At 44.8% G+C, this 119,443-nt stretch overlaps 1 protein-coding gene, 1 long non-coding RNA gene, 18 other non-coding genes and 2 pseudogenes across 20 annotated transcripts; 15 read left to right on the top strand and 7 right to left on the bottom strand.

Moving 5' to 3' along the window:
• Window positions 1-14,932: 14,932 nt before the first annotated feature.
• Window positions 14,933-15,004, top strand: trnaa-cgc (transfer RNA alanine (anticodon CGC)). Its single transcript has one exon. It is a non-coding gene; the product is annotated as a tRNA-Ala (tRNA).
• A 1,322-nt stretch (window positions 15,005-16,326) lies between these two features.
• Window positions 16,327-16,399, top strand: trnak-uuu (transfer RNA lysine (anticodon UUU)). Its single transcript has one exon. It is a non-coding gene; the product is annotated as a tRNA-Lys (tRNA).
• Window positions 16,400-18,832: 2,433 nt separating this feature from the next.
• Window positions 18,833-18,904, top strand: trnat-cgu (transfer RNA threonine (anticodon CGU)). The gene has a single exon. It is a non-coding gene; the product is annotated as a tRNA-Thr (tRNA).
• Window positions 18,905-20,815: 1,911 nt separating this feature from the next.
• Window positions 20,816-20,889, top strand: trnat-agu (transfer RNA threonine (anticodon AGU)). The gene has a single exon. It is a non-coding gene; the product is annotated as a tRNA-Thr (tRNA).
• A 6,256-nt stretch (window positions 20,890-27,145) lies between these two features.
• trnav-cac (transfer RNA valine (anticodon CAC)) lies at window positions 27,146-27,218 on the bottom strand. The gene has a single exon. It is a non-coding gene; the product is annotated as a tRNA-Val (tRNA).
• Window positions 27,219-27,911: 693 nt separating this feature from the next.
• Window positions 27,912-27,983, top strand: trnah-gug (transfer RNA histidin (anticodon GUG)). The gene has a single exon. It is a non-coding gene; the product is annotated as a tRNA-His (tRNA).
• Window positions 27,984-28,740: 757 nt separating this feature from the next.
• Window positions 28,741-28,813, bottom strand: trnaf-gaa (transfer RNA phenylalanine (anticodon GAA)). Its single transcript has one exon. It is a non-coding gene; the product is annotated as a tRNA-Phe (tRNA).
• A 16,593-nt stretch (window positions 28,814-45,406) lies between these two features.
• On the top strand, window positions 45,407-45,479 carry trnaf-gaa (transfer RNA phenylalanine (anticodon GAA)). Its single transcript has one exon. It is a non-coding gene; the product is annotated as a tRNA-Phe (tRNA).
• Window positions 45,480-45,588: 109 nt separating this feature from the next.
• On the top strand, window positions 45,589-45,661 carry trnav-aac (transfer RNA valine (anticodon AAC)). Its single transcript has one exon. It is a non-coding gene; the product is annotated as a tRNA-Val (tRNA).
• Window positions 45,662-48,311: 2,650 nt separating this feature from the next.
• On the bottom strand, window positions 48,312-48,660 carry LOC148663849 (uncharacterized). Its single transcript, XR_015937142.1, has 2 exons — window positions 48,482-48,660; window positions 48,312-48,403 (listed from the first exon to the last, which is right to left on the bottom strand). It is a non-coding gene; the product is annotated as an uncharacterized LOC148663849 (long non-coding RNA).
• A 103-nt stretch (window positions 48,661-48,763) lies between these two features.
• On the bottom strand, window positions 48,764-49,670 carry LOC148663848 (zona pellucida sperm-binding protein 3-like). The gene is made up of 4 exons (XM_088630891.1): window positions 49,477-49,670; window positions 49,282-49,399; window positions 48,983-49,083; window positions 48,764-48,905 (listed from the first exon to the last, which is right to left on the bottom strand). The coding sequence occupies exons 1-4, from the start codon at window positions 49,668-49,670 to the stop codon at window positions 48,764-48,766; spliced, it is 555 nt and encodes a 184-aa protein (XP_088487017.1).
• Window positions 49,671-57,859: 8,189 nt separating this feature from the next.
• Window positions 57,860-57,952, bottom strand: trnar-ucu (transfer RNA arginine (anticodon UCU)). Its single transcript has 2 exons — window positions 57,916-57,952; window positions 57,860-57,895 (listed from the first exon to the last, which is right to left on the bottom strand). It is a non-coding gene; the product is annotated as a tRNA-Arg (tRNA).
• A 13,766-nt stretch (window positions 57,953-71,718) lies between these two features.
• On the top strand, window positions 71,719-71,790 carry trnaa-ugc (transfer RNA alanine (anticodon UGC)). The gene has a single exon. It is a non-coding gene; the product is annotated as a tRNA-Ala (tRNA).
• A 15,549-nt stretch (window positions 71,791-87,339) lies between these two features.
• On the top strand, window positions 87,340-87,411 carry trnap-agg (transfer RNA proline (anticodon AGG)). The gene has a single exon. It is a non-coding gene; the product is annotated as a tRNA-Pro (tRNA).
• Window positions 87,412-89,527: 2,116 nt separating this feature from the next.
• On the top strand, window positions 89,528-89,599 carry trnap-agg (transfer RNA proline (anticodon AGG)). Its single transcript has one exon. It is a non-coding gene; the product is annotated as a tRNA-Pro (tRNA).
• A 2,116-nt stretch (window positions 89,600-91,715) lies between these two features.
• On the top strand, window positions 91,716-91,787 carry trnap-agg (transfer RNA proline (anticodon AGG)). The gene has a single exon. It is a non-coding gene; the product is annotated as a tRNA-Pro (tRNA).
• Window positions 91,788-96,091: 4,304 nt separating this feature from the next.
• Window positions 96,092-96,163, top strand: trnap-agg (transfer RNA proline (anticodon AGG)). Its single transcript has one exon. It is a non-coding gene; the product is annotated as a tRNA-Pro (tRNA).
• A 2,116-nt stretch (window positions 96,164-98,279) lies between these two features.
• Window positions 98,280-98,351, top strand: trnap-agg (transfer RNA proline (anticodon AGG)). Its single transcript has one exon. It is a non-coding gene; the product is annotated as a tRNA-Pro (tRNA).
• Window positions 98,352-104,351: 6,000 nt separating this feature from the next.
• LOC148663840 (5S ribosomal RNA) lies at window positions 104,352-104,470 on the bottom strand (annotated as a pseudogene).
• A 3,962-nt stretch (window positions 104,471-108,432) lies between these two features.
• LOC148663839 (U1 spliceosomal RNA) lies at window positions 108,433-108,597 on the top strand. Its single transcript, XR_015937856.1, has one exon. It is a non-coding gene; the product is annotated as a U1 spliceosomal RNA (small nuclear RNA).
• Window positions 108,598-109,197: 600 nt separating this feature from the next.
• LOC148663838 (5S ribosomal RNA) lies at window positions 109,198-109,316 on the bottom strand (annotated as a pseudogene).
• Window positions 109,317-111,128: 1,812 nt separating this feature from the next.
• On the top strand, window positions 111,129-111,292 carry LOC148663837 (U1 spliceosomal RNA). Its single transcript, XR_015938751.1, has one exon. It is a non-coding gene; the product is annotated as a U1 spliceosomal RNA (small nuclear RNA).
• Window positions 111,293-119,443: the final 8,151 nt, after the last annotated feature.

Genomic DNA, 119,443 nt, shown 5'->3' with positions numbered 1-119,443 from the left:
TCCGGTGATGGCATCCAGACATTTCCTGCAACAAAGCCAGGATACGGTCTTCAACAACACGAGTGAAAGGCTAATTCCCAACCTTTGCAATCCTTTGCAAAGAAGGACCGCATGTGCTCAGTGTTAAATGCACTGTTCATTATTATTAATCATAATAATAATAATCTTTACATTATATAGTGCCTTTAAAGGTGGCTTTCCAAAGCGCTTTACAGAATGAAACCAATAAAGTTAAAAAAATACACAAGATAAGCAGGATGAGAATACACAGTTAGAGGAGACAATAGATGGTGGTATTAAATACAGTAGGAACAGAGGGGTAAAGAATAGTTCATTAAAGGCTCTTCTTTGTCAATTCAATGAAATGTTTCTGAAATGCTGAACGATTGATGTGTTTCACGCGCAGCGCGGGCTCTCCTTTGCTTACAAATATTTTTTTCCACCAATTTACTCAACTACGATTTTTGCTGAGCATTTTGTTTGATTGCTTCCTATTGTATACTGCACTGATTTCTGTATTGTTCAATTTCCCTGTTGATTTTAATTTCTTGTTTTCTAAGACAATCAGACCAGCTGTTCTGACCATACCTTGCACTGGAGCCACTCTTTTCTTTCCAAAGGCGTGGAGAGAGATGCTACTGCAGGTAACACCTCATGAGAAACATCATGAGCATCTGTAAAAGCTCTCTACCTGCCCGCTCCCCACACCGACGTGTGTGAGCAGGGATTTAAAAGGACATTTTGAAGTGTAGAAACATTTTATTGTTACGTACTTTTTCTGTGCAGTTAGTTCTCCTTCAACTCCGCCCAACAACAGAGGTCAGTTTTAATACAGGAGTAAAGGCACATTGCACATCTGCAAAACATCACGTACAGGTTTAGGGAGAGCTACATCAGTGATTGGAAGGTAGGAAGTTTCGGGTCACTTTTTTATTATAGATTCAAGCAGCCCTGAATACCTTTTCAAGAAACATTTCAGAATCCCAGTCACGTCCAGTATGATTGCTACACAGGTCTACAGTATACAATCAGAATACTGTTTGTGCGTTATATAAAACACATCGCCCAAAGTATTTCTAAAACAGGAATTACACGTTTCTGAATGCGCCCTCCTTTATAAATAAAATAAAAGGTCTGAAGCCTGCTCCAAAGAAGCACTATATTCAGAGCTGACAAAGAAGTGATAGGAAACATCTCGGAAAACGAAGGTGCAGTCATTTCCAAGCATCGCACAACAAGAGCTGAACCCACCCGACGTTCTCCAAAAGAGTAAGGTGTTGGGAGTGTGGCTGGGTGGTCTAAGTGCTGGGTTTGTGCTCCATTTTCTTCGCTGGGTTAGGTTTGAATCTTGCCGCTGCTAAGTGTTGGTGGGTTAAGACCTTCCTTCTATTGCGACTTCAATGGGTAAAAGCTTTGCTTGACAGTCTGTCGAGAGACTGAACTAGGTGTTTCAAGATAGTCTTTGTCAGCTTAACATCAAGGCATAAAAAAGCCTCATTTTGTATTCCCAACAGCAATGCTCTTTGGTCCCTTCAGCATTATGCAGGGAACAACATCTGCCGTGATCACTTTTGAGTCAGTGTGAATCGTAGTGTGCCGCAATTGTTTTTTAAATTGGTTTTGTAGGCAAGGTGCATTTTTCTGTGAAACTTGAATGCTGTGCTTTTTCACGCAGAATCATCGGCAGGAGCAAAGCTTATTCAATCTTTGCGCACAGCACTCCATCAGAAATACTTTGTCCAAGTTTTGAAGAGATTGTGGGATTCTCTGCACACGTTCACATCGCGTACCTCAGACAACAACACCATTCGATGGGAAGTTGATTCTGCTTATTGCAGTTGTCCCTGTGGTTGCAGTAGTTACAAAGTTGCACTTTCCTCCACCTTCTGCTATAGTATTCACTGGGTGAGCTTCATCATTTGGCTCAGAAAGGTCAACTGTGCTTCGGAAAAAATCAGCTGCAGTGTCGTTATTTTGTCGGTGAGTATGGCTGTCTTTTAAAGCACATGAAAAACACGAGTTTGTGGATTTCTCCAAATAGCAACGAATTCAGTTGTGCAGTGCTTTACTGCTTTCAGAGGGTCTTTTATCAACGCTGCTATAGTAGAGAAGTGACATAATCACAAACGCAACCATTTGTGCTGGCTGTTTCACTAAGTATTAAGCTTTTTCAACTATCACATGATTTTAACTAATTTAACATCATCTCCAGGAGAGCACCTCGCACTGCTCACTGATGTACAGTATGTGCCCATTTCTCAAAAAAAAATATCATCTGAACTGATTTTTTCTATTTTAAATGCTTTCCTACTCTTTTAATATTTCAGTTAAATCTTAAAGTACTTTCCATTGATATTAATCCTAGTCCCGATGAACGATTCTGGGACATGGTGTACCTTGAATAATGTTCTTATAGGTTTCAGTTTGGAAAAGGGCGCTCTCCAGAAGCTACTGAAACCTCCAATGGTCGCACAAAGCTTAATGCAATAGCAACGTTTGGGGTTGAAAAAGAATATTACTTGCTATGAATACGAACACTGTTACAGGAGGCGCGTAAGGACTATTTTAGCTCAGATCATCAATTTATCTTACATTTCTACTCCATTAATATCGCTATTGAGTGCTAAAGGTAGGTCCTGGCAATACTTCATGAGATCTTCTTAAGAAAACTTAAAAAAATAGATTTCCAGTGCTGAACAAAAAGTAAAAAATACCGATTATGTGCAACTGATAAAATCTCTCTTCCAGGGATGTTGTAGCCACATGCAAATTACTTTATCAGCTTTAAAAGTTTCTTTTGCATTTATAAGACGATCAGCATGACACTCAAAACATACCTGTATTCAGTAAGCGCTGAGTCTGCTGGCTGAGCAAGTTGCCTCCTCTACACACAAAAGCAGCCCTGAAGCTAAGATAAATGAAGAGAAATTGCTTTTATTGGGCACTTTTCATATCCGATGAGCTTGACATCTCCCAAGGGCGATGGAGTTTTTTTGCGACACTGCTTTTCCCTTTTTTCTTCTTTCTGTACTCTGATGGAAAAAAAATACGAGAAATCATGTAAGGGAAAAATGTATTTTTTTTCATGGAGAAAACGTGCACCAGGAAATGTTTTGTTTTGAAGAAGTGATTTAACATGATACATGACCTAATTTACTGGAGTAAATGCTCACACTGCAAGGTCTGCTTTACTACAAGAGAGAAGTAGAGTGAAAGATGTCATAATTTCACTGCGTTGTTCAAGAAAACATCTTTTTCTTTGAATTCTAAATCAATCAGAATTTCAAAGTGACACACAAACCCTTTGTCTGTATTAAAGAGATGATATTTTAAAACTGATAAAAATGTAGAAAACACGTTTCTCACTTAGAAATTTTAGATGGGATGGTGTATTACTAGTTGCAGCGCTGAACTTACCATGGTGCAATTCAGTTACATGATTGGCCAGTGGTTTAATGGATAACGCGTCTGATTTTGCATCATGAGATTGTAGGTTCGACTTCTACCGGGTTCGTGTGTTTTTAAATCAGGCTACTCAGAAATAGATGTCCATTATGTGAATGAACCGCACCTGAAAGCAAACGTTGGTCGGGTTTCCTTCTTTCCAGCATGAAATAGCAAATCGTTACAAAAAGCACCAGCTAATGTCCAATAGCGTTAGTCATTTTAATTCACATGAATATACTGTAAGGTCTTGGTACATGGGATTGGATTTCATCCACAATTTAAAAAAGGGCAAATTATATTTACAGGCTTCAGACACTTTTTAATACAAAAGTGACCTAAAACTCTGTAACTTTCAGGTTAGTTTGAACCTGTAATGAAAAAGGGGCCTGAAACTTCCATTCTGTGATGTAACTGTCTCTAAAGTCGGACGTGATGTTTCACGGATGTGTAGTGTGCCCTTTCTCTTGTCGTGTTCAAAATGACTTGCTGTGTAATTTCCTGAATGCGTGTTCTGTACTGCTCTGTTATTTCATTTAGATTATCTATGTGGTGTACAGATAAAACCAAACTGCATGGTATAATTTCCGGGTTCGGCACCAGCCGAACCTGAACATACATCAGCCAATCTCGACATGATTTGAACACACAGCCTTCTGATGTGGTATCAGATGCACTACCGTTGCACCACAAGGTCACTCCCCATAAGTGCTTTTAATTCCCCCAAAGATTTTTTTTCATTCTCTCCTGTGAGAAGCGTCGCTCTTCCAACGAGGGTCTCTTCTTCCCAGACCACAGATTATTCTTCCTGTCCGGCTCTCATACAGAGAACAGACACACTGTCTCCACTAATGTGTTTACTACATCTATAGATCTGACCCCCTTACAGCCCTGATATTCCTGGACAGGATCCCATATTGAGCAGTATTTCTCGCGTTGTGAACTTACAGTGTGTACACAATGTACTTTATACACAAAGTAAGTGTTTTCGTAACTCTTGGACGTTTTGTGAAAATATTACTGGCATGTCAAAATGGCCCCCTCAACTGAACAGTTCCACCCCCCTCAGTTTTGGATAAAAGGTTTGGATAAAAAGTTTTTGAACACTTTCACTTACTTAACTTGAGCCGTAAAAAATAGTTGTACTTTGTCAATGGTCAGATAACTATACTAACCCCGAATTCACAGTTACTACATCAGACTGTTTGATGTGCAGGGGGCTATCCATCCAGGAACAGCACGTTACATAGTGTCTATGTTTTGGGGTGTCAACATTATTATGACCTTATTTGCTCAGGTGGACCAATGGCTTGCAGTAGTTTATCCTTATACTTACAATCGTTATATAACTAGGACTGTAGTTATAGAAGTTTGTACTTTCTGTTGGTTTTACAATGATTTCTTAATGATTCAGATCCTCGTTACCGTTGATGTTGTTGAAAAAATGAACACATATGGTTGATGCTCCAGGCAAAAATAATCACGTGAGTTCTGATGAACATGGAACTGTTCTTTATCACTAAATACCAGATTGCTTGTCGTTATCTTCTAACATGAAATACTAATCAGTGGCATGCTTACGAGAATTCACTTGGATGGTTGCAACGGCTCCGTTTAAACCAAAATATCACTGCCCCCCTCAGGATTTCAGACCCCCCCCCTACAGATCATTCCCCTGGCACCAGTCCTGGGTATAATGATGAACATAGCTGCCTTGCAAGCAGTGAATCCGGGTGTGATTCCCACCTGACCCATCTACAAACCTTTTCCAATGAATCTTTGATCGATTTAAAAAAGTCTTGAAGCTGGTAGGCTAGGGAAGAAGCACTGTTTGAGTGCACTGAGGAAAATGTGCTACTGTGCTGTGCTGCTCCAGTAGCGCAATTGGTCAGGTTGTGGTGCTTTTGTAGTGGAGTCATACCAAGGTTGTGAGCTCAATCATCACGTGGAGTAGGTTCCGTTTTCAGCTGCAGAAACGTGCTGTTGAATTTAAGTTGGTTCTTGTGTTACTTTTTCCTCTCAATGGAGCTGTATTAATGCAGGCACACCTGCTTCCATGTCAAGTTATTTTATCATTGCTCACAAACCAACACACTGCAGACACCTCTGATATTGTCACTGTTTGTGGGCCACATGTTCCTGCTGTCAGCCTACCATGATCATACACCTATAGAAATATTATTGCTGTAGTACAGGAGCGAAGAAACGAAACGAAAGCACACCAAGTTTAAAAAGGTCAAAATGTGTCAAAGCCCTTCCTCGACGAGGATGGGGTTCGAACCTACTTGTGCAGAGTATAATGTACTAAGAGGAGAGTGCTTTAACCACTAGGCCACCTCCATACACACTTTATCCCCCTCCGGACATGAGTTAGCCTCTTTCCCCATACTCAAGGGTAATTTTCCTCTTCCACCTACAATTTCAACATTTACCTTGTGAGATGTCAAACCACAGAGCCTGTGCTGCGCTTCAGTGTTAGCTGTAGTGGACAGCCCATTGAACATAAAAAGCATATTGAACTCCTTTGACATAAGCCATTTCTCGTCACTTGCTCAGCGAGCAGGCTCAGCGCACACTGAATGCAGGTGTCTCAGAGCAATTGAGATGTGTCCAAGTGGCTGTAAAAGGGATATCTGATGCCAATGCCATGGCTTAGTTCTCTGTTTGGAGTATTCTCGGTCGCATTTAATGGCAACGTCATGGCAACGTCAGCTCAAACCACCAAATGGAGACGGGCGTGCTGACAAGCTGACCCTGCTGATGCAGGATTAACACTAGGATGCGAGAATGCTGTGGCTTAGTTGGTTAAAGCACCTGCCTAGTAAACAGGAGATCCTGGGGTTGAGTCCCAGTGGTGCCTGTCTTGCCACACAGTTTATCATTATGGACAGCAACATGCTTCTACAGTAAATTTAATGGAAGTGTTTTTAAAAAAATCCATACAAATTGCAAAAGATAAAATACTCATCTGTTTTGTCAGTGCAGAGGAATTACTGCCAGCTGGCAAGGAAACGAAAAAGATTTTTTTGTCTTTAGCCAAAAACCTGTGAATGTAGAAAAAGGTGATGTGCGTTAGTTTCTATGGCACAGTCAGTCAGCGTATCCTTCAGTTAAACATAACGTTGGTAAATCAAAAGTCCCCAGAGACGCATTTCAAATTAATCCGACCTCAACACCGTCTCCCCTAAATGTGATGGGGTTTCTTTGGATGTCCTTAAGCATCCTGATAGTTGCAGAGATTTCAAACTTTTGGCACAAGTCAAACTACAAGAAGTTAATAGTTGAGCGCCCAAGTCAATAGCACGGGAATGTGACTATGTAAACTTAAATAGTATTCAAAATATTGCAATTTTGTTGTAGTTTAAAAAGATATTTTAGCTGGGGATCCTCAAATGATGAAGGTAGAAAAGAGAACTATTCGACACCATCAGGAGTGCTTAACGTGATAAAAGTGTTTTTTAATCACAAAGTGAAAATAGTGAATTTGTCTTTCATTTAGGCGTTCATTAAAAGCTCATTAAACAATGAAGGAGAGGCTCGTGTTCCGAATTATCTTCGTGTCTCATTGTCTTGCTTTGATTTTTAAAATGTACACTGTTGGCTATTCACTCTTCCTAACACAATTAAAGAGCCGAGTTTAGTTCAGAGGTAAAGCATCTCATGCATCGTTTTCTATCACCAGCATCTCCACTCCACTTTTTAAGCGCGATATCTTTTCTGTGATTTCTTTCGTTTGAATTCCCTCATGTGTGAATTTCAGCGCGACACATAAACTCGTTTGTCTGTTTTAAAGAGATGCAATTTTTAAAACAGACAAAATGAAAGACTGTTTAACTAAATACACATAGAAAACGTACACCTAATTGAGAAAATTTGGACTGGGGCGATTTATTATTGTAGCGGCGCAAGCTCATAGTGGTGCACTTGAGGAGTGCGGTACAAGGGCCAGTGGTGCATTGGATAACGCATCTGATTACGGATCAGGAGACTGTAGGATCGTAATGCTCTTAAACCCAGTACCATAACCGTAGTGTGTTCAGTCCTACACAACCTTTCTATCGACTGAATAAGCCTCCTGTTCCATCTCCATCTTCTTCCCACACATTCCGGCTATTTCAGCACCGTTATTGTTGGACCACAGTCACAGATACGTAAGGGACACTATTCTGAAGAACCGTCTTAAATAAATAATGTTGCAAAAGGTAACAATAAGGGTTTCTTAATGTAACCTTACATTTGGCCGTACAATACAATTTTCTGTACCCTCAAAAAACTAAAAAAAAAATATTACTGCTTTCTCCTGAGAAACACAAGTTTAGTGTCAAATCACAATAAATAATACAACAAATATACTAAATTAACACCCAGATATGACAACACACAGCTATGACAGAACACATTGAAGACTTAAAAGCCCTTTAAATTTTTATTTCCTTAATTTCCATTCTCTTCCCTCCCCAGGATAACTGAAAACTAACTATAATAAAGACTGTATATGCATTTCTTGTAATACAGCGACTAATAAAGATATACATGGAACTTAATTATTAATAAATAACACTTTTATTAATAAATACGTGTAATGATAACATTCATTGTGAATATTTGTGGTGTCTGGAAAGCAATTTTAGTTAAATATAATAATAATTTTCAAGCAAGTGGTGCATAACCTTGTTACTAAATGAGTACATTATTTCCATTACATTCAAGACAGTTCTAATGTGATCAATTGTTCTGCTTAGTCCGCTACTGAGTTGCTTAAAACCTATGAAGAGGTGGTTTAAGCTAGACTCCTAATGCAGTAACATCTAACGGGCAGCAGCTGTTATTTTAGGTTTGTTGCAATTGAGAACAGGTTTAGTACAGAGTTGCTGACAAATTTCAGCAGAGTTTATTGAATATAAGTTTATTGCAATTGACCCATTGTAGCTACCAATCAGCAGCAAGGAAAAACAAACTTCACTTGTGCCTGTCAAAAAAAAAGGAAACAGAGTAGTAGTTTATGTGGTAATTTCAGGTACTGTACAATGTAAGAACTAATGTTAACTACTCCCATAGTAATGCGTGGGGTCCTATCAATAGAAAAAAACAATTGTTGTAACCCGAAAATACAACAAACACAAAACAAGAAGTCTTCCAGGAACCTAGGTAAATCCCGGTAGTTGTCTAACAACTACTGAAAAAAAAAAACCAAACGCAACAACTTCAAAAGAAAAAGAACATTAAAAACAAATCTGGGGAACAACAAAAACACAGAGTCTAATGCGAGAGCTTTTTCAAGTCTTCAGTGCTCCTCTCGTCTCAGTAGACCTCTCTCATATATTTGTGTACAGGTCAGCTGGAGATACACAGCTGATGGTAATTTAAGTAGGGAGCTGCGTCAGCATGCATGGGCTTCAAAGGAAAAACAGTTGCTTTCAGTAGCTAAAGACACTAGGTGAGGCTTAAACTCACAACCTCGGCATGACTCCGCTGTGCACTACTGTATAAGTACCGCACGCTGACCGATTGTGCCACTGGAACTGTGCAAGGTGTGCAGAAACACAGGGTGAAAACGGTTTCGGTTGTGGATCCATCTATACATGGTGAAACACTAAAATAGCAAGGAAAATACAAGAAAAGAAACTGAAAGAATTTTGCTAACAGCAAAGGGGGACGGAGGGAGGTGGTCGGACAAGTAAATCAGCCTGGCAGATTATTTGTATCGACATTTTTTGAGTCAATCAGCAAACAGATTTCTCTTCATGTGCCTTAAACTGTGCAGTTTGTATCTTCGTTGTAGATAGGTTTTTTTAGAAGTCCAGTAAACTGACAATAATGGAGAACTAGCTGACGCACCCCGTCGTGAAGACCCTCTGTAAGGTGATTACACGTTTCATTTTCAAGTCGCCTCCTTTACACGCAATTGCAGCCCGGACACTGAGAGAAAGCAGGAGAAATGGCTTCAATTTCAATGTGAAAGCGCAGTACAGGCTCAATGGCTTCACATCTCCCATCAATCAAATAAAATTGCAGTAAAGCGATCTAAATATGACTCTGAAGTACTGGGAAAGATGATTATTTTGAGCGTGACTCCCAGGGTTTGCTACGAGGCTGAAGTTACAGTAGCTTCTCATTCACCAGCTTCTTATGCGTGTTTTTCGTTCCACCTTAAATGGTGCTGCTGTGATGTTATGTCACCTTTCGCCTGTAGATGGCTCTCTTCAATCAGTACTAATCCGGCTGGAATATTGTAGACATCTTCACTGAAAGGGAATATCCAAATAGCGACTGTCCAAATTATATTTTTGTATGGAATATATTTCAGAAAATCGCAAACCAATTTTAAAAACTCACCACAACACAGACTTACACTGGGAAAAGGTGATTGCACTTTCTGCTTATTGCTACGGCCTTTCCCCCGATTATCAAAATGTCTCAAAGTTCTGACACCGCCGTGTGAAAGACAATGTAACAGACTATCAAAATCCTGAAGTACAAGAAATTTTAATGCACCAGTTTTTTAAATATGACCCTCTGATCCTGGCATGTCAGAATACATTTCGAAAAAGTATGGCACGAATTGCACGAATTGCAATGGCACAAATTGTTGAGAATATCACTGACCTTGCCGATACTTGCAGGGGATACGAGTGTTTTGCACATGTTGAACTACGACACGTCAAAATTCAGCTCCTTAGTCAATATCACCGGGAATGTCCAATAATGCCGAACATCAGTAGCTTCAAGGAAACTTAGACTCGCACATGGAGTTTTATCTTCGAATGGAGGTTGGGAGAATTCATTTATACTCTCGTTGCTCATTAGCTAAACTATTTAAAAAATATATGACACAGATTTGTTCGAGAAAATTGTAATTGCCTTAAAGAGAGTCTTCTTGAAGATCTGCACCAGCTAGCTCTCCACTGTCAATTGACAGGACTTGAGAAGAAACTGTTCTCATACAACCAACATACAAATTACACATCTTAAGGAACATGAAGAGAAATCCGTGTACTAAATAACATAAAACTGTCGCTGCAAATTATCACCAAGATGTTTTATGTGTCTGACCACCTCTTTCCTACTTTGCAGCGAGCACAAATCTTTCTGTTTCTTCATCGCTATTTTACTGTCTCTTTCCCCCATGTGGAGATGGATCCACAGCCGAAACTTTAGGTCAGTTCCTGTTATTCAGTCTGATTGAAAGAGCTTTATTAAAGGCACTTCCATCTCTGCAGGAAAGTTATTGCTGCTCTCAACACAATATACTGCAGCCAAATATAGCGATACTGTCACTGCCTGTGGGCCACGTGTTCCTGCTGTCAGTCTATTATGTCATGTTCATCCACATCCAGAAACATTACTTCATCGCTATTTTACTGTCCCCCATGTGGAGATGGATCCACAGCCAAAACTTTAGGTCAGTTCCTGTTACTCTGTCCGATTAAAGGCACTCCCATCTCTGCAGGAAAGTTAATGCTGCTCTCAACACAATATACTGCAGCCAAATATAGCGATACTGTCACTGCCTGTGGGCCACGTGTTCCTGCTGTCAGTCTATATGTCATGTTCATCCACACCCAGAAACATTACTGCTGTAGCACAAGAGTTATATAGGCGCAGTCCATAGAGCAAGAATCTCTTAATCTCAGAACTGTGGGTTCAGCCCCCACATTGGGTCCCTCTGTGTCAATTTGATCCCCCCAATCCTCCTAGCATGACCTGATGGCGTAACAGTGATACCCAGTACCCAGCGTAATTCAGCTTTCTTTCCACATGATTCAGATTTTGATCTGAAATCATCAGCCGAACAAGAGTTTGTCTAAATCGAGGGAGATCTGCTCACAAGCAAGTATTAAACACTTCAGCATTTTCTGTTCGAATACCACACTTTGTCAAAACACTGCCGCTTCTTAAGCTAATAAGTAACGGTTTTTGAGCACGCATTGTATTGTTAATGCTTATATTAAAAAAACATAAATTCACATAGTGGAATTTGGACTGAACAAAGTAGTCCAGCCCTTTTACAACATTACATACCCACTGATTAAAGCTTAAAACTACAGCAGCAGGAGTAACAATAATGGCAACAACATGTTTGGAGTTCGGCATTTCATTTATTCTGCGGAAACATCGTATCGGAATGAACTGCCCGAGATAAAAGAGTAATTGCGGCTTCAGATCGTTTTTACAGAGCATTGCGTTGTTCTGTTCATGCTGACTACACGTTTTAAATTTGTCGTTTACTGCAAGCGTTGCTTTTCCAGGTTTTTCTGAAATTCCTCGCATTTGAGCCAGCACTAAAATATTTCATTCCCGTCGCTGAATACATCGTGGAAACGGTATTTGCAACGGAATGCTGTCACACATGAAACCTCTTTGTTATTCGGTTCTGAAGTGTGAAAATGAAAATAAAACGGGGGTCACTTCATAGGCTTGAAAGAAGTCCAAGCAGCATAAAAACCCGCGAATTCTCACAAAGGCTGCACCTTTCTTCTGCTGCTGTTATAAATAAGCCTTAAACATTTGAATGCATACCTTACTGCTGCTAATCACATTCACGTGTTTACGAAGCTTTTTTCTGTCCGTTATGTTTTTGCTAAGCAGTTTCTCCGTTCTCCTCGTACTGTGATTGTCAGCGAGCACAACAAGACTGAAACAGTGTAAAGGCAGGTAAAAAAGTCAGGGTAAAACGCCTGATTGTCGGGAGTGGGATTTGAATCCGTGCCTCTATTTGGAGAGCGAAACAAAGCTTAAAAGACACAAATCTGTGAATTTGCTGTTTTATACCGCTCGACTATCCTGAAAAAATGGGTGCTGATTGCACCAGTCGCATCCGATTTTCCGTAACTTTGGGACGATTGATACGACTGGACGAACACAATTTGTGGCGTTTAGCATGACATGGAAAACGGTAGCGGAGCATTCGGGTACGGACTACCAGACTCAGAAACAGTTTTTACCCCCGCACTATCAAACTATCAAACTCCCAGCCTCTCTCGCTCACTCCTCACCTCTCACCTATGATCTGAACCTCACAGTGCCTTCTTTCTTACCAAAACCCAAACACACATTGAAAATCTACCTCTACCTTACATGTCAAAAGCTCACTCCCCATCATTTCTATCCCTTTATTTCATTCTTTTGATGCATGTTTTTGCACATAACCTGTTACCTTTTTGTTGTTTTGCACACTGCCTGTTGTTGTTTTTTGCACATCGGCTGTTGTCTCTGTCTTTCTTTTGTTATGCAATTGTATTGTTGTTGTGTTTTTTTCTTTGTACTACTTATGTCCGAGAGCTAGCTAAATAGCATTTCGTTATACCATATACCTGCGTATGAGTATAATGACAATAAACTTGAACTTGAACTTGACTTAGTCTTGCAGGCAGTATATTATTTTATATTTTATTTACTCGTTTAAAAAAACACGGTCTTCTCGTTCCTAAGTCAGATTCTTAGTGCTTTAGTTACTTCCAACCTGGACTGACAGCTCACCCGATCTGTTTGTGATCAGACCATGGAGTCGGGGGCTGTACCAAGCGCACGTTCCTTCCCAATGCTGAGGCGATCATTCGGAAGATGGGTGTGAAGAGAGACAAGCTTTGTCGACTAAAAATCAAGGCAGGATATGCACTAATCACTGGCAACAGTTATGTTCTCTTACTATTGAGACTCCCACATTGTTAGTTTTTTTGAAGACTTTGAAACAAGCACAGGTGGGGTTTGAAACCACAGCTTTCGGTTTACAATTCCGACACTTTAACACTTGGCCATGGCACCTTCAAGTGAATGTAGGAATAATGTTGTTCAAATTATTTTTTTTTCTGAATCTGGTTTACATCGCCTGGAGGTAGCAACAACAATTAAAGGGATACTTAACAAGGAGATACGCTGTAGCAGTGTGACTCCAACAGATGCTCCTGAAGAGGCTCAAGGTTTAAGCCAGCTCCTTAGAGCGCTCGGCCGTGTTACTTTCAACAGCGGCTCTTCAGCTCTTGTTTGACCTAGTGGTTTTATAAGGCGTGGAAACGACCGCAACTTCGTTTTCTGAGATGCTTTCTCTCACGTGGTGAAATCTCGACCTCTTTGACATCTCTGGCTTTTGTTCTTCTGTAGAGCAGGCTTTCACACCTCTGCTTATAGTGCCCTTGAAGTCATTTTATTTTTACAGGAAGACGCATTCCCTAACGATCTCTCCTGTTTTAGAAATGTTTCGTAAGGCGTGTTTGATTCAACGGACAAACTATACTAATTGTACAATGCAGATCTATGCGGCATTCGTACTGTCTTTGACTGGGATTCTGAAATACTTCTTGAAAAGGTATTCAGATTTTCTTGACCCTATAATAAAAACACAGACCTGAAACTCCCTAGCTTCCAATCTCTGATGTTGCTGTCCTTAAACTCGGACGTGATGGTCTGCAGACGTGCAGTGTCCCTTTACTCTCGTTGTTTTCAAAACGACCTCTGTTGTCGGGCGCAGTTAAAGTGGAACTGGCCTGACCGCACAGGAAAGTACGGAATGATAAAATGTTTCTATGGCTCAAAATGTCCCTTTAGACCCTCGTCATGTCTCTGTGAGGAACGGGCAGGTAGAGAGGTTAAACAGATGCTCATGATGTTTCACACGGGTGTTACCTGTTGTAGTGTTTCAAAAGATGTGTTAGCGGACCAGAGATTATCTTGAAAAGATTTGGGTTTGCACTGGCTGGGATTCAAACCTGACTCAATTATTTGGAAGGCGCCTGTACCACCAACGCACTTCCGAGAACCACCTGCAAATTATCACACTCCTCTCTCTCACCTACAAAGTTATGGAGACACAGACGTCCAATGAAAGCTCAAGGCTCCACTCAAGGCTTTATTCACTCAAGGCTCCACTCTTTTGTTGTGATGTCATTTTAATTAATATTAGCTTTGATAAGGTGTCATTTTTGCCTCTTAAAGGTAAAGTCTGCTCCTTTCTTTCTGGTATAGAAAGAACGTGTTCCATCTTTGTTTAAAAACACCACTAAAAGTAAATTATTCAGCTCTACCGCCTGTGTGCATTGACAAGACATCTCAAAAGGACATATTAAATAAGAACACGATCCTTCCTGTTACCATTCCTGTGGTTGGGGCGTTGTTTCACCCTTTTACGTTAAATCATCAGTACTGCTGTTTTTCTATGCATAGTTTAATAAAGAGCACTTAAAAGATGCAAAAAGCTTTCAAATAAAATAGAATTGAAAGACAGTCGAGTAAGAAGGTAGAAAAAAGCACTCCCCCGTCTGGGAATCAACCACCATCGCCCATGTAACTGGATGCAAAAATAACAGATTAATTTGTGCCCAGTCTCTTGAAGCTTCGATGTGATTATTTTTCCTTCCTTATTTCTTCATTCCTATGAATTTACTCTGTAGTAGAAGAAACACGAAAGTGGGAAACTGCAGGCATTCTTCCTGAGTGGTGTGATCAGTGAGCATTTGCACATTTCTAAGTCTGTTCCATAACCTTTTTAATCGGGGATGTAGCTCAGTGGTAGAGCGCATGCTTCGCATGTATGAGGTCCCGGGATCGATCCCTGGCATCTCCAGGTGCTTTATGTTATAGTACTCACATCGCAATCTTCTGTTGAGTGAGAACTCTTTGCTCGTGTTCAGAGAGAGCCAGGTTTACAAAATTAAATGCAGGCACACTCGACGTGCTGCAGAGTTGCGCTGCTGTTTTAAATGTACCTCATTTAGTTCTGTTAAATCCTAAATTATTTGAACTAATAATTTAGTTCAAATTCAGGAAATCCAGAGATTGCTTCACACTTGTCGGGGCTGTTGCAGAAAACAAATGTTAAATCTCACCCGGGATTTCCTGAGAGATCATTCAGCGAGCGAATCCTCTTTCTGAACTCCGCACTAAACTGAAAGCTTCATGAACTCCTCACTCCGTGTCCTGTACTGTTACAAGTGCTGTCGTGTAAATGTGTAGAAGCACAGCCATAAACACACTTTGAACTTTTTCCGTTTGTTAAGGAAAATGCAAAAGAGCATGACAAGTATTGATCGTATAAAATAGCCATGACACAACTCGAGAAAGTACTGAAGGACTACACATCGACTTTTGATGATTACAAGAGATTCAAGAAACACAATCGTCCGCAGCTCGGTTTGGATCCTGAACTCTAGAGTTAAAAGAACATAAGCGACGGATATGACCTATAAACTCTCTGAATTGTCTTATAGTTTATGAAATAAAACAATTTCTTAATAAATTCTAACTGTTGATAGACGATTTATTGAATTTTTACAAAATCACAATTACAAACTTTTTCGGTTAAACTGTTTTTCACATACTCTAACATAAATAAACATTAGTGTCTTCCGGTGTGTGAGCCAATTTCTCCAACAAATATTTGTTAGTCTGTCGGGAGGCTGTGCAAGGTGTTAAGAAATAGAATTTCGAAAAGACAGGCTCCATAAGCTTAACATCAAGGCTGTTTTCTCTACAGAAATGCTCTTTAAATTTCAGCACTGTTGCAACTCCCTTTATAAAGGGTGTGCACACGTATACAACCAAGGCATTGAAATATATTTTTTTAAATTATTGTTCCAAAAAACGTTCCATTTGTTTTCTTTTTAATGTTGTTGATTAAAAGATTTTATTAAATGAGAAAAAAATCTGAATGTGAAAAAAGGTCAAAATGCTATTGAAAAAAATCAGTAATGTGAGGAAAGATGGATTGTGGGAGCCCCTTAGCTACCCATGTCATGCTGTATTTCTCACTCATTCTACTGGGAGTGGTGCCGTCACTTCATAATAAAGTCTGTCAGTGGTCATTCCAGACGGGTCAGGTATGACTACTCTTCGGCACAAGAGACACGTGACTTGCGAGGATCCCGACAGTGTTGACCTTCTCTCAGAGCCCGGATAGCTCAGTCGTTAGAGCATCAGACTTTTAATCTGAGGGCCCAGGGTTCAAGTCCCTGTTCGGGCGGTTGTGCTGTTCTTATTGTGTCTATTGTGAATGTCATCCTAAATAGTCTTTTATCTTTCACTCTTCTAGCTGTACTGTGGTTATTTTAAATGTCCAATACTTGTATTTACAGTAGTGTATTTAGTGTTTCATTTCACAAACCGAAAATGTTCAAGTAGTTCTTGTCACTCTTCTCCACGTAATCATCTAAATTAAATCACAGTAGAGTACAGAACACGCAGTGAGGAGCTCACACAGTGAGTACTCTCGAATACGACAAGAGGAAAGGCACACTGCAACTCTGCAGAACATCACGTCCGAGTTTACAGTGAGAGCAGAGGTTGGAAGCGACGTAGTTTTTTAATACTCGCTCGCTGAACGATCTCTCAAGAAACCTCGGTGGAGATTTAACGGGTGTCTAATAATCACGTTCAAAAAGATGACGATAAGTTTTTTTTTTAACTAGGTAGCCTTAATGGCAACACGGTGTGAGTAGATCTTAAAGCAGCTGCAGAGTACCCGTAATGGCAACACACTGCTTTGAGTTCGGCTTTTCTTTTTTCTTCTGCAGAACCAGTGGTATCGGAATATACTGATCCGCATAAAAAGCGCTTTCGGTTTTTGATCATTTTTATTGAGCACTGCTCTAAGTACCACAGGCCAGATGGCTGGTGGTCTAAGGCGTTACGTTCAGGTCGCAGTTAACCCTGGAGACGTTTGTTAAAATCTCACTTCTAATAAAGAGGTCTTTCTCGTTAGAGTAGAAACGATAGAAGCCTTAAGCGGGAAAAAAATCACAACATCTCGCATTTCACGTGTTTAATGTTAACTGTCTCAGTAGTTGCCTCGGTGATTGATGGCTCTTCTCCCTCGCAGGGTGACGGCAAACTTCTTCAGAGAGGGAGTCTCCCATGCACGGCTTTTCTTTATCAAGAGCTGAGACAACAGAAACAGACTTCCAAATGACATTAATTACTTCTTGACCGTTAAGTTTAAAAGCTGAAAGCAGGTGAAAAAGTATTTGGAAATGAGGAAATGACTGCTGACAGTAAACAGAGCTGACGCTCAGCTGCAGACAAGCGCTCCTCTTTAGTATAGTGCTGAGTACCCCCGCTTGTTGCGCGGGAGACTGGGGTACGTTTCTGTGACAGGGCGCTGGTTTAATTTTTTAACAACCTGACTTCACTTAAAAAGTGTGTACTGTGTACTACGTTTCGGACTAGTTACGGCGGTAGAATATGGAGATCTTCTCTAGCTTTGAGCTCAACTGCAACAAGAAGTCATGCTAAATGTAGTTTAGTGAGTAGACATCGCGAGACAACAGATCGAGAGAGTAGAAGGCGGGAATATACAGTATGGTGTAAGGGCGTGATCTGTGTAGTTAATAAAATAGTTAAAATAATATGAAAACGTCTCCTTATTAAGATACACAACATTTATGGCGACGAGAGATGAGTGGTTAACGGACTCAAAGCGAGCGGAACACTGCTGATTTTAGTTATCTTGTTGGTAGAAACGAACTTCTGAATTTTCGGACTTTTCGTTTAGCTTTCGCCATGGAAGATATGGTAGCCGCGCCGAGAAGCTTTGCTTATGCTCAGCTTTTTCCACCATTTCTACTGAACCTCGGACCTCCGTATTTGTATACGGAATACAAGATATGGATGGAGTCGTACAGATTTTTTTAAATAGCCAGTGGATCTACAGAAGCTCAGGATGCCGTGAGACGTGCTACATTACTGCACTGTATCGGGGCTCCCGTGCAGCGGATTTTCGCCAACCTCCCTGGAGAAAAAGACTGTAGCTGCCTTAAACGCTTCCTTTACACCGCGGAGAAATGTGGTTTTGGAACGGCATAAATTTAGGCAGAGAACTTAGTCTCAGGACGAATCTGTTGATGCTTTTGTGACTGCACTAAGAGAACTGGCTAAATCTTGTGACTTTGGAGTATTGGAAACAGACATGTTAAGATATCAACTTGTGGAAAAATGTGCACATAAGAGACTATAAATTGCTGCAGGAGGAAGGGCTGACTTTAAAAAGAGCTCTTACAGTCGCTAGAATTCATGAAGCAGCTCAAGCAGAATCAAGAATGCTTTCTGACCACAGTGACAAAGTGACACTGAACGGGGCGCTCGCTCAAACTTTACAAACAAAATCCGAGCAGCAGGACGCACTCATGCTAGAGAAATAGAAGAACAGGGGACGGCTGACATTACATGTTACAGGTGCGGACTAACAACGCACAAAGCAGATGAATGCGGAGCGTGAACAGCAAAATATCTACACTGCAAGAAAACAGGACATTGTGCACATGTCTGCAGAACATCACGTCCGAGTTTAAGGACAAGTATCCCTTTTATTGTTGTTGCTGCCTCCAGTTTACATTTGGCGATGTAAACCAGATTCAGAAAAAAATAATTTGAACAACCTTATTCCAGATTTTTGCTCGAAGGCGCGGTGGTCAAGTGGTAAGGCGTCGGTCTCGTAAACCGAAGAGCGTGGGTTCAAGCCCCACCCGTGCCTATTTCATTTGTCACCGCTTTCCTTCAGTTTCAAAGTCTTAAAAAAACTCGCAATGTAGGGATCTCAATAGTAAGAGAACATAACTGTCGCCAGTGATTAGTATTCTTGCATATCCTGCCTTGTTTTTTAGTCGACAAAGCTTATCTCTCTTCACACCCATCTTCCGAATGATCGCCTCAGCATGGGGAAGGAACGTGCGCTTGGTACAGCCCCCCACTCCATGGTCTGATCACAAACAGATCTGGTGAACTGTCAGTCCAGGTTGGAAGTAACGTTCGAAAGCACTAAAAATCTGACTTAGGAACGAGAAGACCATGCTTTTTTTTATACGAGTAAACGATAAAATAATATACTGCCTGCAAGAATATGTCAAGTTCAAGTCCAAGTTTATTGTCATTATACTCATACACAGGTATATGGTATAACGGAATGCTATTTAGCTAGCTCTCGGACATAAGTAGTACAAGAAAAAAACACAACAACAATACAATTGTATAACAAAAGAAAGGCAGAGACAACAGCTGATGTGCAAAAAACAACAACAGGCAGTGTGCAAAACAACAAAAATGTAACAGGTTATGTGCAAAAACATGCATCAAAAGAATGAAATAAAGGGATAGAAATGATGGGGAGTGAGCTTTTGACATGTATGGTAGAGGTAGATTTTCAATGTGTGTTTGGGTTTTTGGTAAGAAAGAAGGCACTGTGAGGTTCAGGTCATAGGTGAGAGGTGAGGAGAGAGTGAGAGAGGCTGGGAGTTTAATAGTTTGATAGTGCGGGGGTAAAAACTGTTTCTGAGTCTTGTAGTCCGGACCCGAACGCTCCGGTACCGTTTTCCATGTCATGCTAAACGCCACAAATTGTTCGTCCAGTTGTATCAATCGTCCTAAATTTACGGAAAAGCGGATGTGACTGATACAATCCGCACCCATTTCTTCAGGATAGTTGAGCGGTTTAAAACAGCAAATTTACAGATTTGTGTCTTATAAGCTTTGTGTTTCGCTCTCCAAATAGAGGCACGGGTTCAAATCCCACTCCCGACAATCAGGCGTTTTACCCTGACTTTTTTACCTGCCTTTACACTGTTTCAGTCTTGTTGTGCTCGCTGACAATCACAGTACGAGGAAAACGGAGAAACTGCTTAGCAAAAACATAACGGACAGAAAAAAGCTTCGTAAACACGTGAATGTGATTAGCAGCAGTAAGGTATGTATTCAAATGTTTAAGGCAGATTTATAACAGCAGCAGAAGAAAGATGCAGCCTTTGTAAGAATTTGCGGGTTTTTATGCTGCTTGGACTTCTTTCAAGCCTATGAAGTGACCCCCGTTTTAATTTCATTTTCAAACTTCAGAACCGAATAACGAAAATGTTTCATGTGTGACAGCATTCCGTTGCAAATACCGTTTCCACGATGTATTCAGCGACGGGAATGAAATGTTTTAGTGCTGGCTCAAATGCGAGGAATTTCAGAAAAACCTGGAAAAGCAACGCTTGCAGTAAATGACATATCTAAAGCGTGTAGTCAGCATGAGCAGAACAACGCAATGCTCTGTAAAAACGATCTGAAGCCGCAATTACTCTTTTATCTCAGGCAGTTCATTCCGATACGATGTTTCCGCAGACTAAATGAAATGCCGAACTCCAAACATGTTGTTGCCATTATTGTATTCCTGCTGAAAGAAGAAAGAAAGAAAGGTGTCGTAAATGAACTTTGTCGCCCGTGGGAGATGTCAAGCGCATTGGACATGAAAAGTGCCGGATAAAACCCATTTCTATACGTTTCTCTTAGTGTCGGGGCTCCTATTGAATGTAAAGGAGGCAACGTGCTAAGCCAGCAGACTCAGCGCTTACTGAACGCAGGTGTCTCAGAGCGGTGTGTCCAAGTCGCAGTAAAAGAGGTGGATTCTGCCGGCGCCGTGGCTTAGTTGGTTAAAGCGCCTGTCCAGTAAACAGGAGATCCTGGGTTCAAATCCTAGCGGTGCCTTTCTTCCTGTCTTCTCGCACCGTTTATTGTTATAGAGAACATGCTTCTGCATTACCTCAGTCAATATCACCGGGAATGTGAATAGAAATGTAAACATCAATATTTCTGCTGTCTCCTGAGAAACACAAGTATAGAGTCAAAACACAATAAATAATGCTAAACAATTATTCAGTTAACACCCAGATGTGACAAAACACATTTAAGACTTACATCCCCTTTAAATATGTATTTCCTTAATATCAGTTCTCTTCCCTCCCCAGGACACCTGCAAATTCACTAGAGCATATTAAAAGCTGTGTGTAAGTCTTACATGTGTTCTGTCACATCTGGATGTTAAATTAATAGATGTGTTGTGTTATTTAATATGATTTTACTCCACGCTTGTGTTTCTCGGGAGACAGCAGAAATATTGGGGATTTGCGGCTACAGAAAATAATGTGAACTTTACAGGCAAAAGTAAGGTTAAGTTAAAGAAACAAAAACGTATTGTCACCTTTTTCAACGTGATTTTTTAAGACATTTGTTCGGAATAGTATATCTTCTCGTGTCTGTGGCTGTTATCCTACAATAACGGTGGTGAAATAGCAGGAATGTGCGGAAAGAATCGGAGATTGAACAGAAGACTCATCCCGTCGATAGTAAGGTTGTGTAGGACCGCACACCCTACGATGTCAGTGTTGAGGAGTGAGGTTTAAAAGCTTCTTCACGAACCAGGAAGGAGTACAAACCTAAAGTCTTCTGATCCGTAATCAGACACGTTATCCATTGCGCCATTGGCGTTTGTATTGCATTCAGAGCCGCTACTATTCATGTGTCTTGTATGTGTGTCTAGTTACTACGTCTTTCATTATGTCTGGTTTAAAATAATGTATCTTTAAAACAGACAAAGGGTTTATGAGTCTCCCTGAAATTCACACACGAAGAATAAAAAATATCGCGTTTAAAAAGAATACAGAGATGCCGGCGATAGAAAACGGACCCAGTGGGCATTGATTCGTCGAATATACGTATATTTACGGCGAAATTACGTCTATACGTATATATACGTCGCCTAGACGTATAATCAACGTCGAATTGCAACCGTAAAATCGACGACATGAATAAACGCATATATAACGTCGAAAACACATCTAACACAGTGCCTGAGGCTTTTTACTGTAAATTACGAAGTAAATTATTTTGGCAGTAATTAGTTTACACGTGTATAATACATATAGTAAATATAATAAATTAATTACTGCCAAAATAATTTACTTCGTGCACTGTGCAGAGTGCCGTATACTCCTAGTTGCGGCACACACGATACATACAGTAAAAAGCCTCAGGCACTGTGTTAGATGTGTTTTCGACGTTATATATGCGTTTATTCATGTCGTCGATTTTACGGTTGCAATTCGACGTTGATTATACGTCGAGGCGATGTATATATACGTATAGACGTAATTTCGCCGTACATATACGTATATTCGACGAATCAATGCCCACAGCTTGGCATACAAGGGTTTTGCTGAGGGGGTCTTGCCACCTGCCTGAAAAAAAAACAGTAAAATGTTTGAGTGCCTATAGAGTTTCTATTTTTATTTTCTTGACAAAAGTTGATACCATTTCCTGGACACCCCGTCCCCCATCAGTGCGCGGTGCCCGGGGAAAAATCTGTAGGGGGGCGTCTGAAATTCTGAGGGGGGAGTGATATTTCGGTTGAAACGGAGCTGTACGGTGCAGCTACCCAAATGAAATCTCGCAGCTATGCCATTGATTAGTGCTTCATGATAGAAGATAACGACTAGCAATCTGGTATTTGCGATGAAGTTCAGTTTCACATTTTTCGTCACTCTCACGTTTTGTATTGCCTGGAGCGAAAAGTACCATAAGCGTTCATTTTTGCAGCTACATGGACGTTCTGAATCGTTAAGAAAAAAATGTTGTAAAACCAACAGAAAGCACAGACTGCTATAACTAGTCCTAGTTATATAACGATTTTAAGTATAATGATAAACTACTGCAAGGAATCGGTCCACCTGAGCAAACAGGATCGTAATGTTGACACTCAATAACGACTGATATGTGCAGTTCCTGGACGGATAGCCCTCCTGCCCATCATACAGACTGAGTGACTGTTCGTGTCATTTAGTGTTGTCTGACCATTGACAAAGTACAACTATTTTTTTAGGGCGCAAATTAAGTTAGGTAAATCTTTTTGCCCAAAACTGAAGGGGCGACATTCCCCCCTCCCCCCGTGATGCCAGGCCTGTCCCCATCCTATTCCATAATGTCATTATATATAATACCATACAACAGTGACCGATCCTTACTAACTGCATGCGTTAAAATTGCACATCAGCTCATAGCAGGGGGCACATAGCCGCGATGTATTATCAATGTTAAATTTCAACCATAATATCGACAACATTAATAAACGCATACGTTGAGAAAATATCGAACCCAGCATATTTTCCGGTTATATACCACAATGCATTGCTAGTATTCGTTGGTCACCATTTTGGACACGTTTTTCAAACGTAGAAGTATATCTGCAAATATCTCAGCAATCCTCTTTTGACGAGTAAGTATGAACAATAATAATACTATCTGAATACATACAGATCTTTCTTAATATTATTTTGATTAAAATAGTACGTGAATAAGCAAAAAAATGGCACATAAAATAGTGTGAATGGGGAAGATGACACAAAATCGTTTTGCCGTTTCTCTTATTCTTATTCTATGTTGTACTTTCAAACTTTGGGTAATTAGGACAGATTTTATTGCTCAACTGCTATGATGCAAGCCAAATTTTATACATTTATTTCAGCTTTGAGCTTAGTAAACCGTTCATTTTTTAGATTATACTAAAGAAGATATTAATCATCATTTATTTGGGAAGTAATATTATATAATTTTCTCCTAGCTGCGGTGCTGAAGTCCCACCCTACATCAACAGAAAAAGAAATAAAGGAGCACGCAATGTGTTACTTGAAGAATGCATATGCAAGGCAGGGGGCCAGGAGATCTGGACTCTGAAAATAATAGGTTTTTGGTTCTAACTGTTAGGACAATTAGACAGGGTTTGCAAATAGTGGACAAAAATCGTCTTAACTTCCATTGTAATATTTTTTTTCTTGGAAATATAGAAGTTGTACATTTTAAAATGTATATTTGAATCAAAATGTGGTTTTGAGTTAGTGTGTTAATGTAATTAGTTTTGTGTTTGTCATTACTATACTGTATATTGCCATGTTACCAGAATTTGTAGCTGAAGTTTAAGACTAGTTGTGTTTTTTATGATTATTGCCCATATGTTGATTGTTGATTGATTGTATACAATGTATAATTTGAAATACGTATGTTTCAGGTGTGAATGTGTATTTTCAGAATAAATTTCTAAACCTAATCATTGGCTTGGTTTACTTGTTTCTACACCTATAAAATCTATCTTTGATGTATAATAGACCTCTAATGTTATCCGTATAATAGACCTCTAACCATATACGTATAATAGACGTCTAATGTTATCCGTATAATAGACCTCTAACCATATACGTATAATAGACGTCTAAAGTTATCCATATAATAGACCTCTAACCATATACGTATAATAGACGTCTAAAGTTATACGTATAATAGACCTCTAACCATATACGTATAATAGACGTCTAAAGTTATACGTATAATAGACCTCTAACCATATACGTATAATAGACGTCTAAAGTTATACGTATAATAGACCTCTTACCATATACGTATAATAGTCCTCTAAAGTTATCCGTATAATAGACCTCTAAAGTTTTCCGGAACTCCAACCATATATGTATAATAGTCCTCTAAATTTATCCGTATAATAGAACTCCAACCATTTATGTATAATGAACGTCTAAACATAGACGTATAATTGACGTATAACTTTAGACGTATATTAGAATTTCATTCTAGACGAATTGTAGACCACATTTAGACGTCTAAGGTATACGTTTAATAGACGTATATTATACGTCTTTTGCCCACTGGGCTGTTGCTGGAGCCGATTCTTGATGAGCTCTTGGGCTCAGTAAGAGGCCCCCGCTGGATGCTAATCTTTCTGTTGTTCTTGCAGGTCCTGCGCTGCTTTTGAGCCGACAGAGCTCGTCCTGGTCTGTCGGCACAGCCCAATTGCAAATGATCGGCTCTGCGTACAGAAGGAACGTGCGTTTGGTACAAGAGTGCACGAAGGCACCGGAAATACATTGGGAACAAATGACCGGTCGCTCAAGACCTCTGTGAAGTACAGGAGCGTGCAAAACGAGGCTGTTTCCACCCAGTCTCGAACCGGGGACCTTTCGCGTGTTAGGCGAACATGATAGCCGCTACACTACGGAAACCTGCAGGGACTGCTTCTGGTGTCTCGCTTGCGTTTCGGACTGAGAAAGGGACGCGTCACTTTAGGCAGGTGGCGCTGGAGAGAGGAACAAAGGGCGCGATGAAACAAAATGCGGAAACCCGGGATCGAACCAGGGACCTTTAGATCTTCAGTCTAACGCTCTCCCAACTGAGCTATTTCGGCGGTGCGCAAAGCCCACAGCCACCTGCTATAGCCTTCCTGTGTTGTGGCATGAGCGCACCAAGAGTAGCGGGAGAGTGTTGCAGGAACGTCACTCAGAAGGAAAGCCACCCAGCTGCGCCCTCTGAGCTCTGTCCAGCGCATCTTCCTCGCATGGACTCCTGCCTGCGACGGGCAGGAAACAATTAGCAAGAACAGAACGACACCCCATGGGTGTCTCATGACCGCACCTTAGGTTGTGACACGTGCAGGTGTGAGGGGTTGCCGGGCTACTTTGGAGCAGAGCTTGGGCGGAGGGGGGGCGGGAAAGCAGACAAAGAGGTGACACCTCAAGGTCTGCACGATCACAGCTCTCCGCCACCCCAGGCTTCCGCTCGATAAGCTACTGGACACACCCGCCCCTCCTCACACAGACCGTGGAAAAGCCCCCGAGTGGGAGGGCTCTCTCTTCCTCCCAGGAGCTCTTGGACACGACGCCCAGACAGGGCGCGGGGAGCCGCCGCCTGCAAACACGGCTCCAGGCAGGACTCCACTCCGCAGGAGCCGCAGAGCAGAGGAGATGAGGGCAGCTTAGCTCCTGTGCAGAGACCTGAGCTGTTGTTGCTGTGGATGCTGTCTTTTCTGCACTCGGGGTAGGAGTGAATGTTGAGTTGCCCTTAGAAATGAAGCAGAGCACTTCAACGGCACGGGGGTGTGTGTGTGTGCGCGCCCTGGTGATTCTGGGAGACAGATCGAACCTGGGCTAAAAGAGAGGGGGCTTAGCCCTCTTCCATTTGCTAGTTCAAAGTTGTACAACCCATTTGTATCTGCTAGGCGGCGCAGTCGTCGTGCACAAAGAACGCTTTGAAAAGCGTCAAAGGCAAGTCATTCCGAGTTGGTCGTTTGTGTTTTCCGTTCAGACGCGAAATGCTGAAATGATCTCTCGGCTCCTCGGTTGTCATTTCTGCTCCGTAAAGGAATCACAGCACGCGTCGGCTTCCAGCACGCTGGGTCGGGACACGATGCTGGGGGTCAGAGAGAGCGATGTCTTCCTCGTTAGTATAGTGGCAAGTATCCCAGCCTGTCACGCGGGAGACCGGGGTTCGATTCCCCGACGGGGAGTAGCTTTTCTTTCACCTCCTTAGAGAAATGACTGCCTTTCACTTCTCTGTTTTCTTTCACAGCGTCGTGCACCTTTTCATTGCTCTCGCTTTCAGAGCCTCCGCACGGCACACGACTCGACATCAGGAAGCACATTGAAGTGAAAGCAGGAAGCGCTGCGACATGCACTGTGCAGATCCCGCCACACTAAGAGGTGAGTGGGTCTGTTCGATGCACAAAGAACGCTTTGAGAAGCGTCAAAGGCAAGTCATTCCGAGTTGGTCGTTTGTGTTTTCCGTTCAGACGCGAAATGCTGAAATGATCTCTCGGCTCCTCGGTTGTCATTTCTGCTCCGTAAAGGAATCACAGCACGCGTCGGCTTTCAGCACGGTGGGTCGGGACACGATGCCGGGGGTCGGAGAGAGCGATGTCTTCCTCGTTAGTATAGGACCTGTCACCTGTCCCCACCTGTCACGCGGGAGACTGGGGTGCATCAGGACGCGCCTTGAAGTGAAAGCAGGATGCGCTGTGACATGCACTGTGCAGATCCCGCCACACTAAGAGGTGGGTCCAGTGGGTCTGTTCGATCACAGCGCTAGGCGAATCCCCAATCCCCTTTTGTGCCTGGCGACAAAAGATGTCTGTTTCCACCCGGTTTCGAACCGGGGACCTTTCGCGTGTGAGGCGAACGTGATAACCACTACACTACGGAAACGGTGGTAAGACGTGCCCAGCGGCCCAGCCCTGAGCTTCGCAATGCGATTCAGCTGCTTCCAGTGCCTTTATTGGAGTGCGCTGATGGACCGTGCTCTCTCTCCAGAGACCAGCACGCCTGTCATGGACGGAGCAGGAAAGGCGGCGCCACATTCTACAGCCCTCTCCACGCAATCGACGAAATCGGGCTACTGAAGTGGAGAAAATCGCCTCTCCAGAAAGTGCAAATATCATCTTGGAGACTATAAATCCTATTGCCGAAGGTCAGCCCTGTCTACCAGAGTAACCCTCCCACAGCGATGATCAGCTCGTCTCACACGCGAGAAGTTTCGGTTGGAAACAAGCGCCCCCTCTTCTCGCACGTTTTGCACGTTCGAGTAGTTTTAATGCGGCTCTTTCGTACACGGTGCTGATCTTTTGGAAAGCAGGAGGCAAAACCGAGTCGAACCGCCTGGGTGAAAACCAGGAACCCTAACCGCTAGACTATATGGCAGCGAACAACCATGCTGTTCCCGGCATCATGCAAGCAAACTACATAAATATGAGAAAACACGCAAGAGAGTTGTCACTCAGAGTGTCGAAGGGTCGATGTATACTGGGGCTCAGTTGAAATGCAACGTCAGGAATTTTCCGTATTATGTCACACGAAGAGAGCACAGCCCTTTCCGCCCTGCCACGTGTGTCTCGGTAACTCGCTGTGATCGTATAGTGGTCAGTACTTTGCGTTGTGGCCGCAACAACCCCGGTTCGAATCCGGGTCACGGCAGAATAGGGGCGTCTGCTTTTACTACTCGCACGAATGAAGGCAATAAAAAAGCCGATCGACGTGAACGAACGGCGCTTTACAGAGGAGTACTGCCTGACTGGATCGTTGATGAACGACAGAGGCCACTCCGACCTCTTCTCGGTTTTCTTCAATGACTTACTAAGGATCTTCTTCACATTCGCCCATGCAGGGGAAGCCAGTTACACCAAAGCAAACGCAGGAAAGTGCATTTCAAGCAGAGACCAGGAGGGACTTGTCTACACCGAGAGTGGGCGGAGAATGGAACAATGCGCCCAGCCCTGTTGCTGGAGCCGATTCTTGATGAGCTCTTGGGCTCACTAAGAGGCCCCCGCTGGATGCTAATCTTTCTGTTGTTCTTGCAGGTCCTGCGCTGCTTTTGAGCCGACAGAGCTCGACCTGGTCTGTCGGCACAGCCCAATTGCAAATGATCGGCTCCGCGTACAGAAGGAACGTGCATTTGGTACAAGAGTGCACGAAGGCACCGGAAATACATTGGGAACAAATGACCGGTCGCTCAAGACCTCTGTGAAGTACAGGAGCGTGCAAAACGAGGCTGTTTCCGCCCAGTCTCGAACCGGGGACCTTTCGCGTGTTAGGCGAACGTGATAGCCGCTACACTACAGAAACCTGTAGGGACTGCTGCTGGTGTCTCGCTTGCGTTTCGGGCTGAGAAAGGGACGCGTCACTTTAGGCAGGTGGCGCTGGAGAGAGGAACAAAGGGCGCGATGAAACAAAATGCCGAAACCCGGGATCGAACCAGGGACCTTTAGATCTTCAGTCTAACGCTCTCCCAACTGAGCTATTTCGGCAGTGCGCAAAGCCCACAGCCACCTGCTCCAGCCTTTCTGTGTTGTGGCATGAGCGCACCAAGAGTAGCGGGAGAGTGTTGCAGGAACGTCACTCAGAAGGAAAGCCACCTAGCTGCGCCCTCTGAGCTCTGTCCAGCGCATCTTCCTCGCATGGACTCCTGCCTGCGACGGGCAGGAAACAATTAGCAAGAACAGAACGACACCCCATGGGTGTCTCATGACCGCACCTTAGGTTGTGACACGTGCAGGTGTGAGGGGTTGCCGGGCTACTTTGGAGCAGAGCTTGGGCGGAGGGGGGGGCGGGAAAGCAGACAAAGAGGTGACACCTCAAGGTCTGCACGATCACAGCTCTCCGCCGCCCCAGGCTTCCGCTCGATAAGCTACTGGACACACCCGCCCCTCCTCACACAGACCGTGGAAAAGCCCCCGAGTGGGAGGGCTCGCTCTTCCTCCCAGGAGCTCTTGGACACGACGCCCAGACAGGGCGCGGGGAGCCGCCGCCTGCAAACACGGCTCCAGGCAGGACTCCACTCCGCAGGAGCCGCAGAGGAGATGAGGGCAGCTTAGCTCCTGTGCAGAGACCTGAGCTGTTGTTGCTGTGGATGCTGTCTTTTCTGCACTCGGGGTAATAGTGAATGTTGAGATGCCCTTAGAAATTAAGCAGAGCACTTCAATGGCACGGGTGTGTGTGTGTGCGCCCTGGTGATTCTGGGAGACAGATCGAACCTGGGCTAAAAGAGAGGGGGCTTAGCCCTCTTCCATTTGCTAGTTCAAAGTTGTACAACCCATTTGTATCTGCTAGGCGGCGCAGTCGTCGTGCACAAAGAACGCTTTGAAAAGCGTCAAAGGCAAGTCATTCCGAGTTGGTCGTTTGTGTTTTCCGTTCAGACGCGAAATGCTGAAATAATCTCTCGGCTCCTCGGTTGTCATTTCTGCTCTGTAAAGGGATCACAGCACGCGTCGGCTTCCAGCACGCTGGGTCGGGACACGATGCCGGGGGTCGGAGAGAGCGATGTCTTCCTCGTTAGTATAGGACCTGTCACCTGTCCCCCCTGTCACGCGGGAGACTGGGGTACATCAGGACGCGCATTGAAGTGAAAGCAGGATGCGCTGTGACATGCACTGTGCAGATCCCGCCACACAGCGCTAGGCGAATCCCCAATCCCCTTTTGTGCCTGGCGACAAAAGGTTTCTGTTCCCGCCCGGTTTCAAACCAGGGACCTTTCGCGTGTGAGGCGAACGTGATAACCACTACACAACGGAAACGGTGGTAAGATGTGCCCAGCGGCCCAGCGTTGAGCTTCGCCAATGCGATTCAGCTGCTTCCACTGCCTTTATTGGAGTGCGCTGATGGACCGTGCTTTCTCTCCAGAGACCAGCACGCCTGTCATGGACGGAGCAGGAAAGGCGGCGCCACATTCTACAGCCCTCTCCACGCAATCGACGAAATCGGGCTACTGAAGTGGAGAAAATCGCCTCTCCAGAAAGTGCAAATATCATCTTGGAGACTATAAATCCTATTGCCGAAGGTCAGCCCTGTCTACCAGAGTAACCCTCCCACAGCGATGATCAGCTCGTCTCACACGCGAGAAGTTTCGGTTGGAAACAAGCGCCCCCTCTTCTCGCACGTTTTGCACGTTCGAGTAGTTTTAATGCGGCTCTTTCGTACACCGTGCTGATCTTTTGGAAAGCAGGAGGCAAAACCGAGTCAAACCCGGGCCGCCTGGGTGAAAACCAGGAATCCTAACCGCTAGACCATATGGCAACGAGCAGCCATGCTGTTCCCGGCATCATGCAAGCAAACTACATAAAGATGCAGCCATTCAAAGTGTGCGGTACAGACACATACCGCAGGTAAGATGACACGGGGTACCGCGGTGCGTGATTTGTTGACCGACAGGGGCACTCGTGATCCGTTGGTCTGTCGTAGAAAGACTTACTGTAAACGTCTTTACTGTGCCCATTGTAGATATTGAATTTTACCACTGAAGGGAAATCTTAGTAGCTGAGCATAAAAAGAATAGGAGCATATTGTAACGCGTGTGAAGGCCATAAACGATATTAATTTTGGAACGTAAACATACAGTATATAGCTGGTCTCGGTACTTTAAAAAAAATACACACCAGTATTCCATTTCTCCCTAAACATTGTAAGCTTCGAAGTCTTTAACTAACGTGATAACGGAGTCAACAAGCATACTTTTAGAATTTGATTAAAAGGGAATATAATATGGAATCGCGTATCTCAAAAATTTAATAACGGTATGATTATATCCGTGTACTGCGGCAGGGCTGTGTAGGGCTGTTTCGCCTGCCTGTTCATGTGAGCTGTCTTGTAGCCTACTGGTTCAGGTGTGTGACTGCCAACTAGCAGGCTGTGTGTTTAAATCCAGCTGGTGCTGGACTTTTCATTTTTATTTATTTATTTTTTAATCGCGTAACATAAACATATTACCGTATGCAAACTGTACTGTATACAGTATGTATATGTATATTTAATGTCTTAACTGTGCCCGTTTAATTGAATTTAAAAAAAATATTTAAAACACGAACATTAAGCTGTTTACATCTTCCGCCTGAGAACAGTCACCCGTTGCTACCCAACGCAGAATGGTGATTGGCTGACACCATCTGACACCCCTCTGATTGGAGAAAAAAGAAGTGCTGGTTTGCTATACATACTGTACCAGGAAGAGGATTTCTTTCTATTCAAAACGTGTATTTTAAAAGTTTAAGAAGTAAAAACCTTACAGCGTACACAGATTTCTAAACTGATCAGGATCGTTATCTTTGTCTTATGCATAATAATGTTCACCGCTCTGTCCAGCAAATTAATAATAAACTTTATTTTATATAGCGTTTTAAACGAATAAGTAATTAGATTGCTCATAAACCTAATCACTTGCTTTTTCCTTTTATTTAGGCTCAGATTTCAACTATAGATCGTATTATTAATAACCATAATAACAACCAACCAACAAAAACAACCATATAAACATAATGGTGGTGCTGGACCTTCCAGTTTTATTTATTTATTTTTTAATCGCGTAACATAAACATATTACCGTATGCAAACTGTACTGTATACAATATGAATATGTATTAACTGTGCCCGTTTAAGTATTGAATATTCATATCTAATTTTACCACTGAAGGGAAATCTTAACATAAACATACAGTATATGGCTGGTCTCGGTACTTTAAAGAAAAAAATACACACCGGTATTCCATTTCTCCCTAAACATTTTAAGCTTCGAAGTCTTTAACTAACGTGATACCGGAGTCAACAAGCATACTTTTAGAATTTGATTAAAAGGGAATATAATATGGAATCGCGTATCTCAAGAAATTAATAACGATATAATTATATTCATGTTGCAAAAGAACTGCAACGGACATAAAAACTCCCTTGCATGGTTTCATTACGACCAGAATCGGTCTTCAGATATTTTTAACTTGATTTACAGTATTTGAGAGGTATGTCTTAACACTGATACTACAGTGCTTAAGTACTGCTCACGTATATGTTTCTAGGTTTATATTATGCATTTCATACGGTCAAATTACTTTTGAGCAACTAATAAGAAGCGCGAAACGGTATGCGTTTTCGTTTCGTTTTGTGCTGGGACCCGTGGATTGATTAGAGATATCAAGTACATACAAGTCATTTTTTAAATGTTGTAGTTCGTCTTGAAAAAATGTTACGAGTACATCATCTATCAACAATTACACAGGTTCTGTTTCCATATTGCGGATTTTGGTTAGGTAATATTATTTTCTAGATTTCACGTTGTGAATATGATGGGATGTCTGATGGGATGTTTCTAAAAATCCATCCTCTGTAAAACGTCTTCTCTAGTTGTCCTGCATATGTATTCGCTAATGAAGCTGTGTGTTCTGAGCCTGGATCTCTACATTTCTGTATGAACCAGCTTAGAGGGCTAAAGACAGCTTGTGTTTAAATTGAGTGTAAGGCAATTTATGCTTCTAAAGTCATGGTCAGCATTTATTTTTGTACTGTGCTGTAAACTTGTTCTGTGCCAAGTCACATTATTTTATAGCGTTATCAAATACGGTGTTACTGTAGTTTACTGAGTCCCATGTCACATGGTCTATGATTGAAACCTGTAAAACCGGTTTAATTCGTCACAGCCAGCACTCAGGTGTGAGGGTCTTCTGCTCAGAATGAAACGCTAAAATGTTTGTGTATATTCTAATGGTAGTGGGGGCAGGGTGTGTGGGAACAGGTTTGGTTGAAATTGCATTGGAGATCTATGTTCTTCACACCTGAAACATTTTCTCTGAAAGCATTTTCTTCGCAGTTTAACCGATCTTGTTACAGCATGTTACGGTTTACTATTATTAACCATATTAATTTTAAATGCTTAATGTAAAATCTTGTAAAAATATATTTTCATTGTTCAAATATACATTAAGTCTGACTATCATATAATAAGTTAAATACAAAACTAAAGAAAAAATAGGGTTAAATATAATTCAAAATATTTTGCTAACAATGTTAACTGTTTATGAATAATAAAATGTATTAACTAAGGAGTACGATGGCACAGTTGTTAGTATGTTTTTTGTTTTGTTTCTTTTTCATAAATACAACAGTAGTACCTGATGTCTCAGTGGCTTTCAAAATTAAATTATGCATGCAAACCTGTGAACTAGAAAGATAACTAAGATATCCATCCATTATATTCCATAATATCCATGAAATATATGGCGCTGAAATACAGTATGTGTGACGCATAAAAGACACCAAGGGATTGGGTGAGCTCCCATCACAAAAAAAAAAACTGCGAACCTGCACTACAGCGACCATAGTACAGTATGGAGACCAAGGCGTTTTACGGAAGAGACGGGGTGCTTCTGCCGCCCCAGCTTCCAAAGAGCGAAGGGTAAGCAAATACAGCAGACTTCATCTGAAATACGCGATTACAGCGCATATTACAAGGTATTATTGCCGTTTTGAATTTTAAATTCAATTATAATTATTTCTTCGTAGCCTGTTCTTCAAGAAAACACCGCACCGGCGAAACGATCTACCACCAGGACAGTAAAAAAGAAAGCGGTAAGATGGAAAAAAAGAAAAGTTTATTTTGACTTCTGTTCCGCGACTGATGAATACTACTGTGTGACTTTATTTCTTACATGAATTATGTTATTTTGCCACAGGCCGTGGGTCTCTGCTCTCGGCCACTGGCCAGGGTGCCAACCTGTAGAAGCAGCACCTGTATGGAGACATTTCGGCAGCAGCGGGAGCATTATGATGCATTACTGGGGAGAATTGGGAGGCTAGAGTTCCAGCAGTCAAACAGTTGAGCAGCTGTCTCCCGAAAAGTGCCTCTCCCCACCGCGCAGGCTGCAATGCCTGGCGTAAGCTCTGCCCCCCGCAGAGCACACACCGCCTCAGGACACTCCATCCCGGCCTCTCAGTTCACCACCGCGCAGGAATCTGTTGATGCTGTCCCCGCCGGCTATCTCCCCCCAGGAAGCACAGCGGAATTCACAGATGCCAGTGGGACGAATAATTCTCCCAGATGTCCAACTGCTACCCATCACCCCGGAGATGGAGGGGGGGTTGTACTTGCAGTGCATCGGCATAGACGGGAAAGCAAGAGCCGACCGCTACGCCGCCCTCGTGTTTCGAAATCTTGTGACTTTTGAAATTTACTGGGGGTGGACCACGTCTGTAAATTTCGATGGGTCCAGAGGCAAAAGAGCCTTGCCTTGCAATCTCCGGGAAACCATTAGTACGATGGTGAATCGGAGATTCTCAACCCTTGCTGCGTACGACTGGAAAAGAATTCGTGATCGGATCAACGAAATGCTTCGTAGGAGGAGGCGGTCTTTTCCTCTTGTCTAACAGTCTGTCCACAAACAAAACATTCCTGTTAGACAAGAGGAATTGAAAAAAAACAATTTTGTCAATGAAAACCGGTGTGTGTGTCTCTCCCTGCTGGATGTCCCTCTCACAAACTGCTGAATTAATAAAATAATTTTATTGAAAACGAGTTTGCGATTGTCTGGTCTTTAAATTCTTGAGATACGTGATTCCATATTATATTCCCTTTTAATCAAATTCTAAAAGTATGCTTGTTGACTCCGGTATCGCGTTAGTTAAAGACTTCGATGCTTAAAATGTTTAGGGAGAAATGGAATACTGGTGTGTATGTGTGTAAGTACCGAGACCAGCCATATACTGTATGTTTAAGTTCCAAAATTAATATCGTTTATGGGCTTCACACGCGTTGCAGTATGCTCAGGCACTAAGTAAAAGGAGATGCTTCGTATTGCTTGACTAATTTTAAAAACTAAGTTATAAATGCAGACGCTCCCTCTATGCGCTGCTCTGGTGCGTCGGCTCCTACACAGTGCCTGTCTGCCGTAAGCGTTACAATATACTAAATACTAAATACTAAAGCCAATACTGGCTCAATGGGCTTTGATGTGCTAATGCGTTGGTTTAACAGTCCGGGTGTGGCAGGCTTCCAATGTCAACTCGACTCGATTGGAAGACAATGAACGTATTTTAGCCCTAAATGAATTAATAGCAAACATGGTTTACATAAAATACATTTTTCCAAGAAAGTTTATAATAATACGATCTATAGTTGAAATCTGAGCCTACTTTAAAAATAAAGGAAAAGCATTTTCAGAGAGCAATCACACTGTGTTTATGTAGAAAAAGTGATTAGGTTTATGAGCAATCTAATTACCTATTCGCTTAAAACGCTATATAAAATAAAGTTTATTTAGAGATGAATGATCAGTGTCGCAGTTTAAATAATGTGAGTCAGGAAACTAACACAGCGCCACCGGATTTAATAACGCAATAAAAACGCTATAAAATAATGTGACACAGTACAGCACAGTACAACAATACTGACCATGACTTTAGAAGCATAAATTACCTTACACTCAATTTAAACACAAGCTGTCTTTCTGTATGAACCTCTAAGCTGGTTCATACAGAAAATGTAGAAATGCATTAGCCTGATCATGATTAAAAAACACATAATTAAACACGCGTTTGCGATTTAAATCAGAACACGATTTAAATCAATATAAATGTTTATATTGTAACGCATACTGTCCAGCCTCCATTTCTCTATAAAAATTTACTGTTGCACACACACACACAATAGAAGCAGGAACCGCTGTCAGAAGGGAAGATATGTTCAAAATATCGCAAATATCGATCATGTTGCGATATTTTGAAATATAAAAGTCAATTGATTGTCCATAATATCGCTTACCTATTTTTTCGAAGAAATGTTTGTTAAAATAAAAGTCCAGCACCAGCTGGATTCAAACACACAACCTGCCAGTTGGTAGTCACACACCTAGACCAGTAGGCTACAAGACAGCTCGCATGATCAGGCAGGCGAAACAGCCCTACACAGCCCTGCCGCAGTACACGGATATAATCATACCGTTATTAAATTCTTTAGATACGCGATTCCATATTATATTCCCTTTTAATCAAATTCTAAAAGTATGCTTGTTGACTCCGGTATCACGTTAGTTAAAGACTAAGAAGCTTAAAATGTTTAGGGAGAAATGGAATACTGGTGTGTATTTTTTTCTTTAAAGTACCAAGACCAGCTATATACTGTATGTTTACGTTCCAAAATTAATATCGTTTACGGCCTTCACACGCGTTACAGTATGCTCCTATTCTTTTTATGCTCAGCTACTAAGATTTCCCTTCAGTGGTAAAATTCAATATCTACAACGGGCACAGTAAAGACGTTTACAGTAAGTCTTTCTACGACAGACCAACGGACCACGAGTGCCCCTGTCGGTCAACCAATCACGCACCGCGGTACCCCGTGTCATCATACCTGCGGTACGTTTCTGTACCGCTCACTTTGAATGGCTGCATCTGTAATTACAGTGACATAACCTTGTTGCTAGATCATATTGTTCCTAAAGGTTTACAACATCCTCTAAAAAGGAGGAGGCAGATTGGCGGATACATGACCCAAATGATGAAGAAGTGTCCATCTAAATTAAACCACACGGACATGGAGAGGAAAAGATAGGCGGCCGCTTCTAAAAAGAGGTAAGGACTCCTCTTTTCTAAAAAGTCCCTTGTCCTCTCCATGTTGCTGTGGTGGATTCAGGGTTTTCCTGAAGCTGAAGCAAATACAACAGAAAAATGAGTTAATGGTGTATGTGTTTTTAGATGCCTCTTTTGTGAAGGTGGGGTAGAAAAAGAGGGATTGCTAAAGGAATAGCGTCTCGCCCTGCCCGTGCGAAAAAATCCAGGTGTTGCATCCTGGTACACGACTGCAGTACGGCTGAAGGTAGTAACTAGAACTGTACTCGCAGAAGAGCCGAAAATGGTAACTCAATTCAACTGTGTGTTTAAAGCCAGGATTTGGAACCTGGTCCGTGTTCCTGTATTGTGATAGTTCGTCAGTTTGTCTCGACTGGGGGATTCCGCGGGGCGCGTGGGAGACGTGAAAATGGTTTGGTGTGAAGAAAAAAAGTTTGATTAATCCAAAGTGAAACTTAAAAGAAATATTGACTGTCAGACGGAATTTAGGCTGAACAGGAATGTAGAAAAGTGTATGAATATTTGGATAAAAATAAACAATAGTTAGAGGAATATTTGAGAATTCAACAGAATATCATAGATGAGACGCAAAAATCCCTGATGGAAAAGCTAAAAGCAATGGCTGAACGAAACGAAGTTATATATGCAGAAAAAGAAACAGCGAAAGAAGAAATAGAACGCCTTAAGAGAGAATCTGGGAGAAGGGTGGGAATTAGTGTGGAGATTTTTGAAAGAGCATTACCCACCGAAAACTGATTAGAGAAAAGTAACAGCATGTCAGCAGAAGGAAGTGAGGATGTTTTCAGATTTTACAGAAAGGTTTATAGCTTTATGGATAGTATACTCGGGGTTAGCCGATGAAAAGGAAGTGAATGAAGATACTTCCACAGTAATAAAACAAATTTACTTGAGTGTGTTAAAACCTGATGTTGCCAAGAATGTACAACTATGCTTTCCTGATATTACGGACAGTGGAGACAGATTTGATTTAATAACTCGCGAAGCATGCATGCAGAAGTGCGAGCGCTGCAAATGGGAGGTAAAAAGACTCCCAAGGAGGAGAAAAGGGAGCCGCCAGTTTGTCGAAACTATTGTGCGACTTTCATGTTATACCGAGATATAAAACCCCAAAGACAAAACTACTAATAAGCTGGTGTGCAGTTACTAAAAAAAAATGTGTTTTTTGGAGAAATTGGAAGAAAGAGGCTTGATTTCACAATTAAAGAACATGTCAGAAGCTGAAACGAGAGCCGTGCGTGAACTAACAGCTTTAATCTAGTAAACCCCTCTTTAGCCTTCCTAAATTTATCTCAGGATTGAAATAAAAGTGAAATAATCTTACAGTGTGCAGTAACTGGGGGACACAGGAGCACAGCTGTTCTGTTTTTAGACTAAAACAGCATAAAAATGTGATATAAAGTTTTCTAACAGGTAACAGGAGGCTACAGGAGAAGGAGTGCAAGGGTTGTGTTTAAAGCAAATATAAGCTGTCAGAGTCTGCTTGGGTAAAGATGTACAGTTTCAACTACTGATGTGGGTGGGGGACACCCCAGACCTATTTTAGGCCCAGACTGTAGCATTTTATAAGGAATTACTGCATGAAAAAGCATTTATGTAAACCTAACTCAATAGAGTTATGTGATATTGTGATTGTTTTACCTAATGAGGGAATCCATAAGGCCGGGCTACTCCAAGTACTGGATCTTGAAAAAAAAAGGAGTATAAAACCAACTACATGATAAAGCCAGGGTGAATGCCTTCTCAGAACGAGCTTGTCCAGTGACGTATTGGTTTAAGGGGGGTAGTGCAGTCTAAAGACAAAATTGCCTTGACCCCTGCAGCAGAAACCGGTTTTGATGTTTTGAGACAAGCTTTTTTGCAGGCACTGGCCCTGGACTGGATTCCCTCAGACGGATCATCTGTATGTAATCTGTCTGTAAGTGAAAGAAATGGGTTGTGAGCCATTGTGCTGGTGCAGGAGCATGGAGATAGGCATCGTCTGGTGGGTTATTATTATTCAGGACCCCTTGATGCGGTGGCCAAGGGGCCGTGTTTATGTGTTGTGCAGGCTACCTGCCTGGCTGTATAAACTGTGAATAATCTGGTGTAGAACTAGCAGACCGAATGAAAATATTTAATTGAAACTTGTAAATATGCTAAATGGAAAATTGTAGCAATTTATATAGACTGTATATATACATTTGGTGTATGCCACAATTTTGGATGGCAGTGAAGGAATAGGGATTTCCCCAACATGGAAGGGACTCCAGTCAAGAATGCTGGGTTTGTCTCTGAACTGTTAGAAGCTTTGCAGCTACTGGCTGAAGTAGCTGTGGTAAAGTATAAATCACATAATAAAGAAATGTTTCCAGTAACTCGAGGGAACAACTTTGCAGATGTAGCTGTCAGGTGCACAGTCCAGGTAGAACAGGAGTCTGAGACCCCTGTGAGACCTCTGTTGGTGAAAAGGGGACAGCTACAGGATATTCAGGCTGAGGCCTCTAAAGCAGAGAAAAGGACATGGTTAGAAAAGAGTGTGGTGCTGCCAGCACACTGGACACTCTGCAGGCCCTCACAGCCTAATGCCCTTTGTAGCTCGACAAATGCACTCTGTCGGACACCTGGGTGGGGACCGTGTTTGAAGCAGTAGCCACTTATGTGGTAACTCAATGTGATGCTTATCAAAGGAACTCAACTACAGTTCAGGTGCAGGTGCTACAGCTCAAAAGGCCTGCTCCTGAGAAACCTTTCACGCAGTAGCAAATGTTTACAATTTACAATTGTAAAGGGAAACCTTGGCTCTTATCATCTGTTTTCCCAGTGGGTTGCTGTCACTGCCTCTGTGTCTACCAAACACTTGATGATGGAGATAAGCCCTCGGTGGGCACTGACCTACCGCTTGTATTATGATCAAGGGACAGGCTGTGGCTGCATTATTCGGGGTGAGATGGACTGAGATCACCCTCAGTCTGCTGGAACAGTGCAATGAAGGAACAGAACTCTAAAAGATCGACTAGACATCAGACTGAAGGAACGCCATGGAATGCGGGCTGGATCAAACAGAACTGTGTAATAGAGCCTGTTTGATGTCATCACAAGCCAATCAACAAAACTTCCTGGAGGGATGAATTTGGCTAATGGATTGTTGAATTTGCTAATTCTCTATTGTAGTATTGTAGGTTGTTAATTGAAGTGGTGCACGGGGCTGGTGAAAAGGTGCTGGACGCTTGGAGACCTCCAGTAGAGGGAAGACACGACCTGATACCTGGCGAGTGGGGTGTAGGTGAGGAAGATATACCCTGCCAGATGTTGCAACCCTGCTGGGAAGGACCATATCAAGTGCAACTGACTACCGACTCTGCCATCTGAGTGACAGGATGAGATCGCTGGATCTACGCATTGCGCCGACACCGAACCACTGCACCAGAGACTGAGTGAACATTAATTATTATATTGTAACTGTTTCTGTGTTTGTTGAGCTTCCTGAGGGGGGATGACAGTGTACCTGTTAAGTGTAATGAGTTTTACTTTGATAAAATGGGGATATGGAATCAATACTTTATCAGTCAGCCACAAATAATAATCGGAGCTCATGTTGGGATTGTATTGCTATAAAAGATGCTCATGGGAGTAATCCCCTTTGATAGAGGTGATTATTTATAATAATAATAATTAATTGCTTACACTTATATAGCGCTTTTCTGGACACTCCACTCAAAGCGCTTTACAGGTAATGGGGACTCCCCTCCACCACCACCAATGTGCAGCATCCACCTGGATGATGCGACGGCAGCCATAGTGCGCCAGAACGCTCACCACACATCAGCTATCAGTGGGGAGGAGAGCAGAGTAATGTAGCCAATTCATAGAGGGGGATTATTAGGAGGCCATGATTAGTAAGGGCCAATTGGAAATTTGGCCAGGACACCGGGGTACACCCCTACTCTTTTCGAGAAGAGCCCTGGGATTTTTAATGACCACAGAGAGTCAGGACCTCGGTTTTACGTCTCATCCGAAGGACGGCAGTATTTAGGTTTACTGGCATGGGTAAATAGCCCTGCTTTTAGTCTGAGTGTAACTCAGATGTATTAGAATGGAAATAACTGTATGCTCCTCGCTATAATCACAGTTTTAGGCCATTCTCTATTAGGGTGATAGACAGCTGTTTAGGTGAGCAAAGACTAAACAGTACTTGTATTCTAGACAATTATTAGCAAATGAATGACTTAGCAAAGCACATCTATGATGAAGAAAAATATATATCATAATTATAATCCAGATAATTGGGGCATTGGTGCATGGCTACAGTCTGTGCTAGGAACCTGGAGAGGGTCTCTGGTTCAATACATATTTGTGTGTCTGGTATTATTCGTTATGATCATACTGTTAATATCCTGCTTGAAAAACATGTGGACTAAAGCTGCTGCTTCTGTGCTTATTGTACGCCCTGAAGGGATCATGAAGGTCAAAAAATGATTTCATGGGAAAGGTTCTCTTATCTAGTGGCAGAACCTGATGGGTAGAACAATATAGTTTTAAGGGGGGGTTACCCTTGGGAGTGATTCCTCTAGATGCACATTATTATTATGATTTGTTTGTTCATAATAAGATGTTTTGCAGGAACGGGCCAATGAGAAATTTTACAACTTCAGCTAGAATTGTTCTGCAAAATGGCACAGCTGAGGCAGTGGAACAATGTGTAGATTTTTCTAAGAGTTATTACTCTTCTGGTGAAAGACTTCAGGAAAAAGAAGTGGTGTTCACTCAGGTGGAGGGGGCCGTAGCAAGGCTGCTGACCACTGCGACTGCTGTGAAAGTCACGGAAAGGGTGCCCTGAATTCATGCTTCCCACTGTAAAAAGGTCACAAACGAACTGAGCAACGCGCAGGAGTGATGTCTCCACAGGGATAGATGGGGATCACATGCTTGGGACTGATGTGCCCAGCCTTTTTCCTTTTTATGTGGAAGCCTGTCACCACCCAGAAAGAGGAAGAATCTAAATGCGAAGCCTCTTTGTATACAAACTGGCTGAATGAAACTGATAATGAGGGGGATATGAGTATAAACTTATAAATCATACTGTAAAGTTAAAGAAATTTAATGCATCTTGTTATGTATGTGCTTTAATGCCTCATTCTACAGCCTCACCCATTTCTCTCCTGGTTAGAATCACTGTTTGGGCCAGGGGGAATGTTTTTCTTTAAGTTACTAACACCGATTATAGTAGCTGTGATACTTGTCTTCCTGTTTTTGTGTTGCTGTACGACATATATTATTCCAATGCTTTGAAATATGGTAATGAATATGTTTGCGCATCAGTATGTTCTGATAAGAACGCAAGAATCCGAAGTATGGGAGCCTCCTGGGAGTCCATATTGTAACGCCCTCGCCTGGTGGTGAGGAGGAATCGCCCCTAGGCACTCGTAGTACCGCTGGGCATGCTGGGAGTGGTAGCCGGGGAGAGTCTGAGGGTCAGCACGATGACCAGCGGCTGACCCTACCTGTGTAAATAATGTCCTAGTAATTCTAGTGCCCTGTGTAGTCCTGTAAAAGTATAGTGTATTGTTAGGTAATTACCACCCTAAATGTGTGTACGTGTTCCGTCAGTCTCCTCATGTGTGTGTAAATCTTGTGTTTGGTTTTGTGTTGTTGTAAGCGAATAAAACTAATGCTTGTTTGTTAATTAATGTTAATTAATAAAAATAATTTTTACTCAGCAGCTTATTAAAAACAGCTCCCGTGATGTTCAAACCGATTTTTTACACAGAACACTGACACAGCTTTGCGTTCTGAATCTCTTTTTCTCGTGCGTTAAATTTAATGTGGCACAATGCACTGGGATAGGGGTATTCTGTTCACAAACCAATAGCATTTAAACCACAGCACCCACAATGCTGCAAGTAAGTGTTTTGCACACTAAGCAGAGAGCGATGTCTTTCTCGTTAGTATAGTGGCGAGTATCCCCACCTGTCACGCGGGAGACCGGGGTACATCAGGACGGCCACAACGTAAAGTACTGACCCCTATACGATCACGGCGAGTTTCTGATACACACGTGGCAGGGCGGAAAAGGCTGTGCTCTCTTCGTGTGACATAATTCGGGAAAGTCCTGACGTTGCATCTCAACTGAGCCCCAGTATACATCGACCCTTCGACACTGAGTGACAACTCTCTTGCGTGTTTTCTCATATTTATGTAGTTTGCTTGCATGATGTCCGGTTGCTTGCTCCGGTCTAGCGGTTAAGATTAAAGGTTTTCACCCAGGCGGCCCGGGTTCGATTCCTGGTATGGGGACGTGTCAGTTTTGCCTCCTGCTTTCCAAAAGATCAGCACCGTGTACGAAGGAGCCGCATTAAACTACTCGAACGTGCAAAACGTGCGAGAAGAGGGGGCGCTTGTTTCCAGCTGAAACTTCTCGCGTGTGAGACGAGCTGATCATCGCTGCAGGAGATGGGAGGGTTACTCTGGTAGACAGGGCTGACCTTTGGCAATAGGATTTATATTCTCCAAGATAATATTTGCACTTTCTGGAGAGGCGATTTTCTCCACTTCAGTAGCCCGATTTCGTCGATTGCGTGGAGAGGGCTGTAGAATGTGGCGCCGCCTTTCCTGCTCCGTCCATGACAGGCGTGCTGGTCTCTGGAGAGAGAGCACGGTCCATCAGCGCACTCCAATAAAGGCACTGGAAGCAGCTGAATCACGCTGGGCCGCTGGACACCTTCTTACCACCTTTCCGTAGTGTAGTGGTTTTCACGTGCACCTCACACGTGAAAGGTTCCCGGTTTGAAACCAGGCGGGAACAGACTTCTTTTGTCGCCACGCACAAAAGGGGATTGGGGATTCGCCTAGCGCTGTGATCGAACAGACCCACTGGACCCACCTCTTAGTGTGGCGGGATCTGCACAGTGCATGTCACAGCGCATCCTGCTTTCACTTCAAGGCGCGTCCTGATGCACCCCAGTCTCCCGCGTGACAGGTGGGGACAGGTGACAGGTCCTATACTAACGAGGAAGACATCGCTCTCTCCGACCCCCGGCATCGTGTCCCGACCCACCGTGCTGGAAGCCGACGCGTGCTGTGATTCCTTTACGGAGCAGAAATGACAACCGAGGAGCCGAGAGATCATTTCAGCATTTCGCGTCTGAACGGAAAACACAAACGACCAACTCGGAATGACTTGCCTTTGACGCTTCTCAAAGCGTTCTTTGTGCATCGAACAGACCCACTCACCTCTTAGTGTGGCGGGATCTGCACAGTGCATGTCGCAGCGCTTCCTGCTTTCACTTCAATGTGCTTCCTGATGTCGAGTCGTGTGCCGTGCGGAGGCTCTGAAAGCGAGAGCAATGAAAAGGTGCACGACGCTGTGAAAGAAAACAGAGAAGTGAAAGGCAGTCATTTCTCTAAGGAGGTGAAAGAAAAGCTACTGCCCGTCGGGGAATCGAACCCTGGTCTCCCGCGTGACAGGCGGGGATACTTGCCACTATACTAACGAGGAAGACATCGCTCTCTCCAACCCCCAGCATCGTGTCCCGACCCAGCATGCTGGAAGCCGACGCGTGCTGTGATTCCTTTACGGAGCAGAAATGACAACCGAGGAGCCGAGAGATCATGTCAGCATTTCGCGTCTGAACGGAAAACACAAACGACCAACTCGGAATGACTTGCCTTTGACGCTTTTCAAAGTGTTCTTTGTGCACGACGACTGCGCCGCCTAGCAGATACAAAGGGGTTGTACAACTTTGAACTAGCAAATGGAAGAGGGCTAAGCCCCCTCTCTTTTAGCCCAGGTTCGATCTGTCTCCCAGAATCACCAGGGCGCACACACACACACACCCGTGCCGTTGAAGTGCTCTGCTTCATTTCTAAGGGCAACTCAACATTCACTCCTACCCCGAGTGCAGAAAAGACAGCATCCACAGCAACAACAGCTCAGGTCTCTGCACAGGAGCTAAGCTGCCCTCATCTCCTCTGCTCTGCGGCTCCTGCGGAGTGGAGTCCTGCCTGGAGTCGTGTTTGCAGGCGGCAGCTCCCCGCGCCCTGTCTGGGCGTCGTGTCCAAGAGCTCCTGGGAGGAAGAGCGAGCCCTCCCACTCGGGGGCTTTTCCACGGTCTGTGTGAGGAGGGGCGGGTGTGTCCAGTAGCTTATCGAGCGGAAGCCTGGGGCGGCGGAGAGCTGTGATCGTGCAGACCTTGAGGTGTCACCTCTTTGTCTGCTTTCCCGCCCCCCCTCCGCCCAAGCTCTGCTCCAAAGTAGCCCGGCAACCCCTCACACCTGCACGTGTCACAACCTAAGGTGCGGTCATGAGACACCCATGGGGTGCCGTTCTGTTCTTGCTAATTGTTTCCTGCCCGTCGCAGGCAGGAGTCCATGCGAGGAAGATGCGCTGGACAGAGCTCAGAGGGCGCAGCTGGGTGGCTTTCCTTCTGAGTGACGTTCCTGCAACACTCTCCCGCTACTCTTGGTGCGCTCATGCCACAACACAGGAAGGCTGGAGCAGGTGGCTGTGGGCTTTGCGCACTGCCGAAATAGCTCAGTTGGGAGAGCGTTAGACTGAAGATCTAAAGGTCCCTGGTTCGATCCCGGGTTTCGGCATTTTGTTTCATCGCGCCCTTTGTTCCTCTCTCCAGCGCCCCCTGCCTAAAGTGACGCGTCCCTTTCTCAGCCCGAAACGCAAGCGAGACACCAGCAGCAGTCCCTGCAGGTTTCCGTAGTGTAGCGGCTATCACGTTCGCCTAACACGCGAAAGGTCCCCGGTTCGAGACCGGGTGGAAACAGCCTCGTTTTGCACGCTCCTGTACTTCACAGAGGTCTTCAGCGACCGGTCATTTGTTCCCAATGTATTTCCGGTGCCTTCGTGCACTCTTGTACCAAACGCACGTTCCTTCTGTACGCGGAGCCGATCATTTGTAATTGGGCTGTGCCGGCAAACCAGGACGAGCTCTGTCGGCTCAAAAGCAGCGCAGGACCTGCAAGAACAACAGAAAGATTAGCATCCAGCGGGGGCCTCTTAGTGAGCCCAAGAGCTCATCAAGAATCGGCTCCAGCAACAGGGCTGGGCGCATTGTTCCATTCTCCGCCCACTCTCGGTGTAAACAAGTCCCTCCTGGTCTCTGCTTGAAATGCACTTTCCTGCGTTTGCTTTGGTGTAACTGGCTTCCCCTGCATGGGCGAATGTGAAGAAGATCCTTAGTAAGTCATTGAAGAAAACCGAGAAGAGGTCGGAGTGGCCTCTGTCGTTCATGAACGATCAGTCAGGCAGTACTCCTCTATAAAGCGCCGTTCGTTCACATCGATTGGCTTTTTTTTGCCTTCATTCGTGCGAGTAGAAAAGCAGACGCCCCTAATCTGCCGTGATCCGAATTCGAACCGGGGTTGTTGCGGCCACAACGCAAAGTACTGACCACTATACGATCACAGCGAGTTACCGAGACACACGCGGCAGGGCGGAAAGGGCTGTGCTCTCTTCGTGTGACATAATTCGTCCTGACGTTGCATTTCAACTGATCCCCAGTATACATCGACCCTTCGACACTCTGAGTGACAACTCTCTTGCGTGTTTTCTCATATTTATGTAGTTTGCTTGGTGGCGCAGTCGTCGTGCACAAAGAAGGCTTTGAAAAGCGTCAAAAGCAAGTCATTCCAAGTTGGTCGTTTGTGTTTTCCGTTCAGACGCGAAATGCTGAAATAATCTCTCGGCTCCTCGGTTGTCATTTCTGCTACATAGAGGAATCACAGCACGCGTGTTAAAAGAAGACTGTGATATTCGGTGCGTCTTGGATTAGACGAGATTAAAGAGTGAGTAGTTTTGTTTTTCTGTGATGTAATGGGACCAATGAAGAATGTGGCATTCAGACTAATGTGGAGTATTTGTTTCCTTAGGGAAATTGCCACTACCATATACTGGGGCATTAGGACCCATATGGACCGCAGGGTGAGCGCCCAGCGACAGAAACCAGACGGTACAGTGTGTCGGGCTCGGCCGCGAGCAGGACAATGACTTCACTGAAATGTTTAACTGATAAAACCCAAATGAACCAAACCTGTATAAATTAGTGGTGGAAAGGAGTCTTTTTATATAGCAAAAGGTCCCTGATCCTTTGGTAAGAACGATGGGTATATAACCCATTGTCCTCAATATTAGAAATGAATCCTTGAGCACTGCTGTTGTACCAACGGTCCATAAAAGCCTAACATTACCCTTTCTTGCATAAATTGTAGAACATGCCGTCACATTTCAGTTGCGCCTCAGTAGCAGTTTGATCTATTATCACCCTACTCCCCACCTCATAACCTTCACTCTTCTAATTCTGGTCTCCTAACTGTCCCCCAAGCCCGTCTACACTGTATGGGTGACAGGGCCTTCTCCTGTTATACCCCCAGGCTCTGGAACTCCCTCCCCAAGGATAGCAGAGTCAGCTTCCCTAAACTCCTTCAAATTCAGACTCAACACCTTCTTCTGTAGAAGAGCCTTTACTGAACTGGTTCCATTCTTTACCCCTCTGCTTCTACTTTCCTTAGTACCACCATCCATGGTCTCCTCTGTCTATTGGAATTGTTTTATCCTGTGTATTCTTATTGTAATTCTGTCAAGTGCTTTGAGAAGCCACCTTTGGAACCATTATATAAAATAGTTTATCCTAAATCCTTGAAGCTTTAATAGGGCAGTGCAGTAGGGCTAAAAATTGACAGCCTTTGTGGGCCAGCAGGATTTGTGCAAGTTATAGGTAGTCACAAAGGAAGACTAGGATTCACTTGAAATTCATGACATGGGACACTGAAACAGGGGAGAGGCTTTGTGTAGTAAGCGTTCAGTCTCAATCTACACAGTCTGTGCTGCTGATAGAGGTGGTTGTGAACACCTGTCTTGCCAGTCAAGTACTGGGATCTTCTGTCTCAATCCTAATACTTCCCATAACTGTCCAATACTGTGAAATCAACACCCATAAGACAAGACCTCCAAGATTCTAACTGTACCATTATTCACTGATGTTTGCGCACCAGTATTGTTCCTCTGCTAAGGAAGGGAAGGCCTACTTTACACCAAGCCCCTGTTGACAATTCCTTCCTTGTGTTTCTTTTAGTCAGTTTGTGCAGCCTAGAATGGGACACCAGATCTCACTCTTACTGGGCACAACAGTAGCAACTCATACTCCATAAGCACTACCCCTCTCAGAAACGGGAGGATTTCCAGTATATTGAACACCTCTGTCTCTCCCCCAGTAAAAAAAAGGCACACTGCCCTGCCCAAGGAATAGTGCGGCCATCTTCCCCCAGTACAACGCTTTATTACTCCAGCCATTTTCAGTCCTCATTGGCAGCAATATGGGAAGCATTCTTGAAAGGGGAACCCCCACAAATACTTCCCTTGGATTCCTCCACCCCATTCAAACCTATAAACCATAAAGAAACAAGGGCAGGCAGAAGGGTCTTTCACAGCTTTATTGAGATGTTGCCATTACAAGGCAAGTGGAGGCAGGAGAGTCACAAGGGCCAGGCTGGAGCCTTCATTCAGGCACCTGTGGAGGAAGAAGGAGAACAATCCAGCTACACTGCAGGACACCACCCCTACAGGAGCTCCTCCTGCCAGACCCTACCTGTCCACTGGCCAACATCTCCAAAGTCCTCTGCTCCCTCCACATCCTCACTGGTGCTCTCAGCATCTTCACTGGAGCTCTGAGGGTCTCCTTCCTCATCCTCAGTCCAGTCAGCTCCCACATCCAGAGGAGCTTCTACTGGTGCCACAGCCACCCGACTGCTGGTCACCAGGCTCCTGGTACCTGTGGACAAGCAACACCCAGGAGTGAGGGATCCGCTATACCCAGAGACCCACAGTCTACTCATCTAAACAGTCCCTTTGTCCAGCACGGGATCATTCCTCAGTTGTCCAAGCATGGTTGTCTCTTGAGCAGAGATGCATCCACAAGGGATAGAGAACCAGACCCACCTTCATTCCGACTGCCAGCACACCTGGACTCACAGCAGGCACAGACCTCATGGTCACCATACAGCTCCTCCCACCTGGAAGAGAGGAGGACAGGTGAGGCCTAAACCTGGCATGTCCCAGAGCACCCTCAGCAGGCTCCTTGCAGAAGTACCTCTTAGCCTCCCTGTTGTAGGTGCAGGACTTGGTCCCTGGTGTTGCTTTAGCAGGAGCCACAGCCATGACACAGTGCATGTACAGCTCAGTCACTTCATGCTGCAAGAGGGAAAGGCACAGCATTAAGGGATCAAGGCCAATAGAGGGACAGAGAAGGACCTTCTGCCATCAGTGAAGGCAAGCTGGCAGCTCTAGGCACTACAGCTGCCACAGTCTGGTTCACATCTAGATCATGGCTGTGAAAGCAGACAATGGATCAGTAGAGCGAGAAGGCTGAGCAGCCTTTGAGAGCAGTACCTTCCTGGACAGCTTTTTCTGGAAGAGGAAGGCATCAATTGTGAAGCGGAGCACATCCTTCTGCTTGGAGGGGACAAACCTGGACAGGCAGCCATCTGCCTTGCTGTCCACCATGCACCTGGGGACAAGGACAAGGATGAACCCCTGCAGGCTCTCAGGGCTCCTGCCCACCTCCCCTCCCAGAAGGGGCCGTACCCCAAGTTGTCGATCACGGGGAAACGGGGCTGGGAGTGCTGGTCTGGTTTCCCCGTTACGTAACACGAGTGGATGTACAGCCTCTGCTCCGCTGTGGCAAAGTAGGCAGTGGCCTGGAAGTACATGGGCTGACCCAGGAAGTACTCATCCTTGGGAGAGAGCCGGACCCAGTGGGCTGGAGAGAGAGGCAGCATTACACCTGCACACAGCACCCCCTGCAGGCAGGTGAAGCCACTCGCTCAAGGAGCTTACAGTTGGTGGTGAGCAGCACAAAGCTGTGTTTGTTCTTCAGGTCCTTGAAGAAGGTCCTTCTCCTGGCCCACGTGGGGACATAGCCAACCTTGTAGGAGTAGTGGAACCTGCAGGACAGAGGGGATGAGGGGCTTCTGGACACTTTCTCAGTGGCTTCTCAGCAGCAGCAGAGCCCTGCCTACCTGTTGTAGGAGCACTTGACCGGCACAGAGAAGGGAATGAAGCGATGCACAGGTGCACTGGAGGAGGGCGGGGCATAGCGGAGAGTATTGGAGTACACCAGGCGGCCCTGGACAACCTGCAGGGTCACAGAGGAAGGGATATTCCCAGGAAAGGCAACCCCGATACTGGCCCTACAGCTCACATCGATACACTGCCTGTAGATGAAGATCGCTCGGTGCCGCACTCGTGAAGCCCGTAGATGAAGTAGAAGTAACTGCGTGTGGTTCGGCTGACGCTGCAGTTGCCCAAGGTCACCTCCGATGGCCGACAGCTGAAGCCGAACAGGAGCCGACTGACCCTCACGTACATCCTGCTGGAGTCGCACCACACAGCCACTCCTCGGGTGCCCCCGATGGCCGGGCGAGCCGGCTGCCGCCCTCGCTGGGGAGGAAACAGGACGCTCTTGATGTAGGCGGGTAAGGGGCGGCTGCCGGCTTCGGGCTTCATCTTCTCCTTGTCGAAGTACGGCGAGTACGCGTCTCTGGACACGGGAAGGCGGCGAAAGTCGGGAGCCAAGGACTGCGAGTCGTTCTCGCTTGCAGACAGGTCTTCGGAGGGCGCATCTGCCAGGTTCAAGTCCTCCGACTGGGCTGCGTCTTCAGGAGCCGGGAGGTCGGCCTGGAGCGCTAATTCCCGAGAGTCCCAGCCAGCCGGCCCGGCGGAGATCAGTGCGGGGAGCCCGGCCCCTGCGCACAGGCACAGCACAAAGAGAAACGAGCGCATTGCCAAATTGACGTCCCGCTAAACTGCTACAGAAGTAAGACACATAAACCACCAAACTGTGTTGAAGCAAGAGAGCATAAAGTGTGAACGCGGTGACTAGGTTTTTATACTAGTAGGACTATGCTACCACACACATGGTCGCACTACCGCTCAATCAACACAATCAATTACACACAGAGACCCGGATTGTTCTCAGCGTCTAATTAGAACCTGCTTCCAGTCTGAGGCGGGACTCCGTGAAGCCGCCTGAACACTTTCCCGTGTGTATCTGACCCCAGCGGAGGAGTTCCACGTAATTTCGACAGAATTAAATCACCCACACGTGTAAAATTAGCTCAGATTAATTTATTGTTCAATTAGTTTCTAATTTCCAAGGACAGTGTGTTAAACTCGCTGTCAGACAGAGTACGGAACATGCGACACGTCCGTCCACACTTTCTTTTATCGAGGGGGCTGTTCTATCAACACGTACTGCAATGAAAATAATTTTACTCATTTTCATGTGTAATTGCATGTCATATTAAAATGTGTAATACAAGCATTTCTTTGTTTTCCAGTAAAGAAATACTGATCAGCTTTTGACATGTTCTGATAATAATTTGTCTGATTTCTCAGAGATTGCTTTTGCTTCGCAGCACTGAGAACCAATGGAAGCCCGTTTCCGCCAGGGAGTAAAAAAAAAACGCACTATGGTATCTCAGAATTGCGACCTAAAAACTCAGAATTTTGACTTTATATCTCACATTTGCGACTTCGAAAAGCCCATATTTCATTGTCTATGCTTTTGTTATTGTAACGGATTCGGGTTCTAGGGCTTGTGCCCTCGCCGCTCCCACCCTACTTCGTGCCTCACTGTATTGGCTTGAATCCAGGCCTTGCTAGCTGAGCTAAAGAACATTTTAGATATAAAGTCGGAGTTCTGAGTTACCAAGTCGCAATTTTGAGTTACTTAGTCGGAATTCTGCGATACCATAGCGCGTTTTTTTAACTCCCTGGCAGAAACGGGCTTTCATACATTTCAATTAGTCTGATCAGTGTAGGACAAGTTAATGTAGAACCATTGCTATGTCTGTCTCTTGTTTGTATATAAATGAATGTCTTTGACAACTTAATGTTAGTTTTTAATTTAGTTTTACGATGTAGGTCATGTGTTAACATATGCACGAGCATACGAAATGTCTCCCTCCTGATTCAGCTCATGCTCCATAGGAGAGAAGAGATTCCTCCTGCTTCTCGTACAATCATATCAGAACAGAAGCCCGTGTCGCCCAGCTCTGATTCAAGAGCGACTCGCATCTTCAGCCCTTTTTTTATTCGTGATCCTAATTTTCTTTAGTTATGATCAATATTGAACTTTTTCTAAATAAAACGACAATAATCAAACATGCAGGCAGACTTTTAAAAAGTATTAGGAGCTGACAGGGTGCCCCTTTGGAATAGTTGTCAGAAAATGTGAGAAAAGGAAAGGTACGTAAGCTCTCACACACAGCATTAGAGATTGGCATCTGATGAAAAAAAAAAAACTACCTGTCTCCCCAGCATTTAACGGTGCTGTTGTTTTGATTTTACATATTGTTAGCATTTTAATGAATTGTTAAAAGATTGATACACAAATCGCTAAATAAGAAAACGTAAAAACCCTAGCTGTAAGCAATTGGCCATTCATATTCCTGAATTTTAAATCCCTGTGTTTTTCTGTATCCGAATGCCTGGTGCAGCTAATTTGAAAGCAGAGTCTACCATTTACAGAAGCGTATTGTTGCCACCAAGGAAAAAAAATCCTGAGTTTACAGGAGTAAAGAGGAAACAAATGCAAACACCGTTTAGAAAAAACACACACGTCTCAGGCCTTAACCATGACAAGGATAGGATTTGAACCTAGACGAGCAGAGCACAATGAATTAGCAATCCAAAAAGTGACTCCTGTTTAACTTTCTTTTCGCTTGCTCGATTTGTAGTACGCTCCTAAATCCTTACAACCGATAAACAAAACGGCTTCATGTGCCACAGCATTCTGCTGCAGGTACGGTTTGCACCGTGTATTAGGCGAACCCGAATTAAATATTTCAAATATGTGAAGAATTTCATGAAACCTGAAAAAAGATCACAGCCAATGTCAGCAATTCAGACCCTGTAGGCACCTTCAACAGAACAAAACGATCTGAAGCCGCAATAATTTCATAGAGTGTATTATGACACTCTAACCACGTTGTTGCTATTACTGCTACTTCTGCTGCCGTTGCTTTAAACTCTACTCAGCGGGCAAGTAAAGTTGTACAAGGAATAGACTACTTTGAGCCGTCCAAATTCCATTATGTGAATTTAAGCTTTTTTTTTTATTAATAACAGCATTAGTAATACAATGCGTGCTCAGAAACCTTACTTATTAGCTTATGAAGCAATAGTGTTTCGACAATTTGCTGTCTTCAAAAAGTAAACGCTGAAGTTTTTATACTTCCTTGTGAGCAGATCACCTTTGATTTAGAAAAGGAAAACTTACTCCTCTGTTGCTTTCATTGCAATATCTGAATCGAGACCCAAGCGCTAAGAAAGCTGAAAAACGCAGAAGTCATAAACCCGATTTTAATTTAGACACACATTTTCTAATGCAGCCTTCATTACAAGACAGTCTATTTCTCGAAAGCGTGTTATGTAAAAAAGAGAAAAACGAAAATATATGGATGACAATATTTAAAAGCTTAAGATTTTACTTTTGAGAAACTGTCATTTTATGTATCTAGACGCTTTTCAACCACTGCTTTTTGAACTTTGCTGTGCTTCCTGAATCATTTTCAGCGTTATAAACTGGGTGTGGAAGTAGCGATCACTTTGTAGAGCAGTTGATAGACTGGAGCTGTTCAGACTACTCTTGTTATTTCTCAAATGCTTCCATCATTTTTCTTTCAGGCTAGGACGCGAGTGTGTACATGTGTTTGGTTTTCGTTTCACTGATTCCCATTGAAGATTTGTGAATTAACAAGGAAAGAATCAGTTGCCTCGGAAAGCAGAAGGTTTGGTTCTCAACGATCTTGAAGACACGCCCATGTAGAGCAGCGTGTGATGATTCGTACTATAAAAGACCAAGTGCTCAAAGTGACGTCTGTGTTTGCCGTTGAAACTTTTCATCTCGGGCGCACTTTTAGAAAGCAAAGATAGAGCAGTTGTGTTGAATCACACTACGACAGCTGTCAGCAGAGTGGCGCAGCAGAAGCGTGCTGGGCCCATAACCCAGAGGTCGATGTATCGGAACCATCCATTGCTATACACACCGTCAGTCTAATGAAGTGAATTTAAGCTGATCTTTTTCTTTCGTGTATGTGCAAGCTTCACACTTACTGTATTCGTTAATCTTTACCAATAGCAGATGCCCAAATGTATCTTTGGTTGTTCTGCGATCCTTCATAGTTTCCTCAATTCCTTCAAATGAACATCCATATCAAAGCAATTATATATATATTACAATTAAGGTACATATTAAAAATATCAACGCACATTTCTATAATGCTCATTTAATAATGATTGTCAAGGATTGTCAAGTTCTCCAACAAATCTGTGTTCTAATTTTAAAATATTTTTGCTAAGGATACAACGGGTGTATAAATGAATTCTCCCAACAGCCAGTTAAAGAAAAATTCCACACGTGAGGATGGTTTTCTTGGACATTGACTTAGGTACTGAATTGTTTACTTGTTTTAGTTGCACACGAGTAAAACACGAAGATTTCCTGCAACATTCAAGAGGGTTTGCGAAGAAACCCCTTCAATTTTTAGCGGAGATTATGTTAACATCATCACAATCTGAAGCACGTCCCTGAGTGCGTTTGACCCACCAGCCCTTTGTTTAACAGCTGCAGAGGGACACATTCCCGTTGCTTTTCACAAATCACTGGCATTTTTTTGCAGCATTTCTTCTGTCCTGAGAAGCAAGATTTGTATTTTATCTTTCAGAAGTTGTATGAATTTCTTGAAGTTCAAAAACAACTTGTTCCTGAAAAGAAATGAACACTTGCTTCAAAGTAAATCAAGACGTATGTGTCTCTTGCTGTGTGTGCTCTTATCTGTCCATCTCTCTCTCCTCTTCTCTCTGGCAGTCTGTGTAGAGTATCTGAAGGGGATGTAACACCACTTGGAAAAGAAGAAAAATTCTCAGGAAAAATTCTCAGGAAAATTCTCAGGCAGAATAAAAAATCATTATTCTTTTCTCAGTCAGATTCATTGCTCAGACTCACACTCAGACAGGATCTCAACTCCGTACTGCTCTCTATCCTCACAATCCAGAACCAGAAGATATTCAGACAATCAGTGCTGCTACATGAACAATATCAGACAGAACAGCCTGGACTCATGTCACATTTCCCCCTTTTATCCTTCCTCCCAGCCCTCTTAGAGACATAGAAAAGCCCCTGGTTCTCCTCTCTGTGAACTGGGCTCAGGGGTCACTGATCTGGCAGTTGTGGGCTCTGTTCCAGGTCGAAAGCAAGAAGGTTCTATTAACGCTTTCCAGGACTTCCAGCCCTTCAGTATTACTTTCTTTACTGTATGTCAGCCTCCCAAAATGTTTATAAATGTTTTATAACACACATGAGTGTGGAATTATCTTATTATTTATATATAGTATTTATGTAATAAACACCAGTAGTGACAATATGATCAGTATATTGATTATTTGTAGCCGATTGTCCGATGGTCGTGTCTACAATAGTGACCATTTGACCAGTCTGTAGCTCTGGGCAGTGGGATTCAGATCACACAGAAGACCTGTCTGTGTGTGATTCCACACCAGCCCTGGGATTCAGCTACTCTCACAAATGTCTCACAGACTGTCTTATAAATTTACAATTAGATGAAGTCATGTAACAGTTTTACAGATAATTTAAATAATCAGACAGCAGTTTTGGCAGTGGATACATCTCCACATGGGGGAAAGGGACAGTAAAATAGTAAGGAAAATACAAAAGAAGAAACTGAAATATATGCGCTCACTGTAAAGTACGAAGAGGTGGTCAGACAAGCAAAACAGCTTTGCGGATAATGTGAAGTGACATTGTTTTGTGTCAATCAGCTCATGGATTCAGCTTCATGTGCCTTAAGCTGTGCATGCCTTCATGAAGACTCTCTTTAAGATGATTGCACCTTTCATTGTCAAATCGCCTTCTTTGGATACAAAAGTTGCACCAATACTAAGAGAAAGAATGAGGAATGGCTTTTATCAAGCGATTGCAGTGTTTGTTTGACTGAGGATCCTTGTGTGCTGAACTGGCCTCTGGAGAAGTGTAGTGCAGTAAAACAGAAGGTTTGTGTCACTCAAGATTGTTACAGAACAGAACAATACAATTACAATACTTTTGTGAGAGTAAATATTACTGGTGCATCACAGTTCTTATAATGGTGAAAACAGGAGCACCTTCTCTACATTTTTGACTGAAGTATTTAAACGGAAAGAAATACTATCACTATGCAATTCATAAATGCAATTGAGCTCCTCTAAATGTTCTAGTCTGATGAAACAATGTATAGAATTAGGTGACAATATCGGAATTCATTCAAATGCATAAGATTAATTTTCAGCAACAAAAAAAGTGCTTGGAAATATTTTACAAGAATGAAACCTTACATTCACCTAAATAAACATTCACCCTCTACATTAGCAGAGAACAGTAGGACAGAAAGTTAGTGTCACTGGACACTGCGTCAGAGAGGCTGATCTCTTCTCCCTCATTATGCAGGCTTACCCACTCATGATGAACTGTCCTTCAGCGATACTCAGCTGCCATCATCGACTCAGACATGACGTTCATGTACATATTATACCTTAATATGGCACTGCGTTACAATGATTTGATCAAAACAACTGGTGAATAAATAATAATCAAATATTTTTTTCCTTTCTTTTAGTAGCTAAAGACCAAAAAAGAAGCATTTATTCTTTTCCTCTCCTACCAGCCCTTACAAGTCACCCAGTTTTTAGTTTAGAGCTGGATTAAAGCTCCAGTCTCTTTGAGGGTTGAGTTGGAATCCCACAGCTGCCAAATATCTCCAACTATCTCAGTGTTAAGAAGCAAAAAAACTCACATTTGCTGCAGAAGGAACAGGAGAATTCGTGCCATTCAGCCTTATAGCGTGATGTCATTTTCTCATTCTCGTTTTTAGATGCTTGTGATCGAATCTATGATCCTTATGAGTATGGTCACCCTCCATAAAGGTAGCACAGATACAACGTGCCACGTTTTCAGAGAATCGCATTAATTACAGGTCAGAAGAAGGCGACAAAGTGTCCGCTAGGCAGTTCAGCGATTTCAATGGTGTTCTCTGTTGTTTAGGTCCAGAATGACACCCGTTACAACCAGGAAACACACAGTGTCAGGCATCAAAAAGACTTCCCAAAACCCTGATCCTCTCCTTGATCCGGTGATGGCATCCAGACATTTCCTGCAACACAGCCAGGATACGGTCTTCAACAACACGAGTGAAAAGCTAATTCCCAACCTTTGCAATCCTTTGCAAAGAAGGACCACATGTGCTCAGTGTTAAATGCACTGTTCATTATTAATAATAATAATAATAATCTTTACATTATATAGCGCCTTTAAAGGTGGCTTTTCAAAGCACTTTACAGAATGACAACAATAAAGTTAAAAAAATACACAAGATAAGCAGGATGAGAATACACAGTTAGAGTAGACAATAGATGGTGGTATTAAATACAGTAGGAACAGAGGGGTAAAGAATAGTTCATTAAAGGCTCTTCTAAAGAAGAGGGTTTTGAGTCTGGATTTGAAGGAGTTTAGAGAAGGTGACTCTCTGATATCCTTGGGGATAAAGATCCAGAGCTTTGGGGAAAACAGGAGAAGGCCCTGTCACCCATAGAGTGTAGATGGACTGGGGGACAGATAGGAAAACACAATTAGAAGAGCGGAGGTTGTGAGGTGGGGAGTAGGGCGATAACCCAGACAGGTACTGAGGTGCTAAGCCATGGAGAGCCTTATAGGTGAGCTTGAGGATTTTGAAGTTGACAGGAAGCCAGTGCAAGGACTCCAGGACAGGAGTGATGTGATCACAGTCCAGTGCTTATTTCTTTCTTGTGGCTGCTGGTTCATTTTCAACTGTGGACTCTTAAGAAGTCCTGTATTTGACTTGATCAACACCAATCCCTAGAGGATTTCGAAAGGTTCAATAAAAATGACACATGACTCTGGGGGGACTCGAACCCACAACCTTTGAATGACTTCATTCTATCAAGGCCTAGAAGTCCAACGCGCTCTCCATTGCGCCACAGAGCCAGCTGTGTGAAAAAGTGTTTGCCCCCTTCCTGATTTCTTATTTTTTTGCATGTTTGTCACACTGAAAGTTTCAGATCTTCAAACAAATTGAAATATTAGACAAAGATAACACAAGTAAACACAAAATGCAGTTTTTAAATGAAGGTTTTTATTATTAAGGGAAAAAAAAATCCAAACCTACATGGCCCTGTGTGAAAAAGTGATTGAGATTTATCAGTCTGGAAAAGTTTATAAAGCCATTTCTAAAGACCAAAATTACCCCAAGAGCACAGTGACGACTCATCCAAGAGGTCACAAAAAACCCCACAACAACATCCAAAGAACTGCAGGCTTCACTTGCCTCAGTTAAGATCAGTGTTCATGACTCCACCATAAGAAAGAGACTGGGCAAAAATGGCCTGCATGGCAGAATTCCAAGACGAAAACCACTGATGAGCCAGAAAACATCTTGATGACCCCCAAGACTTTTGGGAAAATACTCTGTGGACTGACGAGACAAAAGTTGAACTTTTTGGAAGGTGTGTCCCATTACATCTGGCGTAAAAGTAACACAGCATTTCAGAAAAGGAACATCATACCAACAGTAAAATATGGTGGTGGTAGTGTGATGGTCTGGGGCTGTTTTGCTGCTTCAGGACCTGGAAGACTTGCTGTGGTAAATGGAACCATGAATTCTGCTGTCTACCAAGAAATCCTGAAGGAGAATGTCCAGCCATCTGTTCGTGACCTCAAGCTGAAGTGCACTTGGGTTCTGCAGCAGGACAATGATCCAAAGTGGGCAAATTCTATGCCCGCTTTGATGCTCTGAACACGGGCAATGCTGAGAAGACCCCAAGTGTGCAGGGCGAGTTTGTTCTGAAACTCTCAGAGCAGGACGTGCAGAAGACTCTGAGCAGGGTGAAAATCCGTAAGGCTGCAGGGCCTGATGGGATACCACCTCACGTCCTGAGGACATGTGCAGCCCAGCTGACCACAGTGTTTACGGACATCTTTAACTCCTCCCTGTCACAGTCCATGGTCCCCATCTGCTTTAAAAATAACACTATTGTTCCAACCCCCAAAAAGACAAAAGTGACATGCCTGAATGATTACTGCCCAGTAGCATTAACATCTGTGGTGATGAAATGCCTGGAGAAGCTGGTGTTGTCACACATCAACTCCTCCATCACAGAGTCCCTGGACCCCTTGCAGTTCGCCTACCAGAACAACAGATCAGTGGATGATGCTGTCTCCCTGGCTCTGCATACAACCTTGGAACAACTGGACACTAAGAACTCGTATGTGAGAATGCTGTTTGTGGACTACAGTTTAGCATTCAATTCCATCATACCCAGTCAACTGGTGACAAAGCTCAGGGGATTAGGTCTGTGCAACTCTGTCTGCAACTGGCTGCTGGACTTTCTTATCGAGAGACCACAGGTGGTGCAGATAGGCAATAAAACATCAACACCACTCACCCTGAGCACTGGAACCCCACAAGGCTGCTGTCTGAGTCCAAGGTTGTACTCCCTATTTACTCACGACTGCACAGCAAGACACAGCAACAAGAAAGAATTAAGTTTGCCGATGACACCACTATAATAGGACTGATCAGTGATGATGACAAGTCCACTTACAGGGATGAAGTTGTACAGCTGCTTAGGTGGTGTCATAGCAATAACCTGGACTTGAACATAAAGAAAACGAAAGAGCTAATAGTGGACTTTCGGAGACACAGGCCATACACTCACAGCCCACTCAGTATTGATGGAACGGAAGTGGAAACAGTCACCAGCTTTAGGTTTTTGGGAATTCACATCTCTGAAGATCTAACCTGGACTGTGAACACTGACTCTATCATGAAGAAGGCTCAGCAGCGCCTTTATTTCTTGAGGTGCCTCAAGTGATGGGGGATGCCAATACATGTGTTGGTGAACTTCTATTGCTGCACCATCGAGAGCATCCTCACCAACGGGATCACTGTGTGGTACGGTAACACCTCTTCGCGAGAAAGAAAGGCACTACAGAGAATGGTCAATATGGCCCAGAAGATCATCGGCTGCGGTCTCAACGAGATTAAACAGCTCTATGAGGACCGCTGCCGTGGTAGAATTCTGGCCATCACAGAGGACAGTCACCACCCCGGGCATGAGCTCTTCACCCCACTGCCCTCAGGCAAGAGATATAAGAGCATACGGACACTTAACACTAGATTCTTCAATAGCTTCTATCCACAAGCAGTGAGACTGGCGAACAAATTTAGCCATCCCCCTTGGACCACACCTACACCATCACCATCTACCTCTTTATGATTTCTTATCTATTGCACATCTCCAGTCATTGTTTACACGTCTGTATTGTTTACATTCAAACTGTCTACATGTTTACTTGCACATTGTCTGTTGTTTGTTTGTACATTGTCTTGATGCACTGTTTGCACTTTGTCTTGTTTTTTACACTTGTTTTACAATCGAGAGACTTTCTGTAAGTAAGAATTCCATTGTACCAGTACCGGTTACATATGGCAATAAAGTTCAAGTTCAAGTTCAAAACACACCAGCAAGTCCACCTCTGAATGGCTTAAGAAAAACAAAATGAAGACTTTGGAGTGGCCTAGTCAAAGTCCTGACCTGAATCCGATTGAGATGTTGTGGCATGACCTTAAAAAAGCGGTTAAGGCTCGAAAACCCTCCATAGTGGCTGAATTACAACAATTCTGCAAAGATGAGTGGGCCAAATTTCCTCCACAGCATTGTAAAAGACTCATTGCCAGTTATCGCAAACGCTTGATTGCAGTTGTTGCTTCTAAGGGTGGCCCAACCAGTTATTAGGTTTAACTAAATGTTATCCACAACTTCAAACACCTGTGAGAAACGGGCAACTGCAGTGTTACGCCTGCTGGCTCCACAGATAATCCTTTTTTGAAGTTTAAGGAGAGGATTTCTTTGTCAATTCAATTAAACGTTTCAGAAATGCTGAACTATTGATGTGTTTCACACGCAGCACGGGCTCTCCTTCGCTTACAAATATTTTTTTTACACCAATTTACTCAACTACGATTTTGCTGAGCATTTTGTTTGCTTGCTTCCTATTGTATACTGCTCTGATTTCTGTATTGTTCAATTTCCCTGTTGATTTTAATTTCTTGTTTTCTAAGACAATCAGACCAGCTGTTCTGACCTTACCCTGCACTGGAGCCACTCTTTTCTTTCCAAAGGCGTGGAGAGAGATACTACTGCAGGTAACACCCCATGAGAAACATCATGAGTTTCTGGAAAAGCTCTCTACCTGCCCGCTCCCCACACCGACGTGTGTGAGCAGGGATTTAAAGGGACATTCTGAAGTGTAGAAACATTTTATCGTTACATACTTTTTCTGTGCAGTTAGTTCTCCTTCAACTCCGCCCGACAACAGAGGTCGTTTTTAATACAGGAGTAAAAGCACACTGCACATCTGCAAAACATCACGTTAAGGTTTAGGGAGTGCGACATCAGTGATTGGAAGGTACAGATGCAACCATTCAAAGTGCGCAGTACAGACACATACCGGAGGTAATTGGCTACGGCGTCGCGCATTGTGACGCGCGATGACGCAAAATACCGCGGTATGTGATTGGTTGACCAACAGGGGCACTCGTAGTCCGTTGGTCAGTCGTAGAAAGATTTACAGTAAATGTCTTTACTGTGCCCATTTTAGCATTGAATATTCATATGTAATTTTACCACTGAAGGGAAATCTTAGTACCTGAGCATAAAAAGAATAGGAGCATACTGTAACGCGTGTGAAGGCCATAAACGATATTAATTTTGGAACATAAACATACAGTATATGGCTGGTCTCTGTACTTTAAATAAAAAATACACACCAGTATTCCATTACTCCCTAAACATTTTAAGCTTCGAAGTCTTTAACTAATGTGATACGGGAGTCAACAAGCATACTTTTAGAATTTGATTAAAAGGGAATATAATATGGAATCGCGTATCTAAAGAAATTAATAACGATATAATTATATTCATGTACCGCAACACAAGAATAGTACACGCTGTACATTGTCTGTTGATAATGTTTCTGTAGTGCTTTTTCAGCACTCTGCATGTGACCTTGCCGGTGGCACTGTGGGTTAGGTTCCTGACTCCTACCTCACATGCTGTGTGTTTGAATCCCACTGGAGTCATAACTCTTTTTTCAACAAACATTTCTTTGAAAAAATAAAACATTTCCCTGGGTCAGAGATTAAATAAAACCTCACTCGCACCAAACAAATTTATATTTCTAAATATCACAACATGATCGAATTTAAGTCATTTTAATAACAATGAATAGTCACCTATGCGTTACAATATAAACATTTATAATGATTTAAATCGCGTTTTGATTTAAATCGCAAATGCGGGTTTAAATATTTGTGTTTTTTGATTCACAATCAGACAAATGCAACATAAATTGATATCTTTGTCTTCTAAGTATCTTAATAAACTTTCAGCATAGCTTTCTCCCTGTTTAGATGTATTTTACTTGGGATCTTGGGATCAAACATGGAAAGATTTGAGCTCTGGTTGAATGATAAGTGTCGCAGTTTAAATCATTTTCGTAGTTAGAAATTATGAAACGCCCTGTTAAAAGCAAGGGAGTTTTTATGTCCGTTGCAGTAAAAGAGAATGCCTGACAAAGTAGGGCTTGGACAGATTCCAAGTGCATTTTTGCAATTTACGTTGCATTGTGCTGCTGTAATACAGTTTAAAATAATTAAAAGTCTAAACAGTATCAGCTTTATTTATGGGTTGCAATTTAAAAAAAGTCAAAAACCGCACTCAAAATGCAATTTAGAGCTTTCTGGCAAGAGGAGACACCCAAATTAATAATGTAACATGCCACTGCATGAACAAGGTTATACTGCTATTTCCTGAGTCTGAGTTCTTGTGTCCGTCCTATCCGAGCCCAAAAGTATTACAATATGTATCTTTATAGCAAGGTGGTGTACAGCTTTTTAGTATAGATTACACTTTTCTAAAATGGATTTAAAAAATAAAAACGATTACAATCTAATCTTTCCACGTTTGATCCCAAGATCCCAAGAAAAATAAATCTAAACAGGGAGAAAGCTATGCTGAAAGTTTATTAAGATACCTAGAAGATAAATATATCAATTTATGTTGCATTTGTCTGATTGTGAATAAAAAAACACATATATTTAAACACGCGTTTGCGATTTAAATCAAAACGCGATTTAAATCAATATAAATGTTTATATTGTAACGCATAGGTGACTGTTCATTGTTATCAAAATGACTTAAATTCGATCATGTTGTGATATTTAGAAATATAAAAGTAAATTAATTGTCCATAATATTGCTATTCTGTTTTTTCAAAGAAATCGCAGTACACGAATATAATCATATCATTATTAATTTCTTTAGATACGCGATTCCATATTATATTAGCAGAAAAGCTTAAAACTACCACTTTTTAACACGCTATTTCACATGTTAGTTAAAGACTTCGATGCTGAAAATATTAAGGGAGAAATGGAATACCGGTGTGTATTTTTTCTTTAAAGTACCGATTCCTGGAATCTGGCTGGCTGACATCCTACTGAAGTGGTTCCATAATATCTGGTATACAGAAAAGAAAGCGTTGATAAAAAAGCCTGGATTCTCATGTATCTGATACAAGTATCTTTTAATACAGTCTTTGCTGTGCTCTTGAGGATCCTTGTGATATTTTGAGCTCTGGTTGAATGATAAGTGTCGCAGTTTAAATAATTTTCGTAGTTAGAAATTATGAAACGCTCTGTTAAAAGCAAGGGAGTTTTTATGTCCATTGCAGTAAAAGAGAATGCCTGACAAAGTAGGGCTTGGACAGATTCCAAGTGCTTGTACAAATGTGCTAAAGAAATTATACTTTGAGTTTACAGCTTGTCCAAAGTCATTCATTATTAATACTATTAGTAATATCTTCGGTAAAGGCTTTAATGCATAAATATTTCTGATAAAGGTAGGTTGTGTACTTTTGTCCAACTGAGCAATCTTGCTTTCATAAAATATACCAGCTTTTTAATGACTGATGATTAACATGCTGTAATACACAGTTTAAATTTAAAAGCTCAAAATTTATACCACGAAATACCCCACCCATTTTGAATGGCTGAATCTGTAGGAAGTTTCGGGTCACTTTTTTTGTTATAGATTCAAGCAACCCTAAATACCTTTTCAAGAAACATTTCAGAATCCATGTCACATCCAGTACGATTGCTACACAGGTCTACAGAATACAATCAGAATACTGTTATTCTGAATACAATCAGAATACTATATAAAACACACCACCCAAACATTTCTAAAACAGGAATTACATGTTTAGGAATGCGCCCTCCTTTATACATTAAATAAAAGGTCTGAAGCCTGCTCCAAAGAAGAACTATATTCAGAGCTGACAAAGAAGTGATAGGAAACATCTCGGAAAACGAAGGTGCTGTCGTTTTTCAAGCGTCGGACACCAAGAGCTGAACCTGGCGTTCTCTGATAAAAGTAAGGTGTTGGGAGTGTGGCTGGGTGGTCTAAGGTGCTGGGTTTGTGCTCCAATTTCTTCGCAGGGGTAGGTTTGAATTTCACTGCTGCTAAGTGTTTGTGGGTTAAGACCATCCTTCTATTGCAAGTTCAATGAGTAAAAAACTTTGCTTGACAGTCTGTTGAGAGACTGAATTAGGTGTTTCAAGATAGTCTTTGTTAGCTTAACATCAAGGCAGAAAAAAGCCTCATTTTGTCTTCCCAACAGCAAAGCTCTTTGGTCCCTTCAGCGTTATGCAGGGAACAACATCTGCCGTGATCACTTTTCAGAGTCAGTGCGAATCGTAGTGTGCCGTAGTTGTTTTTAAAATTGGTTTTGTTGGCATGCTGCATTTGTTTGTGAAACTTTAATGCTGTGTTTTTTCATGCCGAATCGTTGGCAGGAGCAAAGCTTATTCAACCTTTGCACTCAGCGCTCAATCAGAAATACAGTATGTATTACTATTAGTGGCACTGAGGTCACTATGGTGCAATTGAGCGATGTAAGACCAATGGCATAATGGATAACGCATCTGACTTCAGATCAGGAAATTGTATGTTTGGCCCTTCCTGGCTTTTGTTGCGTTAAAACGATTTACCTTCCTTTATATAAATTAACTGCACCTGAAAGCTATAGAAAACACTTTGGGTAAATTGTCGAAATTTGCATGAGGCTGCAGACAACTTAACACTACTGTCTGGAGATCAGCTCCTTCTCTGAGCTCCATTGGAATGAAATCCCGTGGGTAGCAAAGTTGGAGAGCAGCTCAACTTGTGCTCAGTAGGGTGCTGAGGGTTCAGTACTGGTGTCGTTCTAATTAGCACGAACTGCACAGGCTCTGAATCAGACCATTTCAATTAGTTTGGTCAGTGTAGGACACTTAATGGAGAATTATTACTTTGCCTGTCTCTTGTTTGTATATAATTTAATGTCTCTGATAACTTAATGTTAGTTTTTAATTTAGTTTCAGTTTTACGATGTAGATTAATGCATTGACATATGCATGAACACGCGAAATGTCTCACTCCTGATTCAGCTCATGCTCCATAGGAGAGAAGCGATTCCTCTTGATTCTCGTACAACCATATCAGAACAGAAGCCTGTGTCACCCAGCTCTAATTCAAGAGCGACTTGCATCTTCAGCCCTTTTTTTTGTTCGTGATCATTAATTTCTTTAGTTATGATCAATATTGAACTTTTTTGAAATAAAAGTAATCAAACATGCAGGCAGGTTTTTGAAAAGTATTAGGAGTTGACAGGGTGCCCATTTGGAATAGTCATCAGAAAATGTGAGAAAAGGAAAGTTACGGAAACTCTCACACACAGCATTAGAGATTGGAATCTGATTGTAAAAACGCTACCTGTCTCCCCGTCGGTAATCAAACCCCAGTTTCCCGCATGACAGGCAGGGATACACACCATGACACTAACTAGGAGCGCTTGCTAGCTGTTAGGAGGCATTTATTCTTATGGCTACTACTGTTTCGGGTTTCGACTTTTATTTTCATTCCTTCCAGAGGAGCGCATGAAAACGAGTTTCCATCTGCACCATCCTCACTCCTGCTCTGCTATTGTCACAGCTCCTCCTTGTGCACGACCAACACCCATGGAGTCGGTTCTTTCAGCTTTACTAATTAGGTTTTCAAAGGCTGGAAGTAGGGCACAAGACACATGAACACTAAAAGCATCCTTATCTGCTTTCAGCTGCGAAATGTCATTCGTGGACACTGAAGAATTTGTTTCCAAGGCAGCGGTTTCAAGCAATTTAGCGTTTTAAAAGTAGAGCAGTGCGTTTCCATTTTTATGCAGGCACACAATGACATAAGGAGATTGTCGTAGTCGGCAGGACTTGAACCTGCGCAGGGAGACCCCGATGGACTTCAAGTCCATCGCCTTAACCACAAAAACACAGCAGAACTCTTCAAACCAATTAAAGTCCGATTAAACCGCTCCACCAACCTGTCGTTCTGGGGATGCAGTGGGATGGTCCATGTCTTAGAGATCCCCAGGCGCTGGCACACTCTGGCGAAGACCTCGGATTCGAAGTTACGCCCCTGGTCACTCTGTAACTCCTCCGGCACCCCTAGCCTGGCAAACATCCTGCAGGATTCCTGCAGGATCTCTATCCATCGCACAATCTGCCCCTCTGGCTCCTTACAGTGGAGCAGCCAGGTGAGGGACGCATGGTCGGTCCTCAACCGGAACCGGGTCCTGAACAGGTACGGCCTGAAGTGGTGGACCGCCGCCATCACCACCAGCAGCTCGTGACGGGTCACGCAGTAGTTCTGTTCAGCCCTAGTCAAAGCCCGACTGTAGTAGGCAACTACCCGCTCCCCATCTGGCCCCTCCTGCGCCAACACCGCGCCCACCCCCGAGTCACTCGCGTCGGTATCCAGGATATACGGTAACCACGGATCGGGGTAGGCTAGCACGGGGGCCCCCACCAGAGCTTCAGGTAACCGGCTGAAAGCCGTCTCGCAGCCCGAGTCCAAGTCGAAACGGCGGCCCTTGTCGGTGAGGCGGTGCAGCGGGGGAGCGATGCTGGCAAAGTCCCGGACAAACCTCTGGTAATACGAAGCCAACCCCAGAAAGCTGCGCAGCTCCGCAACAGTGCGGGGGGTCGGCCAACCCCTCATTGAGGTGACCTTAACTGGGTCTGTAGCCACCCCTCACAGTCCAACAACATGTCCCAGGAAGGTCACCTCCTGCCTCAGGAGCACGCACTTGCGGGGATTGAGCCTCAGGCCAGCACGGCGGATGCAGGCCAGCACCGCCTGGAGGTTCGTCAAGGCCCTGGACATGAACCAGCAGATCGTCCAGATACAGCACACACTGGTTCCACGGGACCAATGCCAGCACCCTCTCCATCAGCCTCTTGAAAATCGCCGGGGCATTGCACAGACCAAAGGCAGTAAACTGCCAGAGGCTTCGAGCGAGTGGTACCTGCCAGTAGCCACAGCGGAGGTCAAGGGAGCTGAACCAGGTCGACCCGGTGATGTAGTCCTTGGCATCGTCTATCCTCGTCAGGGCGTAGGAATCCTTCCAGGTGACCTCGTTCAGCTTGCGGTAGTTTACGCAGAACCTCCACGACCAGTACAGCTGGCGCCGAGGGCCCGCGGAGGGCTCAATCACTCCCATCTCCCGGATCTTTTCCTTGGCGGCGGTCCGCTTGGCGTGAGCCATGTGTCCAGGTGGGATGCGATTGGCAGAGCGTCACCAGTCTCGATGTCATGTTGGTAGAGGTCCTCAACGGTGCGCCTCGCTTCCACACAACCGCCGCCGCCTTGTCTGGCCTCCCGGCCGACTCGGGGGCAGGATCCGGCACGCTCGCTCCCCGGCTCACAGGCCCGGTCTGCCGCCGCCGCCACAGCCTCTCTTTCCCTCAGCTCCGGCAAGCCCGCGTCCCTCGGCCTTCGCCGGGCCTGCCCTCCACCAGCGTGCGGGGCTGTTCCGCAGGGGTCGCTGCACGGGCTGTCTCCATTTCCCCCTCGCTGGACTCCTCCGTTGCTGCCTCGGTCAGCTGGCAGAGGGCCCTGGTCTGCTGGCGCTTCCAGCCACCCTGAACATGGCCTCAGCCCGTGTAGCAAGGGCCAAGGCCTGCTCCAGCGATGTAGGCGCGGCCAGCTGCACGTGGCGCCGCAGCTCCTCGGGTGAGAGGGCCTTGAGAAAGACCTGGAGAGCCATCTCCTGCTGCGCCTCCCAGGGAAAGTTGGGTATCCTCGGCGGGCGAGGAACGTGACATCAGCGGCAACCGGGTCCAGTCACTCTCCTGGTCGGCGCCGCCGCAGGGCCAGTCTCTCCCGCATCAGGTCCAGCGGCTCCTCCACGGCGAAGTGCAGCTGGAGAGCTGCCGCCAGCGCCGTGTATTCGCCTCTGTCCTCCTCCGAGACATCCAGGAGCACCTGGCAGGCCGCTCCTTCCAGCGCCGCCGCCAGGTGGCCGGCCATCTCCACCTGTCATCAGCCATTCGTCTGGGCCGCAAGCTTGAACTGCTCCTCGTTAATTTCCCAAGGCGCTTCCCCGTCGTAGCGACCGGGTTGCACCCGCGCTGATGGGTGTGGGAATCGCTGATCGGCTCCGGCAGGGAGGGTATCTTCTCTTTGGGGCATCCACTGGGTGGGAGTAGAGGGCAGTCGCCATAATTCTACCAGCAGGACCACTACTGGATAGCCCTGGTAAGGGCTGTGGCCACCTGTCGCACCCAGGAGTTGCTCAGGCTCTCTATGTGCGCTGCCGATGGGTTCTGTCTCTTTTAGAGTCAGCCAGCACTTGACAGATTTGGCTAATGTCTGCCAAGATTTGTCCATCCTTCCTGCTTCTGACACCAATGTAGTGTTTACAGGTTCTTCTCAGAACAAAGGACCAGTGGAGACGCGATTAACAAACCAAGCAATAGCTTTATTCTTTAACAACCACAAAACCAAACACAGGATATACACGCACATCAGGAGACTGACAGAACACGTACACATCTTTAGGGTGGTAATTACTTAACAACACGCTATACACTTATAAGACTACACAGGGCACTAGAACTACTAGGACATTATTTACACAGGTAGGGTCAGCCGCTGGAAAGCAGGGATAATAAGGAAATGGGTGGCACCCAAGCACATGTTAAAGAAAAAAACTTGGCTTCTTAAAAGTGATTATGATAGCCACAGGACAGAAGAGACAGTGCACTGTGGTCCAATAATGACTGTGTTGAAACAGCCAGAGAGTGCTGCATGCCATGGAGATGGAAAAGGTAGCTCATCCCAGTCAATCGCAAGGTTGTGTAGGACTGCACATGACCTGATGATGATGGTGCTGGCTCTTGATGGACTGGTATACAAACCAAATGACAGCCAAGCAAAGCGTTAGTTGTTTTACAATTCCGAAAGATTGTTCAAAGTGGCTTCTTGCATTTTTATGACTCCTGTTATAGTGCTTCTCTTGTAATGTTGTAGGATTGTGCACAGGTGTCAGAAGATATAGTCATAAAGAATAACCACAGGCAAAACAACATGCCAGCTTGCTCTTCCCTACTTTGAAAGGAAGATATTTGAACTGATTAAAGAACTTAATTTGAAATGTAAGCTCCTACTGACACAGGAGAGAGAGTTCTGAAAAGTAAGCACAAGGCACACCATGGATAAATAAATGTATTAATTTAAAAAAAGAAATAATGAGAAGGTCAGAGGAACAATAATTGTTGTATTTATTTGCTCAGGTAGTTTTATAAGTTTAACTTTCAGTAAAGTTCTGTTAAAAATAAAACTGGTCATTAGTTGGCGTCTTTTGTAACGATTTAGCAATAGTGACATGTCGGCTTGTTCGACTGGAGTGTTAAACAAAATTAATACAGTAGCGTCCTGTCTCAAGAGTACAGCTGCAGTTCTCGTTTGTTTCGTGACTAATTGCAATTGCATTAGTCTGTGTAAAAAAAGACTTCTGCAGCTCCAGTGGTGCGATCGAACTCATGCTGAGATAGAGTTCAAGCCTCACCTGGAGCAGTGTGGCCTATATCTTCAACTATTTAAACTAACTGACCAGTTTAGGTCCTGTTAAGTATTTGCTGGAGATCAGGTCTAAATTAACATCAAAGGAACAAGTAAAGGTTTGTTCCTTGTCAGACCTGAAGAAGGCTCCAAAGCTCAAATGTTGTTTGCTTCTCTTTTCAGCATGGAATAAAATTTTACTTGTTCCTACTGTATGTAGTCCACACATGCTGACACAGCTCCCTACTTAAGTTACCATCAGCAATGGACCTCCAGCAGACCTATACACAAATATATGAGAGAGGTCTACTGAAATGAGAGGAGCACGATGGAGTACCAAAGACTTGAAAAAGCACTCACTTTTCTGTGTTTTTGTTGTTACCCAGATTTGTATTTAATGTTCTTTTTCTCTTTGTTTTGAAGTTGTTCTGTTTTTTTTTTCTTTTTTGTAGTTGTTAGACTACTACAGGGATTTACCTAGGTTCTATTAAGACTTCTTTTATCAAAACATATTTTATTAATAAAAGTGTGATTTCTTAATAATCAACTTTAATGTTATCTTTATTAGTAACTGTTACACAGGTAATGCATGCACAGCCTTTATTATGCTATAGTGAATTTTCAGGTATCCCATGGAGGGAAGAGAACTGAAATTAAGGAAATACTTATTTAAAGGGGTATAAGTCTTAAAAGTGTTCTGTCACATCTGGGTGTTAATTGAATAGATTTGTTGTATTATTTCATATGATTTGACTCTACACTTGTGTTTCTCAGGAGACAGCAGTAATATTGGGGATTTGCGGGTACAGATAATAAATTATACTATACAAGTGTAGAGGTTTGATGGGTTTACTGAGACAATTATTAATTGTAGCAGTAATCACGAGGTTGTTCGTTGTGGCTTTTAGAAAATCAATCGTCAGAACAACTAACAACGCACACACACGGGTTCAATACACAAGATACATTTATTAACATAAATTGTGCACCTAACATATACTAGTCTGCCTGGATACGAGCAGCAGACCTTACTGTGAGGGTTATCAATATACAAGGTATATAATCTCGAAGAGATGCAAACACAAAGAGATACACAACAGAGAATATATGTCAATATATATCGTTCGGTTACCAAATCGCTAATCAGTGTTATTACCCACTGTTACTCTAAACTCGGAAGTAAATACATTACATTAAATTGATAACAACTTTTTTTGAGGTACAACTGAATTCTCGAGACGGAATGTAGAACATGGGGTTTACTTATCCACTGTGTATGGATTTGGAATTTCCCAGGACGAACACCAAACCAGCTGACAGGCTCTGTTGCAGCCTCGGTTCCAGCGGTTGTCCAATGGGCGTTGTCCCGGCGTCCTCTGGCTACCAGTCTGAATCCATCAAGAAGACAGGAATTTTAATATCACACTGCCGTCTTGTGTACAAAATATTTGTTCAGCTCTAACGTCTGTGTGTGTTGACAAGGCATCTCAAAAGGACGTATTAAATAAGAAAATGATCCTTTCTGTTACCATTCCTGTGGTTGGAGCGTTGTTTCACCCTTTTACGTTCTACAATATTTACAGACAAGGTTTTATCACTGGAGTTGTACAGAACAAGTGTGCATCAGTCCATGAAAATCATCAGTACTGCTGTTTTTCTATGCATAGTTTAATCAAGAGCACTTAAAAGATGCAAAAGATGGATTGTGGTCTGTGAGCACCTGCACATCTCTAAGTCACTTCCACAGCCTCTCGTGTTGGGGATGTAGCTCAGTGGTAGAGTGCATGCTTTGCATGTATGAGGTCCTGGGTTCAATCCCTGGCATCTCCAAGTATTTTATGTTACTGTGCTCATGTTGCAGTCTTCTGTTGAGTGAGAACTCTTTGGTCGTGTTCATACAGAGCCAGGTTTACACAATTAAACTCGAAGTGCTACAGTGTTCTCTGCAGTTTTAGATGTACTTCCAAAGCATTTAGTTCTGTTAACTACCAAAGAATGTGAACTAATTTAAAGTCACATTCAGGAAATCCAGAGAACGTCTTCACACTTGTCGTGGCTGTTGCAGAAAAACCTCACCCGGGATTTCCTGAGAGATCATTCAGCGAGTGAGTCCTCCCTCTGGATTCCGCACTGAGCTGAAAGCTGCGCGAATTCCTCACTGCGTGTCCTGTACTGTGTAGCACAGTGACAAGAACGCCTTGAGTTTTTTTCCGTATGTGAAGGAAAATGCAAAAGAGCATGAAAAGTATTGATGGTATAAAATATCCATGGTACAACTCGAGAAAGAACTGACAGACAAAACAATGATATTTGATGATTACAAAAGAAACAGAACCGTCCGAACATGGGCTTGGATCCTGAACGCTTGTGTTAAAAGACAAAGCAAAGGATATAACCTGTAAATGTCTTCATGTCTTACAGTTTATGAAATAACACAATTTCTTCCTTTCTTAATAACTTCTTACTATTGATAGATGCTTTTTTGAATTTTAACAGAATCACAATTACAGACATTTGGGGTTAAACTGTTATTCACATATTCTAACGAAGAGAAACGTTAGTGTCTTCCGCTATGTGAGCCCATTTCTCAAATAAGAAAAGAATAAGTTATATAAATTGAATTATTCTATTTTGTAGGCTTGCATAGTCTTATTCATATTTCAGTTAAACCTTTTCTTCTGTAGTAATTTCACTTGATATTATATTAGTCCTGATTTACAATTTTTGGACATGGTTCATCTTAAATAATTTGTAATTAGTTTCAGTTTTGGAAAATCGCACCCAGAAGCTATTAAACTGGTAATGTTTGCATAATGTGTAATGCAATAGTAGCATTTTGGGTGGGAAAACTAAAGGTATTTCTTGGTATGAATCCCAACACTTCATAAGCGGTGTTCGAGGATTTCTGGCTTCAGATAAAGCTGTCAATACATCACAGATTTTTACTCAATCAATATCAGCAGTGTTATCGCTACCGAACGCTAAATATAGATCCTGGCAATACTTCGTGAGATCTTCGTAAGAAAATCCAAAATACTACAGAAGCAATCAAATGTATACGTTTCGTTTGGATCGAGAAGAGGATAATTATGAGACTCAAAATATGCCTGTCTTTTCTTTTTTCGAGGACAAATGGATTATTGAGGTGTAAAGATGGGTTCAAAACCAAAATCATCTGCTGTTTCTTTGATAGTTTCTTCAAATCCTTCAACTGATCATCGATATCACGGAAAAATATTATACAAATTGTGGTTTTCTGTGAATTGCCAATTTTATTGTAATTACATCTTCGTTTACAGATGTCTTGCATGTATCACAAGGTATAATAGTCGCCGTGTGTCCTCAGCTAAAATGTTTTAAAAAGTACGACAAAAGTACAATATGCTTAACAACATTTATGGTTATATCTATATTAAAATGAAGGTAAATATATCAAGATATTAAAAAACAATTGTACAGTCCTAATCTCATAATGCTTGTGAAGTTTTCCAATAAATCCGAACTGTAATTTTGAAATATTATTGCTGAGAATGCGAAGAGAATACAAAGATCAAAATCAATGAGCGAAAATACAAAAGTAGTTAATTAAACTGAGTTTCTTCCCTGAAATGATTTGATTTGCTTGCAAAGTACTAAGCAGCTTTGAACGGATCGCGGGAATCAAATATACAGATGGGTTCAGAGTGTGCTTTCCAACTTTTGTGTAACATTTTCCTTTGATAGGGCAGAGTTGTCTTCACAATCTGGGTTACATAAAAAGGAGTGACGTCAGTACAAAACAGCTTTCCTTCTTGGGGAACAACGGTTGTGTTCCATATTTCTAACTATTTTGGTTTCAAGATCTCAATTTAGTGTGAAACATAAAACCACCCTTTTGGTTAACAACCGAGCCACAAAGACTCATGTACATCTTAACACTCCTCGGTCTCAGTGAAAGTAATACACTCCGTAAAATTTCCAGAGATTCATTCATTTTTAAAGGAAAATCACCAACAGCGGCCGAGATCTACTGGAGTTTTTCATTCTATACTGCGATTTCTGAAGGGTACCCTGTGAAAATATGAGTTTTGACGAGAAGGGATGGACATATAAGGTCATAAGGCTTGGGGAATTAAACTTTAAGGTGAAGATTGCGGGTTCAGCAGCAGCAGAACCTGATCAGTATCACTTGACTCCGATATACTTTGAAAATTAACTTCGGGATTTAGAGTCAGACGTGCTACCGTTGCACCATGGGGTACTTAATTAAAAAAAATAGAAAAACAGTCAGTGTTCCAGGATCTGTTATCAAGAACAACACCTGCACAAGAGCTGCGCAGGAAGAATAAAATATGGTCTGAGATGAAGAGACTCTCTTCGGAAGAGCGGTGCTCTTCACAGGAGAATTTTTTGTGAAGCTGATTTGTCTCCTTTGGGGAATTCAAAACAGCTGAGAGCTGTGACCTTGTGGCACAAAGGTAGCATGTCTGACTCCACATCAGAAGGCTGTGTGTTCAAATTATGTCGAGGTCTGCTTTTAGTTTTTCAGGTTCTGCTCGTCCTGAACACGGAATTCACACCATGTAGTTGAGTTCTATCTGTACACCACATAGATAATCTAAACAAAATAGAGCCCTACTGGACATACAGTTAGGATCTCACACAGCGAATACCCTTGAACACAAGAGAGAAGGCACAGTTCACATCTGCGAAACATCACATCTGTCTTTAGAGACAGCTACATCAGAGAATGGAATCCCGGAAGTTTCAAATAATTTATTTTAATACAGGTTCAAGCAAACCTGAAAGTTAGGGAGTTTCTGGACACTTTTGTTTTATTAAAAAGTTTCTGAAGCCTGAAAATGTAATTTGAAAAAAAAAACGCTATTGGACATTAGCAGGTACTTTTTGTAACGATTTGCTATTTCATGCTGGAAAACAAAGGAAACAGACCCAATGTTTGCTTTCAGGTGCGGTTCATTACATAATAGACATCTATTACTGAGGAGCTTGAATAAAATTTACATGAGCCAGGCAGAAGTCGAACCTAAAATCTTATGATCCAACATCAGATCCGTTATTTATTAAACTGCTGGTATTTCACATAACCTGAATTCCCCAATAGTGTGCTCAGCGTTGCTACTAGTAATATACCGCCCCGTCTAAAATTTCAAAGTGAGAAACATGTTTTCTGATTTTTTATGAGTTTTAAAATATAATCTCTTTAAATCAGACAAAGGCTTTATGTTCCGCACTGAAATTCCAATTGATTGAGAATTCAAAGAAAGACTGTTTTCTTCCACAACACCATATAATTATCACATCCACCAGACTCTCCTACTTCTCCAGACCTTGCTGGGTGAGCATTCGCTCCGATAAATTAGGTCACGTATCATGTTAAATCACTTCTTCTCAACACAACATTTCCTGGTGCACGTTTTCTCTATGAAAAAAATACATTTTTCCCTTGCATGATTTCTCGTTTTTTATCAAAGTGTACAGAAAGAAAAAAGAAGAAGAAATAGTGTTGCAAAAGAACTCTGTCGCCCTTGGGAAATGTCAAACGCATTGGACATGAAAAATGCCCAATAAAAGCCATTTCTCTTCGTTTCTTAGTGTCGGGGCTGCTACTGTATGTAAAAGAGGCAATTTGCTCTGAGAGCAGGTTCAACGCTTTCTGAACGTAGATGTCTCAGAGCAGTGTGTCCAAGTAGCTGTAAAAGGTGAAGGTTATCCCGTCACCATAGCTTAGTTGGTTAAAGTGCTTTTCAATTAATCAAAAGAACCTATGCTCAAATCCCAGCTGTGTATTTCTTCCTATCTTGTAGTACAGAACGTACCATTTTGGGCAATCACAAAGGGCTTGACTTCATTAAATGCATGTGTTCATTTCCTTTCTGGAAAACTTGTTTTTGATGAAATTCACACAGCTTGCGAAACATGAAATTCAGTTTTTGGTTATCAGTGCAGAAGAAATATTACCGGCTGGCAAAAAGAACGGTAAGAGATTTTTTTTTTGATTCAAGAAAATACTCCACCAGTCAGTCTCTGTGGTGCAATTGATTAGTGGTTCAAGTCCACCCAGGGTCAGGTTTCTTTTGCGATGTAAACATTGTTTTCACATAGGCCGATTGGATTTCTCAGCTAAACCACAGCCATTTTAATATTTGTAGGAAATGCGATTGTTCAACACGTGTCAAAAATGTCCAATAATGCCCAACATCGCAACTCCCCAGAAAACCATATTCACCCAAGAAAAATGATCGTCGAATCGTCATTTATACTCCCGTCACATCCTCTGCTGAAATATTTTAAAAATAAAATGCAGATTTGTTTGAGAACTTGACAAGCATTGTTTTATTAGCACTGTGCAGTTGGATTTTGATATTTTGACATATTTACCTTAATTTTAAACTGTAAATACTGTACAATCTATTGTAATTGTGTTGTAATATTAAAATATGTTAGCTGAGGATGCAAAGGGGTGAAAGGGAAAGGTCAGAGGGTACAGTAACAACAAGGTTAGGATTGGTGGAGGTGGTAGGGGTGTTGATGTTTTTTCTCTGTAGAGGATGATTGAGTTTTTATCGTTCTCTGAAGTGAGAAACTGGAAGAGTTGGGAGTTGAGAGATCTGATGAGGTTAGTTATAAAAGGAAGTTGATGTGGAGTTGTTAGCTGTAAGAATTCCTTAGTGTCTTTGATGTTGTCATCAAAGATAAACTGCAGTAAGCATAGATAAAAAGAAAATTATCTTTGCATACTGCCCTGTCTTTCTAACAACTGAACCTTTTACTTGTTCCTTTGCAGCCTACGCATGCCGACTCAGCTACTCACCTGATATTTAACATTCCTATAATCACAAATATGAATGTCCACTGTGGGTATTTTTTCCATGATTATTTATTCTGTCATTGAAGCATATTTTATGTCATACCGAAGTGTCATAATCACTGAATTTTTTTTTTCATTTAGAAAGTAAGAAAATGATAAATCACTATGAATTGCATTTAGCCTGTTCTGATCTAGATTTTCTATATACTTTAACATGCCATGTTCACAATGTCACAACTGAAATGCAACAGTGAAGTGTTGTAATGCACATAGTGTCAGAACATTGAGATGTTTTGGTAATGAGGAAGGAGGGACATGCCATGTTCACAGGGTCATATTTTTAAAAAATGGCACAGTAAAATTTCCTAAAGTTCAGGATTTTGATAGTCTGTTCCATTGTCTCTCACACCTCAGTGTCAGAATTTTTAGATGTTTTTATAACCAGGGGGTAGGTTTATAGCAAGAAGCAGAAAGTGCCATCACCCGTTGCTCATCCTCGGTTAACCATATATTCTCATATGCCATGTTCTAAATGTCCCATTTATATTAAAAAGTTCTTGTAAAATGCAAGATTTTAAGACTTTTGATGATCAGAAGGTAAGGTTGTGGTAAATATGCAGAAAGTGCCTGTGAACTTATGTTTTGCCTTTGTCTTATTTACTTATTGTGTTTGTGTTATTGTGAGTTTTGAAAATTGGTTTACAATTTTCTGAAATGTGTTTCACACAAAAATTATATGTGGATAGTCACTACTTACATATTCCCATTTACTGAGGATAAATACAGTAATCCATCCCGATTAGTACTTTTAAAAATTACTGTAAAGAGCCATCTACAGGTGAAAGGCAGCATAACATCACAGCAGCAGCATTTAGGGCAGAAGAAGAAGCTGGCGAATAAGAAGCCAGATTCAGCCTCGTTAATGCAATACCATTGGGTGAGGTGGAAAAATATTTCTTGCTCTGAATCCTAACATTTTTATAGGAGGTGTTCTAGTACTTCTTCCCTCAGATAAAACTACCAATACACTTAATTTCTACTCCATCAATATCAGCAGCGTTATCGGTACTGAGTCCTAAATGTACGTCCTGTCATCATATAAAATGTCAAAAGTTTCGACTGCATTCAACTGATCAAATTTCTCTTCGATGACTGTTATAATTTTATCCAAAATACATCCGAAACAAATTTGCACTGTTTTTTTTTTATCCAGAAGAGCATCATCATGAGACTCAAAACATACCTGTTTTTTCTTCTTTCCAGGAGGAAGGATTGTTCAGATGCAAACATTGGTCCAAAATCAATGTACTCTCCTATCGCTGTTGCTTCTTTAAATCCTTCATTTGAACGTCGATATTGAGGGTTGATATCGTACAAATTGTGGTTTTCTTTTAAAGCAAATTATATTAAAATATGAGCCTCTGTTATAGTTGTCTTGGAAGTTTCGGAAGGTATAATAGACCCCCTTGTGCCCTCAGCTAAAATATGATAAAATACAACAAAATGTATTTACATAGAACAGCATTTATGGTTACATGTATATTACAATTAAGATAAATATACAAAAGTATTAAAATACAAATGTACAGTCCTAGCATAATCATGCTGTCCAACTGTCTTTTTTGCTTGTCAAGTTCTCCAACAAATCTGTGTCGTAATTTTAAATATTCTAACTAAGGATGCATCGAGAGAATTCTTCTGCTAGCCGTTCGAAGATCAAAGTCCTTGGCTGAATATGATGTCCTTGAATGTTGGTCATTATTGGCCATTCCCAGTGATATTGACTTACATACTTAATTGTTTAACAAAAACATTCACATTTCTTGCAAATATCAAGTGGGTTAAGGTTTTGCTAAGAAATCCGAATAAGTAGAGATGAGGTTTACATTGCAATAATGAGAAGTGCATTTCTGGGTGGGCTCAAACCACTAACCTTTAAATTAACAGAGACTCACGTGTGTCCCTTTTCTCCATTTGCAAGCTTAAAAAAAAGAAAATAATGCTTTTTTCTTACCAGCCTGCGATATACAAGGCAAGATTTGTATTTCATCTTTAACAAGCTGTATGAATTTCATGAAAAGCAAGGTGTTCCAGAACGAAAATGAAAACTTGCGTTAAACAAAATCAAGCTGTACGTAATCATCCATAGTGATACATTTTGTAAGACAAGACGGGAAGAAAAGCACTGCTGGGATTTAAGCATCTCCTGTTTAAGAGGAAAGCATGTTAACCAAATCAGCCAAAGTGCCCTCAGTGTATCAACACCATGTCTGAGTCAGTGATTGCAGCTGACTGTCACTGGAGGACAGTTCATCGTGAACAAGTCAGCCTGCATAATGAGGGGGAAGAGACTGACTTCTGTGATGCAGTATCGACAGATACTAACCTTCTGTCCAACTGTTCTCTGCTGCATTCTGGATTAGCAGGTAAATATTGGTTTCCATGCGTGTGTAGGGGTTTTGTGTATTTACTGGAACAATTATTAATTGTAGCAGTAAGTCACAAAATGATTCTTTGATGGCTATTAGAAAACCGACTTTGCGGGTTAACTCATTAACGCACACACACAGATACGAATACACTTATTAATACATAAAATGTGCATATAAACATAACATATCTTAAGAGTGTGGGTTAGCAGAATACAAAAGGTATATATTAAATCACGAAGAGTTCCAAACCAAGAGGGACATACATTCAGTATACCATTCATTTGACTGTTTCGTAAATGAACTGGGATTACAACTTCTACACTAGATACTCAAAAGCAAGTACATCACTCATAGGTATTAGATTGATATCAATTGTGGTTGAGGTAACAATTGAATTCTCGAGCTGTAATGCAGAATGTTGAATACTCATCCGATCTGTGTGGATTCAGATCTCCCGCGGACATAAAGAAGCAGTGACAGGCTGTTGTTGTGTGCAATCGGCACTCTCTGGCTCGGTGCCAGGCAGTGGCCGGTGCGGCTGGTGAGAAGGAGAGGAGGGAGAGATTCCTGTTGCGATGCGCTGCTGATGCTCTTTGAAGAACGGCTAGTTAGTGTTGGCTGAAACTAGCAGAGCTTGTGCACATGGAAAGTGACTACGGGTCCAAGCCAGTCACACTCTTTAGATGGGAAGAAGACTAGTTTGTTCCCGATGTAGCGCTAGTCCTGAATCCTGAGATTCAGCTGTCGACAGTTCCAACCGTAGTTCACTCGTTGATCAGGCGAGCTTTGAAGGTGGAGTTCACGGGGCTTGCTGCTGGGCTAACCTCGGGCGGATCCTTTGGTTATGCGTGGGCAACCTCCGTTCTCGACTCTTAAAACAAAGTTAAGTCCTGGCACTCGGACACACTGGCCGTCACGTGATTGTCCGAGCTGAGTCTGAGAACGTCCTGGAGGGGCACCTTCTGGGCATTGTGCTGCCTGTTTTATCTGGAGGAACTACGGTAGTTCAGTGGCTTAAAGTTCCGCCGGGCATTCGAGACCCACGTGGGGTTACCCTGCCCTACCAGTTCCTGATTGGCTGATTGAGGTGGAGGATGAGTAACAGTGACCTCTGACCTTAGGGTTGTAAACCTTGGGATGAACCTCTCCCATGGAATCTCCCAGACAGTAAAGCGCCAGAGATGACCACTTATTAGGGTGGCTGGTGAATCTCAGCCTTGGGAGCTGTTCCTTATCAGGAAACTCTATCAGCTAGAAAAACACCTTAAATGTGAACCAGATGGAATGGCCTCTCTGTATCCAGCTGCACTGAGATGAGGGAGAGAGGGACTGGCAAGGGAGCAGCAAACTTAATTCCTTTATTTTAAATACGCCTTGCCGCTACAGAAGTGTCCTTAGAAGAAAAACATCTTCTATGATAGTGGTACAGTCCATCACACCCCTCCTATAGCCTTTCAAAGAGAAAAAAAACTGACAACAAAGTATGTCTATGTGTGGTAATCAACCAGGTCTTACAAACATTCTTAAACCCTTCCACCTCCTTTCATTGCAAATGATTTGTACATGTTAGAAGGTTAATTTTGGCTTCTGATATTATGGTGGATTAAGAGTCCTGAAATCTTTGTAGAAGTACAAAGATGAAAGAAAGGGCAGTGTAATCATGGCCAAGAGAAGGCAAATGTTGGACTATCTGCTTGGATTGAATGGAGCAAAACGTAGGCAACTCCTTGAGCAGAACCTGCTTCATCCTTCAGACTGGGGTTTCTGAAGATCTGTACATTTGAACTTTCAAAGTGACTAAAGTAAAGGAGTTTTCCCATTTTACCACATAATTCCCACAGATCAACACTAACAGAGAGCCTAATTCCAGACAGGATTCAATCACTGTCTCTCAGGCATCCCAGCAGTGGATTTCATGACTTCAGAAAGCCATCTTCACCAGTGGAGAACTCAATGCTCTGAGGTTTACTGGCAGAGTCTCACACTGGGTAATGTTAGATGTTGATAAATAATGTCCTATGGAATTCTACTATTGATAAATTCTACTATGGAACTGCGATGTGTCTTGAAAAAAATCTTCTATGATAGTGGTACAGTCCAGCACAGCCTTTAAAAGAGAAAAAAAAACAAGGTAAGTCTGTGGTGTAATCAACTAGGTCTTGCAAACATACTTAACCTCTTCCAGCTACCAACATTACAAATGCTGTTTACACATTAGATGGTTATTTTTGGCTTCTGATATTATGGTGGATAAAGAGCCCTGGAATCTTTGTAGAAGGACAAAAGAAGGAAAGAAAGGGCAGTGTAACCATGGCCAAGAGAAGGGAAATGTTGGGGAGAGCTTTTTTCACTTTTTATCATTGTTTTTCCAGCCCAACAAAGATCAACATATATGAGCAGGCGTCCTGTGCCAAATCCAATCTGCCTTCCTTCCAATCATACAGGAATGTGAGTGAATTAAATATTGACATATGAAAATACACAAAAATATGCAATCACACTGTAGTGTGCTTTCTGAAGGAACCAGTTCTGTAGGGTTTGGGCATTTACTGGGACAATTATTAATTGTAGCAGTAAATCACAAAATTGATTCTTTTGATGGCTTTAGAATCCAACCATGCGACATAACTCAAACAACGCACACACACAGGTACTAATACACGAGGATACATTTATTAATACATAGAATATGCATATAAACCTAACAGATCTTATCGAGAGGGTTATCAGAATACAAAAGGTATATATTCAATCAGTTACAAAGTGTTACACATATCAAAAGGACATACGTTCAATATATCATTCATTTAGACCGTTTCGTAAATGAACTTGGTTATAACTTCTACATTAGATACTCAAAACAAGTACATAACTCTTAGGAATTAAATTGATATCAACTGGTTGGGATAACAATTGAATTCTCGAGCAGTAATGCAGTGAAGTTGAATACTCATCCAATCTCTGGGGATATCCTGCGGACTCAAAGAAACAGTTGCAGGCTGTTGCTGTCCAATCCGCGCTCTCTGGCTCGGTGCCAGGCTGTGCTGTGCGGCTTGCGACGGTGCGCTGCTGATGCTCACTGACCGGCTAGTTAGTGTTGGCTTTAACTAGCAAAGTTTGCGCACAGGAGAAAAGATGACTGTGGGTCCCAGCAAGTCAGGAAGAAGACCAGTTCGTTCCTGATGAAGCGCTAGTTCTGAATAGTGATTCAGCTGTCCACAGTTCCAACCTGTTCACGAGGCCTGCTACTGGTGCTAACCTCGGGTGGATCCTCTGGTTACTCTCTGGCAACCTCCGCTCTAGACTCTTAGAACAAAGGAAAGTTCTGGCACTCGGACACACCATTCCGTGGTTGTCTGGGCTGAGTCTCAGGATGGTCAGGAGGCGCTCTGCGAGAATGTCCTGCCCTTGGGAGCCTTCTGCTCCTGGGCCGTCCTGCCCTGGAATTCTCCTTTGAATTCCCTTTAGAAAAGTCCACAGAATTCTCCTGAATCTTACTACAGGCTCTCTGTGTTTCTTGTTTTTACCTGGAGGAACTTCAGCTCGTTGATTGGTGAAAGTTCCATGGGCATCAGAGTCCCACGTGGGTTACTTGGCCCTACCAGTCCCTGATTGGTTGATCAAGGTGAGATATGAGTCATTTACTCCTGACACCTAGGAATGCAGTCCAGATGTCCATCTGGCACTCCCTAGACAGATAGGTGCCAATGGATGACCATTGATCATGATAGCCAGGCTTAGCTAAGTGCATCCCCCTTTGGGAGCTGTCCCTTATCAAAGGAAACCTTAAATCAGCCTGCATGAATAGTTTCTCTGTGGCTGCACCACAGAGATGAACAGAGATGGGGCCTCATTTGGGAAGGCTCAGAACACTTAATTCTTTCTTATTAATAAGCCTCGCTGCTACAACACATATGCAGTTTGAGCAAACATAAGACAATAACCAAGTACCACAAACTACCAGGCATCTAGTATCATTAGCAGTTCAGGTGGGGAGCTGCATCACCATGTGTAGGCTGCAAAGGAACAAGTAATAGGTCTATTCCATGCTTAAAAGAAAAGAAAGAAAACACAACATTTCAGCCGTGGAGCCCTCACACCTGAAGAAGGCTCCACAGCTGAAACGTTGTGTTTTCTTTCTTCTCTTTTCATCTAGTGTCATTAGCCTTTTAACAGTTCCTGTCAAAATAAAATAGAAATGGATAACATTCTAGAGAGAGTTTGAAATACCAAGGTACAATTTAAAACATATCTCTTCCACTACAACCACAATATTTTGGAGAGATCGTTGAACCTCACTGTTCTGACATGTCCGTTAGCCTCCGTCCTGCTTCAGCAATGAATGTGGCGGGGCACATTCTGAGGGAGATGAGGTCAATCATGTGGCAGGAAAACCACGCTATGCTTTTTTTTGAGATCCTGAAAAGGACAGAAGGGCCATGTATATGTGTGCAGCTGGATATGTAATTACAGGTGGCGTAGCAGATTCTGCTGAAGCCCCACTACCTGGTGTGGACGGTAGCTGTGTATATTGCAGCAGAATTGTGCATGTGAGATCAAGGGGGCATGTCATGTGTTTCAGCACTTCACTCCCTTCAGTAGCACATGATTCCCTGAGTTCGTTGGATGACCTGTGGACCGATCTTTCACGATGAAGAATTCCTTAAGAAGAATAGATCTCGGCCCACCATCCCAATGCCTCCGTCTCAAAACAGCAACCTCCCACTGCCCTTAGTCTGCAAGGCAGTCCTTTCAAGTGCGATGACGACGCTGGGACCTTCGTTGCCTATTGTACGAGCTGAACTTTTGTGCTCATCAATTCAACGCTCTTTCCATCAACTCATCTTGTCTTTTGACGCTTCGTGTTTTGCGCTCCTTTGACTATCGGCATATCGGGTGACTGCAAACACTGAAGTTCTTGCTTACGGAGTGTGGAACATTGTTTTCAAGTGATCGCTGTTCTGTCATGTTGACGCCGAGTGAATCTTTCTTTGGCAACATGGGCAGGCTGACAGCAGTGCGAGCGAAAGTAATGGCAAATTTCTTGACTTATTTCTGAATGTGAATGTTCTTTAGAAAAGGGATGCGGCGTTGCTTCTCGCCCGTGTAAAGGTCACCCATTCCAGACGTGGTTATGAGCGAACAGTTGCCGCAAGTGTTTGAAAAGAGCAAGAGAGGAAGCAGCCCTGCCCCGTGTGAGGATCAAACTCAGGCCCTTCAGATGACGAGACTGACGCACTACCAATTACGCCAACAAACCCAGCTGCAGGACACACACCGGAAAGTTTGCCTCACATGGATTTCAGTCGCCCGTTCCCTAATCTTTAGACGCCCTCTGCTGAATGTTGCATTTGCCTTTTGATCTCACCCATACATTTTTGGTCTGTTTCTGTTGTGAGTCCGTCTTTCAGATCTCACCTAGCACAAGTCTCTCTGGCTGAAGTGGCCTCTCTGCTTCAGCATCGTGCCCTCACTCAGCCATTAAAAATGTCACTCGGACTTCTGACAAGCTGACATGAAATGTCAAGAGAGAGTGGCGGAGACGCTTAAGCCAGAGAGAAGATGAAAAGGGGGCGTGGCTGCGAAACGCTTGACAGCTGCACGATGCTCTCCCTGCAAGGCGTGACCACAGGCTAAAGGACACCTTTTGGCACATCAAGCTCTAAGCACACACCTGGAGGATGCGGGAATTGATCCTGCTACCTCCCACATGCAAAGCAAGTGCTGTACCATACAAACCAACCCCCCTCGCTGGGGCTTATGCCTCGGCGTCACCTAGTGCCGCTTGTTCCCCTCTTACCGGGCACAGTTCACTGCCCTTCGTCTACAAGGCAGTCGTGTAATTGCGGCTTTCTTGACTTATTGATGAAGGTCTGACTGGACGAGCGAATGACGCCTCTCCCCCATCCTCAAGCTCGCTGACAGATTGAAATGGAAAGTGCTGCTGTGGCTCGTTGGTCTAGTGGTATGATTCTCACTTAGGGTGCGAGAGGTCCCGGGTTCAACTCCCGGACGAGCCCTTGTGTGCTCTTTTCCTCCTCTTCCACAAGACTGGGAACTGATATCCACATCACTTCGCAGCGTCTGCTTATGGCAAACGATGGAATGTGACTAATGACTGAACGAGCCTGGTGAATTCTCATCACGTGGCACAATGAGAGCGTGCAGTCAGCTGTCCGAGGCGGCAACCTCATTGCTCGTTCAAAAGAACACGTACTGAAAACTCATCACCACTATGTCGTAGATGAGCACCGCGATCGCTTGTTGTCATGCGTCCTTACTTGGGAAATGCAGAAGCAAAAACTACCCTCTCTCAGCCACCGAAACGTGTGCGGCTCGCCTTGCGCTCTCTGCGCCTCGCATATTTGTGGAGCTGTCTGCTCTTCTTTCTGTTGAAGTAATCAAGTTACGGGGCGTCCTGCAGCCTATGATGTTCTCACTGAGAGCTTTCAAGATTTGAAGGAAAACTACGAGCTTGATTGCTCAAGTCGAACGAATGTGATTGTTAAGCAATCGATAATCAAAAGCACTTCTTCTAACAATTCCTGAGAGTATTATCAGCACTGTTTTCACTCGGATATACTTTTCACTTGCTAAGCTGACAAATTGGACGAGAAAATGCCGGAGACGCACTCAGTGCAGACTGAGGTTGGGAAGGAGGTGTGGCCCTTCAACGCTTGACAATTGAAGGACATTCTCTCCGCAACGGAGGAGCACCTGTCAGAAGTCACAGAGGCTAAATGAGAGCACCAGGCTCCTGGAGCTCTAAACTCAGACCTGGAGGATGCGGGCATCAATCCCGCTACCTCTGGCATGCTAAGCGAGCGCTCTACCATTTGAGCTCATCCTCCTCGCTTCATGCTTCTCGGCATCATGTCTTACCGCCTCTGCCCCTCTTACCGGGCACCGCCCACTGCCCTTGGTCTGCAAGGCAGTCCTTTCAAGTGCGATGACGACGCTGGGACCTTCGTTGCCTATTGTACGAGCTGAACTTTTGTGCTCATCAATTCAACGCTCTTTCCATCAACTCATCTTGTCTTTTGACGCTTCGTGTTTTGCGCTCCTTTGACTATCGGCATATCGGGTGACTGCAAACACTGAAGTTCTTGCTTACGGAGTGTGGAACATTGTTTTCAAGTGATCGCTGTTCTGTCATGTTGACGCCGAGTGAATCTTTCTTTGGCAACATGGGCAGGCTGACAGCAGTGCGAGCGAAAGTAATGGCAAATTTCTTGACTTATTTCTGAATGTGAATGTTCTTTAGAAAAGGGATGCGGCGTTGCATCTCGCCCGTGTAAAGGTCACGCTTTCCAGACGTGGTTATGAGCGAACAGTTGCCGCAAGTGTTTGAAAAGAGCAAGAGAGGAAGCAGCCCTGCCCCGTGTGAGGATCAAACTCAGGCCCTTCAGATGACGAGACTGACGCACTACCAATTACGCCAACAAACCCAGCTGCAGGACACACACCGGAAAGTTTGCCTCACATGGATTTCAGTCGCCCGTTCCCTAATCTTTAGACGCCCTCTGCTGAATGTTGCATTTGCCTTTTGATCTCACCCATACATTTTTGGTCTGTTTCTGTTGTGAGTCCGTCTTTCAGATCTCACCTAGCACAAGTCTCTCTGGCTGAGGTGGCCTCTCTGCTTCAGCATCGTGCCCTCACTCAGCCATTAAAAATGTCACTCGGACTTCTGACAAGCTGACATGAAATGTCAAGAGAGAGTGGCGGAGACGCTTAAGCCAGAGAGAAGATGAAAAGGGGGCGTGGCTGCGAAACGCTTGACAGCTGCACGATGCTCTCCCTGCAAGGCGTGACCACAGGCTAAAGGACACCTTTTGGCACATCAAGCTCTAAGCACACACCTGGAGGATGCGGGAATTGATCCTGCTACCTCCCACATGCAAAGCAAGCGCTGTACCATACAAACCAACCCCCCTCGCTGGGGCTTATGCCTCGGCGTCACCTAGTGCCGCTTGTTCCCCTCTTACCGGGCACAGTTCACTGCCCTTCGTCTACAAGGCAGTCGTGTAATTGCGGCTTTCTTGACTTATTGATGAAGGTCTGACTGGACGAGCGAATGACGCCTCTCCCCCATCCTCAAGCTCGCTGACAGATTGAAATGGGAAGTGCTGCTGTGGCTCGTTGGTCTAGTGGTATGATTCTCGCTTAGGGTGCGAGAGGTCCCGGGTTCAACTCCCGGACGAGCCCTTGTGTGCTCTTTTCCTCCTCTTCCACAAGACTGGGAACTGATATCCACATCACTTCGCAGCGTCTGCTTATGGCAAACGATGGAATGTGACTAATGACTGAACGAGCCTGGTGAATTCTCATCACGTGGCACAATGAGAGCGTGCAGTCAGCTGTCCGAGGCGGCAACCTCATTGCTCGTTCAAAAGAACACGTACTGAAAACTCATCACCACTATGTCGTAGATGAGCACCGCGATCGCTTGTTGTCATGCGTCCTTACTTGGGAAATGCAGAAGCAAAAACTACCCTCTCTCAGCCACCGAAACGTGTGCGGCTCGCCTTGCGCTCTCTGCGCCTCGCATATTTGTGGAGCTGTCTGCTCTTCTTTCTGTTGAAGTAATCAAGTTACGGGGCGTCCTGCAGCCTATGATGTTCTCACTGAGAGCTTTCAAGATTTGAAGGAAAACTACGAGCTTGATTGCTCAAGTCGAACGAATGTGATTGTTAAGCAATCGATAATCAAAAGCACTTCTTCTAACAATTCCTGAGAGTATTATCAGCACTGTTTTCACTCGGATATACTTTTCACTTGCTAAGCTGACAAATTGGACGAGAAAATGCCGGAGACGCACTCAGTGCAGACTGAGGTTGGGAAAGAGGTGTGGCCCTTCAACGCTTGACAATTGAAGGACATTCTCTCCGCAACGGAGGAGCACCTGTCAGAAGTCACAGAGGCTAAATGAGAGCACCAGGCTCCTGGAGCTCTAAACTCAGACCTGGAGGATGCGGGCATCAATCCCGCTACCTCTGGCATGCTAAGCGAGCGCTCTACCATTTGAGCTCATCCTCCTCGCTTCATGCTTCTCGGCATCATGTCTTACCGCCTCTGCCCCTCTTACCGGGCACCGCCCACTGCCCTTGGTCTGCAAGGCAGTCCTTTCAAGTGCGATGACGACGCTGGGACCTTCGTTGCCTATTGTACGAGCTGAACTTTTGTGCTCATCAATTCAACGCTCTTTCCATCAACTCATCTTGTCTTTTGACGCTTCGTGTTTTGCGCTCCTTTGACTATCGGCATATCGGGTGACTGCAAACACTGAAGTTCTTGCTTACGGAGTGTGGAACATTGTTTTCAAGTGATCGCTGTTCTGTCATGTTGACGCCGAGTGAATCTTTCTTTGGCAACATGGGCAGGCTGACAGCAGTGCGAGCGAAAGTAATGGCAAATTTCTTGACTTATTTCTGAATGTGAATGTTCTTTAGAAAAGGGATGCGGCGTTGCATCTCGCCCGTGTAAAGGTCACGCTTTCCAGACGTGGTTATGAGCGAACAGTTGCCGCAAGTGTTTGAAAAGAGCAAGAGAGGAAGCAGCCCTGCCCCGTGTGAGGATCAAACTCAGGCCCTTCAGATGACGAGACTGACGCACTACCAATTACGCCAACAAACCCAGCTGCAGGACACACACCGGAAAGTTTGCCTCACATGGATTTCAGTCGCCCGTTCCCTAATCTTTAGACGCCCTCTGCTGAATGTTGCATTTGCCTTTTGATCTCACCCATACATTTTTGGTCTGTTTCTGTTGTGAGTCCGTCTTTCAGATCTCACCTAGCACAAGTCTCTCTGGCTGAAGTGGCCTCTCTGCTTCAGCATCGTGCCCTCACTCAGCCATTAAAAATGTCACTCGGACTTCTGACAAGCTGACATGAAATGTCAAGAGAGAGTGGCGGAGACGCTTAAGCCAGAGAGAAGATGAAAAGGGGGCGTGGCTGCGAAACGCTTGACAGCTGCACGATGCTCTCCCTGCAAGGCGTGACCACAGGCTAAAGGACACCTTTTGGCACATCAAGCTCTAAGCACACACCTGGAGGATGCGGGAATTGATCCTGCTACCTCCCACATGCAAAGCAAGCGCTGTACCATACAAACCAACCCCCCTCGCTGGGGCTTATGCCTCGGCGTCACCTAGTGCCGCTTGTTCCCCTCTTACCGGGCACAGTTCACTGCCCTTCGTCTACAAGGCAGTCGTGTAATTGCGGCTTTCTTGACTTATTGATGAAGGTCTGACTGGACGAGCGAATGACGCCTCTCCCCCATCCTCAAGCTCGCTGACAGATTGAAATGGAAAGTGCTGCTGTGGCTCGTTGGTCTAGTGGTATGATTCTCGCTTAGGGTGCGAGAGGTCCCGGGTTCAACTCCCGGACGAGCCCTTGTGTGCTCTTTTCCTCCTCTTCCACAAGACTGGGAACTGATATCCACATCACTTCGCAGCGTCTGCTTATGGCAAACGATGGAATGTGACTAATGACTGAACGAGCCTGGTGAATTCTCATCACGTGGCACAATGAGAGCGTGCAGTCAGCTGTCCGAGGCGGCAACCTCATTGCTCGTTCAAAAGAACACGTACTGAAAACTCATCACCACTATGTCGTAGATGAGCACCGCGATCGCTTGTTGTCATGCGTCCTTACTTGGGAAATGCAGAAGCAAAAACTACCCTCTCTCAGCCACCGAAACGTGTGCGGCTCGCCTTGCGCTCTCTGCGCCTCGCATATTTGTGGAGCTGTCTGCTCTTCTTTCTGTTGAAGTAATCAAGTTACGGGGCGTCCTGCAGCCTATGATGTTCTCACTGAGAGCTTTCAAGATTTGAAGGAAAACTACGAGCTTGATTGCTCAAGTCGAACGAATGTGATTGTTAAGCAATCGATAATCAAAAGCACTTCTTCTAACAATTCCTGAGAGTATTATCAGCACTGTTTTCACTCGGATATACTTTTCACTTGCTAAGCTGACAAATTGGACGAGAAAATGCCGGAGACGCACTCAGTGCAGACTGAGGTTGGGAAGGAGGTGTGGCCCTTCAACGCTTGACAATTGAAGGACATTCTCTCCGCAACGGAGGAGCACCTGTCAGAAGTCACAGAGGCTAAATGAGAGCACCAGGCTCCTGGAGCTCTAAACTCAGACCTGGAGGATGCGGGCATCAATCCCGCTACCTCTGGCATGCTAAGCGAGCGCTCTACCATTTGAGCTCATCCTCCTCGCTTCATGCTTCTCGGCATCATGTCTTACCGCCTCTGCCCCTCTTACCGGGCACCGCCCACTGCCCTTGGTCTGCAAGGCAGTCCTTTCAAGTGCGATGACGACGCTGGGACCTTCGTTGCCTATTGTACGAGCTGAACTTTTGTGCTCATCAATTCAACGCTCTTTCCATCAACTCATCTTGTCTTTTGACGCTTCGTGTTTTGCGCTCCTTTGACTATCGGCATATCGGGTGACTGCAAACACTGAAGTTCTTGCTTACGGAGTGTGGAACATTGTTTTCAAGTGATCGCTGTTCTGTCATGTTGACGCCGAGTGAATCTTTCTTTGGCAACATGGGCAGACTGACAGCAGTGCGAGCGAAAGTAATGGCAAATTTCTTGACTTATTTCTGAATGTGAATGTTCTTTAGAAAAGGGATGCGGCGTTGCATCTCGCCCGTGTAAAGGTCACGCTTTCCAGACGTGGTTATGAGCGAACAGTTGCCGCAAGTGTTTGAAAAGAGCAAGAGAGGAAGCAGCCCTGCCCCGTGTGAGGATCAAACTCAGGCCCTTCAGATGACGAGACTGACGCACTACCAATTACGCCAACAAACCCAGCTGCAGGACACACACCGGAAAGTTTGCCTCACATGGATTTCAGTCGCCCGTTCCCTAATCTTTAGACGCCCTCTGCTGAATGTTGCATTTGCCTTTTGATCTCACCCATACATTTTTGGTCTGTTTCTGTTGTGAGTCCGTCTTTCAGATCTCACCTAGCACAAGTCTCTCTGGCTGAAGTGGCCTCTCTGCTTCAGCATCGTGCCCTCACTCAGCCATTAAAAATGTCACTCGGACTTCTGACAAGCTGACATGAAATGTCAAGAGAGAGTGGCGGAGACGCTTAAGCCAGAGAGAAGATGAAAAGGGGGCGTGGCTGCGAAACGCTTGACAGCTGCACGATGCTCTCCCTGCAAGGCGTGACCACAGGCTAAAGGACACCTTTTGGCACATCAAGCTCTAAGCACACACCTGGAGGATGCGGGAATTGATCCTGCTACCTCCCACATGCAAAGCAAGCGCTGTACCATACAAACCAACCCCCCTCGCTGGGGCTTATGCCTCGGCGTCACCTAGTGCCGCTTGTTCCCCTCTTACCGGGCACAGTTCACTGCCCTTCGTCTACATGGCAGTCGTGTAATTGCGGCTTTCTTGACTTATTGATGAAGGTCTGACTGGACGAGCGAATGACGCCTCTCCCCCATCCTCAAGCTCGCTGACAGATTGAAATGGAAAGTGCTGCTGTGGCTCGTTGGTCTAGTGGTATGATTCTCGCTTAGGGTGCGAGAGGTCCCGGGTTCAACTCCCGGACGAGCCCTTGTGTGCTCTTTTCCTCCTCTTCCACAAGACTGGGAACTGATATCCACATCACTTCGCAGCGTCTGCTTATGGCAAACGATGGAATGTGACTAATGACTGAACGAGCCTGGTGAATTCTCATCACGTGGCACAATGAGAGCGTGCAGTCAGCTGTCCGAGGCGGCAACCTCATTGCTCGTTCAAAAGAACACGTACTGAAAACTCATCACCACTATGTCGTAGATGAGCACCGCGATCGCTTGTTGTCATGCGTCCTTACTTGGGAAATGCAGAAGCAAAAACTACCCTCTCTCAGCCACCGAAACGTGTGCGGCTCGCCTTGCGCTCTCTGCGCCTCGCATATTTGTGGAGCTGTCTGCTCTTCTTTCTGTTGAAGTAATCAAGTTACGGGGCGTCCTGCAGCCTATGATGTTCTCACTGAGAGCTTTCAAGATTTGAAGGAAAACTACGAGCTTGATTGCTCAAGTCGAACGAATGTGATTGTTAAGCAATCGATAATCAAAAGCACTTCTTCTAACAATTCCTGAGAGTATTATCAGCACTGTTTTCACTCGGATATACTTTTCACTTGCTAAGCTGACAAATTGGACGAGAAAATGCCGGAGACGCACTCAGTGCAGACTGAGGTTGGGAAGGAGGTGTGGCCCTTCAACGCTTGACAATTGAAGGACATTCTCTCCGCAACGGAGGAGCACCTGTCAGAAGTCACAGAGGCTAAATGAGAGCACCAGGCTCCTGGAGCTCTAAACTCAGACCTGGAGGATGCGGGCATCAATCCCGCTACCTCTGGCATGCTAAGCGAGCGCTCTACCATTTGAGCTCATCCTCCTCGCTTCATGCTTCTCGGCATCATGTCTTACCGCCTCTGCCCCTCTTACCGGGCACCGCCCACTGCCCTTGGTCTGCAAGGCAGTCCTTTCAAGTGCGATGACGACGCTGGGACCTTCGTTGCCTATTGTACGAGCTGAACTTTTGTGCTCATCAATTCAACGCTCTTTCCATCAACTCATCTTGTCTTTTGACGCTTCGTGTTTTGCGCTCCTTTGACTATCGGCATATCGGGTGACTGCAAACACTGAAGTTCTTGCTTACGGAGTGTGGAACATTGTTTTCAAGTGATCGCTGTTCTGTCATGTTGACGCCGAGTGAATCTTTCTTTGGCAACATGGGCAGGCTGACAGCAGTGCGAGCGAAAGTAATGGCAAATTTCTTGACTTATTTCTGAATGTGAATGTTCTTTAGAAAAGGGATGCGGCGTTGCTTCTCGCCCGTGTAAAGGTCACGCATTCCAGACGTGGTTATGAGCGAACAGTTGCCGCAAGTGTTTGAAAAGAGCAAGAGAGGAAGCAGCCCTGCCCCGTGTGAGGATCAAACTCAGGCCCTTCAGATGACGAGACTGACACACTACCAATTACGCCAACAAACCCAGCTGCAGGACACACACCGGAAAGTTTGCCTCAAATGGATTTCAGTCGCCCATTCCCTAATCTTTAGACGCCCTCTGCTGAATGTTGCATTTGCCTTTTGATCTCACCCATACATTTTTGGTCTGTTTCTGTTGTGAGTCCGTCTTTCAGATCTCACCTAGCACAAGTCTCTCTGGCTGAAGTGGCCTCTCTGCTTCAGCATCGTGCCCTCACTCAGCCATTAAAAATGTCACTCGGACTTCTGACAAGCTGACATGAAATGTCAAGAGAGAGTGGCGGAGACGCTTAAGCCAGAGAGAAGATGAAAAGGGGGCGTGGCTGCGAAACGCTTGACAGCTGCATGATGCTCTCCCTGCAAGGCGTGACCACAGGCTAAAGGACACCTTTTGGCACATCAAGCTCTAAGCACACACCTGGAGGATGCGGGAATTGTTCCTGCTACCTCCCACATGCAAAGCAAGCACTGTACCATACAAACCAACCCCCCTCGCTGGGGCTTATGCCTCGGCGTCACCTAGTGCCGCTTGTTCCCCTCTTACCGGGCACAGTTCACTGCCCTTCGTCTACAAGGCAGTCGTGTAATTGCGGCTTTCTTGACTTATTGATGAAGGTCTGACTGGACGAGCGAATGACGCCTCTCCCCCATCCTCAAGCTCGCTGACAGATTGAAGTGGAAAGTGCTGCTGTGGCTCATTGGTCTAGTGGTATGATTCTCGCTTAGGGTGCGAGAGGTCCCGGGTTCAACTCCCGGACGAGCCCTTGTGTGCTCTTTTCCTCCTCTTCCACAAGACTGGGAACTGATATCCACATCACTTCGCAGCGTCTGCTTATGGCAAACGATGGAATGTGACTAATGACTGAACGAGCCTGGTGAATTCTCATCACGTGGCACAACGAGAGCGTGCAGTCAGCTGTCCGAGGCGGCAACCTCATTGCTCGTTCAAAAGAACACGTACTGAAAACTCATCACCACTATGTCGTAGATGAGCACCGCGATCGCTTGTTGTCATGCGTCCTTACTTGGGAAATGCAGAAGCAAAAACTGCCCTCTCTCAGCCACCGAAACGTGTGCGGCTCGCCTTGCGCTCTCTGCGCCTCGCATATTTGTGGAGCTGTCTGCTCTTCTTTCTGTTGAAGTAATCAAGTTACGGGGCGTCCTGCAGCCTATGATGTTCTCACTGAGAGCTTTCAAGATTTGAAGGAAAACTACGAGCTTGATTGCTCAAGTCGAACGAATGTGATTGTTAAGCAATCGATAATCAAAAGCACTTCTTCTAACAATTCCTGAGAGTATTATCAGCACTGTTTTCACTCGGATATACTTTTCACTTGCTAAGCTGACAAATTGGACGAGAAAATGCCGGAGACGCACTCAGTGCAGACTGAGGTTGGGAAGGAGGTGTGGCCCTTCAACGCTTGACAATTGAAGGACATTCTCTCCGCAACGGAGGAGCACCTGTCAGAAGTCACAGAGGCTAAATGAGAGCACCAGGCTCCTGGAGCTCTAAACTCAGACCTGGAGGATGCGGGCATCAATCCCGCTACCTCTGGCATGCTAAGCGAGCGCTCTACCATTTGAGCTCATCCTCCTCGCTTCATGCTTCTCGGCATCATGTCTTACCGCCTCTGCCCCTCTTACCGGGCACCGCCCACTGCCCTTGGTCTGCAAGGCAGTCCTTTCAAGTGCGATGACGACGCTGGGACCTTCGTTGCCTATTGTACGAGCTGAACTTTTGTGCTCATCAATTCAACGCTCTTTCCATCAACTCATCTTGTCTTTTGACGCTTCGTGTTTTGCGCTCCTTTGACTACCGGCATATCGGGTGACTGCAAACACTGAAGTTCTTGCTTACGGAGTGTGGAACATTGTTTTCAAGTGATCGCTGTTCTGTCATGTTGACGCCGAGTGAATCTTTCTTTGGCAACATGGGCAGGCTGACAGCAGTGCGAGCGAAAGTAATGGCAAATTTCTTGACTTATTTCTGAATGTGAATGTTCTTTAGAAAAGGGATGCGGCGTTGCTTCTCGCCCGTGTAAAGGTCACGCATTCCAGACGTGGTTATGAGCGAACAGTTGCCGCAAGTGTTTGAAAAGAGCAAGAGAGGAAGCAGCCCTGCCCCGTGTGAGGATCAAACTCAGGCCCTTCAGATGACGAGACTGACGCACTACCAATTACGCCAACAAACCCAGCTGCAGGACACACACCGGAAAGTTTGCCTCACATGGATTTCAGTCGCTCGTTCCCTAATCTTTAGACGCCCTCTGCTGAATGTTGCATTTGCCTTTTGATCTCACCCATACATTTTTGGTCTGTTTCTGTTGTGAGTCCGTCTTTCAGATCTCACCTAGCACAAGTCTCTCTGGCTGAAGTGGCCTCTCTGCTTCAGCATCGTGCCCTCACTCAGCCATTAAAAATGTCACTCGGACTTCTGACAAGCTGACATGAAATGTCAAGAGAGAGTGGCGGAGACGCTTAAGCCAGAGAGAAGATGAAAAGGGGGCGTGGCTGCGAAACGCTTGACAGCTGCACGATGCTCTCCCTGCAAGGCGTGACCACAGGCTAAAGGACACCTTTTGGCACATCAAGCTCTAAGCACACACCTGGAGGATGCGGGAATTGATCCTGCTACCTCCCACATGCAAAGCAAGCGCTGTACCATACAAATCAACCCCCCTCGCTGGGGCTTATGCCTCGGCGTCACCTAGTGCCGCTTGTTCCCCTCTTACCGGGCACAGTTCACTGCCCTTCGTCTACAAGGCAGTCGTGTAATTGCGGCTTTCTTGACTTATTGATGAAGGTCTGACTGGACGAGCGAATGACGCCTCTCCCCCATCCTCAAGCTCGCTGACAGATTGAAATGGAAAGTGCTGCTGTGGCTCGTTGGTCTAGTGGTATGACTCTCGCTTAGGGTGCGAGAGGTCCTGGGTTCAACTCCCGGACGAGCCCTTGTGTGCTCTTTTCCTCCTCTTCCACAAGACTGGGAACTGATATCCACATCACTTCGCAGCGTCTGCTTATGGCAAACGATGGAATGTGACTAATGACTGAACGAGCCTGGTGAATTCTCATCACGTGGCACAACGAGAGCGTGCAGTCAGCTGTCCGAGGCGGCAACCTCATTGCTCGTTCAAAAGAACACGTACTGAAAACTCATCACCACTATGTCGTAGATGAGCACCGCGATCGCTTGTTGTCATGCGTCCTTACTTGGGAAATGCAGAAGCAAAAACTGCCCTCTCTCAGCCACCGAAACGTGTGCGGCTCGCCTTGCGCTCTCTGCGCCTCGCGTATTTGTGGAGCTGTCTGCTCTTCTTTCTGTTGAAGTAATCAAGTTACGGGGCGTCCTGCAGCCTATGATGTTCTCACTGAGAACTTTCAAGATTTGAAGGAAAACTACGAGCTTGATTGCTCAAGTCGAACGAATGTGATTGTTAAGCAATCGATAATCAAAAGCACTTCTTCTAACAATTCCTGAGAGTATTATCAGCACTGTTTTCACTCGGATATACTTTTCACTTGCTAAGCTGACAAATTGGACGAGAAAATGCCGGAGACGCACTCAGTGCAGACTGAGGTTGGGAAGGAGGTGTGGCCCTTCAACGCTTGACAATTGAAGGACATTCTCTCCGCAACGGAGGAGCACCTGTCAGAAGTCACAGAGGCTAAATGAGAGCACCAGGCTCCTGGAGCTCTAAACTCAGACCTGGAGGATGCGGGCATCAATCCCACTACCTCTGGCATGCTAAGCGAGCGCTCTACCATTTGAGCTCATCCTCCTCGCTTCATGCTTCTCGGCATCATGTTTTACCGCCTCTGCCCCTCTTACCGGGCACCGCCCACTGCCCTTGGTCTGCAAGGCAGTCCTTTCAAGTGCGATGACGACGCTGGGACCTTCGTTGCCTATTGTACGAGCTGAACTTTTGTGTTCATCAATTCAACGCTCTTTCCATCAACTCATCTTGTCTTTTGACGCTTCGTGTTTTGCGCTCCTTTGACTATCGGCATATCGGGTGACTGCAAACACTGAAGTTCTTGCTTACGGAGTGTGGAACATTGTTTTCAAGTGATCGCTGTTCTGTCATGTTGACGCCGAGTGAATCTTTCTTTGGCAACATGGGCAGGCTGACAGCAGTGCGAGCGAAAGTAATGGCAAATTTCTTGACTTATTTCTGAATGCGAATGTTCTTTAGAAAAGGGATGCGGCGTTGCTTCTCGCCCGTGTAAAGGTCACGCATTCCAGACGTGGTTATGAGCGAACAGTTGCCGCAAGTGTTTGAAAAGAGCAAGAGAGGAAGCAGCCCTGCCCCGTGTGAGGATCAAACTCAGGCCCTTCAGATGACGAGACTGACGCACTACCAATTACGCCAACAAACCCAGCTGCAGGACACACACCGGAAAGTTTGCCTCACATGGATTTCAGTCGCCCGTTCCCTAATCTTTAGACGCCCTCTGCTGAATGTTGCATTTGCCTTTTGATCTCACCCATACATTTTTGGTCTGTTTCTGTTGTGAGTCCGTCTTTCAGATCTCACCTAGCACAAGTCTCTCTGGCTAAAGTGGCCTCTCTGCTTCAGCATCGTGCCCTCACTCAGCCATTAAAAATGTCACTCGGACTTCTGACAAGCTGACATGAAATGTCAAGAGAGAGTGGCGGAGACGCTTAAGCCAGAGAGAAGATGAAAAGGGGGCGTGGCTGCGAAACGCTTTACAGCTGCACGATGCTCTCCATGCAAGGCGTGACCACAGGCTAAAGGACACCTTTTGGCACATCAAGCTCTAAGCACATACCTGGAGGATGCGGGAATTGATCCTGCTACCTCCCACATGCAAAGCAAGCGCTGTACCATACAAACCAACCCCCCTCGCTGGGGCTTATGCCTCGGCGTCACCTAGTGCCGCTTGTTCCCCTCTTACCGGGCACAGTTCACTGCCCTTCGTCTACAAGGCAGTCGTGTAATTGCGGCTTTCTTGATGTATTGATGAAGGTCTGACTGGACGAGCGAATGACGCCTCTCCCCCATCCTCAAGCTCGCTGACAGATTGAAATGGAAAGTGCTGCTGTGGCTCGTTGGTCTAGTGGTATGATTCTCGCTTAGGGTGCGAGAGGTCCCGGGTTCAACTCCCGGACGAGCCCTTGTGTGCTCTTTTCCTCCTCTTCCACAAGACTGGGAACTTATATCCACATCACTTCGCAGCGTCTGCTTATGGTAAACGATGGAATGTGACTAATGACTGAACGAGCCTGGTGAATTCTCATCACGTGGCACAATGAGAGCGTGCAGTCAGCTGTCCGAGGCGGCAACCTCATTGCTCGTTCAAAAGAACACGTACTGAAAACTCATCACCACTATGTCGTAGATGAGCACCGCGATCGCTTGTTGTCATGCGTCCTTACTTGGGAAATGCAGAAGCAAGAACTGCCCTCTCTCAGCCACCGAAACGTGTGCGGCTCGCCTTGCGCTCTCTGCGCCTCGCATATTTGTGGAGCTGTCTGCTCTTCTTTCTGTTGAAGTAATCAAGTTACGGGGCGTCCTGCAGCCTATGATGTTCTCACTGAGAGCTTTCAAGATTTGAAGGAAAACTACGAGCTTGATTGCTCAAGTCGAACGAATGTGATTGTTAAGCAATCGATGATCAAAAGCACGTCTTCTAACAATTCCTCAGAGTATTATCAGCACTGTTTTCACTCGGATATACTTTTCACTTGCTAAGCTGACAAATTGGACGAGAAAATGCCGGAGACGCACTCAGTGCAGACTGAGGTTGGGAAGGAGGTGTGGCCCTTCAACGCTTGACAATTGAAGGACATTCTCTCCGCAACGGAGGAGCACCTGTCAGGAGTCACAGAGGCTAAATGAGAGCACCAGGCTCCTGGAGCTCTAAACTCAGACCTGGAGGATGCGGGCATCAATCCCGCTACTTCTCGCATGCTAAGCGAGCGCTCTACCATTTGAGCTCATCCCCCTTGGTTCATGCTTCTCGGCATCATGTCTTACCGCCTCTGCCCCTCTTACCGGGCACTGCCCACTGCCCTTGGTCTGCAAGGCAGTCCTTTCAAGTGCGATGACGACGCTGGGACCTTCGTTGCCTATTGTACGAGCTGAACTTTTGTGCTCTTTCCATCAACTCATCTTGTCATCTTACAGTCTGGGTAATTGGAGACTGCACAGTTCTGCTTCCTAAGGTAATATACGGGTTTTTCGCATGAAGCCATATTGAACAGTATTTCTCGCATTGTGAACATGTGCACACAGCGGTCCCCCGGGTTCCAGTTAGTGCGTAATTATGCATCAATGAAAAACGAAATTAGCTCACTGAAAGTTTGATGTAGAGAATGTGGAAATTTCCAGAAGTTGTGGTCTTTTAAATGCATTTGGTTTGAAGACGTTCTGTGCTTCCATTGTGAAGATATGGACAAAACAATATTTGAGCGTGGTAAAAAAAAGTCATAAAAATGACAAAGTGAAGGCTGAGAAAGCATTCACAATGCATTTTATACACAAAGCAAGTGTTTTTGTAACTCTTAAGAGATTTCGCGAAAGCACTACAGGCGTGCCAAAATCGTTTTCGAACTTCAAGCTAACTTTACCCCGGTCTTAGAGAAAGGACTGCCTTTCACTCCTCTGTGTTTTCTTTCACAGCACTGTGCACCTTTTCATTGCTCTCGCTTTCAGAGCCTCTGCACAGCACACGACTCGACATCAGGAAGCACATTGAAGTGAAAGCAGAAAGCGCTGCGACATGCACTGTGCAGATCCCGCCACACTAAGAGGTGAGTGGGTCTGTTCGATCACAGCGCATAGGCGAATCCCCAAACAGTGTGCGTGGCAACAAAAAAAGCTGCTCTGTTTTGAACTGGGGACATTGCACGTGTGAGGCACTCTGAAGCGTTTCGCCATCATCAGCCTGTAGAACATGCTGGTGGTGCACCCCAGGAGGTCCACCCCACGGTCCCCCCACTTCACCCTCAGCTCCGGCCAGCCCGGGCCTGCTGCCCCGTCTTGTAGATGGAGCTTCTCCAGCCAACTGTCCGGGAGACCGAGTTTGAGCTGCTCGTAATCCTGACGGATCTTACTGACAGGCAGCTCGTCGTCGACCTCTCGCACAGCGTCGACAATAGCCTGGGTGGGCAGAAATCCGTCCTTTACTTCATTAAGAAGATCCTTGACCTTGGATATGCCAGCCCCGTAGAGCTGCCTGTTCCATCGAGACACCAGCAGGGGGTTGAGGAACAGAGGCTGTTCCAGAAGCTGGGCCCGGGTCTCCGACGTGTAGGAGACATGCTGGGACATGAACTACCCCCTCGCCAGCAGGACCTCCCTGTAAAAGGAGGGCAGATGTTTTATCAACCCCGGAGTGAGCCTCACCAGGAGGGTCTCCTGCCCCAAGCCCCCGCAAGTCTCGAGGTAGCTTGCCATACCAATCTTCCAAATGCTGACATTATCCAGGTCAAGGAACTTCTTCACTACTTTCAGCCTAAAGCTTTTCAGCTTCAGGCCTACATCACACAGCTTCAGCCCACCCCTGGAGATTTTCCCAATGAGGGTGTCATGAGTGACCCGCGGAGGCTTCCCCTCCCACACGAATCCCACCACCAGTTGCCTAATCTCATTCTCTACCCGTTCAGGAAGAGGCATCACAGACAGTGGGTACCACAAGAGGGACAGGCACAGTGTGTTAACGAGCAGGACCCTTCCCTTCAGGGTCAGGGACCTGTGTCTCCACCGATTTAATTTGCCCTCATCTTAATGAGCTTCTCCTTCCACAGGAGAAGCCCAGTGGCCTGCTCATCAGCGTTAATGTAGATGCCAAGGACCTTCAGGTGACCCGTCTCAACCCTGAAAGGGTAACCGAAGAGCGGGGCAAGGTCTGCCCTCCCCACCGGCATGACCTCAGACTTCTCCAAGTTTACCTTGGCGCCCGAGGCAGCGCAGTAGGCCTGCACCACCTCTAAAATGGCCGTCCTCTCCCACCAGCTCCTCGATGAAGGAGCTGCGCTGCCTCTCCTGCTCCAGGCCGAAAAAGAACCTCGTGCTCTTCTCGCCCTTGGCAAGATACTGGGCTCTGCTGCGCACCCTGGCTCCTCTCCACTTCTCCTCCTCCAGGGCTTGCAGCTCACCCCTCAGCTCCAGCAAGAGCTCGCAGCCCCCGCCGTGATCTGCCAGGAGCCCGAGCTCTGAGGTGATCCGAGCCCGAAGCTGTCTCTCCCGCCTGGCCTTCTCCCGCCCCCGGGACAGGCCATACTAGATACTGAACTCTTTGATGGCGTACTTGAGATTATCCCACCAGACCAGCTTTTCTGACCTATACAGGGGACACTGCAGCTGCTGCCGGATAAGGTCTTCTATGCCCTGACAGAATGAAGCCTCCCCAGGAGCGCCTTATTAAAGCACCAGAGGCCGGGGCACCGGTCCTCCTGTGCCCCTGCTAGAGAAAAGTGAAGCACAGCATGGTCGCTCAGGGTCATGAACACATAGCGCATCTGGCTCAGGCACGGGAAGAGACTCATGTGCCCCTGCAACAGGTCGATCCGGCTCTGTCTCAAGACACCTTCGACGACCTGCCGCCGAGAAAAGTCCCTCCGCGCACACTAAGCCTGACGCCACGCATCCACGAACCAGTGAGCTTCCGCACTGCGCTCCAGGAAGCTGCGAGCAGCGCTGCTCTTAAAGGTCATCCCAACCGCGACATCGAGCGCACTCAGTGCACAGTTAAAATCTCCGACGACCAGCCCTGGCTGCTGAAAGCAGCTCGCCTCCAGCTGCTTAAAGAAGGCGAGCCGCTCAGCTTCCCCATTGTGGGCGTAGATGTTGCTCAGCAGCACGGACTGTCCAGGAAACCCAAGACAGACCTGCAGGAGCCGGCCCTCCGTGTCGTGGTGCAGGAGCCTTACGCTCTCGTACACTCCCCTCCTCACCAGCACAGCCACCCCCCTCCTGCACAGGCTGGAGGCGTTGCTGTAAAACAGCTCCCCGTCCCACTCTGCTCGCACCTTCCGGACACACTCCTCGTCCCAGAAGGTCTCCTGGAGGCAGACAACATCCGTCCGCCCCAGCAGAGCTAACACTGCCCCGAGCTTCGCTCTGTCCCTCAGCCCATTGGCATTTAAAGAGGCGAAAGATGCCATCACGTATATGGCCAGGAAAGAGTGAAGTTAATTCTCCGGCCCGCACAACAGTTTCCCCGCCCTTTCTGCCACATTCTCATTGCCAACACTTGCTGCTTCCTCCCCACCTCCTGTCTCCGCCACCGCAGAGACATCAAGGATGGGTCTGCGGACAACTCTTGAACTGGGATTGAGGTTGGGCTGAGGCCTGACGTGGTGCCACTGGATCCCGGCCTTCGAGGGCCCAGGCGGTTGTACCCCGGCTCGCCCACTCCTCTCCCCCTCCTCCCTGTCCTCCCTCTCCACCCCATCCATCTCCACCACCTCTCCTTCCCCCTCCATCTTCATGCCCTGTAATACCCCTCCTCCGTCCCTGCCCCATCCATCTCCAGACACCCATCCTCCATTCCTTCTTCCACCACTTCCCCTACCTCTCCTCCCACGACCATATCCAACTCCCCTTCCACAGTCTCTGCCAACGGTGCCTGACCGAGTATTGAAGAGGCTCCCTCACCAGGCAGGGCAGTGTCTTGTGGCCGCTGCAGGGCAACCGGGCGCTTCCCCTCAGGCTCCTCTGGTGGTGGTGGTGTCCGTAGGATCTCAGCTGCACCACGCTGCACTGCCGCCTGTTGTGGAGCAACCTTCCTCCGCTTCTCTTGCGGCACAGAGTGGGACGCAGCAGGTCTGTTAGGGCAACGGGGCGCCCCTGCTGGTGGAGATGCTGGCTGGTCCCCGGCTCCTTTCTGCTGCGCTGTACCCAGGATTGGAGGGGCCTCCCTCTGCCTCTCCCCCATCACCGGCTGGGGCGTTGCTGGCTCACTGGGGTCCTGGGGCACCGCTGCTGGCAACTCTCCATGCTCAGCTGCAGCGGCCACCCGTAGTCCATCTTCAACCCCTTCAGCGTTGCGGGCAGCTGCTCCTGCTCCGGCTGGATCTTCCGGCTCCGGCTCGCAGTTGCAGCTCATGAGCGCATGGAGGCAGTCCGGGCACTTGGCAGCGGTGCAGTTCCTGGCGCGGTGGCCGGGCTGTCTGCAGTCATAGCAGAGGAACTCAGGGCAGTCCTTGGCCATGTGCCCCGAGTCCAGGCAGACATGACACACCCTTTGTTGCTGGTCGTGGAGGACCCTGAAGTACTGCCCCCCCTCTGCCGTGGTGAAGCGGGTGCTGTATGGCAACGAGGCTACATGCTCGGGAAAGCGAATCCGAACAAACCTCGTGCCATCAGCAATGGTGGTCCCGGGGTAGTGGCGCATCCTGATGTCCGAAATCACTCTCGCCCCCCAGCTACTCAGCTTCTCCTTGATAGTCTAATCTGAGATTACCGTGTCTGCATGTACCTTTGAGTCCAGAGTCAGTTCAAACTCTTTTGGCGTCTGGGGGCGGCAGGCAAAAAGAGAGCCCTCCCCACAGACGCCGTGCACCGCTGCGATAATAGCACCCGTTATTATCTCCACGCCATGGTTTCTCCACACCGCTCACATCCACCACAAAAGTATGCACCCTTGCAAAAACCCGCCGGGGGAGTCGGTCCGAATTCCTCATCCTTCTCTTTCCTACACCACTCTCCTCCTCCACTACAATAACATTCTCTGCCTCCATGTTTTTTCCTTCCATTAAAACACAAACAGGACTCAGAAAGCAACAAAAAAGCAACAAAAAAACCCCAAAAGTCTCTCCCCTCCCCAAACAGAGCTAGGCTGAAGGGGAGGGCTTCAAAAATCAACCAAAAACCACAAAAATCAAAGTCATACTTAAGACAAACAAATCCTCTGTTCCTCTTCTTCTTCTCCTTCTTATAGAGAGGACAACTCCGTCACCTCTTTTACGACGCTGCTTTTTTTCCCTTGCGTTTTTCTCTTCTTCCACGTTCTCTCTCTTCACTGAGAATAGAATAAAAAATGCTCACGCGAATACACAAGCACCCGTGTCTCGCCAAAGCTGACAAATAAACAGACGGACAAGCCGCACTGCACGTGTGAACAAGGGAATGAGCGAGCGAGCGGGGATAGGGCGCCTCCTACGCTTAAAAGCTTACAGCACCTGGTATTCCAAGGACGTCTCTCATCCAAGTACTAACCAGGCCCATCCCTGTTTAGCTTCCGAGATCAGACAAGATCAGGTGTGCTCAAGGGGGTGTGGCCGTAAGCGAGAGCAAAGCTCGCCTGCACCCTTCTTATTGAGAGGACAGCTCCGTCACCTCTTTTATGACGCTGCTTTTTTTCCCCTGCGTTTTTCTCTTCTTCCCACGTTCTCTCTCTTCACTGCCTTCGTCCCCGCTCTATTTCACTTCAGCCTTTCACTCTTGCTTCCTTCCAATGAGGACGGAGCTGCGGGAGAAAGGGCGCTATAGAGGATCGCTGTGGAGAGCTGCTGCTGTGCTTTGACATCTGAGCTCTGTGGAAAACGATCTCAATACAATTCTGAAAAACGCGACTCCCCGAACGCCAGCCGAACAAGTCTTGAAGTGGAAATCTAATAACTAAATTGATTCTTAAAATGTAGAGAGCTTTGCAAAAAAATATATTGGGGCTTTTAGATAATGTATTTCAAGGATGTAATTGCTGTGCTACAGTACGTGCAGAATTTTAGAAAACAGTGCGTCAACAAAGTACACTGTTTAGGTTACTTTAGAAGACAATGTACCAAAACAATATATGGTCAGTACCTGGATGGGAGACCTCCTGGGAAAGACTAAGGTTGCTGCTGGAAGAGGTGTTAGTGGGGCCAGCAGGGGGCGCTCACCCTGCGGTCTGTGTGGGTCCTAATGCCCCAGTATAGTGATGGGGACACTATACTGTAAACAGGCGCCGTCCTTCGGATGAGACGTAAAACCGAGGTCCTGACTCTCTGTGGTCATTAAAAATCCCAGGGCGCTTCTCGAAAAGAGTAGGGGTGTACCCCGGTGTCCTGGCCAAATTTCCCATTGGCCCTTACCAATCATGGCCTCCTAATAATCCCCCTCTATGAATTGGCTACATTACTCTGCTCTCCTCCCCACTGATAGCTGATGTGTGGTGAGCGTTCTGGCGCACTATGGCTGCCGTCGCATCATCCAGGTGGATGCTGCACATTGGTGGTGGTGGTGGAGGGGAGTCCCCATTACCTGTAAAGCGCTTTGAGTGGAGTGTCCAGAAAAGCGCTATATAAGTGTAAGCAATTATTATTATTATTATTAATATATGCTGTCTGGGTCGTTAGAATTAGCTGAAAGTAACTGATAAGCTTTGAATAACATATCTAGTGCTTCTTCTTTCGCTTTTTGATGTAATCTGTTTTCTCTTAGGGAAAGGGGAAGTTTTAGAAGGGACAAAGCGCTGAGCTTTTTTACAGCGCAACGTCTTATAAAAACCCTGTACTGCTTGTAACAAATTGAGTCTCTGGTTGCACTTTGCGAAGTGGCAGCAGGGCTCCCAATATTGCAATATTGAAATAAAGACCTTTCTCAGGTGAGAACTCTCTCTTGTGGCTTCCTTGATAGTTATATTTCCATGACACCGGTTTTAATGTCTGTAGATTGTATCTTATTTTTATTTTTTGTTTTGTTTCATGTTCATATTATGTGTTTTCACCCAGTTGACTCCAGTTAATAACAGTTCACCCAGTTAATAGCCACTTTTTATGCGCGAAAAACGGGTGATCTTTCTATCTCGTGATCAGCTTAGTATCTTTCTGTAAGTTTTTTTCTTCTTAATGAAACGTTTAAAATACATGAATTTCATAAAGACAACACACGTTTCGACACAGAAAAAAATCATATTCTGTTCTCTTCCTGGTATGTATAACAGATCAGCAGGTCTTATTTTCCCAATTGTTTTTTCCACTGTATTTATCATATTGGCTAGCCAATGTCCTCTCTTAGCTAGGTAATGTTACTTGTGGATGTGCTTCTGCGTTGCGTAGAAGCACATGTATCCATAGAAAGTGTATTATACTACTATTTGAGCTACAGTACATAAAAATAATTATATCGTTATTAATTTCTTTAGGTACGTGATTCCATATTATATTCCCTATTAATCAAATTCTAAAAGTATGCTTTTGTTTACTCCGATAACGAGCACATTCACAGAAAATGTTAATATCTTATGACTTTTCACAAAGTATATAAACTTAAGATGGTCAGAAGGAGCATGTAAAAACGTTTCCGAAACGTGGTAAAATCTTACTACATGTAAGACTTTGATGCTTAAAATGTTTAGGAAGAAAGTGGAATACTGGTGTGTATTTTTTCTTTAAACTACCAATACCAGCCATATACAGTTTACACTATATGTTTATGTTCCTAAATTAATATAGTTTATGGTGGTGTATCGTGGTTTGATGGGTTTACTGAGACAATTATTAATTGTAGCAGTAATCACGAGGTTGTTCGTTGTGGCTTTTAGAAAATCAATCGTCAGAACAACTAACAACGCACACACACGGGTTCAATACACGAGATACATTTATTCATATAAATTGTGCACCAAACATATACTAGTCTGCCTGGATACAAGCGGCAGACCTTACTGTGAGGGTTATCAATATACAAGGTATATAATCTCGAAGAGATGCTAACACAAAGAGATACACAACAGAGAATATATGTCAATATATATCGTTCGGTTACCAAATCGCTAATCAGTGTTATTACCCACTGTTACTCTAAACTCGGAAGTAAATACATTACTCATGAATTAAATTGATAACAACTTGTGTTGAGGTACAATTGAATTCTCGAGACGCAATGTAGAACATGGGGTTTACTTATCCACTGTGTATGGATTTGGAATCTCCCGGCACGAACACCAAACCAGCTGACAGGCTCTGTTGCAGCCTCTGTTGCAGCGGTTGTCCAATGGGCGTTGTGTGGGCGTTCTCTGGCTACCGGCCAACCAGTCAAGGTGCAGCTCGGAGTAGGACGGGCGGAGGAATCTGACTGCGGCGCGCAGGGCAGTCGTTGCTCCGAGGGGATCTACCAGCAGTCCGGCTGGCTAGTAGAAAGTCTCTATGCACAGAGTGTGACCGTGAGTCCTCACAAGTCACTCTTTTGCCTGGGAAGAAGCTGGTTCGTTCCCGGTCCAGCGCTGCTTCTGAATAAGCTATTCAGGTTGTCGACGAGGGTCCAACTGTAGGCTGCCGTTGATCAAGTGGAGCATTCACGTTGGTAGAATTCTGAGTACGTACGGGATCCTCGGCCTTGCGCTTAGAACAAAGTCCAAGTCCCTTTGCAGACAACAGCAGTTGTCACATGATTGTCTCTGAGGATGCGCGAAAATGGCCAAGGAGAGCCCAGATCTGAGCTTGCGCTCCCTTTTTGACCAAGACCCAGATGTGTGCTGATTGGTTGAGAGTTTGGCGGGCATTGGAGACCCACGTGGTATTTCCAGGCCCTGCCAGTTCCTGATTGGTTGGTCAAGGTGAGATATAAGTCACTTACTCTTGACACTTAGGAATGCAGTCCAGATGTCCATTCGGCACTCCCTAGACTGATAGGCGCCAATGGATGACCATTGATCATGATAGCCAGGCTTAGCTTAGTGCATCCCCATCTGGGAGCTGTCCCTTATCAAAAGAAAACATCTTAAATCAGCCTGCATGAATACTTTCTCTGTGGCTGCACCACAGAGATGGAGGGTGAGATGGGGCCTCATTTAGGACAGCATACCACCGCTTAATTCTGTCTTATTAACAAGCATTGCCGCTACAACGGCATCTCTCCTGTCAAACTTCCTCCTGACGTGTTTGACAGGATCTGGGCCGTGGTGAACAGTGGGAAAGACGCCCTGTGGAGAGTGAGGAACATGGGGCTGTTCAAAGGCATCGAGGTCCCAGTCAAGGCAGCAGGTAGCCTGGCCCTGTTCATCACCCGAGAGAACTATTAACTCAGAGATCTGTGGAGAGAAGGGAGGGAGGAAGCAGAAAATCTGGGGGAAATAGAGAGCATAGGTCAATATCTCAAGAAACTGTGAAAAACATTACCATGTTTAAGTAAAGAATGTGATTTACACCAGAAAAAAAGAAATTGTTGCTATGTAACTGGTACCGTGTCAAAATGTAATGAGATGTGATCATATATACTGTTTTAAGTATGTATATTAATGTAAAGCTTTCTAATTTGTGATGTCCTGTATTTTTTTGTGAAAAGAAAATAAAGTTCTTAAAAAATCGATTCACCCAGGGCGAGGCTCGGCCATTGCACTCCGGCTGTGCTGACCCCTGCGAATTCCCCAAATGTGGGAATCTCGACTGCATAATTTCTGGTAGTGGGGGACCGCGTTCGCGCTCTCCCCTGATGTGCTTGGTCCAATATCAGATACGGAAGAGTTACGACACCACGTGCTGCGATAGGATCCCAGTTCGAAAGCCACTGCTGGTTCCCGGTTTCTTTTAGTTAGAGGTCCGGAGAAGCATTTCAAGCTGGTTACACTACTCCTTCCGGACATTCATTCCCTTTTCAAAGTCAGTCGTTTTGCTGTAGTCTGCATTATTAAGGCCAATTTATTTGGTCATGGGGGCCTCGGTACTGTATGCTAATTCTCAAGACAGTTTCACCCGTTTTCTGATTACTAGGTTCTGTACCAGTGCAGACATGTCAAACAGTGAATGGCTGTACCTCTATTGGATCTGTGCTCAATGAATAAAATCAGTAATAAATTAATATATGTATAGTTATACGAAAAACAAGTGGTTTATCGACTCATCTTCATTTGCAGATTTAGAGCCAGCTTCGATATTCGTTTTACAAACGGGTTTTTTTTTTATATGGGTCACACACATGCCATAGCAACAAAACATCTCTAGAGATGAGGCTATAGATCACCTTTCCATCCTCCAGGTTTTCCTCCCAAAGCCTACGGTACCAACGGCGACCCCTGCTGGCCGAGAGAGCAAAAGCTTGCAGCACCTGGTATTCTCAGGAAGTCTCCCATCCAAGTACTAACCAGGCCCAACCCTGCTTAGCTTTTGAGATCAGATGAGATTGGGCACATTCAGGGTGGTGTGGCTGCAAGCGAAAGCCATGGCGCCTGACTCGCTACTTGAAGCTGTGTGTGGCTGGGGCTCCGTGCCCCCCGAGTGGGACTGAAGGATCGTTCGTGTGCAACTCTTTGGAAAGGAGCCTCTTTCCAAATCGCATTGCGTACCTGGATGTTGGCGAATGTGCTCCCTTGTGTTGGCTTGTCCCGCACTGGAGGAGAACAAACAAACTGCACGGAGGAGCACAAGGCAAGTCTTCACAAGACAAAATCCTCCAGTGCACAGCACTCTGAAAACATTTCTGGGCTGTCGCGTGTTTATTTCAGCACATAAAGCGCACCAGTCCAACACGTCAGCCGGGCGCGCGGCGCCTCCGCCCTCTTGTGGCCTTGCGGCCCCAGAGCAAGAGGCTCCTTCTCGCTGCCTTTCCGCTGTGTTGCAGAGCCCCGAGAGGGAACCTGGAGCGCACACTTTGTGGGGGGCGGGGGACCGCGTTCGCGCTCTGCCCCCGGTCTCTTGCGCGAGTACTAAATCTCATGGTGCCAGCCAGCGGCCAGGAGACAAATACAATATCGCGGGACAGGGGGGCCTCATCATTGATTGTTACATATGAGACGGGGATTAGGAGGAGACCCCGACTGATTGGTAAAGGGGAACACTAACACCAGAGAGACACCCTTCTTAATGGCCAAGAAGGGTTAAGACCTCGGTTTTATGCCTCCCCCGAAGGACGGCGCCTGTTTGTGCAGCAGAGTGTCGCCATCAAGATGCTGGGGCATAAGAAACCCACACAGACCGCAGGGTGAGCGCTCCCTACTGGTCCCAGTCACACCTCTTGTAGGAACAGCAGCAACCTGAGCTTTTCCGGGGGGAATTTCCCATCCGGGTGCTGGCTAGGCTCACACCTGCTGGGCTGCCGTGGGTGAGCCCAGTTGAGAGTCGCAGGGTGAGATCTAGTCACCGGGGAGAAACGATACAAGGGAAGGATAACTCGACTCCCAGCACTTGAAAAGACCGACAAATGACTCGTTCCCTCCGGAGCTGAATGTACCTGCATGTGTCGTGTCGTCTTCTTCCTCCGCCCTGCTGTGTTTGCTGTATTGTCTTTGAAGCCGGCCCCCGAGATGAGACAGGCTGTTCCTGTGCCCCAATTAACATTTTACAGGTGCCATTCCCCGGCATTGTGGCCATTGTCGGTGGTCACACGCGATAAGATAAGGTGGAGGAGAGCGGGGCATGCCCAGCGCCAGACATTCGAGGAGGGGGCTGTGCGAGGTGAGGTGAGGTGCGACATGCCGGAGCCCCGACGCTGCTAATGCGGAGCACTTGTTGAACTAGCATTGAAAGGACGTGTGCGCACGGAGCGAGCCTTCCCTGCAGCGGAGCGTGGAAACTTTCTCCCCGCGCTGCAGGAGTTGTGTGCGCTGCAGCAGTGCCGAGACAACAGCACAGAAGGCAGCAGGCTCTGGAGAGCGGGTAAGAGACGGAGCCTTGTGGGCAGGCGAGCAGGCCCATTTTTTGGAAATTGCTGAAAAGGCTCCAGTGTTTGTTCGCTGTGTGGCAGGCGCACGACGCGAGCTTGCGTAGCGATTTGCGGGTCTGGTGTTATGCAAATGAGGCCGAATTGCATCCCGGGACATGCTGCGAATGTGCATTGGCGACTGCAGATGTGTAGGAAACGGCACGCTTGTTTTCTCATTTTGCCCACCCTTTTGAGTGTTAGTGTGGCGTGTGAGTGTGCGAAAGAGTGGGCCCAGCAGGAGGCGGTGGTGTGCGGGGCGAGGAGCTGGCCTAGGCTGTGCGCTTTGTGCTGTGGGTGCGGGCCGCTTGCAGGGGCTTGTACAGCTCATACTTACCTGGCAGTGGAGATACCTTGATCAAGAAGGAGGTTCACCCAGAGCGAGGCTCGGCCATTGCACTCCGGCTGTGCTGACCCCTGCGAATTCCCCAAATGTAGGAATCTCGACTGCATAATTACTGGTAGTGGGGGACTGCGTTCGTACTCTCCCCTGATGTGCTTGGTCCAATATCAGATACGGAAGAGTTACAACACCATGAGCTGCGATAGGATCCCAGTTCGAAAGGAGTCGATGCCACTGCTGGTTCCCGGTTTCTTTTAGTTAGAGGTCCGGAGAAGCATTTCAAGCTGGTTACACTACTCCTTCCGGACATTCAAAGTCAGTCGTTTTGCTGTAGTCTGCATTATTTAGGCTGATTTTCGAGGTTAGCCTTTATTTGGTCATGGGGGCCTCGGTACTGTATGCTAATTCTCAAGACAGTTTCACACGTTTTCTGATTGCTGGGTTCTGTATCAGTGCAGACATGTCAAACAGTGAATGGCTGTACCTCTATTGTATCCGTGCTTTCAATGCCAGTTCAACAAGTGCTCCGCATTAGCAGCGTCGGGGCTCCGGCATGTCGCACCACAACTCACCTCGCACAGCCCCCTCCTTGAATGTCTGGCGCTGGGCATGCCCCGCTCTCCTCCACCTTATCTTATCGCGTGTGACCACCGACAATGGCCACAATGCCGGGGAATGGCACCCGTAAAGTGTTAATTGGGGCACGGGAACAGCCCGTCTCGTCTTGGGGGCCGGATTCAAAGACAATACAGCAAACACAGCGGGGCGGGGGAAGTAGACGACACGACACATGCAGGTACATTCAGCTCCGGGGGGAACGAGTCATTTGTCGGTCTTTTCAAGTGCTGGGAGCCGAGTAATCCTTCGCTTGTATCGTTTCTCCCCGGTGACTAGATCTCACCCTGCAACTCTCGACTGGGCTCATCCACGGCAGCCCAGCAGGTGTGAGCCTAGCTGGCACCCGGATGGGAGATTCCCCCCGGAAAAGCTCAGGTTGCTGCTGCTCCTGCAAGAGGTGTGACTGGGACCAGTAGGGAGCGTTCACCCTGCGGTCTGTGTGGCTTTCTTATGCCCCAGCATCCTGGTGGCGACACTCTGCTGCACAAACATGCGCCGTCCTTCGGGGGAGGCGTAAAACCGAGGTCCCGACCCTCCTTGGCCATTAAGAAATCCCAAGGCGTCTCTCAAAAAGAGACGCCGGGGGTGTCACTCTGGTGTTAGTGTTCCCCTTTACCAATCAGTTGGGGTCTCCTCCTAATCCCCGTCTCATATGTAACAATCAATGACGAGGCCCCCGTGTCACGCGATATTGTACTTGTCTCCTGGCCGCTGGCTGGCGCCGTGAGATTTAGTACTCGCGCAAGAGACCGGGGGCAGAGCGCGAACACGGTCCCCCGCCCCCCACAATGTGTGCTCCAGGTTCCTTCTCGGGGCTCTGCAACACAGCGGAAAGGCAGCGAGAAGGAGCATCTTGCTCTGACGCCGCAAGGCCACAAGAGGGCGGAGGCGCCGCGCGCCCGGCCGACGTGTTGGACTGGTGCGCTTTATGTGCTGAAATAAACACGCGACAGCCCAGAAATGTTTTCAGAGTAACAAGTAATAGGTTTATTCCATGCTGAAAAAAAGAAGAAAGAGAACACAACATTTTGGCTGTGGAGCCTTCTTCAGGTGTGAGAGAGACAGGGCAGTAGGCAAAGGTAAAGTAGCGGGAGAACAAAGGTTGGGAGGGAGGAGGAGTGAGAGGCGGGAGCAGGGGACAGAAAGAGAGGCCAATCAAGAGGTGTGAAGTCAGAATGGGTGCAGAGAGGTGTGAAATGAAACTTCCAATGAATGGAGAAAATTTAAAAGAACAGTAGTCTGTCGTTAAGGGAAGGGAGAATGTGTGATCCTAGCTGCAGAATAATTTTAGTTTCGGTGGTCTTTCTGATGTATGAGTTCAGAAAACCGTCTTTGAGAACACAGACGGAGAGATTAGAGTGGTCGTGGCTGTCAGAGGTGAAATGAGAAACAATGGGCTTGGAGAGATCTTTAATCTTCACATCCCTGACATGTTCCTTGAAGCGGTCTCCGAGTCTCCTTCCTGTTTCTCCAATATAGAGAGAAACTGGGCATTTACTGCAAGAGATACAGTAAATAAGGTTGCTGGAGGTACAAGATGCTGTCTGGGTGATCCGGAGTTGTCCTGAGGGGCCTTGCATGAGTGTGGTGGTGGCTGTGTACTTGCGGGTGATACAGCGAGCTCTGTTGCAAGGGAAAGTGCCTGGTGTGGATGGTTGTTTAGGGCGGTCAAGGGAGCTGTGAACACGGAGGTTATGCAGATTAGGTGGTCGGCTATATGAGATGATAGGGCGATCAGAAAAGAGGGCCCCAATGGAGGGATCATCCTGTAGGATGGAAAAGTTGTGGTTAATGGTCCTGGGGATAGGAAGTGTGTTAGGGTGGTAAGGAAGCACCAAAGGAATGCGGTTGTTACGGCGGGAGTTCCTGATCAGGTTGTTGGTCCGGGGGGTGTTTTTGGGTCGGGCAAGGGCCCTGTCAATCACACTGCTGGGGTATCCTCTGTTGATGAAAAATGAGTACATTTCGAGGGCTTGGTTCTCGAAGTCGATGTCGTCGCTGCATAGTCGTCGTAACCTAAGGAACTGTGAAAAAGGAAGAGAGTTTTTAGTGTGGTTGGGGTGAAATGAGCTGTACAGGAGGTAGCTGTGTGAATCCGTGGGTTTGTAATAAACTGAAGTGGACAGTCGGGGGTAGTTGATAGACAAGTGGATGTCTAGAAACGGAAGAGTGGTGGAAGATATGTTAACCGTATATTTGAGGGACAGGTGGAAGTTGGTGAAATGGTGGAGGAAGAACTCAAGCTGATCGTTGGAGCATGTGGCGGCACCAACGCAGTCATCAATATATCGTTTGTAGAAGTCAGGGACATAGCCAGTGTAGGAAGTGAAGAAGCGTTCTTCTACCCAGCCGACAAAAATGTTGGCATAGCTGGGTCCCATTCTGGTGCCCATGGCAACTCCACTGACCTGTTGGTAAAAAAGATTATTGAAAGAGAATGCGTTCAGTGTGAGGACCAATTCTGCAAGGCATACCAGGGTGTGGGTGGGTGGATCAAGCACTGTGCGTTTGTCCAGCGTGTGCTTGAGGGCTGTAAAGCCATCATTATGGGGAATGATGGTGTACAGAGATGTGATGTCCATGGTAAAAATGTGGCATTCGGTACCCTGAAATTGGAAATCATTGAAAAGTTGGAGCGCGTGGTTGGTGTCTTTGATGTATGAGGGAAGATCTTCAACCAGCGGTCTCATGAGGCTGTCGAGAAAGGCTGAGATGTAAGTAGTTGGATAGTTACATGCTGATACGATGGGGCGTCCAGGGGTGTCCAGTTTGTGGATTTTGGGGAGGAGGTAAAATTGAGATACCTGTGGATGTTCCATGATGAGCCGGTTCGCCTCCTGGGGGAGCTTGTTACTGCTGATAAGAAGGGAAATGGTGGATACCACTTCCTTTTGGTAGTCAGTGGTAGGGTCCTGTTGGAGAGGGAGGTAGGCAGAAGTGTCAGTTAGTTGTCTAGAGGCTTCAAAGATATATAGATCTTTACGCCACACCACAACAGCACCTCCTTTGTCCGCTGGTTTGATGACAATATCATCCCTGTTGCGGAGAGACTGGAGCGCCTGATTTTCTCCTTGGGTGAGGTTAGACCTATGTTTACTGGGTATAGAGAGTGCCTTGGGAGCTTGATTAGTGCATTGGTTGATGAAATAATCAACTGGTGGAAAACGGCCAGAGGAGGGAGTCCAACAGCTCTGTTTGGGATTAATGTTGTTAATGACATCAATAACTGGGTTGTTATCAGCTGCCTGTGAAGAGGAATTGTCAGCAAAATGTGTTCTGAGAGGGATCCTGCGGTAAAAGCGGTTAAGGTCGACATTGGTCTGGGGGATGTCCAGCTTCCTGGGAACTGGTACAAAACTGAGCCCTTTGCTGAGGAGGGATCGCTCATCCTGTGAAAGGGAAAGGTCAGAAGGTATGGTGACAACAAGGTTAGGGTTGGTGAGGGTGTCCGGGGTGTTGATGGTTTTCTTCTGTAGAAGATGACTGAGTTTTTTGTCCTTCTCTGTAGTGAGAAACTGGTAGAGTTTAGAGTTGAGAGATCTAATGAGGTTAGTTATGAAGGGAAGATGATGTGGAGCTGTCAGCCGTAGAAATTCCTTAGCCTCTTTGATGTTGTTGTCGGAAAGGATAATCTGTTTTTTGAGGGAGAAAATGGTAGAGAGCATTAGTTTCCTAGAAAATTGTTTTAGAAGTCTCTGAGTGTTACTCTGGGTGGTATCAGAGTCAAAAGAAAAGGTATTAAATTTAAGGCGAAATCCTTTAGGGATGATATTATGTCAACGACATCTGTAAAGGAATAGAAGGTTGTTAGAAAGCCTGGTCTTGGAACAGATAGCTGTGAAGAGACGGAATGCTGGTTTAGTGAAAGAAGCGGGCAAGTGGCCCAGGGAGGAAGAGAAGGTATGACGAAGAGATCTAGAAAAAGATTTGAAGGAAGGCATAGTGGGTCGCAGCAGCTGTAGGCGGTAGTAGTTCAGGTGGGTAGCTGCAGAGGGAGTCCAGCTGACTTCATGCTCAAAAAGTATTTGCCTGTGTGACAGACTGCTAGACTATGCAGACTAGATGTCCATCCTTATTGTAGTAAAGTAACTCCCCTTGCACACCCTTGTATCAGAGCCTCTAACAGAAGGAGGGATATTGCAGACTGAGAACTACAATACAATCTCAATTGAAATATATACAATAGTTGCTCTATCTCAAGAAAAAGCACTATGAACATGGAGTTTCATAGTTTTGGCTGATTGTATGGGGGCAGCTTCACTGTGAGGACTGACAGAAATACTTTATTACACAGCTACGCACTTACACACTCGCAGAGAATTTGTTGGGTAAGTCTAGATCTAAAACATTGCAAATCAATTAGAACATGTCAATAAATATCACAGCGACTTAATACAATTGAGCGCTCTTATCAGCTGCTCTAACACTCGTAATTTATAAAGACTCAAAACACCTCACATATCTGTCTCCCGTCTGTTTGTCTTCTGGTCACCCACCACCTCCCTCAGTTTATTAATCATTAATTAACCATTAATTCACCCAATTCTCATGGGTCAGTTTCTGATTGGATACATCTGTCTGGTTCAACCACATGATTTCTTTTATCCAAAAGACTGTAAAATCTCTGTGAGAACACGTATGGGTAGAAGAAGAGATTTACTGTATTATCATATATAAGAAAGTATTGTAACGACTATGGGTTTGTTCAGGATAAAGGACAAGAGCTGTAAAATGTGCTCTAAAATCTCTGGTAGAACAAACTCCAGCACAGAAAAAGAAAAACTTATTTTACTCTGTTTTCAGTCAATAACCCTATTTTATTATTCCTGAAGCTACCAGTGAAGGTAGAACTGCTGTTCAACAACTTGCAACTGCAAGAACTAACCGCAGAGCACTACCCCTCCACTAACCTTTAGTTCAAACACAGTTTACAGGAAACCATGCTGTGAAAGCAGCAGCAAATTAAAAATAGCCCCCAGCATGTGCATTGCTCAACATGAAAAAACAAGAAGTAAAATGAAAGGTCAAAATGAAACCATACAGAGGTGTATTTTAAATTGCATACTGTATGTACATGACATTGCAAAATTTAATCCCTGAAATTTGTTGACAGTGGCAGGGATGACAGTATCACAGGTCATGGGGACAGATCAGCGCAAGTAGGTTGAGATTGTCTTTATTTGCTGTGTACAGAAACAGATTAGCAGGGCAAAGGACAAAATAATCATCTGATTACATACTGTAAAATAATTCCTGTGTTTGTTATGGATGGGCAAATACTGTGAGCTATGAAGGGCCATGTCTATACTGTGTTTATTAAACATTGTAAAATGATGTGACAGGAAATTGTGTAGACTTACTATGTATTTAGCTTACTAAATGGAGTTTATAACGAAAGTTCGGGAGGGATGACAGAGGGATGACATTTACCAAGCAATTGCGCCTGACAATCCATTCCTTTCCCAAAAGCTATAAATACCAACGCGATTTCCTACTCTCCCTCACGTACGTCTTTTGCCTACCTCTTGGTTACCCCCCGTGGGGGTCTTGGCCTCCTTGTCCTATGGCCAGTGTCACGGACGTCCAAAGGGACTAACCGTGGAGAGGCAGGAGAGCGGAAAAAGACCCATATGCGGCGGAACAGGAAAAAGGCCCGGGCTCGTTAGTTCGTTAGAGTTCAGGAGTGCAGTATAGAAACCTATGCCCTCAGGTAGCGGGCGTGGGGTGACCTGGTGCTAGGCGCGTCTCAGGACATCCGAACGTCAATGCTGAGTGAGGGCAGAGTGCAAGACCCAGAAATATATAGCCCAAGGGAAAGAGAGGGACCAGAAGGACGACAGGCAGGAAACTAGGGACAGGACAGAGAAGGAGCACCCTCTGGCTGCAGAGGGCCTGACAGCCAGGAGGTCGGCCCTCAGCCAAGTGGGTTAAGCCAATATCCACCCCATAATAGTTAATCACGCTTTGATCTTGAGTGTTGTCATTCCTAGTGAATTTATCTGGAAAGTGTCTTTACATCCAAAATCTGAATTTGAACTGGAGGACTGCTACTTAGCTAATATTTAGATCAGATTTAACAGTTCTTATCATTGAGCTCAACAGACTACTAAAGGGAGTGTATTCGCACAAAGCTTATGATGCAGCCCAAGTTGTAACTCAGTCTTCAATGAAGGGATGCATTTTACAAAATTAAAAAGCAAATTCACAGTCATCTTGCAGACTGGATACCCTATAACATGTGGCGTCTCTTTTCAAAATCTAGCCACATTGAGAGGTAGGCTACCTTTACGACCCTATTAAGAACTGGAATTGGTCACCTGAATTTATACTTAATTGGCTACCAATCCAGTGAGAATAATGTACATTCTCATGCCAAACATTACAATCAAACTCAGAAATCAAAGACTGAGAACTCAACAGAGCCAGATTTATTCATTTTGCAGTACAGGGGCCTGCACAGTGACAGACTCCAACATCACATATACACATTCACAAACTGCTTATGTACATGTTTTTGCACCACAGAAGGTGTTGATTTTGCAAATGGCAGCAGTTCTAATAATAACTGTTATTTTATTCAAGATTCAACAGAGTGCATCCTGTTTCTGCTTCACTCCTACACTTTCTACCCTGTGTTTGCCACTTACTCCCTGCAGGTAACTTTTTTTCAGTCTGTCTTAACTCTGTAGTCAGAGCTAAGGACTCATTTCTAATGTCTAGGAAATCACAACATATTTATCACTGTTTCCCTGACACACCCAAAACTGGATTATCAAAATAAGAACACTGAGGCATATTTATGATCATCAATCCAATCAGATTAGTATTGTTGTTCAGAGGGTAAAAAGTGCAAAAAATGGAAATATTAAAATTGTACTGAATCAGAAAAAAATTGAATAAAAACACATTACAGAAAACAATAATAGATTACTTTAGTGTCGGCCTTTTTTTCAAATATATTAAGTTACATTGAGTGTATGCACTAGTCACTGTGTGCTTTAGAGTTGCTTCTGTAAGCTGCTTTAAGAGGTAGTGGCTTGTTCAGCTTAACTACAAAGGAAGCTGTAGCTTAGCAACAAGCAAATAACTTGAAGACTAAGTATACAGGTTTGACATGTAATAAGATTGTTATTTTTGGTTTTGTATTTATAATTAATTTAGAAAAATCAGAATTAGGAGAATGTAGAATTTTGCTTTCACTTTGACAGAATAGAGATTTTTGTGTCAATCAATGTCAAAACAGTCCCCATTAAATACATAACACAATAAAATGTGACCAAGTCCAAGAGGCTGACTTCTTTTGACAGCAACTATTTACAGAGTGACCTCCCAATCCCTAATATCTCTCCATCAAGAGAACAATAACTGTGCTTCAGACACTGGGTGTCACGATTGTAGGTTTTTTGGGTGTCACGACTGTTGCACTTTTGAGGTGATTTTGTGCACCTGCTCCCGGTTCCTGCCTCCCTATAAAAGCCAGGCACTCTCTCTGTTCCGGGCTCTACATTGGTTCCCGTACCAGGCAAGTCCGGGATCGGGAGCGCCTGGAACCATTCTCCCCCTTGTTCCCCCCCAACCCTCCACCGGATCCCGCTACGGTTTTTAATCCTGTTTGTCTTCGTCTAGGATGGACCGCCTCGTCTTGGATTTCCCATTGGACTCTGTTTTGGATTGTTTGCCCCG

This window comes from Lepisosteus platostomus, chromosome 5 (genome assembly GCF_059453375.1).
Source record: "Lepisosteus platostomus isolate fLepPlt1 chromosome 5, fLepPlt1.hap1, whole genome shotgun sequence".
NCBI lineage: Eukaryota > Metazoa > Chordata > Actinopteri > Semionotiformes > Lepisosteidae > Lepisosteus > Lepisosteus platostomus.
Note: the sequence above shows the minus strand (reverse complement) of the source record. Positions and strands in the feature narration are given on the sequence as shown.

What these genes read in the sequence shown, in the direction of transcription:
- LOC148663848 (XM_088630891.1), bottom strand. Translation starts at nt 49,670, where the DNA reads ATGCTGCCTCTCTCTCCAGCCCACTGGGTCCGGCTCTCTCCCAAGGAT. An exon ending in CCCGTGATCGACAACTTGGG is followed by an intron (nt 49,400 to 49,476) that starts GTACGGCCCCTT and finishes CCTTGTCCCCAG; the next exon opens with GTGCATGGTGGACAGCAAGG. An exon ending in TACAACAGGGAGGCTAAGAG is followed by an intron (nt 48,906 to 48,982) that starts GTACTTCTGCAA and finishes CCTCTCTTCCAG; the next exon opens with GTGGGAGGAGCTGTATGGTG.